The sequence below is a fragment of the Ailuropoda melanoleuca genome, chromosome 2, assembly GCF_002007445.2.
Source record: "Ailuropoda melanoleuca isolate Jingjing chromosome 2, ASM200744v2, whole genome shotgun sequence".
Classification (NCBI taxonomy): Eukaryota; Metazoa; Chordata; class Mammalia; order Carnivora; family Ursidae; genus Ailuropoda; species Ailuropoda melanoleuca.
Genome location: NC_048219.1, coordinates 78,371,219 through 78,515,397, shown reverse-complemented (window position 1 = coordinate 78,515,397; position 144,179 = coordinate 78,371,219). Strand labels below are relative to the sequence as shown.

Genomic DNA, 144,179 nt, shown 5'->3' with positions numbered 1-144,179 from the left:
TGCAGGTTTCCTAAAGATTTCTCTATGTATTAATACTGCTAGCCTAATTTAAGTTAAAGCTTAACTTGAATAGTTGTGGTCAGTATAGTTTAGACCAATTCACACTAGCCTTCATCCAAATCACCTGAATTGATAAAGGTTTTCTATATTCATGAAATGATTATTATTTTCCCTAACTAAAAAGGATTTTCTTATTAGTCATCTATTAAGTAAGTCTTAGAAACTGGAAGGGAGCCTAAAAATCTAACTCCCTCATTTAATTGATGAGAAAACTAGACCCTAAGAGGTCATATGACAGGTACAAGATAAAGGAGACAGAAGCGGGGTCTCCACCAGGACAAATGCTCTTCCCACTACACCACATGCATTCACAAGCGAATTTACCTAAAACCTGTCTATGGTTCCTAACGGATGACGGAGACATGTACCTTGACTGCCAATTCTAAACAAAAGTCTTCCATATAATCATGTGCACAAGCAGCGGCAGGTTCCTTCCACAGCCACCACTAAGACTACACCCCTTCTTTAGGATGGTAACGGCTGAAATTTTCCAAGCAAATGCTTATGGAAAATGAGCAATCATTATTTTCCTATGCTATACGTATTCTCACCTCCAGCTTATTTTCCTACTAAAAAAAAAAAAAAAAAAAAAGCAAACACAAATTAAGACAAACCTGAAGAGAGAATCCAATTAATTTCAAGACTAATGGGTAACCTCATCTCTAATTAAGATGCAGCAGTATCCTAATTAAAATCCCCTAGCAATGACAGACTTTGAACTTGGCTGTATTGTGGGGGAAAGGGTAGAAGAAAAGAGGTAAGTTCAATTATATAGCAATGACGGGATCTTATTGAAATGTGTGTAATTAAAGTCTCTACTTCTTAATGACATGCTGGACCTAATTATGGATTTGCTATTTACAGTGTTCATTTAATTCATTTGAACTTGGCAATACATGTACAGTAGAGAAATGTTTAAGTAAAGCCTACCATTGCCCAACCCGGACAGGAATCCAAGTTCAACAGTTCAGGGTGGCGGTCTTTGAGTGTTGGACAGTGAATGACAATGCCTGCGGATGTTTGCAGACAGCCCTGGGGGTAAATGTTTGTACAAGCACACAGGAAAGAAGAGCTTTCCTTTTAAAAAGTAAATACATTTCTCGCTATCTGTAACAGGTTCTCTCACCACAAACCCAGTTCACGAAAAGGTTTGGGACCCAAACGCATCATCATGAAAGGATTGCCACAGAGAAGAGATGAAAGAATGTGTAACAGTTGTCCCCCTTTATCCACATGTTCCAAGGTCCCCAGTGGAAGGTCTGAAACGGCACATAGTACCGAATCCTCTATGTACTGTTTTTTCTCACATGCATACCTATAATAAAGTTGACAAACGAGGCACAGTAAGAGATTAATAACAGAATAATCACAACATACTATAAGTTATGTGAACGTGGTTCTCAAAATCTTATTGTACTGTACTCACCTTTCTTCCTGTGATGATGTGAGATGATAGAATGCCCACGTGACGGTGAATGATGTAGGCGTTGTGACATAGCATTAGGCTACTACTGGCCTGACAGTATGTCAAAAGGATTGTCTGCTTCCAGACCACAGATGACTGGGTGTAATTGAAACCGCAGAAAGCAAAATCTCAGATAAAGGGGGACTGCTTTAACTTCCAATTACATTTTTTCTAATTTGCAATTTATAGATGCACCATCTCAGAAAATGAGATGCTCTCCACTAGGTGTCATGAAAGTAAAAACTGGGAGAAAATTTAAATTAAAAGTAAAAACTGGGGGGAAATTTCTAGAAGACTTAAGATTAGGACACACTGTGGGAAGAGTTTGAACAGAATGAGTTCCAGCTTCCCAAAAATACTTAAAGAGCTAGAACTTTCCCTTAGCCTCCCAGCAGAGTAGGGCAGTTCTTAATCTGGGTTCCACACATGGGCTTCAGAGGGTCTCTGAACCTCTTGGAATTACACATACAGTTCCTGTTTAAACTACAAATCTATAGCTTTCATCAGACTCATAAAAGGATCCTTTTCTGGAGTTACTCCTTTTCTGGAGAAACAAAAATAAGCCAGCCACTGATGACCCTGAGCTGTTTAATGCACAGTAAAAACAGACAGCTTTCACAATCTTAAAAACAAAGACATTCAAAACATGAACAATAAACATGTCAATAAACATTTGGCTAAGTCTGCATTTTTACTAGTAACAAATATTTTTACTGGAAGCAAAGAGCACGAAAGCAAGTACCTTTGGGAAAGTCTGAAACAATATTTATTCCTTCTTGCCTAAACATAAAAGGCGAGGGGATTTTCCGTAAAAAGGTGAGGGGATTTTCTGGTCTACCATGCTACAAATTTCTACAAGAACACACCTCTATGGAAATACAGTCCAAGCCTTCTGTCAAGAACTCCACGGCATAAACTAACATTATTTTTTAAATCTCAACTGTTTTTATTTTTTAAAGTAAGCAGTGGTATAAGTCCTTTTAAATGTTTCTTTTTCAAATGGCTTACAGAAAATGGCATCCCGGGACCTTTAGCTCTATGTCCCCCAAATTTTCCTTCAAGAATCTGATCCGTTTAGTTTCTTTAAAAAAAAGATAATATACGGGGTCAGGTAGGTCAAAACTGAAAAAGAGATGTGTCCCAGCGGGAAGCCGCAAGACTTTTCAAATTCCTCAGAAATGCCACTCTACTCTAGGCCAAGGAGGTTGGCTATCCAAAGGCATCGCTCGTTGGTATTTCTGGTGGTGGGAGGTACTCCTACGATCACTGGTTGCCTCGCATCATTTCTTGGAGATAAATGGTATTCATGTGATAAGCCGCCATCCAGCTTGGGTGCCTCTGAGCGTTCCAGTAATACGACTGAGAAGCAGCAGCGCAGTACTCCTGCCATGCCCGGTAGTAAGCCCTCCAGTACTCCTCATAATCCTGGTAGGCATCGGAAAAACCCGGATGTGTTTCCCTGTGGCAGTCATACCACCCATCTTCCTGAGCTTCTGCCTGCGCCCGATAGGAAGACCGCCTGGGAGGGTTTCTCCGGCTCTGCTTAGCTCTTGGGTTAGCCCCCTCTTTATGCCTGGCTTTTGTCTGGATTCCAGGCGATTCTTGATACTCTGCTGGATTAGGGGCGTTGCTTCCATTCAGAGGTTGTTCCAGAGAGACGTGGCCACCCACAGGAGTGGGTTCCAGGTCTTTCCGCTGAGTATCTGAAGAGCCTTCCAAGTAGGACTTATTTCCTTTGCTCTGGGAAGAAGTCCTTGAGCTGTAAGAATCACTGTCACTCTCCGAGTCTCCAGACTGACTACTACTTGCCAACATCAGCACTCTCTCCTCGGGAATTCTATTTCTTACAAAACCGTTTTGAGGATTCACAGTCTGATCCCCAGGACCTGTGTAATGCCTGATGATTTCCACAGGTTTCTCTAACCCCTCTTTAATATAGTGTTCATAATCCTCTACCAATTCTGTAAAAGTCAAAGAGTATGGCAGATGGATTTTAAAGGAAGACAGACAAGGAATTTTGGGCATTGACACGGGTAAAACCTCTTTGACCTGCTGCTGACTGGCAGAGTTTTCAACAGAGATCTCAACAGAATTCGTCATTTGCTCTTCCAATCGTATGCCACAGCCCACTGCTTTTGGGGACACTGCTTTTCCTGTGATTCCACACTCTGAGTGGCTTTTCACAGGAACTTTCTGTTTAGTAGTATTTTTTGATTTGACTAAAAGTGAAGATACAGAAGTATTTCTAGGTGAAGCCACGTGGTTACCATGAGCCTTCTGAGTTTGAAGGGTTCTCTCCATTTTTTGGATCTGCTTTTTTAAGGGCTGGGTGGGTACACTTGCTAAGCCATACGTATGCACAGCAGCTTGAACCTCCACGTCCCAATCCAAACATTCTTCCATTAGACCAGGAGGAATGGGATCTACATAAAAGGAACAAAAGGATATTAAAATTTTGAGCTGTTCTAGACCAGCAAATTTCGAATGACTTCATAAATCTTTCCATGGTCAAATAAGCTTAAGAAATAAAATATACTAATAATACACTAAGAAGCTTAAGGATTACATTGTATTAGTGTTTTAAAAAACCTAAACAATCCTTGCAGTAAAGAAATATGCCCCCAAATATGCAAGACCCATCCCGTACCCACAAGCAATACCTCCCCGTACCTTACACCAGGAGTAAGGTCCAAGTCTGCAACAATTCTCCCATCTCTTCCCTTCTCACTCTCCCCAACTCCTCCCCTTTATCTCACTGATGCCAACAGCAAAACAATTTTAGAAAATGGACTGTGCTCCCCAAAGCTTCTCAGCTGGGAAATACTACAACTGCAACTCTGCACCCAAGTAAATCTGCCACCCTCTCCTCGCAACAGGGAGAAATCGCTGCCCAACAGTGGAGGAAAACCTCTGTAGGGGAAAAAGTCAGACGACTATGGTCTCAACGGCACTTCTAAGGTTTAAAAAATGTGCTGGCTCCAGCTCTCTGAATCTCCTATTCCATGCAGGTGGGACAACTTGTCCCCCCCTGCACACTCTGCCCTTCCCAGTGTGTGATCGATTTTCATCTCAGGCAGACAAAACGTAGAGCCCCTCGTTACACAGGTCTTGCTTGTGTGCTCTCGCTGCCGGTGCTCGCGTGTATGTGCCCACTACCTAATCCCTCGGACCAGGACGCCTCAGCTGCGGCTCTTGATCTCCGGCTGCACAGACCTTTAGACTAGAACCCTGACTCCTACTAATGTGACATCCCCGGCTTACTACACCTATCAAACAGGCCAACTTCTCTCCCAGTCCTGCCCCAGGTACTTCATCCGAGCAGTCTACCGCCACACAAGTTCCCAGTCCAATATAATGCTAACACTACAAATGTACTTCTCTCATGATTTCAGGGCTCTGTTAACATTACATACAGATCCAAATATGTCACTTTCCAGTATCCTAAGGCAATTTTCATCACTAGATGCTATGATACTGAATCCTGCCAAACGTCTTCACCCTCTTGTACCAATTTTCAATTTATTTTTTCCACATTATAATCATTTGACAGGTTACCGATGAACTTACACATAGAATTAACATACTATCGTGTCTTAAAACTGACTGAGAACCTAAAGACCGTTTCTAAAATCAAATGTTTTCTAAACCAGAACACAAGCTTAGAGCAATTAAAGAAATTTGTGAAAAGATCACAAAACGAGTAATTACAAAGCCAGAACTAATTCCCAGACCTGTGCTTAATCTAGCTTTATAAAGATCACTAAAGGAGTCATACACAAATTAGTGAAATATTCCATGCTGTATGTATTCAATAACTATATACTCCATATTCTAGAAGACCAGGAATGTTATATAAGTACGTATTTATGTATATAAACACACACATTTGTACATATGCACATGTATATACACATACACACGCTAAAACTGCACACATTAACACATATAGCAAATAAACCACATTTCTACACGACAGTTTTTTTAAATTTTCAAGCGATCATTAATAGTTTCAGACATGCAGTTTCCAAGGTGGCACTTAAAAAAATGAGACTGACAAATGATTAACTAAAATCAAAAGAGAACACGGCAGGGGTGCCTGGCTGGCTCAGTCAGAAGAGGCTGAAACTCTTGATCTCGGGGTCATGAATTCAAGACCCATGTTGGTGTGGAGATTACTTAATAATAAATAAATAAACTTAAAAAAAAAAAAGGACAGAAAGAAAACACTTCAGATTTTTCAAAATAGCATTCAAATGAAAGATACTACTCCTTCCTCATGGTGACAAAGGAGAATATGGCAAGAATTACCTTTACAGTGACAAAAGTAATAAAAGAAGAAAAGAAAAGAAGAAAATGAAATTGCAAGGCTACAAGCTAAAATATAGAACTAATACAGTAGTAAAACATTTTTCATGTGCCAGGAATTACATTGCAATCTTCCCCCTGCTGCTTATGAGCTAACAGAACTTAGGCAAATTACTTAAGTACTCAATGCCTCAATATTCTCATCCACAAAGAGTTGATTATAACAGCACACACTTCATGGGATTGTGGCGAGAATTAAACAAGTTCACATACTGAACGGGACCCAACACATCCTAAATACTCCGTGTCAGCTATTATTTTTATAAGGCCTATTGTCAATATGATTATTCTTTTGATGGTGAAATGAATCAGACAAAATATACCTGGTAAAGGCAGAAGGTTGATGTTACATTTCTGAGCAATTTTCATCATCACATTTTCTTCTTCTCCCCGACAACAGTAGGTCACGGCCAACCCCAAAGTACCTAAAGCACAGAGGGAATGTTAAGTAGTAGGTCAGTTTCACGTAAGTGACATCCACCTGTCATATCTGCAATTCTGCCTCCTAAAGAAAGCAGCTAGGCTTTTCTCTTTCTTTCTTTCTTGTTTTTACCAAAACGGCCAGCTCTGCCAATCCGATGCATGTATGTCTCCCAATCCAATGGTACATCCAGATTTACAACCAGGTTCACCTTCTCAGCATCAATCCCTCGGGAAGTCTTGAATTGAAGAAGAGAACAAGTGTTTGCATTAACTGCTACACGATCACCAGCGCACACCTGACTGTTCTAATAGAACCAAGAACCAAGTTAACAACAGGAGGGTATTCAGGAGGAAAGGAAAAGGAAATTCATTTCTAATGACTAATTTCAAGAATAGAGATGAAAATATAAAAGACTTTAAAGAAAGCAAATTCCCCAGCACTGGAAAGAATTCCCTCCTGGTATCCTTATCAGATACACCCACATAAAATAATAAATGAAACCTGTGCACCTGATAATAGAGGCCAAGTCAAGATGGATTAGTCACCCAAACTGAACAGGCAATTTACCAAATCTGTGGAAATGAGGACTCTGCAATGAAACTGCTTCAGTTTGGCCATAGCATCAAGACGCTGATTCTGATTCATGTTGCCTAAAAACACCCAAAAAGAAAAACAAGCTAATACATATTTATCAAATCCACAAAAAGTAGAAATCATAACTATCAGTCTTAATGCTTTAAAAATACACCAACCAAAGTTAATTCTCTCCTTATGTGCAAATCTAGGTTAAGACCTAAAGTCAGCATCTTTTAAAATCTGGTTAGGCAGTCAACTTGAAATTCAAAAATTAATTTTAAGTGGTGACTTTGGTTATGACTAGAGATATAACTTCATATCCACAAAGTTACATACGAAGTAGAGGAATTCTTAGGAAAATAAAATTGCTATAATCAGCTGTTTATAAATTTCGTTTTGAAGTGTGATCGATGGTCAAAATATTGTCCATTAATAAACAGCCTCCCCAGTGCCTCGTGATGTATAATGACTAGACAAGCTCAGGCTAACAGGCAAAAACTAAGCTATCAAGAAAAACTCTGAAAAGGATCTCACGGACCAAAAATTCCTTTAAATCTTCCATTCCTATTAGGTCAGCAGTAATAATTTAGCTTTTGTGTCAAAAATGACTCATCTTGGGGCACCTGGCTGGTTCAGTGGGTAAAGCATGCAACTCTTGATCTCAGGGTTGCGAGTTCAAGCCCTATATTGGATGTAGAGATTACTTAAAAACAAAATCTTAAGAAAAGAATCATCTTTGCCTTCCACAAGACCTTAAAGCAGTTAATTCAGTAGCAATTCTTAGCATTTTTACAATGATTATGAAAAGAAGCAAAATATTTTTCTCTGAAGATGACAAACTTTTTAAAATTATTAAGTTCTTCACAGACAATCCATTCCAATTTTCTTATTTCATATTATATACCAAGTTACCTCTTAAACAAGGATATCAATATATCAAATCCCAATGAAAAATTCACCTTAAATTTCCTTTACTCTGAAGACTCAGTGTAACCTCACACTCAAGACAACTCACGAAATAGTATTTCTTCCTCCTGACTTTGGACAGGCTTCAAGTNCTCTGAAGACTCAGTGTAACCTCACACTCAAGACAACTCACGAAATAGTATTTCTTCCTCCTGACTTTGGACAGGCTTCAAGTCAGAATACTAAACAAAGATTAAAATAAGAGATGAACTTACCTGAAATGCACTCAGCAGGAAAGCCTTTAGAAGAAAGGATATCTGCCAAATGTTGTGCTCTATAAAAATAACACAGAGGATTATAATTTTATAAATATGGCCCTACATCTTTTATTTCACAGGCTCCCCAGGTGACCTCTTAAGGTACATTACCTGCTATGCAAATTAGAAAAGACTAAGGCTTGGTTAAACGGAATTCTGCTGAACAGTTCCTGTAAATGCTGAGCCTTTTCCTCAAAAATCTTATGGGCCAAAGGGTATGAATTGACAATTTTGTAATATTGCTTCAAACCTACAAAGAAGTCAAGAGTCTTCTGTTAAAACAAACATATTTGCTATATCCTAATATCAAATATGAAAGCAACACCGAACTAGGCAAGGGAAAGCTCCAGAATATCACATACGAGGAATGTAAGTACCCAATATCCATACTCACCTATGAGACTCGGATCACTGGAATTTAGTCTTACAAAAGTGGGATCCCTCATGTACTTTGTCAAAGCATTAGCCAAAAATTCAGGGTAGGTAGCTGATACTGCCAACATCTGTTTACTGGCAGGCAAGGAAGAATAAATCCAGCTACAAAACAGAAGAGAAATACACACCATGGAAACCAATCACAGTAACTACCACCTGGAAGCCGAAAATAGACACTTTAGGACACCACTTTAATAGTCAAGCAAGGGGGCGCCTGGGTGGCTCAGTCGTTAAGCATCTGCCTTCGGCTCAGGCGGTGATCCCAGGGTCGTGGGATCGAGCCCTGGGATCAGGCCCTGCGACAGGCTCCCTGCTCAGCAGGAAGCCTGCTTCTCCCTCTCCCACTCCGCCCACTTCCCTCTCTCACTGTATCTCTCTGTCAAAGAAATAAAATCTTAAAAAATAAATTAAAAATAAAAATAAAAATAGTGAAGCAAGTTATTTCTCTTACTTTATTTGCTCCTGGAAGCTGCCTTCTTCTAAAAGCTTATCTGCTTCATCAAGAATAAACAGACGTATACTGCCTGGGTTCAAGTAGTCAAGTTCTATCAGTTGTTTAATTCTGCCTAAATTCCAGAAAAAAGCATATTGAAATATTTAAGATGCACTGAATGTGTGCAAATCTCAGCCAATGTTGTTATCCTACTTACTCACAGGTTATACTGCTGACCTTCTTGACCCGACCCTATTATGCATTTATACACTGAACCACAAATCAGAAATTGAGTCTCTGATCTTGCCTAGATCCATTACTTTTTCCTCACATTTCACCACCAATAAGTATGGATCAAAACACTGTTCCCATCAAAAGACTTGAATGCTAAGGCCCTGAATACTAAATTCTGATTTGAGTGATTCACAACTGAATGATTAATAGAGAAGCAAAGAATAATCCCAACCCATGGCTTAGAAAGGCTTCCTGAAAATCATCTCATTCCTCCTCTTTTCAGAAACCAATTCTATATGTGTGCTTAAACATCCTTAGGAATGGAGATTTCAAAAGTTCTGTTAGTAATCCAGTCACGTGTCTATATCTCACTGGTCTAAGCCTCTTCATTTATAATCTTCAAAATAATTATCATAGTTATTAAAGATTCCCATATTCTTACCTTAATTACTTTATTTACATGAAAAGTGTTCAGTTCCTTAAAAGCCACCCAGTTACAAATAGGATGACATCTTACCAGGAGAGCCAACAGCAATATGACACTTCTTAAGTCTGGTTTTGTCTTGTGATAATGGAGTCCCTCCAATAAAGACATGACACTCTAAGCCTTCCATTTTTATTCCAATAGCTGTAATCACAGAATGTATCTGTACAGCAATTTCTCTTGTAGGAGCCAAGATCAAAATCTAAAAAAGCATGAAAATATATATACCTTTAACAAGTCAGTGGAATAGATACAAGTCATTGGCACATTCGTACTACAGTGAGCTATTTTTCATTTGAACAATCATTTTAAATGATGAGTTTTTATTAACAAGGGAAACTATTCCATTCATTCACTTATGTAGTCATTCAGCAAATATTAAACAAGAACCTACTATATGTACTAGGCAACATGTAAGTTGCTGTAGAGTCAACAGTCAACAATACACAGTACAGGGGCGCCTGGGTGGCTCAGTCGGTTAAGCGTCTGCCTCGGGCTCAGGTCATGATCTCAGGGTCTGGGATCGAGCCCCGCATCGGGCTCCCTGCTCAGCAGGAAATCTGCTTTTCCCTCTCCCTCAGCCTCCTCCCCACGGCTCACGTTCTGTCTCTCTCTCAAAAAAATAAAATCTTAGAAAAAAAAAGAAGAAGCAATACACAGTCCTTGCTCTCCTGGCACTTTCATTCTGTATAAGATATACAATAAACAAATACACATACATCATGACATAAAATGAAAACTGCTATAAAGAAAAATCAAACAGGGAGAAGAGAGAAGTAACAAGGAAGGGAAAGATTTATTTTAAGTGGGGTAATCCAGGAAGGCCACTAAGGGAGTAACATTTGAGCAGAGACCTAAATGTACACCACAGAGGAGAGCTAGCTGTGTGACACCCGGGGAATTGTTTTCGAGAAGAGAACACAGCAAATGTAAAGGCCTTACGACAGTAATGTTCTTAGTGTGCTTGAGGAACAGCAGGGAGGCCCATGTCACTGGACCAAATCAGGGTCAGGTATCTAGGCCCAGGAAAAAGGAGCCTTGAGCCTCACGGTGAGAACTCTGTAATATAACAACTGGAGGACAAGGGGAAACTACATGTTCTCAGCTATGAGAAGAAAAAAATTTTTAAAAACCAAAAAACAAAAAACTAGAGGAAAATATGCCAAAACAGTTAACAGCAGTTTCTTTCTGGTAGGTAAGATTATGTGCTGCTTCCTGGTGCTTCTTCTCTAAATTTTCCAATTTTCAAAAATGAATATGTATTACTTTCAGAACACAAAGATACGAAGTTTAAAAATACAAATTTGGTTTACGGAACTTATTCAGTGTTTTGGCATTTCACCTACTGCCAAATTGTCAGAAGCCAAAATCTCAAAAACGTCTCAAATTCACAAGTAGAATAGCTTAGGTCTTTGGGAGGCAGAAGGATTTCCTATGTGCATAACCCAGGATTTGGTGTTTATAAGACTGAAAAAGCTTTGAATATGAATGTACTGGCATACTGTTTATACATAACATGGGCTCAGCAAAACTTTATTGAAGAAACGATCCCCAAACCTCAACCTCTTAATTTGGGTAAGGCCATCTTTAGACCTATTCCAAGATGGGAGATCAACAGGACACACTCCCACAGCTCTAAGAACCACCTGCAAGTTACCAGCAAAAGCCAGAGCACCACGTTATCATCAATCAGGCCAAATACTAAATCCTACCACAATCGGGTCAGCAAGTAAACAAATAAAGAAAATGTTCTGTATGTTCAGGTAATAAAAAAATTGACACACATGGCGGACTTGATCTATTTAAGATGCAGTAACAGAAATTTCCAAACTTCTAACACTAATGACAGATCTTTGGTCACCATCCACACCACCACCCCTCAACGGCTTTAATGTCTACTTTACTTCTATAGTTTTCATACGGCTTAACTCAATCATTCATCAAATTCATCTCTTCTGTCTCTCAGGAGCTACTGGTATTGCATCCAACCTATGATAAAATCCACATAACATACCCTCCTTCGGGTCCTCTGAGCTACACTCACCTGGGTACTTAGGTTTTCAAGAACAAGCGAGTCCAAAGCAATGGTAGAGAACACACAGGTTTTCCCAGTGCCAGATTTGGCTTGAACAATTAAATCTGAGAAGAAAAAAAAAAAAAAGTCACTAGTCAGTACTGACTAAAGCAGCTTAGATACCAAGAAGAAATCACAGAACCAGAAGAGTCTACAGAGATCACCTAGTTGGCACCTTCGTTCTTTGTTAACTCAAAAAAGCGAGAGGTCATATCCAGAAACATGCCTCTCCCCTGAACCTCTACCGTTCATCTTCTCGAATTGATAGCCATCTGTCACTGTGCAAAGGGCCGTAACCATCTTCCCATTGAACACCGCGTCTCGTTGTACAAGAGAGGAAACTGAGGCTGGAAGCCGCAGGCCGAGGCCTGCACCGGCGGCCGCCCTGGGGCTCCTCCCGGACCCTCCCGGCCCGAGCACGGCTCCCGCCCTCACCGAGCCCGCAGCGCCCCAGCGGGATGGCCTTAAGCTGCACCGGCGAGGGCCGTTCGAAGCCGGCAGCCCGCAGCCCCTCCAGCACCGGCCGCGACAGCAGCAGTGACTCGAAGTCGGCCGGCTCCGCCAGCAGCACGTCCCCCGTGCGGGTCCGCGGACCGCTGACGTCGTGAGCAGTCCGCAGGCTCCGCACCGGCCCGGGGACTGGCTCCGAGGCCGCGAACTGTGCGGCCACACGCTCCGCGGGCATAGCGGCCTCCACCGTCGCTAAAGCCGCCGGGGCTTCAAACGCCGCCGCCATCGTCGCCGCGCCGCCGGATCTCGCGGTACTTGAGGCGAGGGAGGGAGCCTAAGAGCGAGAAGAAGAAAAACTTTATTGGCAGTCCTCCCGGGAAGACACGGACACGCTTGGCCTCGGAGAGGGGTGAAGGGACGGAAGTCGGAGGCTGAGGAAGTCTCGGTAACGGCGATAACGACAAGAAATGTGGCCGGAGGAAGGCGGGAAGAGGGAGGAGGGGGAGGCGGAGGCTACCGGGATGCGGCCGCGGGCGGCCTGCAGAGGGCGCCACGCGCTCACGGTGGGGGCGCCGCCCCGCCTCCGGGGCTTCCGTGGGCGGTCCGGCCAGCCCCGCGCCCCGCCCCGCCACCCTCAACAACGCGGGCTTTGTGATGCGCGCGGGGCGTCACGCTGCCCGCCTCCCGGCCGCGGGCGGCGGGCGCCTCCGGCCGGGTCTGTCCCCGCCAGCCCGGAGCTCCGAGCACAGCTAGACGGGACTTACCCGTCGTCCGGTCCGCGTCTGTCTTGGTACCGCTTCGCTCATCTCTGTCCCCAGCCCCAGCACCGTACCCGGCACACCGAGCTCCCATACCGTCCATTGACTCGCAGCCAGGCCCGGACTGACCCCTCCCAAAGCCCTGACTGGGCTTCAGACCCCTCTGAACTTAGATCTGGACATCCATCTGCCTTCTCAGCAGCGCCATTCAGAAGTCTGATAGACATCCCAAATCTATCATGTCACCTGTGTGCTGCTCCTGTCCCTGGCGCTATGCACCACCATCTCACAGATGACAATTGACAGTCTTTGCCACTTTCCCTTCCTTTGGGTCTCTGCTCAAATATCGCCTTTCCAAAGAGGTCGGTCCTGACCTATTATTTTTTAATAAGTTTTTTAATTTAAATTGAATTAGCCAGCATATGGTACATCACTAGTTTCAGATAGAGAGTTCAGTAATTCGTCAGTTGCACAGAACACCAGTGCTCATCACATCACCTGCCCTCCTTAATGCCCATCACCCAGTTACCTCAATCCCCACCCACCTCCACTCCAGCAACCCACAGTTTCCTGTAGTTAAGAGTCTCTCATGGTTTGTCTCCCTCTCTGATTTCTTCCCATTTCGTTTTCCTTCCCTTCCCTTATGATCCTCTGCGCTGTTTATTATATTCCACATATGAGTGAAACCATATAATTGTCTTTTCTCTGATTGACTTGTTTTGCTCAGCATGATACTCTCCAGTTCCGTCCACGTCCATGTATTTTAATTCCAGTAGAGCTAACTAACAGCATTATATTAGTTTCGGGTGTAAGACAGTGATTCAACCGTCTATACATTACTCAGTGCTCATCATGAGAGGCGTACTCTTTAACCCTCATCCCCTATTTCACCCTGACCTATTATTATCATCAAACCTAGTTCCCCCATCCCCTGAGCTCCCCTACCTTTCCCAACACTCTCTGTACCCTTGTTCTGCTTTATTTTTCTTCATGGTACTTACCACTACCTGAGATTGTGTTTATTGTCTGGCTCCCCCACTCTATGAAGACAGGGACCTGTCTAGTTCTTTCCTGTGTTCCTAATGGGAAAAAACCAAATCTGAAACATAGTGAGTGCTCAATATTGAATAAAAGAGCTCCTATGACCAAGTCTTAGTCATAATTCCAAATTTAAATATTTCTGGAACCTGATCTTATTCACAATTTCAAACCTAAAGAGATTTTGCATCCAACTCCCAGCTTTTTCTTTTGTCCTTATATCATCATTCTGATTGTTATCTCTCCCCCTATTTTCACACATGTGCAGGTACCCAGATTCCAAATGTGGGGGGAGGGGTGCTTTGGCAAGGTAATCCCATTGGAAAAAGGTCCCAAAGATTTTGCTTAGAAATTTAGGAAACATTGAGAAAATGTCAACTGTCCATGTGGAAGAGGGGGGCCTGTTGGGAGCGGGCACTGAATTTTCCAGGCTTCCTCAGAGTACCCCCCACCCCCATCCACCTAACCCCCACACCCCATACCTGGGATTATTCTAGACTCCACCATCTACCATCCCTCTCCTTTTCTAACAATTACCTGGGGGCCAGGTAATTTGGCCTCCACATATTTTATTTATTCCTCTGTCCAGTCTTCTAGGCATGTATCCTATTTTAAGCCCCTTTATCCTCCTAGCTGTTGAAAGGACCTTCTGAATGGTCCCCCTGCTGAGTTTCTTCCCCCCGCCCCCCACTCAACACACAGGTGCTGGAGTAATCCTTCTTAAGTGCGTATCTTAGGTTGTCTGGGTTCAGCTTCAGATCCTGTTCCTTTTAACAGCCTTTTTTACTTCCCACACCAGACCCCCACTTCACACTATAATAACTCCAGTCTCGCTCTTACCATGTTCTATTTACTTGTTTGCGTGTCTGTCCCTTACTGTGAACTTCTCAAGGATGGGCTTTTTGTTGCTCCATGCTCTCCAGCTCAGCACAGGCCCTTGGAAGGCCTAACAAACATTGAATCCTGCTCGAAAGTCTTCACTGGGCCTCCATGCACAGCGCCGGTGTGTAGATCTCACACCAGTCACTGATGAAGAAGCCAGCTCTCATCCCAAAAGGAACAAAAAGACTGCTCTTCCAGAGAAGAACATTTCCAGTTCTATAGGCATTCTGTGATTGTCTCTGTTGTTTATGATGTCTTACGGACACAAATACTGCAGTAATGTTACAAGGAATAAATTGTATGGCTCCAGCTAAAAACACAAATCAATAAAATGTTTCCCTCAGTAGCAAAAAATGTTAATAATGTTGTTGGCTGTAATTTTAAGTGCCATAAAGATAAAACCCCAAGGTAAGAGACCATTTAATAACTAGCTAAGGCCGTGAGGGTAACATACACAGCAAGGAGTCAGACTGTTGTGTGCCTCCCCCAGGGTAGAATCACACTGGGATGCCAGCCTTTTCTTATGCCATTCTGTCTACCTGGAAAGCCTTTCCTTACCTTCCGTACCTGGGAGCTAGAGAAGGGAAGGATTCCTGTGCACTGAAAAGCAAGTAAAATGTAGACACAGGATGGATGCTGAGGAGTATCTAATGATCCCATAGGATCATTTCGAGGTGGAGGTTTCTGTACTGGAGGAGAGGAAAACAATGGAAATAGAAGCATGGACATAAGGGGGCCCACCCTGGGTGTGAGGATCCACGGGGAAAATGTGGAAAGGAAAAGCACTACCATTTTTATGGCGACTTCTTGTTTGACCCTCAAAGCAACAAAGGGTAGGCAAGATTAGTTGCATTCAACCCACAAACATCTCTTTATTCTTTTTTTCGACAGACATTTTCTGAACACCTTATATGAATCAGTCAAATGAAAGAGATACAGAAATGGGACAAAATAAACAGAGCCTTGCCCTCAAGGAGAAACATACACGCAAACAGGTGTTCCCGATCAAGGAGGAAATATGCAAGTAGCCTGAGGTGGTGTAAAATCATATGCAATCCTGACATTTTTCAGGGCCTCAGTTCAAGTGTGGCTGTCATATGGGAGAGAGTAAGAACTTCTGAGAAATTAAGGAAAACGGCTTTTGGTATTCAGTGAGCAATAGCTTTCCTCATCTTCACCCAAAATCAAAGTGCCTTAAAGCATGCATCGAACTACAGGAAAAACTCCATGCATGGATCATTCCTTACCTAATCCCTGGAGTCTAGTACTTCTGCCAAACGGCAGCACCAGGAGGCAAAGCTCAAGTCCCGTGAAGCACTGGGGGCTCATTTTCTGAGCCGATCCTGAAGGATAGATAAGAAGTTCATCAGGCAGTGGGGGTGGAAGGAGAGCTCACCAAGCAGACAAGTCAGAGAGATATTCTGGGCAAAGGGAACAGTTTGTGCAAAGGCGTGGAAGCCTGAGAAACCATAATAGTTTAGGGAAGCCACGAGCTTTAGTGTGAACGGAGGCAAGTGTGGCAGCAGGCACCAGGAAATGAGCCTGCAGAGATATATCGGTCCCACGTTATGGAGGACCTTGTCTGCTACCATAAGGACGATCAAATGAGCGTGCTGTGCTCTCCCAATGCGGGGTACTGTTATGTAACAGGAGAAAGACAGTTGGAAATGTGGATGGGGCTCGATTCATGGCAAAGCTGAGGGGTTCGGGTTTTAACTTGCAGACCATGGAGCATCGTCTAAATTTGGGATCTAATGGGAGGCAGGTAACTGCAGGGGCCACGTCACGCACTGTTTCTCGCGCCCAACGGCTCCTGGGTGTTTTAGGTGTTGACACATTGTTTTCCGAGTACCAAGGTCTTACCTGCATGCTGCTTATCCAGCAAACTGACTCAGCACTCCTTTCCTTGCTCTCGCTCCCAGACAAGCGGGACCTTTCCTCCTGCCTTCTTCCGTTCGTCTGCTCAGCGGACTAGTGCCATCAATAAATTCCAGTTATATGAAGTTTATCAAGTCAATATCTGGTCCTCTGGACAGAATTTATTGCTTCATGACCTGCTCAGTCCTATGTGGTTCCCTTCCAACAGGGAGAATAACTATTTTTACGTGTGCCCCTTGGCCTAGGGGCTGACCCTATGTTCAGTACCTTTTCAGACTGGGAATTAGGAGGTGGGGTACAGCCAAGGCCCAGCCCCTGTGCCCTGCACAGCCACTTCCCGCCCTGGGCATTTGCCTGGCAGGCTTTCGGGAAAGAACCCAGGTCTTCCTCCCTCTCTCCAGACCCAGCTCCCCTCTGCCCAAAGCCCATGTTGATTAATTGCCCCTTTTAATACCACGGCCTCAGTCTTTAGGGTGGAGGGCGTCACGTTTGCTCTTCTCCTTGTGAGAACGGGGCCCAATTCATTCTTGTCCAAGCAGCATAATAAATAACCTGCCCCTGTTGGCAGGGAGTTTATTAGAGACTGATGGGACATTTACAATAACTGGGGGCCTGTTGATTTATTAGGTAGGGAGGTTCATGGCGTCTCCAAAGACTGGGAATGTGGAATTTAATTGATAAAGCAGCTGTCAGCGGCAACGAGATGCACTCAACAGAATATGCATTTGAGGGATTCTCTTTGGAGCTGTCAGGAAGGGCCTCTGCTAATCATATTCAGCTCCTGCGGATGGTGGTGTCTGCTGGATATGTGCGTGAGAGACTAATGGCAGGGAGGGAGACTCTGAAAGGGGCCAGGGAGGGAGGCACCTGTCAGTTGCCCAGCCCGATGGAAGAATGTGACACAAATGAGCAGACGGAAACAGGATTCCCATCACCCTCCCTGGACTCCCCTTCCAGAGGCCTTTGTCTCTCTCTCCCACAAGCTGCTCAGGAGAGCAAGAGATGCTGAGTACCCACTTTCTGGAAAAGAGGGGAAATGATAAAGTCAAGTGGCAAGAAGAGAGATTTGTTCTGGAACTCTAAACTCCCTGAGCCCTGAGGTTTCTGCACCAGAGACCCCTCCCTGGCTTTCCAGCCACTGACCCTCAGATTCATGACACACGCACTGCCACACATCAGTTACCCAGCTGCCCCCACACCAGTTTCCATGCAGCTTCCCTCCAACCCCTGGTCCGGGTGGGGGGGAGGGGCAGCTCCTCCTGTCACTGCTGCTTTCACACCAAGGACAGAGCCTCAGAACCTCAGACGGAGACTCACCTTTTGTTGTCTCCATCTCCCAGCTCTGGAGCCCCCAGAAGCCAGGCTGAGCCCCTGGAAGTGAATACCTGTGGTCTGGCATGGGGAGAGCACGCAGCTACCTTCCCTCCTTGGTGCCCCCTCCACCCTGCTTCTTGACAATAAAGGGGATGATGGCACAGCTCTGTCCTCTGGCGGTCTGGAGCCTTCCTGAGCCAGCTCTGCTCCAATTCTCTTAGCCCCCATCCCTTGCACGCTGTTGCTCAGCCTTAAACAAGGCCATGGAAGGCCCTAGAGGGTCTTTCTCAGGCGAGGCTGCTTCCCTCCTTTGATCCTCATGCATCTGTTCTTAGGTCCCAGGAGACTGGTCTGCCTCCTTGTTCCCTTCAGGGAGAGAAAGGGAGGGGGAGGCAAGAGCCAGGGAAAAAGTAATTGTCACTGTCTAATCTGAGCCTCGGTGGTGACACTGAGGGACCTCGGAGTAGAATGGATACAGCAACTGGTTTGATTAAATCAAACCGCTCCCGCAACCTTGTTAAATTAAACTGACAAGCCGAGAGCGGATGCGGGAGGGCAGAGGGATCATCGCCTCGGGTGGGGGCGGATGAGGCCGGAGCCGAGGTTGGTAAGAAGATCAGATGGTGGCAGAGGCAGCCTGCCCTTTCCCTTATTTGCTGACTACAGATAGGAGATGAGATTTATGGATGTGTGATGCTTAAGTACCTGTCTGAGCACAGGCTGTGAGGCTGACACAGAGGCAGACGGCTGCCTCCCTGGAGGCTCTGCAAACTCTCTCGGCAGTCGAGCCTCCCATTTGGAACCGTGCTCTTGATTTCAAAGGGCCTCTGCCCATCTAACCTTTACCACAGGCAGGGAGTAGAGGGGTTATTTGCCCCCAATTTACAGTTAGAGCAGCAGAGGCACGGAGAGATTACAGGGCCAACCAGTCGGGCAGAGACAGGCAGCAGAGCCAGTCCCAGCCCCCAGGTCTCCTGCCTGCGGCTTCTGGCCTGCATCGCCTCCAACATGATGCCATATGGCAGAATTTCCCAGGATTTCATCCCTGGACTGCCATTTCATCTCCCACCCACCAGAGAAATGTAAGCCACACAGCTTGCTTTGTGGGCCGTCAGCAAATGCCAGTTCCCAATCGGCTTCGTGCAGCCCACCTGCAAAGCATACGGCTGGCTTCCAAAGGTCACGAGGCCATTCTGTCACACTCATGTCACCCTCCCACACGCCCAAGCCCTTCCAAGCCATTTCCACTTCGCCTAATTACAGTTCGGGGTTGGGGGGAGGGTGGTGGGTAAGCCAGAGACATTGTTAGCCACACCAGCAACAGCAATCATAGGAGGGTAACACCAATACCCTGCTGGCTTCCTCACCTGTCACCCAGTTCCTCACCTGCCAAAGCTAATTTTCCACTCGCCGGTGGGTGAGAGCTCATTTCAGAGCGTCTGAGCCACACACACACACTCACACACATATGTGGATACGCAGTGCCATTGTGAACAGAGTGCCGCCTCCACCACGATGCTCTCGTTCCCACCTCGGGCGCACGACAACGATCTGTTCATTGACACCTCCAGCCCTCCTCGATCTCTCTTTCCGTAGGGAGAACACCAGGGTGGGGATACTAGCAAAGGCCGTGCACAATGATTGCCAGAGCGCACTGTTGGACCTGCCTCCCCCAGGGGCACACTCATCACACACCAGTTCACGATTAAATCCTGCAATGAGGGAACGGGGACAGGAGAAAGGGGAGAGACGAGCAGGCTTTCAGCCCCCATGAAGGACGCTGGGTGAGAGTGGGCACGCGGTGGTCACATTTGCTGGATGAGGACATTTGGCTTCACTCCCACCTGGGGAGGGCGGGTATGTGCCGCACCAGACGGTGTATCACCGTGCTCTTTCTTTATGGTTACCACATGATTCAGATCCCCACTCTTGACCCAAGAAAGATAGGAAACGGCAGGTGGACAGGTATGTCAAAGGTACTTAGACCAATATCCCCAGCCACCTAAACTCATCACTGGTTTTGTCGTTGGCCACACCCAAACCCAAGATCTCCAATCTATCTGAACTCCACTAAGGCAGGGAGTTGGATTCCTCTAGAAACACCAGCCCAAGGGAGTGAAGGGGAAGGTTGTCTTGCCTGGGAGGCCGGGAGGAAAGACCACTGGGTCCGGGCTTTTGTGCTGGTTCTGCCATTTGAGACCTCGGGGATCTGGGTCAAATCACTTAGCGTTTCTGGGCTGCACTTTCCGGACCTGTAAGTCATATGCTTGGGCGGGAAACACAGACTTTGGTAAGAGTTTTAAAACTTTAAAGATCACAGAGGCGAAAAGTGAGACCCAGAGAGGTTGAATTACTTGTTTGAGGCCCCGCGGCAAGGCGGTGGAATGAGTGACGGAGTGGGCGAGTGGGCGTGGGTTCTGGAGCGGAAGCCAGAACCTCTGTGGGACCCGAGGGGAATTCTGGCTCCTCATCTCCCTTCCTCAACTGCAGAATGGGGGCAACAGGAACCGCTGCCTCTGAAGCTTTGGGAAGAATAGATGAGCGCCTGATACAGGGAAAGCCCTCTGTAAATGTTAGCAAGCGCTATTTTTAGTGATAGACCGGAGGTTCAGACCCACATGTCTTGACATTGGGTCTCTCCATGAAGTCACAATCCCCTGATTCTCCAGAAGGTCCTCCTCAGCCCCAAAATCCTATGATTCCAAGTCAGAAAGATGAAAATGCAAGTTATTTCCAAAACCCTCCAGGCAGAGACACAAAAGACCATTTAGGGGATTCATTATTCACTCTCCAGTGCTTCCATCACTTCCTATGGGTGATGATTCATGGGGAATAATCACAGCAAAGAAAACCTGTCCAAAGGCAGGGAAGGGGGCCAGTAAAAATCCAAACCCCTTTGCATGTTCAGCGCCTCTTCTTTAAAATACATCTTCATTTGTGAAGTGCTGACAAGTGTCCCTTGGCCTCATTGCCATTCCACTCTGGAACTCAAAGCTTTCTCTAGGTGTAGACTGCTGCTGCTGGAAGCCAGTGGCCCCCCGCCCCCTCCCACAGAGCCCCAGGGAGAGAATCCTGCCTCTCTGGTCAGGCAAAAGCCCTCCGGCAGCAGCTGTCACCCCTGCCCTGGCTGCCCTCAGAGTTCCCAGCCATACCCCAGGGCTGACATCTGATCAGGGCTAGCACAGTTCTCTGGCCCCTGCAGAAGACCAGAAGACACTTAGGAACCAGCCTGTTGGAAGCAAAAAACTCAGTAAGCCAACCCTGAGACTCAACCTCTTTTTCACCCGGCCTCAGGAAGAGAAGCAGGTAGCCTTCTTTCTGTCTTGCTAACAAGTCTCTCCCTGGCAGGGGGCCAACTCCTGGTTTTTGCTCACAGCTCCCCAAAGCTGGCAGGGACGGTAAATAGCATGTAAGGAAATGAGCGCTGGCTCATGAGTGGCAGGCCATGCCAGCGCTGGGCCTCCAGGGAGCTGGCAGTGGCAGAACGTCCCCAGGGGAGTGCTGAGAACGAGTCCCTCTCCTTTTCCCTGCAGTTTGTGTCTACCAGCATCAGTTTGCATAAATTGCACAACCATTTCCCTTAGCGGTGCCCTGACGTTCTTCAGGTGTTCTTTGCAGTTGAAAAATATTTGCTTTTCCAGTAAATGTTTGCAAAATGGAAATATTTGCTTCCCGAGTAGCAATGAGACCATTGCTACCATAAGCACAAGATCCATAGCTGCAAATAATTCCAAAATAGGGCTAGGTAGCAGCCCATATTTGGATTGGTCTAAATTACGGTTCATTATTTGGACTAGTCTAATTTTGCGCTAGTCAAGTCCCTCTGAGTTGTTCAAGAGAGATAGCCCATTCATACCTGGAGAGTTCCCAAAGTACTCTACTGCGATTTCTTCCCCCAACACCTTCCTTCTGTGCCCCTTGAAGAAGTTTTAGCACCTGCAAGACTGACGGCCTGGTCTTGCAGGCAGGTGACTGGGTAGAGAAGTTAAGGCTGAGGGCAGTGCCTGGGTGGACACTATGGGTAAATCGATGGTGGGGTTTGTGGATGGCGAGCTACTGGGGCTCGCTCCTTCGGTGGCACTAGTCATCTCCAGTAGCCCACCCTCGGGCACGTCCCTCCTGCTTTCTGCAGAGTCGGTAGGAGAAAAAGGGAACAGGGAGATTTTGTTCCATCACCATGCAGACCCACCTCTTCGGGCCTCTTTCTGCCTGTAAGTGGGGAGAACGACATTCCACGTTTGAAAACATGAAAGCGAGGGGTGCCTGGGTGGCTCAGTCATTAAGCGTCTGCCTTCAGTCCAGGGCGTGATCCCAGAGTCCTGGGATCGAGTCCCACATCAGGATCCTCCGCTGGGAGCCTGCTTCTTCCTCTCCCCCTGCTTGTATTCCCTCTCTCGCTGGCTGCCTCTCTATCAAATAAATAAATAAATAATCTTTTTAAAAAAATGAAAATATGAAAGCGAAGGAAGCTTTTTTTTTTTTCCCCCATGACTAGACTCTTTGATTCCTCCAGCCGGTCAAAAGATTTTTCAATTGAAATCCAAAGCGAATCTTTCCTTTAGAATCTAGAGACCTCCCAACATATAGGCCCCTCGGTCCCACTGCCGTCTCTCCCGGCATGAGGATTGTATGACGCAGAGGAGCCCAGCGCCCAGTCTAAGGTGGACAGAGGACTAAAGCTGGGAGTTAGATTCTTTCGAGAATAGCTAGGCCTCCCTCCGGTCCCCTCCCCACCATCCCTACAGGTTCACACTCAGACACGCAGTCTGCTCAGCACCTCCGGGCCTGCCTGCCTGCCTGCCGAGGTCGTCTGTCTCAGGAGCAACGGTGGCCCAGTGCTATCTGAACACGTTCCAACAGCACGTGTTTATCTCTGGGGTCAGCCTTTCCTGTTGTTGCTCTGGAGGTGTGGGGGAGCGGGGAGAGGGAGCGGGGTAATGGCTGTTGGCAGGCACAGGGGGAGGAGGCCGGAGGGCAGTGGGGATACGCACCCCACTCTAGGGAGGGGGATGTTATGATGAGGTTTCCAGACTGTGTGTGGCCATATCCATCTGTCCTCACATCGGCATGAGCTTCTCGGCTCTTCTGCTGCCAGGGCAGATGGGCGCTGCCTCACCCAGGGCTGCATCTTCCAGAGCTGGCTAGGACGGGTGGGTGGGGACCTCCAGGTGGAGACCACGGGATGCAGAGCCAGGAGAGCAGCAGTGTTTCCATTGTTTCGTTTAGGATGTGAGCTCTGTTGGGACACAACTGGTTCTGCCTCTCCCTTTGAGCTCAGTCACTGGTGCCAGGACCTCCAGGCTTTGGCAGTGGGACAGAGGAGGCCACCCTCCCTGACTGGGCTGGGCAAACCCCGTGAGTCCGACACCCTTAAGACACCGTTTCACCAGCTGCTCCCTCCCCTCAGGAAAAGTACCCACCACACTGGGATCCCCACCAGCAGAGGGCAAATGCTGAGCTGCCTTTCCAGAGGGTTCCACCCCAGTTCTGGATGGCTTTGAGAAAGCGTGTTCACAGCCAATCTCAGACCTTTGATACATTCTTTAATTTTCAAATGAGATAATCTCATCCTCCCTCCAGGCTGAGTTTCAGGGTGCAGGAGAGAGGAGGTTGAACTATTTGATTCTTCTGCAAAAATGAATCATGCCCCCCACCCCCTATCCTCAGCCTAGGACTATTTACCCATGTTTATATAACTATGGCAACAGGCTTTATCCTCTACCACTTAAACCCTTTAAAAAAAAAAAGCAGAAGAAGGTGAAAAAGGAAAAGGAAAAATGGAAGCAGCAGTCCTTCTTCCTGCCCCTGCCTGAGCTGTCTCTTCAGAAGCAAGATATGAGACCAGCCCACACACCCTGGGGCAACTTTGGCCTTCTCAAGGGCAAGTTTGCAATGGCCCAACATCCTGAAAGGACTTAAGAGTTTGACAGCCATTTTCTTCCAAAATCCTGTGGGAACCACATAGTTATAGGACCTCTGACTTGTCTGGGACCTCTCTTTGGAGCACTGCACTGAGATTATGGTCCTCAATTTTGTTTTCTTGCCATCCCTTTGCTCTTAAAAGTAGATGGATTTCGTAATGTATGTAACTGTCATGTCACTATGTTATATGCCTGAAACTAGCATATGTCAACTATGCTTTAATTAAATACATATATGTAGATATATATACATACATATATATATATATATGTATGTATATATATATTTTTTAAGTGGATGGAACACAGTCTGGCTTTGCTAACAATACATTCTTCATCTCCGAGATGGATTCCTCTTGTCCTATGTCACAGATCATTGTCAAAACAGGCTTTCGTAAGGAATAGAAAAGTGTTGGGCTCACAGAGGTTTAACTATACACAAGGGAAGCTGAGGCCAGTAAAAGGAAAGCATTTGTGTAAGTCAGACTGCACTGTCAGCACGCTAGGGGGGCTAACCACTCTTGTCTAAGGTTCTTACCAGGAAATCAGCCTGGATCTCTTGGAGTGTCAACTATGGCCATCCTCTTAACTTCCAAGAGGATTTCAGTCTGGGAGCTCTCAGAGATGGCAAAACTGGGGCTCAAACTTGACTCTAAAGACTATTTCAACCACAGACCCACAAATGTTTACTCACTGTCTTCCACAGCTGCCACTGCCTGGTGCTGGGGCTCTGAGATGAGCAAGGCCTGCAGGGCTGGGAACCCTTTGGTGGTGTTTTTCCCCCTGTAAGATTGTGTGTGGATTGTGATAGTGGCCGGGTGTCCCTTTCTATCCCAATCCCAGAAGATTCAACTCTAGAAACGGTTCGGCCAGCCCGGGGACCGCAACTCCATCCTTGGGGGTGGCTCCCACAGTGAACACTCCCGGGGTACCAAAGAAAGGCCCCCCTTGGGGATCTCAGGCTCCCAACTGCAAGGAAGCCTGTGGGCCTAGCACAGAGCCATGCGGGTTACCCACGGGGCCCGACCTGGAGACCAGAAGGGAAAGTAATGTCAGGCTCCGCAGCTTGGAAACAACTGAGTAAATTCTCAGCTCCATCCTGCGGCCCTTGGCTTTTCTGACGGACTCGGGATCCTGAGCAGGGACCGCGGCCGGAGCGCGGTCCCTGGGCTTGGCAAGCGGCCGAGACACAGACTTCGGGCCGAGTTCCGACCCACCCACGCTTCTTCTTTCTTTTCTGGAACCATCTGCTACCGCTGCTGCAGCTTCGTCCAAAGGTGGAGGGGGGGGGCTCAGGTTTAGGCCGAAAGACAGGGGCAAGGTCCCCTGTAACTGGGGACCCGGGATTAAGTAGAGGCATCCAAATGGGCTCTGCAAAGTCTTCATGTCTGAAGATGTTCATTTTATCCTCCCCGCCTCTCCCCACCACTCTCAGTAGTAAGCGGGAGTGGCACTCTTCGCGGACGAGGGTGGGAATGACCGCCGCGCCTGCATTCTCCGCCCCTTCTCCCACGGTCTGCACGGTTCTGTCACAGAGACCCCAAATTCTGCCTGGGGCAAACTTTCTCCCGTTAATCATCTTGAAATAACACGTCGCTAATTACCCTAATCGCTCTGGGGTCCTGCAATACCGCCCCCCACGGGTCCGGGCAGGTGGCGAGGCGCCTGGGCACGGGGAGGGACCCGCAATCTGGCGGCGAGCGGAGGCCGGTGTGGCGGGTCCAGAGCTCCGCGGGGAGGGGAGCCCGGCAGGCTTGCGGCCCCTCTCAGGTCCACCTGCCCCAGCTCCCGCTCGGGCTGGCTCGGGCCGTGTTCTTTGAACAGAATCCGAGCAACTTCGAGGCCCCCTTCCTTGAGCAAGAGTTAGGATAACTGACACTGGTGGAGTACTGGGGAAGAGAGGGGCTATTCCTCCACTCCCTGCCCACCCTATCGAAAGCAGCCCCCAACCCATGACCCAGTTTCCTGTTTCCACGAAGAAGCACTACCTGGGATGACCGCGTTTGTTTATTGTAACCCGTCTCATCCCTCCCCTTCCCCTCCCCCATGCACGCTCTTGAGAGCAGAAACCTTGCCTGTCTTAATTCAGTATCCCCAGACTTACACCCTTGCGGGGACTACGGCAGAGCCTCTGCTACGGTTATGTGTTAAATAAGTGAATGGACCGAGCAGGGGCTCCTCGGCTCCACCGGTGAGGAGTGGGCTGAGGAGACCCTACAGTAGGAGGCGAGGTCGACCCAAACTTCCAGACTTCCAGCACACTTGCAGAGTTCAAAAGAGCTGCTGATTGGCTGCTTGGGTGGAGGATGTTCCTTTCCTGATCGGAGTTTGGGAACCGGGGTTGAAAGAAACTAAGGCACTCGGCCTCTGAGACCGCTACCCAGTGCCCGCCCGTAAGACAGTGCTCTCTCTTTATGACCAAACGGGGATCACGTGCTCTGTTGGGGGACGTCGGTACAGTCTGGCGTCACGATACCCCCCACCGCTCCTGCGAGGACCAGGTGTCGCCCGGCCGGCCCCCAGTCGCCGCTGCCCCAGCCCTGTGCCACCGCCGGGTCCCCTCGCCGCAGCCCAGCCCGCGCCCCCGGTGCGCCTGCCTCATTGGCTGAAGGCATCCCCCCTGAATTCTCATAGGCTGTCCCACTTTTCCTCCGCCCCCCGCACGGACCGCGCGCCGCGAGAGCCAGGGAAGCTGCTCTAAGTCCGGGCCTGGGAGCAGTGGCTCGGCTCCGCGCGGCGAGAGGCACGGAGCGTGGGGGCCGGGGGCCGCTGTTCCCACCCGGGGACGCTCTTGCCGAGCCGAGCCCGGCAAATGGGCGCACGAGGAAGGGAGCAGGGAAATGGACTGCTATTTGCGCCGCCTCAAACAGGAGCTGGTAAGAGCGGAGCGGGCGCCAGGGGCCCGGAGGACTGCTCCGCCCCGACGGTACCTGGCCCCCGCCGCGGGCCCGGGAGCCGGGAGTGAGAGGGCGGAGGAAGGCCAGAGAGGGGACGGGCCGGCAGAGGGCAGGGCCTGTCCCGAGGGAAAGGGCCGCGAGGAAACCTGGAGCCAAGATTTGTGTGAGCGAGACAGACCCGAGCAAGGGACGGAGACCGAGGAACCCAAACCCAGACTGAAATGCGCCCAGAGAAGGCGCGGGAGACGCGGGGGGCACCCTCGCAGATGGACGGCTGCTTGGACCGCTCGGGGCGCCGCGGAGCGCGCAGGGCAGGAAGGGCGCGAGGAGCAGGGCCGGGCGCGCGGGCCGGAGGGCAGCCGGGGACCGCGGGCTCGCGGGGAGCTGGCACCGCCTGGGGCCCCCAGCCCCGCCGGGCTTGGCAGAGCTGGCGCGGCTGCGGGGGCAGGCCGGGCCGGCTGTCTGCCCGGGCTTGTCTGCCAGCAGGGAGGGGGGCTGGCAGCTGGAAGGGCGGGGGAGGGCCCCGCGCCGGAGGAGGGGCGCCGCCTGGCAGATCGCGAGCAGAGCTGCGGGGGCCCGGCCAGATGTCAGGGCTGGGCGCAGGGAGTGCGGAGGGAGCTTGCGGAGGCCAGGGGTGCAGGGGTCGGAAGAAGGAGCTCCGTCTGGGACCCGGGCGTCACCCAAGTGGGGGGAGGGATGGCCCCAAAGCTCTGTTAGGCTGATTCTCACCGACTTCATATACCACCCCTCCTGCACACATGTCCCTGTCACCTTTCTTGGTCCTGCAATCACCCGAATTCACACAGATATGCACACACACACACCCACCTTGGCCCCCAGGCCCACCTTTCTCTCAATCCGACTCCCTCCCGTGCCTTTGCCTTCGCCTCTTTTTGTTCCTTTTGGTTTCTCTTGCAGTGGACCTCTCCTCGGTCTCACTTTTCTTCCCTCTTCTTTCTTCCTACTTCCCAGAGCCAGGGGCACCCAGGATCTCAACAGCAGACCTGGATCCATGGCTCTCCAGATTCCATGACAGCCTCTCCTGCTCCTGCAAACTCTGCACCCCCCGCCCCTCCAAACTTGGCAACTGTATCTGGGGCCAGTTTTGGGGGGCGGGGCAGCTTGCAGAGCAGGTGTTCTCATTGATGCTTCCTGGTCAAGGCTCGAAGGCACTCTTCCTGTCTGTTCCATTCAGCGTCTGCCTTCTCAGGTCAATGGTCGCTTCTCTGGGACTTCCTCTTCAAGCCCTTTTTGTGGTGACACTCAGATGGGAGAGTTGCCCAGAGAAATGCTGCTTAGGTGAGGGCCAGAGCAATCTCCACCGTGTCCCTTCCCACGCTCGTTTTCCTGTGCTTCCCATGTCAGTTTGGGATGGTCAGCCCCAGCCCACGCATACACAATTCTGACTCTTCCCATTCATTTGTCCAATACCAGGAAGGTCAAGGTCATCACGGATAACGTCTGAAGTCCAAAGCCCATGCTGAAAAAAGAATCTAATAGAGTCCTCTTTTTCTGCTTGGAATCTGGGACCACACCACCCACCTCAGGATCTGCCTTAATAGAGGGTTTGTGGGTGTTCCTGGCATAGGCTTGAATTTTAAAATCCCACTGATTTGCATTTTTTATAGCACCCTAGGTGGGAGGGGGTGAGGGGAGGAAGACAGTCTGTGTTTGCCAGGAGAATAAAAAAGGCAAATAGGAATCTGAGCTGAACTGAGCTCCAGGTCTTGATTTGTACCCTCTCCTGCCAAGGACTTGAGCCCCCAGTCCCCGGGAGGAGGAAGGGGAGAGGCTGAAGTCACCGAGCTCCCCATTAGCTTTCATTTGGCCCTTTGTCTGAGCAGCTTCAGCCTTTGACTCTCTTGGAGAGGAAGCCAAATGCCTGGCCTGGGGCCCAGAATGACACTCAGATGGGAGAGCTCTGCACCCTCCCCCTCCCCCACCCCCATGGTGCCTTGCCTCCTCCCCCCACCCCCCTGCCAGGCGGCCCAGAAATGAGACAGAGTAGATGACAGGGAGAGGTATTAGAGTCTCCTTCGCTCCCCAACACTTTAGCCCAGTGCTTAGGTAGCCGAACCACATCTCAGTGCCTCAGTTTTCCCAATGGGAACAAAGAAGAAAGTAGGGCTGAGTTAGCCCAGGCTCAGCCCTTTGGGGATTGACCTCAGTGCAGCTTGGTTGTGACTAGGATAGGAAGAGTTCATTTGTTTATACCCCAGGTCTGCAATGGGGCGGGAAAGGCATACGGTCTTCTTATGTCCTGAGCTCGTGAGGGTGGGGGCAGGCGGTGGGCCTTGTGTGTTTTTCCCAGGCAGAGTCTTCCCTGCCACGGAGGAGGACAGTGTGTCGCCTGGCTTTGCCTTCAGTTAGTGTGTGCTCAGGAATGGCACTCATGTGACACTAGTCAAGTTCTACATTCATTTCTGCCACCAAATCCCTTCAAGAAGCATGTGTCCTACAGACACTGGGTTAACGCTGGAAAAGGTAACATTAACAGGCTGTGAAACTAGTTTTGTCAAGGGTGTTCTGTGTCCCCCTCCTGTATCCTGGCCCTGTCCTTGGCCCAGAAAATCTAGACAAGAAGAGTGTGTTCCTGAAAACCAAAGTGGCAGAATTTCTCAATCTCTCGGAGCAGAAAATTTGCACTTTAACAAGGGAGCCCTGTGGGGAGGCTAAGGGTTTGGGGATCCTGGTGCAACTAGGTTGATGTCTAGAGGACTGGCCCTTTCCCCCTGCCTGGAAGGGGACAGGGATCCATTTCAGGAATGAGATGCGGCAGGAGAGTGGCAGCAGCTGACACGCTTCCTCATTAGGATGAGCGGGTCAGGGCTGTCACAGCTCAGCAGGGAACATATCTCTCTCCCCTCCAGCCACCGGAGAGAGGGGCCCTGCATGAACACAAGGCCTTGGGACCAGCTGTTCTTACACTCTGCTCCCTTGAGGGCTTCCAACAAATGGGGTAGCCACAAGAACACAGAGAAAGCAGATGTAAGATGCTCACAGGGTGTTCCCCATGAGTCAATATCAGTATAGAGCAAATAGAGTGTGCAAAGGCTGAGTGATACGGGCTCAGGCAGTCCAGCCAGGCCAGGAAGGCTTCCTGGAGGTGGAGGAGGTTGAGGGAGACCAGCTCCTGGAATGCCTGTCCTAGCTGAGGCGTGATGAAGCAGCAGAGGGACTTCTCTGGGCCTGGAGAAGGTCCCTCTAGGACCACTCGGTATTCCGAGAAGGCATTTATTTAGCCACCAGCAGTTACAAGTTCGGGAGGTTCTGACATGTGGAGGAGGACCAGGGCCTAAAGGCAACATAAGGACAAAAGAAGGTGATAGAAGAGATAGAGTAGGAACAGCCTTCAGCTCTTGGGACCAAAGAGCAAATTTCCTGAGGCAGAAAAAGCTTTTGTCAAGGATCTCCTAACATAGCCTCCTTTGATGTTTAGAGCGAGGGTGAAGAATGGGGTAGGGTCAATGAGGAAGGAGTGTGGACCATGGGACTTGGGGGCAGGCCAGCTTGACCTCAAATCCTGGCTCTATGTGACCCAGGCAGGTTACTTAACCCTCCTGTGCCTTGGTTTTCTCATCTGTAAAACAAGTTTTTAAATTTTTCTAAATCTTTTTTTTTTTTTGGTCTATTTACTTGAGAGAGAGAGAAAAAGCATGAGCGGGAGGAGGGGCAGAGGGAGAAGTAGGCTGTCTGCTAGCAGGGAGCCCAACATGGGGACTTGATCCCAGGACCCTGAGATCATGACCTGAGCCCAAGGCAGACACTTAACTGACTGAGCCACCCAGGTGACCCTAGAGCAGGGTTTTTTTTACTTTTTTTTTTTTTTAAGATTTTATTTATTTATTTGACAGAGATAGAGACAGCCAGCGAGAGAGGGAAAACAAGCAGGGGGAGTGGGAGAGGAAGAAGCAGGCTCATAGCAGAAGAGGCCTGATGTGGGGCTCGATCCCATAACGCCCGGATCACGCCCTGAGCCGAAGGCAGACGCTTAACTGCTGTGCCACCCAGGCGCCCCTAGAGCAGGGTTTTTTAAATACCTACTTTATACAGCTGCTCTAAAGATCAAATGGTAGCTGTCTGTCTTTAGTATGTAACACAGTGTCCATTGTGTCGTGGGCACCGGGCGAACTCCTGACAGATCGATCAGGCTGGTGTGCGTGAGCCATTCATTCACAGGACACATTAACTGAGTTTATCCGGTGTTTAAAGCCCCTGACCAGACACTAGCACTGTGGTTACAAATATAAACAGACATAGATCTCGCCTTCGGGGAACCCGCAGTTCAATAGGGGAGGTAATAATAATAACATTTACTGATGTGAACACTGATCGATATGCCAGGCATATCGTGGATTATGTCATTTAATTGCCAAAGCAACTCGTAGAAGTCGTACTTTCAATATTCTGATTCTATAAATAAGACTTGGGGAGGTCAAGTGACTTGGCCAAGGTCATAGAACCGGTAAGTGGCAGAGCGAGGCTTCAAATGCAGCCAGTTGGACTGCAGAACTCACACTCTTAACCAGTGTGTGTAGGCATACATCCAGGGCAAAAGGAGAGGCTGCGTGCTACACAGAGGCACAAGTGCCGTGCCCTGAGAAGGGAGGAATTCTCTCCAGCCAGGGGATCCGCGAAGACTTTGTGGAGAGGGAAGTCCCTTGAGCTTGACCTTGAGGGATCAGCAGGGAGGTGAAGAGGAGAAAAACAGCATTCCAGACAGGAGTCAAGGGCACCGAGATGGAAGTAGAGGGGATGTTCGAAGACTACTGCAGCTTGGTCAGGATATAGGGTATCCGCTGAGGACTAGTAAGCAACAGGGCTGAGCGAGTTGTTGAGAGCAGCCAGTGGGGGCCTTGAATGCCGTGCTTCAGAGCCTGCCCTTCTCTATGTGCATTGCTAGAAACAGGTTGAGAGACGCGCCCTGGGATCTAGGAAGTGCGTGGTATGGAGTGGAGGGGAGGAGGGAGGAAACTGAGGCAGGAGGATGAGTTAGGTGGTTATCACAGAGCCCACGCAAGAGAGTAGTAGGAAGGCCTGAACCAGAAAGGAGGAAAGGAAGGTAACTCCTGGAGGTCCCAGTTGGACCACCTGCAGTGGAGAGGAGCTAAAGCTGGCCAGGGGAGGCAGGCTCCCTGAGGGGCAGGCTTGGGCCCCTCTCTGCATGCGTCTACCTCTTGCCCGAGCCCATGGCCCCCGGGGTTGATGGTTCAGTCGAAAGTGGGCTCATCCATTTCACACTTCCTTCTTTCTTTACCCTCCGCCCTCCTCCAGCTCTTGGCACAGTTTCTTCTTTACCTTCCTGTGGCGAGTTCCGGCCAAGAGCAGGGGACTGTGAAGGTCCCTATTCACTGGACTGGAGAATTGGGCTACTTGGCAAAAGCGGGACTTTTCCCATTTCCGGCCCCTAACCTCCTCGTAGCTTCCAGAGGGGCTGAAAGGAACTGTGTGGGGGTCTTGTGAGTCATGGGGGTGGGGGGAGAGAGGCAGGGCACGCCGCCAGGTCCACGGGCAAAGCCAGAGCCTGTGTCAAAGGATTCTGGCTGAGCTGGGAGAGGGAGTGAGATGGACGGATGGAAGGCACAGCTGTGGGATCAATTGGGGGCCTAGGAGAGGGCTTGGGAAGGTTGCCGAGGATGGTGGTGTCACTTTCCCATCGCCAAGCCTCCTATACCACAAAGGCCCAGCGAGTGCCAAGGGGGTCGGTGCTGTTGTTGGGCAGCCGACCCCACACCAGCCCTGGAGGGCACAGCGCTGCGGGGCCAGGACGGTGGGTCTTCTTTATAGAGGCATCTTCCCCTTCAGCTGCAGACAGACGGTCCTCCTCCCTTCTACAGATGATTCAGTGAAGAGGCGCCGTCAGTGGAAAGCAACTGAGTTGGGTCTTGGAGTCCCTCCAAACTTCATGCTCTTCCCCCCGTAGGACGATAATTGTGCTTTGCGTGTCGCATTGACTCTCCTGGTTTCTTCTCACAACAACCCCGTGGGGCTGAGAAGCCACATCGTGATGACACGGGAAGCCCGCTGGCCTGGAGCAAGAGGGCCGGGCTTGGGGTCCCTGTCCTCCCACGAATACGCCGCGGACCCCAGGCGATAGATCCCCTTTTGCACTGGAGGCGCTTGGGATGACATTACGCGATCCTCAGATGAAACACTTGTAGTTTTAGATAGTTACCCTCTGTTTATGGCAAGTATATGCATTTCATATAAGTTCCTACAGAAATACATTTATTTATACAAACAGATTTACGTGCAATGTTAAGTAGGAGACGTGGTCGTAACGTGGAGATGGAGAAAATCGTGAAGGTGGTCTGGGGAAGGATGTCGAGGAAGAAAGCGAACATCTCAGACTCCGTTTCTTGCTCCACACAGTGGGGTCCCCAGCCTGCCAGAGTAAGCGGGGGGGGGGGATCTGGGGGGATCTGACAAGGCCAGACGTTGATGCTGATCACTTAACGCCAGAATCGTCTGAGTTAGGCAGCTAGGACTCCCGGGCGGGGTCCCCAGGCGCCGTCCAGCTCTCACACACGGAGGTCTGAACTGCAGGGGGAGAGACGGGAGTGTGACGTGAAGGAAACTTTTAGAATGCAACATTTAGAGGCCTAGGAGGTGCCGGGAGGTAGGAAATGTCTGGTGGGGGCAGGGGTGCTTGCAAGGAGGGTGGTGAGACCTTCCTGGTCTTTCTCAGCAAGGGGTCCCACACCCGTACCTGCCATGTGCTTTTGGGGGGGTATGTCTGATGGTGGAGCAGGTCCTCTCTGGCATGTTGTGCGGGTCAGTGACTAGGGGTGGACAGAGGGAGGGGGCTGTTAGAGCCACTTCCACTCAGACTAATCAGAACCAACTAGACCCTCTTAGGGCCTTTCCAACTGGCCCCTGTGGGCAAGCTGGGTATGATTCGGTCCCTGTCCTGAGGAAGGACCTGAGGCTCTGGCTCTGGGAGGCCAAGAGGAACTCAGCCCCCTACAGTCTGGACACTGGGATTTAGTGGCAATAATTTCTAGTTCGGGATCTTCTCTGATTTGGCCCCTCTCCTTTGCTCCCACCCGACACTGCTCCCTCTTGGGTTCCCGAGGCAAGAGAAAGCCTGGGATCTGAGAAGGTCCCACGCCCCAGATGAAGACAGCAGCTTGCCCTCTCACTCTTGCTCCCGGGGTGACATCATTCCCCTTGGGGCTGGGAAAGGCAGCTCGCTCTCAGGCAGGACCCAGCTGATGCTTCTGCCCCCCCACTTCCCTAGGCCCTCCCCACTTCCCACACTTCCTTCTCCTCTGGGCTTCCCTCTCACAGCTGCCTTCTGCTCTTGGTGTCAGCACCGTGACTGGCCAACCAAGCCGGCCCGAGAATGGGCAAGAGGATGCGGGGCTTCCCTTTCCTTCCCCGGCTCTTCCTCTGTGGGGGGCAGGGGTGGGACAGAAGGGACAGGACAAAAGATGTGTTTCTCTTTGATTGGACCGGGGAGATGAATGGAGTCCTATCATTATATGTGCTGAGGTCTACTGAGGAAGCAGTGTTCTGGAAGTTCTTAGGAAGTCTTATGGTAACTGCCAGAAGTCACCTCCGGGCCATGCATAAACACTCATGACCTCACCTCATCTGGCCAGAGCTGTACGAGGCAGAGACTCTTGTCCCACGTGGAAGAACAGAGAAACTGAAAAACAACTGAAATAACCTGTCCCGGTCATACAGCTACTACTATATGGCCGAGCTGGGATTTGAACCCTGTGCCATCCGTCTCTAAAACCCAAGACCTTAACCAACGCAGAATATCATTTTCCATAGAGGTATGAGTTCACCTCCTGTTTACTTAAATGGGGCCTCTGTTTTATGGACAGCCCTGAATTCATACATACCCACACATTCATTCTCACTGGAAAACCGTACAAAATGTCAGCATTATTTCTTCAGGATTTTTCCATACTGGAAGAGATTGAATGGGGTCATTTCATTCCTCCCACCGCCTCTGACCTGGACTGTGTTCAGCCTTCTGGAAGGAAGCCTGCAAGCTCAGACTCCTTGCCCGTTGGTGAAATGGAGCCCTGAGCCGCGTCCCTGATTTTCTCCCCGTGGAGTGTGTTACTGCCTGAGGGCAACACGTCCGGAGAGATGACTTGGGGCATTCAGGGGTACTCAATATGTTTTCTGGGCGTGTGGCAGGGGCAAGGGGCTAGCTAGGTTCTGGAGAGACATAACGATGAGGAAATCTCAGACCCTGCCCTTGACGGTAGACGCTCAAGGAATGAGCCTTTAAACGCGTGGGGGTGCCGGGGCGGATAGGTGAGGAGTGCTCCAGGGAAGGGCCTTTGAGGTGTGTCACCGAAGGGGTTCTGACAGCAGTATGCGGTACGCATATGGGGACAGAGACACGCTTCCGGGTGACATGATCACAGGAGCGTGCTGGGAAGACTGATCTGGTGGCCGGAAGGCCTTCCAGGAGGCTTCTGCATTCCAGGAGATGGAAAAGCAGATGTGCGACATCTGGGGACAGGCACAGGGGTGCAGGGTGGAAAAGCCAAAAGTGACTCTGAGGGCCGGGTTGGGGTGATGAGGAAAGGGGTATCAGAGAGGGGGCAGGAAAAGGGAAGTCAGAGAAGCAGGGTACAGTCAGAGAGACCCTGAGGAGTTTGGTTTGAGGCTTAGGGTCTCCTCTGACTCCGCCCTGGGTCTTCCCAGCTGCGACCCCACGCTGCCTCCAAAAGGAGGAGAGGTCAGGAGGCCGGAAGCCGAAGAGGTCAGAGCAAGCGGCCATCAGCAAGTGCAGCTGCCTCCCAGGCTCAGTCTCTTGTGCTGTATCTGCTCGCCAGGGCGATCTGGCAAATTCCAGGGTTGCCAGCACCGCCCCCTGCCTCCCGAACCCCCCCCCGCCCCCGACCACCACACTCAGCAAAGGCCTCCTTGCCTCTGGGGACAGTTAGTCTGGGCGTTAGTGCTGCTGGCTCAGGAGGGCCTGGTCGGGTCCCTCGTCCTCCTCGTCCGCGCCAGGGTTCGGGTGGGCAGGGGAGGGTTTGACCCAAAGCCGAAGACGGCCAGCTGCCAGGGCAGCCCTGAGAGCCTCTGCGCCTCCCCTCCCAGCCCCTCCAGCTCTCCACCCTGTGGGCTTAGTGCCGTGCCTTAGGACAAGGCTAGGAGGTAAGATGATCCCAGTGGGTCTCTGGGGGGCTTAAGAAACAGATGGTCCCCTCGCACGAGGTTTGCTGTTGGTAACATGAGCAGATCTGGGGAGGGAGCTGGCGGGACCAAGGCAGCCTAGACTGTGAATGTTATCAGACCAAGCGTCCCCTGCCCAGTCTCCAAACTCGGCTCTCACCCAAGTCAGCCTCTCAGCCCCTTCCAGCTGGCACCTGGGACCCGGGCCTTAGGCACCCACAAAGGGACTGGGGAGCTGGCCTCCAGTGTCCCCGCTCTTGGCCCGAGCCATGGAGCCAATTGGGCTGAGAAGGCAGGAAGAGCACGGGCGCCAAGTCCAAGAGCAGCTGAGGGAGGACAGGTGTTTGGAAGGCAGAGAAGGGTGGGAAGAGCTTCTGGAGACAGGAGTTTCCTGCTCTCCATCTCTCTGCTGACTGGCCAGACGTGCACAGAAGTGAAAGGAAGCCCCCAGCCTACCCTTTCTCTTTGGGAATCTGAGCTCCTTGTCTTACCCTTGTCTTACCCACCCTTCTCCACTGCCCCAGGGAGGACAACATAGCCTCAAGCCCAGCTCCACTGCCCCGCCATCTTGAAGCAGGAAGTGCCTGGTAGTTAGGGCCATAGCATTTAGAGGGAGGTGTCCTGTGTTTGAGTCCCAGCAATGTGAGCTGTGTGCGTGACCTTAGGCAGGTTACTTCACCACCACCAGGGTTAACACGTTAAAATGAGAACAATAACAGCAACCTCATAGGGTTTATACAAAGATCCTAAGAGCTGATGGGCACAGAACACTTAGCTCGATTCCTATTACATAGTAAACGCTCGCAAACTGTCATGGCCATCATCATCGTCATCATCTCGGGGAGGCTCTGGAAGAAGAGGGCACAGCACAGGACAAGGACGGCCACCCCAACTTCGCACACCCTCAAACCGGTCTCAGCGTCACCTCTTATGTCCAGGTGACCTTGAGCAAGTTCCTCACGGGCCTCCTCTCCTTCATCTGTAAACTGGCAACAAGACTAGTCACTACCTCCTAGACCGGTCGGTGACTTTAAAGATAGATCAGTTGGGGGCACCTGGGTGGCTCAGTCAGAGAAGCGTCTGCCTTCGGCTCAGGTCATGAGCCCAGGGTCCTGGGATCGAGTCCCTGCGTCGGGCTCCCTGCTCAGCGGGGAGTCTGCTTCTCCCTCTCCCTCTCTCTCTGTGCTCTCCCTCTCAAGTAAGTAAGTAAATAAGTAAATAAATAATCTTTTAAAAAAAAAAGATTGACATATGTGTATATATCTTCGCATATATGTAGCTGAGGACAGCACCCGCCTTAGCGTGTTAGCTGCCGTTCACGTTTCTGTTATCCAGCCGTAGCGGCATTAAGATTCCTCCTCTCCGAGCTCCGCTCTGCGCAGAGGTGGGGTCAGTGGCCGGCCGGAGAGACCCTGGAGGTGTGTGTGTGGGCAGTGGGGGTCTAGGTTCAGGGCCAGTGAGGGGCAGCGCTTCGCCCAGCCCCCCACGGCTCATTGGCCTGCGCTTTCCCTCTCGCCTGCAGATGTCCATGAAGGAAGTGGGTGATGGCTTGCAGGATCAGATGAACTGCATGATGGGCGCGCTACAAGAACTGAAGCTCCTGCAGGTGCAGACAGCATTGGAACAGCTGGAGATCTCTGGAGGGAGTCCGGCCCCGGCCTGCCCGGAAAGCCCCCACACACAGCCCGAGCCCCCTCGATGGGAGGGTGCCAGGCCTGCAGCCTGCTTCCCCTCCAGCCAACCGTCTCATGGCACCAAGTTTCCGTCCCATAGGAGTGTCTGTGGGCGGGATCTGGCCCCCCTGCCCAGGGCACAGCTACCAGAGCACCCAAGCAGTGCCCAGCAGGGGCCAGAGCTGGGGGAACCCGAGGACTGGACCTCCACACTGATGTCCCGGGGCCGGAACCGACAGCCTCTGGTGCTAGGTGACAACGTTTTTGCAGACCTGGTGGGCAACTGGCTAGACTTGCCAGAACTGGAGAAGGGTGGGGAGAAGGGGGCTGCGGGGGAGCCCAAAGGGGAGAGGGGCCAGCCCCGGGAGCTGGGCCGCAGGTTCGCCCTCACAGCAAACATCTTTAGGAAGTTCTTGCGCAGTGTGCGGCCTGACCGAGACAGGCTGCTGAAGGAGAAGCCAGGCTGGGTCACCCCCACGGTGTCGGAGCCCAGAGCCGCCCGCTCACACAAGGTCAAGAAGCGGAGCCATTCCAAGGGCTCTGGACATTTCCCCTTCGCAGGCACTGCAGAGCCCAGAAGTGGGGAAAGTCCTTCCACGAGCTGCCCCAAGGCCCTGGAACCCTCACCTTCTGGCTTTGATATTAACACAGCTGTTTGGGTCTGAGTCCTCCAGACAGAAAGTTGACTGAACCCAAGAGGTCCAGGTCCCAGTGCTGGGCCCTGGGATGGATGGGGTGTGGGCGCTCTGGCTTTTAAAAGCCCGACTGCGAGTTCCTTTCCTCCAGAAAGGAGGGAGAAGCAGGAAGAGTGTCTGGAGCAGGGCGGACCCGTGTGTGGTTGAGAGAGGCTGCGGTGGGGGCTGGCTGGCGGGGAGGTGACGGCTCCTGGACTGAAAGAGAGACATTGAGAGAGTGGTGGTCACTTTGGGGCTGCAGGTGACAATGAGGGGCAGGGAGAGGAGACCAGGCGATCCTGACATTCCTTCAGGGCCCCCAAAGACCTCAGTTGAACACTGTATGGATTAGGGCACTGGGGTCTCAGGGTCCCCCAAAGAGGCCCCCAATAAAGACCTTGTCTCTCGTGTCCCCAACCTGATAACCGCTGGCTTCCCTGGCAAAGCACTACTCCAGCCCCAGGCATGGAAACCCCAGGCCTCCTGGGATTGGGATTAGCCCCACTTCGCACCCCCACTCCCTGTTGCCTTTAAGATTTCAGCGCATACGGGGCCTGAGAAATGGGCCGCCGAATAAGGAGTGTACCTATAGGAGTACTTGAGACAGCCCTATGTCTTTTCAAAAGCACAGGAGAGATATTTGTATAGCACTTTAAATGTTGGAAAGCCTTTTCATATCCATTATCTCCTGAGTAAGCAAGTGGGGCAGTTTTTATCCCCATCCCCCCGGGTGAGGACGCCAGCCTAGATACGCCACCTGCGGGCAGGAGGCGGACCAGGGCAGGGCCGGCCGGAAGGGCAGCTGCTGGGCCCTAGGGTCACACGCGCCCCTTCCCCGGGACCCCGCCTCCAGCACCGAACCCGCACCCAGGACACAAGCGTAGGCGCGCGTCCCCCCAGCGAGGCGAAGGTGCGCCCATTCGAAGCGCGCCCTCATTTTTAGATTCCCAGCCTCACCCCGCGGCCTCCCTCCCCTCTGGGCGCGGAGGCCCGTCCGGCCGAACCAGACCGGCGGCGGGCGGCGGGGAAGGGGAAGGGACGGGCCGCAGCTCCCCTGCGATCGCGCGGCGCCTGCATCTTTCCTGGAGCGGCGCACGTGGCCCTCGGCGTCCCTGGGGAGCTGCCGGCCCTCCCGCCCCCAGGGAACGCCCCGCCGGCTGGGCGAAGACAATGTGGGTCCCTGTGCGGTCCGGGCCCCGCCCTGCAGGCCCTCCCCCTCTCCTCCCTTCGCCCCTCCCAGCTGAGCTCCCCTCCGCCTGATGGGGGGTGACAGCTGCAATTAGAGGCAGGCCGCCTTCCTGCCTTCCAAGCATTAACAGCAAATTGGAGGAGAAAAATAACCAGAGGGGCTCTGCCTGCATCCTGGACCCCTGGAGACCAGGATCAGGGAGGGAGGAGGCTTACATGCCCCAGCTGCAGTTGGGGCCAGGGAGGGTCACTCTCAGACTCCCACTCAGTCACACAGGAGACCTTTAGTTCTTGGTGGCGGAAGCTTCAAGACATTAGGTGCTAATTTTATTTATTTTCTCCAGGGCTTGCTCTTTGCCAGGCAGGGTGCACAACCATGCCTTTCAGACTTGAGAATGACCCTATGAAGTATTGTCCTCCCCAGTAAATCCGTGGAGGCTCTTGGGGGATCACAGAGGCTGCCCCCCAATCAGGCTTCTAGCTAATGGAAGAATCAGGATCTGAAACAGGATTGTCTGGCTGCAAAACGGCCTTTTCTACTCTCCTTGGAGTTTGCCAGGCGAGCCAGCCCTTTCTGCAGGAGCAAGGCCCCTGCTCTCGTCCTTTCTGCCTCCCCAGGGAACTGGGATAGTTCAGTGCCGGGTGAAGGCCCATTGGCTGTGGCTGCCTTGCTGGGAGTGCTGCGGTGTGCATGTGTTCAAAGCGTGTGTGTGTGTGTGTGTGTGTGTGTGAAGGTTCCTCCCACTGGGCAGTGGTGAAGTCACCAAGCGCTCAATCTGGAATGATTCTACAGGAAACCAAGTCCCTCTTGGCCATTCGTCTATGACTCATCAGTTTTGTAGACTGGTCATTGCAATCCAGACCAACTGAACAAAACTTTATGGAACACCTCCTGGTGCCAGGCACTGGGACAGGGACTAAAAACAGCAAGGAAAAGGACCCAGTTCCTGGCTCAAGGGGTTCAGCGAAAAGAAGCAACCCATCGGTTAACCAGAAGGGAGCCAAGGGAATGAAAACTCACTTGAACTCAGGCTGGAACAAAACAATGAGGAGTGACATTTGCCACCAACAGAACTCAACAGGGGTCGGGGACTGCCATCTTTGGTTCTCATTTCCTTCTCACCCCACTCTGGAAGTGGCTGCTGATACTCTTACTTTACATGGAGACGCTCCGAGAAGTCAAGCAACTTGCCCAAGGTCACAGCGGCAAAGCTGGGATTGAAATGGTCCCCGATAGACTTCCAGCCTTGTGCTTTCACGCTATCCCACAAAGGGTCCGTTTCTGCTCTAAAAGCCAAGTCAAGAGGAACAACAACAAAACCTGTCCTCCCCATATTATCCATGCATGGATAATAAATGGAATGCGCACTGTCCGGTGGGGGAATTTTGCCCTAGTCTTGACTGGGCTGGTGTAATGCCCTCATCTCTAGGTCATGCTTTGCTAATGAAAGACTATGGCCAATTCATTTACACACACACACACACACACACACCACCACCACCACCACCACCACTAGTTTTTCGTTTTCCTCCTTTTTCTCGGCTTTTGTTGTGACAGGATGGAGACTGTATTTCACGGAAGCTGAGGGGAGAGGTGAATGCGAATGCCTGGGGCCTAAGCGATGCTGGAAAGTGTAGGGGTGGGGAGCAGCGGGAGAGGGGGAGGTAGTGGAAGTAAGCAGAGGGAAATTGACAGCTTAATTCTGCCCCTGGGGCTCATTTTATGGTTAATTAGGACATGCAAATAAGCTGGAAGCTCATTTAATACTCTCCCTGGCATGGAGCCCCACCTCACACCTGGCCCACTTCCCTGGCAGGTAGAGGGGCCCCTTGATTGGCCCAGGGATCCGCTCAGGCCCCCACCTGCTTCTCTGTGGCTCTGTGGCCGGAGTGTGTCCCTAGATGTTCCCCGACCACAGCGGGAGCTAGAAGAGTCCTTGCCGGGCCTGCCTGGTTTCCCTCCTTCCTTTCTCTTTCCAACCCTTCAGGGCTGGGACCCCTCTTTCCTAGAGGCCCCCCCCTCCAGAAGCACTTCCCCTGTACCCACCCCTCAGGTTGAGATCTGAACCCAAACTTGCCCAGAGGAATAGAGACCTGGTTCCGCTCTGTCCCCAAGACATCCTCCTTGCTCCCCATCGGGGAGGGGGCACCCCATCTTTCTCAAGTCACACCATTTCCTACAGGGCCTCCATAAAAGCAAAAGCACAGCTGTGACTTCCGGTAGCAGGGGCCGGTCTCCAGCTTTCAATGCACCTCAGGTCACCATCCCCCGTTCCCCACCCAGAGCAGTTAAGGCACTTCTGCCAGTAACACAGAATGAGCACTGGATTTGGAGTCCAACAGGATATGAGACCCATTTCTGTCCCTGTCAGCTTGAGTATGTCGCTTGACCTCTCTGAGCCTCATTTTTCTGGTCTACGACATGGGGATAATGCAGGGCTGCTGGAGATTTAAAGGACTTAATGCACACAGTCTAGAACACAGCAGAAGCTCTCTACTGGACCACCTGACCTTAGTTCAGGCACTAACCATGTGAACCAGAGCTAAACCGCTAGAAACAAAACAAAACAAAACAAAAACAACAACAAAAACTTTCTTTGGGGCTTGGTTTCCTCTTCTGTTAAAAAAATGAACACTGGCCCTATTATCTCACCAGATTGTAGCAAGGATCAGAGAAGACAATAGGTTAGAGAAACCTATTGTCTTCTCTACAATGTTTTTGTACATTGTAAAAATATAACCCAGGTGGGCTGTTATTTGCCAAATGGCAAACACACTTTCTCATAGAGGATGACCTGAGTGGGGGCCGGTGGGGGGATGGAGAGGGCAGCAGGGGGGCTGAGCTCAGTGCTTGAGGACCCCAGTGCCTGAGGATGCGCTGTAAGGAGCACTGCCACCCCTCTGTCCCTCCCAGTCCCACTGTCCCCAGCAGTCCCTCACAGTCAACACACAGGCCCTCACATTCCTGGCAAGGGCTGGAGAGTTGAATGAGCCAAGTTCTGAAGGCTTTGAGCAGAGTCCAGCCCCTGATCTGCTCTCTGCTCTTTAAGGCCTTGGGCCCTAGAGTCCCTGCCAAGCTCCACACCTCACCCCCTATCATCACCCAGTCACCCTGGGGACGAATGGCCTAAAGGTGCTAGCAGCTGTCCTGCTAGGATCCACTCCCCCCCCCCCCATGGGGCTGGAGGTGCCCTGAAACCCTCTCTCACAGGAGGTCTCAGGGCTCAGGACGGTGCAGATGGAGGAAGGGCCTGGTAGATCCAGAGGACAGGGCAAGATAAGGACCTCAGACTGTAGTCACCCCCTTGGTACTTTTTTTTTTTTAATTTGTATTTATTTTTCAACCAAGCTTTACACCCAACGTGGGGCTTGAACTGAGTACCCTGAGATCCAGAGCCGCATGGTCTACTGACTGAGCCAGCCAGGCGTCCCAGACAGCAGTCACCCCTTGGTACTGGTATTAGGATGTCCCTGCCTCCCTCTTGCCTTCTCCACCCAATCCTTAAAACAAAGAGGATGAGAACTCTCCCAGACTCACCCTGACTCTGGTAAAGGACTTCGTGCCTGTTCCTCTCCCTGCGCCCTTCAATCAGTCGGGACATGCCCTCTGCCTGCCACCTCCAAGCTCCAGATGTTCACCCCCAAATTCTGCCACGTGTGCACACGGGGGTCACAGTGAAGTCAGCCTTGCCTGAAACATCCCAGAGTCCACATTCTGTCCCCTCCTGAGCCCTCGTCTTTCCTCCTCCCCTTCTAGCCGCCCCCCACCCCCAAGGAATCTTCGTGTTTCTGGTCAGAAAGGCCTCTGAGGAACACTAGGGCAGGGAGCCCTTCTGGGGGTGCCCACCCCTCTACACAGTGCTTGGGGCAGACAAACTTGGACAGGGGACTGTGAGACTTGCAGTTTCTGGCGCCCCTTGGTGGGGCCGTGGGTGCAGGAGGGAGCAGATCTCCTGCTCCATGTGCTAAGGCCTCAGGCCACAGCTGCCGCACTCCCTGGCTTCCAGGCCACAGAACCCATTCTCTCCAGATCTGCCCCTCTGGGCATGGCGCACGAGATGACCACCCCATTCCAGGGACCTAGGAGTCACTGCCAAAAATCACCTCTGGCATGCTCAGCACCCCCACCCTCCCCTGCCCGGGACCCAGCCTTGGGCTGTCCTCCCTGGCTGCTTCCTGCCCTCTCCAGTCCCAGAAAGAAGGCCCCTGGCTGCCTCCAACTGGTCAAGGAGGGGGGTTCAGACCCAGCAGAGGCCCCCAACTGAGGCTGCCGGCTGGCTCTCAGGGGCACTGCTTGGGGAGGGGGGAGAGGGGGTCTCCCTCCAAGGGAAGAGTCGGCTTTTGTCTTCTTGTTTCTGGCTCTGCTGTCACCCCACCTTTCCCTTTCCTGCCATGCCTCTCCCATAGCCCTCTTCCTCACCTCCTCCTGACCGAGGCTATGCTAGGGCTGCAGGGAAATGCTGCCCACAGGCGGGAGCACAGGGGAGGGGAAGGAAATGTCTTCAAGGTACTGTGACTTACCCTCAGCTGGCTTCGCTTTCCTAGGTGTCTGGAGGCCCAGCCCTGCCCAGTCAGACCCTGGGGTTCCTTCAGGGAGGTGTGCTACTGAGCGCTCCACGTATGGGCTCTTGGCCTCTAGGTCTTTCCATAGGCTGTTCTCGGAGACTCCAGGTTCCCCAAGGCCTGAGGCTGGCCTTTCACTCAGCTTTCCCTGCGGTTTAAAGGGCACCTCCTCTGTGAAGCCCTCCCCAGGTGCCTCACCTGCACCTGTATACCCCCCCCGCCCCCGCAGGACCTGCTTTTAATTAAAATTGCTTTTGTGCACGGTCATCTCCCCTTCTAGATCGTGAGCCCCTCTAGGGTGGCAAGTGCTCATTACTCATCTCCGTATCTCCAGTATGGAGCACAGGGCAATTGGTGTGACCATGACCGCTCGTCGTCAGGGGGAGCCCTCCGCCGAGCCCGGCTCCTGCGTCTGGAAGGCCGGAGGTCCAGGCCTCTTCAGCGGCTCCCAAGGCCCACTTTCAGGACGGCTGACCCACCCCTTCCTAGCCCCGTGCCCCAGCTGTGCTGCAGTCCCCTCTGTGCCACCTGTTACTTTGGCTTCTCCACCCTCGCTTCCCAGGCCGCTTTTGTTCTCCTGCAGGCTGCCTGGGGGCCTCCATGTCATTGGGCCCTTGCGATGGCTGCCACAGCCCCTTCTCTCCCAGGCCTGATCCGTCCCCAGTGGGTTCCCATTTCCCACCCAGAGGCATCGCTTTTACCGCAGCCTCCAAACTGTCCCCCTTTCCGCCTGTGCCCTTTCCACCAGTCTTGCCGACCTGGCTCATCTCCTTGTCCATTTTGGCAACGAGATCTGGCGCCAGACTTACTACCCAAGGAGTTTTTCCTAAACTGCCTTGCCAGGGCTCCCCACCCCTCCTGGGGACATTGAGTCTGCTAGATTCTCCTTCCCCCATTGTGATTATGGAGGGTCAGTCAGGGCGGGGCAGCGGGAAAGGAAGCCAAGAGTTGGGTGTTCAGGCTTCCCTACCTCCAGCCCCGCTACTGGCCACGCTCCAGGCATTGTCTCTGGGGGACTGAGCTGCCCACGAGGCAGCACTTATAGTCATTTGTGTCAGGTGGTGGGAAAGGGGAGGGTACCAGGCATACTTTTTTTTTTTTAAAGCAAAAAATCCCCCAGAGATTCTTCCCAATGGGCCAAGTGCAGCACCTGAAATCCCTATACGGATTCGGGCTGGGAACTTGGGCCCAGAAGGCCGGCGGGCCTGCGAGCACTCACGCAGCCTGCTGCTCGCACTGCCAAGCGCAGGGGCGGCCCCGGAGCCTGCTCATTATCACGGGCAGCCCTGGGCCAGACGGACTTAGGCAGGAGTTAGAATCCCTGGTCTGAGGTTCCAAGCATCTGTTAAGATAAGTCCATTTATATAGCAGAAAATAAGGGTTTAGGCTCTGCCTCTGAGAGTTCAAGGACCCAAAGAATTCCAAATCCCCTGGCCTTGGCTTTAGGACCCTCCTGGGGGTATGGGGATCAAATATCTTCTTTAAACTTCTCCATTAAATATATCCCCTCCTGGGAAAGGCAGGCAGAGCCCAGTGCCTGTCCCACAACTCCATGCCCTCTTTTCCCAACTTGGGAAGCCTGCATGTTTAGCACCCCCTGAATCCCAGCGGCTCTTTCAAATTCCCCAGCCCACCCCACTGGGGACACTGGTAACGCCAGGGTCAGGGCGGACGGGGGCTACAGTGTGGCCTGTGCCTCTCCTCTCACCCACAAGGGAAGGCCTGGGTGATGGGACCTTGGTGGGAAAGCTGGCAGCTACCCAACAGGGTGAATAAAGGACAAGAGCCCCCTTCCTAGACTTCTCCATCACAGGTGGGTGCCGAGGGAAGGGCTGGGAGGGCCGGAGGCTGCTGTCTCCCACAGTGAGCCAACAGCAGGGAGAGGAGATGCGAGAGGCTGTGAGAGTGGAACTCAGAGCTGCTGCGTGCCCTCAAGGTGCCAGAAGGCCTAAGGGGAGCAGAACCATGTCAGGTAGAGCAGAGCAGGAGTTAATAAAGATTTTACTCTTCACTCCTTTCTAACATCTTTGTGTGCCAGAGCATTAATGCGGGTTCCCTTCTAAACTGAGTTTCTGTTTGTGAATGATCACGACCACGACTCAGACAATTAGAGAAAGCTTCATTAGAGAAAGGGGAGGAAATGAAGTGAGAAATGAAGACTGAAAAGACCATTCGTCCGTGGGGAGTCGCCCTGGCATTTTCGTCCAGATCCCTCGGAAATTTCCCCATCCCCACCTTCTCCAGCCCCTGGATGAGCCGCTAGGCCTTTTCCTAGGTCACCTGACTAGATGGTCACCTTCTCATTTCAAAGCCTGCCACAATATGGCTCCACTCTACTTCTGAGCCCCTCACTTCCACGTTAATGCCAACTTCTTGCTCCCATTTTCTGCAAATGTTGACACTCTCCCCCACTCTCACCTACTGAAATTCTACCCTGTACAGCCTAGTTCAAACTCCCTCCCTGAAGCATTTCGGCTCTCCCAGAAGGCATAGGTCCCTTCTGTCTCCTACTACTTTGTGTAACACTTCTTTGTGGTACTTTTTATTAGTTCTTTGTGACCTCCCAGTTTCTACAATCCCGTACTTTGTTTCCTCCTGCCGCCATGGCTGCCCACGCTCCTATCTGGCTCAGCCCCTCTACTTGTATGCTGGATTCCGTCCATGTAGCCTGCTCAGTTTTCCTTCTCAGTGGGCCACTCCCTTTAGTGCGCCAACACGTGCAGTCCACACCTGATGTCTCCAGTGACGTTCACGTTCTCCTTTGCCAATCCTCTTCATCTCCTGACCTTATGACGGAGTCCCTGGACTTCTCTATCTACACGCAAAACTAGTGGTCCTATTCAGCTGTGTTCTTAAACATTCCATGTGACTCTCCCGTCCAGCTCTCTTCATCCGAACTCCAGACACCTAACCAGCTGCCTATGGTGCGACTCTAGAATCTGACCCGTTCCTGATACTTCGTTCAAAATGGAACTCCCAAACCTGCTCCCACTGCCATCTTCACTATCTTGATTATGGGCAAAAAATCTTGGGGGGCATCCTTGACTCCTCTTTCTCTCACACTCGAGTCAAGAAGTCCTGCTGGCTTCACTTTCTAACTGGTCTCCACAGGCTATTCTCAAATCAGCAGCCAGAGTGTCCTGATGAGAGGCTGAGTCAGCTCATGCTCTCTATACCCTTTGCTTCAGTCCCTCCTGTGGACCCCACGCAGCCAATGCTGGTACTTCAACGTGTAGGCCCACGTCCGCCTCATGGCATTTGCAGACCCTTCCCAATGCACAGAAGGCCATTCTTCCCCTTAGGGAGTTGTGCGGGTTGCACATTTCAAACATTTATACAACCAGCAGTGTCAGCAAGGACACAAACTTTCGACCCACCACAACATTCTCTCTGCACTCCAAAGCTCCTACCCTTTAAACTCTTCTCCATAGCACTCCTCATTGCGCGTGAGCGCACACACACATACCCGTTTTCTGTCTCCCGCCAGAGATTCTATGAGGGAAAAGACTTTGGTTTGTATTATTCACCGCTGTATCCCCCACATGCAGATCAGCACCTGGCATAGAGTAGAAGCCACTAACTATTTGTTGACAGGCCCCTAAGGATCATCTGCTTTGTATGCCCTCCAAGAATTTTTACACGGCTGAAAGTAAGCACAAGAACTTGCACGTGGTTAAGCTCTACCAAAAAAAAACCAAAACAAAAACAAAAAAACAGCTCAAAAATAAGAGTCACATCACTGCTTAAAACGGGAAGGTTTATTAAGGTTTTTCCTCAAGAGGAACAGCCAAGCCCATGCTTCTTAAGAGAAGCAATTAGCAGGAAATGTATGTCACACCTTGAGCCCAGAACCACAGGAGACTTCTTGAAAAGCCAGAGCTATATTCCCCAGTCCCCTTTTAAAGCTCTTCTTAATGTCTGTAAAACAGAATCCGTGTCGCCTTCCCAGAACACAGAACTAGGCATCCAGTTCAAAGTCTCCAGCTGTTCTCAACAAGAATATTGAAGTAAGACATGGCAGTAAATAAATGGACTGTGCATTCCGCGAACCCAAGATGAAACTGCAGTTAAAAAAAATTCATATTCAATGTAAGGTCTGTACTATATTTTCAAGAATAACTTGCATTTTTTACATTTTTGGGGAAGAGAAATACTAAAAGCCTGGTGGTTGGACTACCTCAAAGCTCACATTCATTTCCTTCCTTGCACAAGATGGGCTTTTCCAGATCCTGGACAAGTACCCAAACCACTCTGCCCTTTTAAGTTTGGAGCTGCGTGAAGAGGGGCTATTTTAATACACATTTAAGTAGCACCTTAAATAAGCACAAGACCCAAATAAACCAAAAGATGATTTTACAAGCTATTTTCTTCCTCCAAAGATCAACTTCTTCACACGCTGGTTTCACTGCACACATATCATTTATAAGGGCATATTTTAGCTCTTCTAGCATTCTACTGTGGTTGCTTACCAAGGAAAATACTGAGGTAATCCTTCTGTCCCTCAGTCCTAAAAACAAAAATCAGTTATATGAACTGACAAATATATGTGTACCTAATGAGGAAAATGAGGCAAACTATTTGAACTTGGGCAGGTCCAGATAATGAAGAACGTCCCTATATAGAGAAAAATAGCTCCAGACCAGGTAATAATGCTGGTAATAAAATAGAGATCAGTACCTTCCCAGAGATTCATTTTTCCCAAGTGCATTCTAACTTCAAAGAAACACACTGTTTCACTGAGGGGTAAAAGGCGGTCAGTTATGATGGCAGATCAAGACACCAAAGAGATTACCGCAAAGCTGTACGGGAAAGAGAATAACATACCAACACCCATATTTCTCTAAACATTCCTAAGAGAACTCTGTGACCACAGTTTAATAAATTACAGCATTTTCATATCTTTGATGAATTGCTTACTACCTTTCCTGCCCAGTAGATTGGAAATTCTTGAGGAAAGGCCTTTATGCCTCTCCGGAAGCAAGCAGTGTTTGTTTATATGAACAGACGGACTGAATTCATACTATTCCTTCAAGGCTTGTAGAAGCATTTAACTGGTACTGAAGCTCCCCCTGGTGGAGGGTAAAATGACAGACTGTGTATTGACTGTTCATTTTTTAAAACTACATTGGGGGCACTAGCGAGCCACAAAAGTCGTTTGTGTTTTGATGGGGAAAAATTATCAGCTATGGTATCAAACTTTAATTAAATTATATGTTACTCATCGGACCAAAGGCGTTCTACTTGAAAGAGTCACAAATACGAACGTGGTGTCAGTTCCTGGATATTTATCATATGAGATTCATATTGATTATCCTCGAGGGCCTTTTTTCCAGCTATAAAAAATACATCAACTACATCTTACTTTTGGGCCCTCTTCCTTCTGGAACCAAGACTACAGAGTCCACAGGGACAAGACGAAAGCACATCCATCTTCCTTTCTGACAGGCTACCCTTCCGCCTCACCCAGCAGCGGCAGTGCATCTCCCTGACTTCAGCGGGTCCTGCCCTGCAGTGATGGGTGTCTCTTCACAGTCCTATCATATCCCAAGTGGACTGTGTAAGATGTGACCAAGGAATCCAACACTGTCATCTTTCTCTCCCATGTTCTAAAACTGAGGACAAACCAATGCTATTAGTCCAGCAGATGGTACCTCAGAAGTTATTGATTTCGTACCTATCTGGCAAATAACCACACAACCTATGTAACAGGTAATATTTAGCAATTTTTACTTACGTGTGAGATGTCTATGATTTTAAGTCCAAAGGAATGTCTGAGAGGTGAGTTTTCAAGCAGAAGGGCTGTAGAGGACCTTAAAATATGCTGCCTTGACCTGGACAGACTGGCCCTAATTGCTTCACTTATTTATTTTTAATTTATTGCTTTTATTAGATTTTTGGCCCCTCAATCCCAGACATATGTGTAACTGGATCAGAAGTATTAGTTAACTAAATTTATTAGAAACTCAAAAGAATACAATTTCTAATTTTTTTTTTTTTACAATATTTTAACATTTTCTCAGGTTGGTCAGAGCTTACATTTGAAATCTTATTCCTGAATCTCCATTTAGTAACCGGTGGCCTGACCACATTCCTGGAAAGTCTCAGAGAGGCATGAGCACGCACCGAGCCAGTATCTAGATCCCTGAGCAGTGATGTACACTTTCTAGGACTCGTCTCCTCCTCAGTGTTCGGGGACAAGGCACAGGGTTTTCTCAGCTTGTTTCTTTCCTTCACCAGCACTTAACTGGCCAACAAACTGTCTTTCTGCTCTACCTCTATGGAGAACACGTAAGTCACAGCGATACCCTAGATCCATGTCCTCATTAAGCGCCATCTTTGTAAAAACAGAAACAACTGGGAAGGAACAGAAAAGCACCACTATGTAGCCAGCTAACACTTTCACTAGCGGTCTTTTCCACACTATGACTACTGTACTACTTCAGACACAGCTGAAGCAAGAGCAACTGACACGTCCTTTGTATGCGTTTTTGCTTTTTCCCACTTCTCTCAAATTCTTCCATCTATTATAAAGCAAATTTGAAAATTTTTACATAACATTTCATTGGTGGGCTTATACCCAACAAATTAACAATGACAAAAGGATTCCCTTGATGAAGTTACAAGCTGTGGAAGATTTGAAATAGTAAAGTTAACCCCTGATACAGTATTAAACTTATTTTTACATATAAAAATAATACACAGTGGGATATTTTATTCAATAAGATACAATCTTTAAGATCAAGAGAGAATATACAAAACTATTCTATGTGTCCGATGTAGTTTGCTGTATAGTAGGAATAAATACATCTAGAACAGATAGTGTGAGGTCTGTTCTTTGAGAAATTACCAATTACTTAGGGGTTTAAAGTCAAGTGTTCTGTAGGTACAGGCAGAAAGGAGCTACTGTTGCATTTAAAACAATGTGGCTATTATAAAATAAAATTCTTAAATCTATAAACAATAACAAAAACACACAAACCAAATGAAAATGTACTAAAATTTAATCATCCATAAAAGCTGTAATTTAATCTGACAGTAAAACACAAGAAGCAATATTAGAGTTGGTTTAGTATATTATATATTTTAGCTTTGAAAGCCATAGAAATCAGTTATCCCAGTTTTTTTCCTATAAAAGACCCATTTTTCCAAAGCATTATGCACAATTTTAATTAGAATATAATGACAGAATGATATTTCATAATTTTTAAATATAAAATGAAGTCAATGACTCAAAAAGTTATCTGCTGCAATGAGTTTGAGGGGAAATTTCATAATCTATATCATTACAGATATAAAGTATAATGGTTCAACTTTTAGTGCCTGACAGGGAGGAATCATGATAAAAAGGTCAATATGAAATCATCTGATTATAGTAGCAATATCTAACATTTGAAATGCATCCATGCTCTTTTGTATAATCATATTAGAGTCAAGTATATTTATTTTCACATCTGTTATAACTGCTATTGCAAAGGAGAAATACTATTGTCTTATTTTCCAAGAGATATACACAGAGCAATTATTTTTTTTCTCCAGGGAATTTGTGCAAACCAATATAAGATTTAAATTCTTCACATAATATATAAAACAGGAGAAGCCTCTTCAGATTTAATTTTTGAAGTCTGGAATGCTGGCACTTCCCAATTAGGCAACAGTTCTTCATTCCTGTAATCTAGAACATCGAATAGATATATATTTATATATATACACACACACACATATGGTTAATCTCTTGATGTCAGAAGATGGTAGTGAACAAGCAGATATTCAATCATATAGAAAGAGATATCAGCTGTTACTAGACAACTAAATTATACTAAACAGATACAGTAACAGGGCTATTTTAAACTCCTTTTGAAAATGTTTAAAAAATAGTTTCACAATCTGACGGTCCTGTCTGTAAAAAGGAAAACACTAATTATTTTACTTCTATCCCATTATCATCTTATTTTTATAAAAAGGAAATGACACCTGTACATAAAATTTCTTTATCCAACCATTTCAGGACTATAGAATATTAGGATTACCACTTTTTTAAAAAGATTTTATTTATTTGAGAGAGAGGGAGAGAGCGAGCACGAGTGGGGGGGGTGGGGAGGGAGACAGAGAGTCTCTTAAGCCGACTCTGCATTGAGCACTGTGCCTGATGCAGGGCTCGTCGGGGGGCTCGATCTCATGACCCTGAGATCATGACCTGAGCTGAAACCAAGAGTCAGACGCTCAACGGACTGAGCCATGCAGGCGCTCTTAGGATTACTATTTCTAATACAGGTCAGGACCAGAAGAGATGGCACAGAAAGAGGTGACCCCCATAAGCAAGGGCAGAAGACTCCACATTAGTTGTATTGCTCAGCAGAAAAGAATGAGGTTAAAGGAAGAATTTCCTGAAGATGAATTTCTCTTCCAGTCTTTAGAAGTGGGACATACTAGAAAGAGATTAACATGTTTCAATACAATCTTGCTTAAAGGGTAGGGTCCGATACACTGCCTTCAAGGTTCATGTACTCTTACTAAAAACGTATGTAGCTATTTAAATTTACCCCTTGTCTCAGTACTTTTCAAGTGGGATCAACATGGCACTTCCAGTCTATAATCACTCTGTGATTGCTTTGCTTTGCCAAGTATTCTGACTGCTAAATGACCCGTTATTTGGTATTTCAAACATCCACAGAGATCTCAGGTGATTTATTAAATATACTGTTAGGCTGAATTACATATCAGAGCCTAAGAATTTATACAACCAGGATGAAAGTCTTATTTCTAGATGTAGGCCAAGATCTCTCTCCTCTGTAGAACACAATACCCTGCAGGGTGTATATGAATGAATTTTCATCACAGGCCAGGAGATGGCACCTCTTCCTTTAAACATAAGTTAAAACATTTTCTAGAGAATTGGAAATTAAACTAGGGTCAGCTAAGGTAATGGCATCGACGAGACAATCAACTATAGTTGACTTAACTAAGAGAGTTAAATGATATAGTTCAGAATGGGAATTAGAGTCCTATTTTCCTTACCTTTGCACCCTGACCTAAACACACCAGCAAATTTTAAAATAATCACCTCCGGGGAGCTAATGATTTATAGTTGTTGAATCAAGATTTCATTAAAAGCCTAAAGCAAACATTTGACCAGAAGCTGTCTTTCTTAAATCCAACCAGAGGCAACCCCATGCTCTTTCCTCCTTTCTGCCCATTTTCCTTGACCTTCACTTAAAAGGGGGGGGGGAATAAACAAGAAAATTAAATTAAATTAAATCACATTAAATTAAAGGGGGGTACAATTACTTGGTTGTTTCCCTGAAGAGAGAGATTCATCCGTCTCTAAGGAAGCACACTTTAGTTAATTTGGTGCTCTGAAAGAGGTAATCGGCTCGATGGACCCAAGAGACTTACAAGACTTAGTGTAACCAACTCTCAAGTGGGAACAGTAGACTTTCCTCTAACCGGACCAAGAATAGTAATATGCACGTAACCAGCATCAAATTACCTCATAAAATCACTTCATGAAAGTATTCTATGATGGCACAGTTTGTAGAGTTTGTGAAGATAAGTGGAAACTGTTCAGGGGATTTCATATATATAATTAGAGAAAAAGAAACAAATGGTCCCACAGGGCCTGGTTTCTCACTTGACAGGAAGCTTCAATGCTGCCACTAATTTCTCTCCAATGGGTTCACTTTAATGAAAACTTTATTATTAACTTTATTATTTATTATTAACTTTATAATTTATATAATTTATAATTCATTATTATCTATTATTATCTATAATTTATTATTAACTTTATTAACTTTATTTAAGTGGTACTTAAAGTCAACTACCACCTAGAAGTGTACAGACAAAACATTTCAAAGAAGTCAACCTAGACCCAAGAGGAAATGACTACCAAAACATAGCACCAGAAACCCAGCAGAAATGGCTTGAGTTAAAAAGACTGACAATACCAACTTTGGGGAGGACGTGAAACTCATAAACTGCTAGTAGGTGTGTAAACTGGTACAATTACCTTAAAAAACTTTTTAGCAGTATCTACTAAAGCTGTCCATGTATATGGTGTATAGTCTGGCCATTTCGTTCCTAGGTACATACCAAATGGATATGATGCATATGTGCATAAAAGACTGATGCAAGAATGCACAGAATTATCCATATTAGTTCTTGAAAAGGATCCAAATGTCCATCAGTAACAAAATACATAAACATACTGCTAGTACAGTCAAGCAATGAAACTGAATTACAGCCATATGCTATTGCAGTAGTATCCTTGTTAGGATAATGCTTGAAAACCTATTTTTGAGTAGAAGTAGCCAGACAGAATACCTGTTTTTGTTAATGTTAAGCTCAAAGAGACGCAAAACTAATGATGGTGTTAGAAATCAGGGCAGGGGTTACACTGGGGGAGGAATGACTCTTATTGATACACAGAGGTGTGTTCGCTTTGAAATAACACATCAAATGTGCACTGAAGCATCTGGTTTCAGATGAACCACGTTTGACTTTAATTTGGCAGGAATTCAGGGGTGACCCTGGAAGGAATTCTACCTATTCAACCACTATTTTTAGAATACCCGTTCTGTAGCCGGCACTGGGGACACCGTGGTGAACAAAACCATCTACGGTCCTTGTCCTCAACAGCTTACAATCTCATGGGGAGAGAGACAAATTATCAACAGATGAACACATCACATCTGCAAGATATATATCACATTTACAAGATACCGAAACCTGGAAATACCCTAACACGTGAAATGGGAAGTGGTTAGGGGTGGGGAAAGCCCAAAATAAGAGCACGAGCAAGGCGTTTGTTATGCTTTCAGTATCTTACCTGGCTCAGAGCTGCTGCTTACTGTGGGTCTAAAGCAGCAGACAGGATTTCTTTTTAGGCTTCTTCTTTTCCACTGGTGTTTTCCTATTTATCTGTCTGACCAGGTCATAAAATATCTAAATAAAAACAAGAAAAAAAAGTCTTATTTGACAAACATCTGTGATCTTGCTCCACAAAACCATCCTGGTTCTGTTAAATGTTATTCTGCTCTTGGATCTGTATTTTGCTGCTTTATTTTAACTGCAGGTTTCTTAGAAGCCCCCAGGTGGCTCTCAGTCAGGGTAAAGCAGGACTTACCAATATACCATGAAGGAAAAAACGCGCTCTTAGATATTCAGTATCAACTTAAGAAAAAAAATTAGTAGTGAAAAACAAGGTAGTGAAGTTATATTCTTCATGGAATCTTCTAAGCTTCAAAACATAATTATTAAGGGAATTGTTAATGCTCAACTTGAATCTTCACATTTATTTTATTTTTTAAAAACTTCAAACTTGGGGCGCCTAAGTGACTAGTTGGTTAAGTGTCCAACTCTTGATTTCAGCTCAGGTCATGATCTCAGGGTCCTGGGAGAGAGCTCCGTGACTGGGTCCCTGCTCAATGGGGAGTCTACTTGTCTCCCTCTCCCTCTGTCCCTCTCCTCACTACCGTGTACGCTTGCTTTCTCTCATCTTTAAATGAAAATACATTAAAAAACTTCAAACTTTACAGAGAAAGTTGCAAGAATACCAAGGACTTGTGTGTATTCTTCACCCAGATTCACCAATTAGGAACATTTTGCCACGTGTACTTTATCATTTCTCTCTAATACACTCTTATTTTCCAAAGCATCTGAGAGTAGTCTGCATATGAGAGGTCCCTTAACGGCTGAATGTATGTCTCCTCGGAACAAGGACGTTCTTCCATAACCATGGTGCACTTACACGTTGAGTATATTTGAGCACCGATGTCACTCTGTATCATCCACAGTGCAGATCCCAATTTTATCAGTTATCCCAATAATGTCCTATACAGAATTCCTGCTCCCCACCCTCCCACAGGATCCATCTAGGATCACGTACTGCATTTAATTTTCTGTCACTTTCATCTTTTAAAATCTGGAACAGTTCTTCAGTCTTTGTCTTTCATGAAAGACACTGTCATTTCTGAAAACGGATGGCTAGTAACTTCACAGAATTCCCCTCAGTTTGGGTTTGTCTGATGTTTCCTCATGATTAGATTCATGTTATATATTTTTGGCTGGAATAGGACAAAAGAGATACCATGTTCCTCTCAAGAGACCACATGTAAAAGCACATGACTTTTGTTTGCTGCTTTTGGTGATATTAATTTTGGCTAAAGTGAAAAAGAGAAAAAGTGTGTGACCTCAATTTGAAGTGACAATCTCTGTTAATACATCTTCTGTATTCATTTTGGATGAAAAATGCAAGGCATCAAAGATAAAAATACAATAGCACCTACTTCAGAGAGGCAGATTATTTTAATTCCGATATGTTTATATGTTTCATAGTGCTAAGTATGGCCAAGTATTAGAACAATTAATCAACAGATCCGCTGAATTTGGTTCTTTGCTATGAAACGCAAATACTTACTTATTAATGACCTGAGAAGCAAATATCACAGAATCTCTTTACTATTACTCATCTGTAATAAATAGCGCTTTGTAGAAGTGTATCAAAAGGTCCTAGCTTTTAGAGGCATTACAGGGGCAAACAACAAAATCTGAATATGCGCTGAACAGGGACTGTGTCAGTAACAATTTTCTTGATTTTATTAATTGTGGTTGTGTAAGAAAATGTCTTTGATCTAAGGGTACATACAGTAATATATTTAGGAGTAAAGGAGTATGATACGTGAAAACTGACAAAACGTTAACTGGTGAATCTGGATGAAGAGTAAACAAATTCTTATTGTTCTTACATATTTTCAGTAAGTTTTAAAAGTAAAATTTTTTTTTTTAATTTTTATTTATTTGATAGAGATAGAGACAGCCAGCGAGAGAGGGAACACAAGCAGGGGGAGTGGGAGAGGAAGAAGCAGGCTCATAGCAGAGGAGCCTGATGTGGGTGGGGCTCGATCCCATAATGCCAGGATCACGCCCTGAGCCTGAGCCGAAGGCAGGCGCTTAACCGCTGTGCCACCCAGGCGCCCCAAAAGTAAAATATTTTTAAAATCATTTCTTTAATATGGTGCTCAGATAAAACAATTTCTATTTATTTTTTAAAATGGTCCTAAGATTACAAGGTTAAATTGTTGAAAAGAAAAAAAAAAAGCCACTACTGAGTGATTTATCCCAAAGCTTTAAGTGATTCATTTATATTCTCTTCTTTCTGCTCCATCCTCCCCACTGCCATCTTCTTCAAACCATTTAACTTCTCTATTAATCTTATTTCTAAGAAAGTTGAAAACACCGGATTTATGAACAAAACAGCAGTCTGTTTCACGACTCTGAAACCCTCTAAGAACTTAAAATGCATAAGCCATGAACAAGTTCTTATTTGTTCCCTAGCCTTAATGCATAAGCTATAAGATGAAAAATTAAAAGGACAAACTAAAATAGTCAAAGAATCAAAACCACACGTTTCTTCATGCCGTCCAGTTTTGGGTTTGTGGTACTACACTAACTGATTTTGTAGTGACATCCTCAATGACGTCTTTGGCAAACACTGCCCACCTCACCGCAGCAGCTGGTCCAGGGATGAAGGGAAGTTCAAACTATACTAAGTATTTGGTTAGATACGCTGAGAGGCCTCAGCCTAGGTTCTTCCTCATCTCTCTGACTACAGAAAAATCTAAAAGGAACACAGAATAGTTTCTCAATCCCTTTGCTGTTACCCAACTGGGATGTCTTGATTCCAATTATTCTTCTAGCCTCAGCAAAGAACAATTAATTCTTGATTAAGACTGATGTGATTCTGGTATTGCTATGTCCCACTTTCAGAACATAGTAAAAATGGTGTGGAGAAGAGTTTAATATATATATTCTGATATAGGTATCAGGGAGTTAGAGGGCTATTTAGCCAAGCACTATGCCCCTGTGTGATTTGAAATTTGAGTCCAACAGAAATCACATGTATATTTACAAAGCATTAGCTGTCTGAGGAACTATTAACTATCAAAGGAACTCTGTAGCTGAAGTATTAGGCTATAAAGAGAGAAACATTAAAAGAAACGCAAATATTATACTCTAGCATAAAGTTTGTATGTCCCTCAAAAGAGTGAAGATCCTTAAATAGCTAATGTACTCCATTCTGTTTTGCTGTTCTCCATTTTTAATAAATCCTCACACCAAGGTTTAACAAGACTGCTGTGAAAATGGAGCTCTGGGGCACTGGAAACTACAACCCAGGAGGCTTAGCAAGTAGCAGGTGAGTCCCCACAAAACATGTAATGCTTTAAAAGGAAGGAACATCTCTAGTCCATGGTGCTCACTGGACCCTGGCCCACCCCAGCCCCAGCAGAGCCAAGTCCTGTGAACCTGGTGGGCAGGTACCAGTGAGGGTGAGGACAGGGACAGCAAGGAACCAGATATCTAAGGCCAATCATCCTGCAGATGGTGACCCTGCACTACTGTTTCCCTGGCCAAGCTCGCGCATCAACCTAATGCTTTTTTCCCCAAGATTTATTTATTTATGAGACAGCGAGTGTGCGAGGATGCACGAACCCCCTGCTCAATGCTTTTTATCTCGGTTTTCTCTTTCTTTTCTTTCTTGAGAAAAGACTATACTAAAACTAAAAATTTTAGGGGCACCTGGGTGATTCAGTTAGTTGAGCGTCTGCCTTCAGCTCAGGTCATGATCCTGGGGTTCTGGGATGGAGCCCTGTATCAGGCTCCCTGCTCAGAGAGGAGTCTGCTTCTCCCTCTCCCGCTGCACCCCCCTCTGCCTTGTACATTCTCTCTCTCTCTCAATAAAATCTTTAAAAAAAAAAAAACTTAAAAATTTTATTTTTTTCAAAATAACATCTATAAAACTGTAATTCCACAAGAGAGAAAGTTGAAGCTAAAAGCATATCATACTTCCTTGCATTTACTTGGCAGTGATAAAGAAATGACTACTGAAGATCTCAGCAGGACTTGTTCCCCACTAGGATGTAAACTTCTCTAGGGCAGGAAATAGTGTCTGTCTGGATCACTCTTACCCCAGTGCCTAACACACTGCCAGACACATAGGCACGCAATAAATATTTGCTGGATGATGAAATTTATGAATTTTTTTACGTACTTATACAAGTTGGTTTTACCTAAAAAAGCAAGCTGTAACATTCTGGGTTATTTGAAAACAGAGGATTTGTACCAAGCTTAATTTTTTTTGCCTCTCAGATGTTTAAAGTAACTTAGTCAAACAACAGCCTACAACCGTAATATTAAGTCAAGGAAAAGTGACCTCCAGACCCAAAGGCCAGGGAGGAACAGCAAACAAAAACAAAGGATGCTGATAACCTAAGGCACTCGTAACTCTCACCTACGTGATAAGTGAGCTGAACTGGCTGATTACCTGTGATGCCACAAATGACTAGCCAACTGTCAAGTGAAAACTTTTGCCTGAGGGGAAAGGAAAGAAGCCTACTCTGGTTGGTTGGTTGGTCTTTTAAAAAGCTTATGTTAAAACTAACAAAAGCAAAGAGAACTTCTTGAGGTCTTGGTCGGTTGGTGGCAGCAGGTGGAACTGCACAGATCTTTCAGGGACCCAGGAGGGTATCGGATTGACACCCAGGCAGTGAGCATGCTTATTAAGCAGTCCTGTCACAGCTACATTCTCAGGATGGCGGAAGGCTTAAGTCACAGACAAAAAAAGCCTTGGGCACCTGCCACATCAGGCCTCAAAGAGCGGGTGAATTCTAGCTCCATGTCCATGCTCACGGATTCCTCTCTTTGAGTCAGAAACCAAAGGAAAGCATGACTCAAAACACCAAATTCTGTGATATCCACGAGGTAATATCTTTCTGTATCATGTAAGTTCATAAGCTCAATAACAATAACAACTTTGATTTTTGTATTTTCCTACTTGACTTTACAACATCTTTACGCACGTGTCTAGGTAACTGTTACAGTGCAAGGGTGATAGGACAGTTTGCATACACCACCTTCTAGCATGTCACTCAGAAGCTTAGCAGGACTTGAAATACATTGTTTAATTTAAACTTTCTCTCCGCCAGTAAGGTAAATATAAGTGTCCTCATCACAGCCATCAAAGTGGTTTTACGCAAGTAAGAGAATATGGTTTCTAGGAATTATTTAGTGTTCTCTATACATGGATAAAATCACGACCACTTAGAAGAACAAAACTTTTCTTCAAAAAATCTGGTTTTGGCTATTAACTTAAAAGAAAGGTAATTAATTGCACTANAAAGGCACTTGTTTGTGCTGCCTCCAGCTGTAGGTTACCTCATTAACGTTGATCTTTGACTTCGCAGAAGATTCTAAAAAGGCACAGTTACACCACTGTCTTGCTAAATTCTGACCCTGTTCTTTGCCAACTACTCGCTCATCTTCCAGGTCACATTTATTGCCAACCAAAATCATTGGAACCTGTGGGAAGGAAACAACAAACCAGTATGAGCACTAGCATATTGTCCCTTAGCCTCTTTTAAGTAAGCAACTACGTGTCACCAACTGAAGTACATCAGGACTGTAAACTTCACCAAGTGTTAAAAAAAATTATATGTATGCACATTGGGGGAAAGAGGGTGAATGGAGGGGGAAGAGACAGAAAAAATATGGCAGAGATCCTACTACATTCATTTGCTAACTTATTTTAAGGATATAATGGCATAATTGTCATGTGGACTACTATTAATAGCTGAATTCCGAGTACAAAAATCTGAAGGAAGAGACACCTCCCACAGTGCAGAGAAGAATGTATTCACTGGGCCTAACTGTGCTTTAAGTGCTTCATCTCACAGGTCCGACAGATCCCAACAGTAGTCGGCAAGGCCAAGGCAGTACCAGGTTCTACTTCTGGATCTGACATTGATCTGAAGACCAATTTAGGTGAGATGTGAAGAGGGAATAACAATAAAAATAGAGCCACGAAGCAGCTATGCCTTCCCTTTCTCCCCATACATACCAGAAATGCTGCCCCTACTTGCAATAAAACAAGTTGCTAACAAACTGTATCACATCCTTAGATAAAAGGTGTCTACAGAACAAAGTCATTTGTGAGGAGATGGACACTACACATAAGAAAGGATTTAAGGGACGTGGTGGCTCTTGTACCTAAAATAGGCAATTATCACATGTTTGATGAAACATACTAGACATCTGCAAGTCCATATTTTTTAGTTATGACACGAGATAAAGAGATTAACATTACCAGAGTTCAGTGATTTGCATATAATTGCCTATGAAAACAGAAGTCTCCTAGATAAATTACTCATGGGAAGGAAGAGAACTATTCATTAGGTTACGGCTGATCATGAGTCATATGGCAGAAATCCCTTCCGCCTACATTATTACCCAAAGTTAAGGTCCTGAGCAGGTGCATATGTTCCCATTAATAATGAGAGAGAACATGCAAAAACAGAAAGAAAGGTACAAGTGAAATTTTATATCCCAATTTATACAACTGAAAAGGAACTCTCTGTAGTTCAAAACTGAGGTAAACACGTAAAATATACATTTCATCTTTGCAAAAAGGCAAAACAGCAATGATGTTATTCATCAAATAAAACAAGAATTCTGCAACAAAAATGAAATGAAAAAATATAAAAACCCAGTTAATTAAAATCTTCAAAATAATTCAAAGAAAAAAAAACTATAAGTACAAACTACACCAAGAGAATTTTAGAAATGGAAAATACCATTATGGTTCTTACTAGTGCTCTTTGAACACTGTTTCTGACATAACTACCACCTTTCAAAGATCAACTAGAGTCCCACTTCTACGAGGTACTCTGACTTCTCTTCCTTCCCTACTGCACTTCGTAGCACACAGCACAATGAGCACTTTATCATAAGTGCCTCCATCTTAGCATATGATTCGTAGGTAAATTTAGAAAGTTGTAACATTTTTTTGATCACAGAGACGCCTTTAGGTATGTCGTAGATACCCTCCAAATCCTGTTAGTAGAAAAACAGACACTTTTTATTTGGCCACAGAGAGATAGCAGGATGTCTTATAGTGAGAAAAATAGGGGCACCTGGGTGGCTCAGTTGGTTGAGCATCTGCCTTTGGCTCAGGTCATGTTGGGCTCCCCTGCTCAGTGCAGAGTCTGCTTTTCCCTCTCCCTCTGCCTCTCCCCCTCTGCGTGTGCTCTCTTTCTCTCTCTCAAATAAATAAAAAAAATCTTTAGAACAAATAGAAAAATACTTACATCTTCTGTGTCCTTAACTCGTAAAATCTGTTCCCTCAGGTCCTGTAAGTCATTAAACGTGGACTGAGCTGTAATAGAATATACTAGTGCAAACCCTTGGCCATTCTTCATATACAAATCCCTCATCGCTGTAAATTGCTCCTATAATAAAAAACGTACAATTATAAGTATGATTTCTTGAATGTACACTGGAACAATTTAAATCCGAATAATCACAAGTAAGCTACTGAATTTTTTCTTACACGCTATCATGACAGGAAACATAAGACCTATTACTACAAACTTTCTAGAAACTCTGAGGTAGGTGTTCTTGTTCCCTACTTATACAACTAGAAGCAGTGACAATGAACTAAGGAATTAGAAGGAAGATCTTAAGCACCTTATCAGGCTGTATCATGCTTTCCGTGTGGTTTAGAAAACTGTACATAATTCCTTTGTACATACAGATCCTAATTAAATTATTCTGATGCTACTAAAGATGACCTCCAAGAAAGTGCTGTTAGAAAAGAGAAGTCCAAGTACTGAATCCTGAGGCCCTCCAACATTAAGGGGTTGGGGAGATGAAGACAAATCAGGAAGGAGACTTAGGAGTAACCAATGATAGAGGGAGAAAACCAAGCAATCGTTGGTTCCTGGAAGCCAAATGAATAAAATTTTTACAGAGGACAGTGATCAACTGAGTTGCAGGCTGCTGAAAAGTCCAAGGGAGTTGAGGTTACACGCAGAGGACTGATAATGAATGACAGGCCATGGACTTGAAGCTATGTGAAGAGGGGGTTAGGATATGAGGACAATCAAAGGTGGTGGATAAATGGACTACAGGTTCCAGTGAAGTTGAAAATATAAAAGGAAGCGAGATGGAAAAACAAGAGGTGGAGCATAGCATGCTCGAAAATGAAGTGAAGGTGGTATGACAGTTATTGGTGATCATATAGTCTAGGTAAGACCATGGGCGGGAATGGCTGAAGCAGTACGGAGGTCAATAAACTGGTAGGCCGAGGAAATGGATCACCTATAATATCCGTATAGATTCTTTTTGAATACTAAAATCACCAAGAATTCTGACTGAAGCAGTGATGAAGAGAGGGAGCAAAAATCTTCAAGGAGTAAGGAGTGATCTGGAACACAATTAATGAGCATCAACTACTTTCCAAGCTTTATGCAAGGCACTGGAGACACAAGACAACTAAACAGGCAAGACACAGTATGCTGAGCAGTAGGATGGGAGAATGACAAGATGTTTAAGAGCACAAAGGAAAGATCTCTACAACAGGGAAGAACTTCCTTAATTTGGACAAGAGGAAGAACAAAAAGCTCCTTCACACTTGTGGAGATGATGAAAGGAGAAAGTAGAAAAATGCTCTTTAACTGCTGGGGTATCTGGAAACAGAGAATGACTGCCGATTCAGAAGCTAAGGAAATTAGGGGGGGTTGGAATGGCAAAAGGGGGAGATATTTTGAGTCAGCATATATAAGAAAGATGTAGTTCTAATGATCCCAAACTTCCTACTGGAATCAAGATTTATTTTCTCACAAAAGAAAGGAAAAATATAGTACCATTAGCAATACAATTACTCCAGTCTACTTATATGCTTTTCTTAATGACATAAAACTTTCTCATCATTTATAAAATTATGTGGAAAATTTGTGCTAAATTTTAAACAACTTATAACATTTAAGAATACCATCCATACTAAAGCTGAGAACTGCCTAATAGGTAAAGTCTATGTATATGGAGAAAAAAAGAAAAATTACTTAATGTGTGCATTTATGGCAGTATACAGGAAATCATCAGCAATTAGTAACAAAATTGTAAAGGAGACAACAAATGTAGGCAATGAAAATAAAAGCAAATACTTGGAGCTCATACTATATAACAGGCATTGTGCCAAGTAATTTATAATCATTATCTCATTTGATCATTACAAGCACCCTATGATATATTAATGTCATCATACACTAGCATGTAAAGATGAGAAAAATCAGGCTCAAAATAATCCTAAAGATTTCTGTCAGAAAACATGTATCTGTCAACAGCCTCTTGAGATGTTAAAATAATGATAAAAGGCAACAACAATTTCTATAAAAATTAATGACTATGGTGCCAAGAGACAAAGTCTTATATAAACCTAGAGAAATACCTATTTTAACTAAAATTCTGGATTTAAAATACCTTTTTTAAAAAAAAAGCAGTAATAGGGTAATCCTTACCTCAATATAGGTAAGGAAGATACCCAACATACACATCTCTGTAGGTTAACTCGACATATGATGCAAGAGTGGTATGTGGGCATGAAGTCTATCACAGATGGTTGGAAGCACAAAAGAAAATTTAAGAAGCCCTACATTTAGATAGTTTGTTCTTAATCAGAATAATTACTTTTACTCAGAGGAATTATTCAGATAACAAAACCTGTTCACTAACTATAATCTATTAGAAAAAGAGAAAACATCCTTACTGTTCCTGCTGTGTCCAGGATTTCGAGCATACACTGTTGGCAATCTACTTCAACTTGCTGTTGGGGAAGGAAGGAAAAATGAAAGAGTAATATCAAAATCAAAATGTCAGTCCGTTTTCCTGCCACCTCTTCACTCCAAGTACCTAACAACTATAAAGCCTTTTCTCTAGCAGTTTGCTATATTGGCTGAGACTTGACTTGCTACTATAATAAAGAAGAGGAGGTCTCAAGCATGTTCTATTAATATGACAGAAGCCAGGACTATTAATGCTGAGTTTAGATATTTTCTGACCACTGGAAACTGAGTAATGATTTTTGCTATTATTGAAGGCAATGGTCATATTCTCCAATTTAAGAAAAACTGCAACAAACAGGTATAGTTCTAACAGAAATAAAAATGTATAAAAATACGTAATTTATATTATCATCAAAGAAAACAAAGCACCAAAGTATGAAATAGCTCTACATGCAGACAAGACTTTATAAGACAATTCTGCCAACTTACCACGTTCAAGTTGTTAAAGTTTTATTAAAATGTGCCCCAAATGTAACACACAGAAAAATTTTAAGAGATAAAGGGAATGCAGAGGTGCTAAAATGAATAACACTGAACTCATACAGTCCTCAAGACTTTAAGAACAAGGTATGTCTTCGGAAACGCTATGTGCGTAAGGTGAAATTTTATATACCGAATTGTATTTCCCCAGTGTTTTTATAAAGTTAAACGAAGGTTGGCCTAAAGAAAGTATCAACTATCAACTGTGTAGAAAATTTTTAATAAAGCAGTGATTAAGAAAAGTGTCAAATCTTCAACATTCTAGGTACAGATCTGTTTGTAGTTACAGCTTTAGCTAGCAACTTATTTGGGGGCAATTTTAGTACTGTAATACTGTCTTCTAAAAATAAACATAACAACATAAGGCCTATTTTAAATGCTTCTGCGTCAGATCAGGGATTGCTGAGACCACTGGCGGTGCTACAAACTCACTGTCGCACCACTTACAGGACTACTGATGCAATCTGCACAATCAGTAAGTAGGCACGCTCAATGAATAATCAACTATGTCTGTAGTTTCTCAATGTACCTAGAACACAATTTTATTTCCAATTTGCAGATAACGAAACTGCTCTGCCAGTATTGCTGGAGGAGCTTACATAATTTAATAAAACTTACACCACCATTACAGGTAAATTCTACAACATCTAACAAAGTAATCCTTTCCTATTTGTTGAAAGGTAGGTCTAATTCTCTGCCTCCCCGCCCTTAACATACTTGGGAAATAAAATCCTGAAAATTCCTCATAATGCTAGTCTTATAATGAAATAAAATAGTATTTTTTGTCAAGACTAATTTTTTTCTTTTGAATAATCTTTAGATGTTTTAGAACTTTGGCTTTAGGGTCACAGTAAAATGGAGCAGAAAGTACAGTGTTTCCATATACCCTTCACCTGCTTCCCACTAGCCTTTCCTACCATCAGCCTCCCACACCAGAATGGTACATCTGTTAGACTCAATGAACCTACGTAGAGACATCATTATCATGCTAAGTCCACAGTCTACCTTACGGGCTTACTCTTGGTGTTGTACATTCTATGGGTTGGGAAAACGTGTAATGACATGTATCTACCACTACAGTATCATACAGAATCCAATATCTAATTTCTTAGAGTCTAAAGATGAAATACCTTCAAAGTTATTATAAAACTAAACAAAAATAAAAATGTTCAGTCACTGGATAACTTTGAACATAAAAGCAATCTTAATTTTACTTCACAAGATGTGTTGTTTTCAAAAATATACCTACTATTTATATGCAATTTTTCAACATTAACCCCCCGTCCCCAACCAGGAAAATGTGCACATTAAAGAACAGATTACTAATCAGTAACAGAACACAGAGCTCTCTGTAGCTAAGTAGTATTTTATGAGAAATAGTCTGTCCTGGTGAAAGTTTTAAAAACAGATACAGAAGGAACATTTGTATCACTTCTCAAAAACGATTTTTAAAAAGCAATTCTATGGATCAAGTTTTAAAGTCCTAAGGAACTATTTGTAAGCATGTGTACACAAGTTTCACATTTTACCTTTCTGTAGGAATCTTCTATCGTTGGGTCATATTTTTCAACAAAAATTCCCTGAACAAACTGAACTGTCTAGAAAAAAAAAACAGGGAAAAGTTAAGAACTTAAAAGAAAAATCAACTCTTTTCGAATGCTATTCACACCATTATAAAGTGATATGGACTAAATGAAATTATGTGAAAGTTCTGGGTAAACACGCGGATGTGGAGTCTCATTATTTTTCAATACAAGGATACACCCCCAACTAAGAGGGCACATTGAGAAAGGAGTGGTCGTGTTAAAAGCTGTCAGCAATGCTGCCCCCAACTCCCACTGTGAAATAATTACTATACTAAGTTTCAAAATACAGTGAAGATACAAATAAGGACACAGATCAATCCTAATGAATGAAAAAATGAAAATTTATCAGTATTTAAACTCCTAATACCTCTTTATGTATCTAGAGTAACTTCTATTTCATGCTCTTAAAGGAATGAGACAAAAGGTTCTAAATTTTTAAAAATCTTAAAACAGTCTGATTGTGGGGAGAAAGAGAAAAGGAAATTAAAAAGTACTGAATTAACTAAATTTATAGTCACATTCAAATTTCATGTTCTCCCTAGAAGTAGTTATTTTTCCAATTTGCCAGCTAAGATTCAAATACACAACCTTTCGGATTCCAAAGCCTTCCTTTTTTCATTGGAAACACTGCCTACTCAGCTTTTTCACATTATCTACTTCTCCCTCTAAGATTTCTATAAACACAGACTTGAAACCAGGTATTTTATCATTTGGTAAATAAGAAGTACTAAAGATGGTTGTGAAATATTGCCTGGACAGCTTTAAAACAGGGTCTGGTACACTGCCGCCTAAAAGCAAGGCAGGGTGAGAATGTGGCCTGAGGTCACCTACACTTCAATTATGCACTATTTTAGTTTGAGCTAAACACATTAACTGAATGTAGGAAACTTCAAACTTCTTCCTCTTACTAAGCTCCTGTTCTTCAAAGGAGGCTCAGGATATAATTACACCAAAAACTTTAATCATTATTTTTACCAAGGATTTAATCACCTCAGCTTCTTAGTACTACACAGAATTCAAACATGGAAAACTTCCTAATAATGCTTTACACTAGAACAGAGGTTCTCAAAATGTGGTCCAGAGCAGATGTTTAGGAAAAAACCTACTGTCCTTGTAATACCAGGACACATGTGCTTTCTCTCATAAATAGACACTGTTTCCCAAGGGGTATATAGCATATGCTGTAGCTAGACACCAGATGCAGAAGCAGGCACGAGAACCCAAGTGCTTTCTGTAAGTCAGTTGTTAGAGGCTAGCAAAAATGAAAACAATCTCCCACTTTCACTTCCTTCTTCCTAAAGCAAGCTTTCATTATTTCTCTGGATCTCGTCTTCTCAGTTCTCAGGGACATCCCATTCATTCATACCGACTTTTGTTTTATTCCTTCAGTTTTCCTACTGGATCCTCCTCTTCCTTCTTTACCTATTGTCCTTTCTGTGTTAAAATCAAAAACAGAGACCAGCCTGAAAATTCCCTGAGCAGATAAAAGCAGTTTAGTCATGTAAACAAAGCTGAATTTAGCTTATTTAGCAAAGCTACATTGACCTGGGGGTCATTTCTGGCTTATGCCTCTGGAAATCAAAAGCAAAACTCACACTGTTTCCCAAAGTTGATATGAGGTAACCACTAACCAATTCTCTATCATTTAAAGGAAATTCTAACACTAGAACCAGTCGCTGAAGAATAAAATCACTGCATTCTCACTCTGTAAGCTGCTTTATAACAAGATACCCCTGAGCCTCATTCCATGCTCTGGTTGAAGGTTTCCTGTTGGCAAACTGTCTTTCTGGTGTGTGCACAATAAACTAACTAATCACTACTTCAGTGACCCATTAATTTCACTTCTGTTATTTCTTGAACTTTTGACACCTATAACAATTATTCCCTTCCCATCCTACGCCGTCACTGTCCTTTCTGCGGGATTACTGCCTCCAGCACACAGACTGTTTGCTCTACCATCTCCCACCCAGGAATAAAAATCGCCCTTAAGTCCGCGACTCCTCCAGCTCCACCCCTCTCTCATAACCAAACTTCACCTGTCTACAATTATGGTTCTGTTTCTTCAGCGCTCATTTACTCTTCCACCCCAGCATGGTTACGGCACTATCAATCTTACTGAAGCTTGCTTTTATCAAGGCCAGCCCCCTCCAGGTTTCTGTATCATCTGCTTCCTTCCCTCGACTTGACTTCTGAGCAGTCAGTAAAGATGCTTTCCTTACATTCAAGTATAAGATATACTCTTCTATGCTGGAGCCTTCAATCCTACCTACTCTTTATAGGTTGAGAGGTACTCAGAGCTCAGTTCTGAGTTCTTTCTCTAGTCTCTCCCTAGACAACCTCATTTATTCCTATGGATTTTTATTTTCAATTATTTTTTATTTTTGAAAAGGTAATCCATGGACATAGGCCAAAATACAAAAGACACAAAAGAGTATGCAGTGGTAACCAACCCTACCTATCACCTTTGTCCCTAATTATCCAATTCCACCCCCAAGTAACCAGTATGTTACCTATAGCTTATTTAACCTTGCAGAGATAGTCTCTACACTATCTTCCCCCTCACCCTCCTTTTTTTCTTATCAAACTATTGTCTACACTGTTTGGTACCTTTTCCTCCCCTAAATAATACATCTTAGATATCACTGTCTATCAGTATATACAGAGCTGCTGAATTCTTTTTAATAGGCATATATTATTCTACTCTAAATGTGTATTAAAAACTCACTTTTAACCAGCCCCTATGGTAGACATTTAGGTTGTTTCTAAACTCTTACCACTGTAAGGAATGTTGCAATCGATATCCTTAACCACATTATTCTGTATATATGAACTTATATGTGAAATTTCTAGAGACTTGCTGAATTGAAAGTTATATGCGAGGGGCGCCTGGGTGGCACAGCGGTTAAGCGTCTGCCTTCGGCTCAGGGCGTGATCCTGGTGTTATGGGATCGAGCCCCACATCAGGCTCTTCCGCTATGAGCCTGCTTCTTCCTCTCCCACTCCCCCTGCTTGTGTTCCCTCTCTTGCTGGCTGTCTCTATCTCTGTCAAATAAATAAATAAAATCTTTAAAAAAAAAAAGTTATATGCGTTTATTTTTATTTTTTTAAGTTTTTTTTATTTTTTTAAGTAATCTCTACACCCAATGTGGGGCTCAAACTCACGACCCCAAGATCAAGTCACATGTTCTTCCTACTGAGCCAGCCAGGTGCCCTGAATATATGCATCTAAAATGACAGATATTCTCATTCACCACAGAGGTAATAATTTACAGGTACTAATTTAAAAGTAACATAATTCTCATGAAATTAAATACCACTGATATATTCATGGTGCCCCAAATCATTTCACAAGTCTCTTTAAAGCTTATTATCTTGAGGATCCAATTACTTATTTGATGTATTTATTTTAACATCTCACATAAACAAATTTGACATGACTTGAGTTTTAGTCACAGATCTGCTCATTCTTCAGTGTTTCCCTTTTACTTAAATGATCCATCCATAAAGTTAGTAGCTCAACAACTAGAACTTTGGGAATCATCCTCAACAACTCCTTCTCTCCTAGTCCTCACATCAATTCAGCACCAAGTTAATTGTCAGAACATCTACTTTTCTCTCCTTCGATGCCACATTCCCAATATGGTTCCACAAACAATAATCTGGGGTCAGCATTAACTCCCAACTGGTGTCCCATGTCCACTCAGCCTCTCTTCTAAATCACTCCACACAGAACAAGGTACTCTCTTTAAAACATATATACAATTTTGTCAACACCCCTCTCACCCCTGAAAAAAATCACTTTCAATGGCTTCTCACTGTCATTAGGGATAAGTTTCAAGTTCTTATATGATCTTTAAATCATGATGTGGTCCCTGCCTCTCACTTCATTTCCCTCTATTTGCCTTTGCCTTCCAGTTCACTTCTGCCACAACGATTGTGACCTGTTCACAGTCAAATGCTAACTGAGGTTCATCTGTCATAGGGATCTCTCTTAACAGTCTACTTTTCTTTCAAAGTATCTCTCTCACAATAATGAGGTAGTTCTTCATTTAACTTTGTAATTATTATATCTCCTCCACTGTATGGTAAGCTCTGAATGACTGTGATTGGTTTTGTTCACTGCTGTAACCCCAGAGTCTGACAGTATATAAGCTCAATAAATATTTACAAAATACAGCATGTATACAAAAAATAACTTCATTTCACTTAAGTCTGGGGTGGGAGTAGGGTAGGACTTACTCCACTAGTATCTGAAATAATCAGTGTTCCCCCACTGGAATGTAAGTTCCTTAAAAAATGAGATCTTATTCCTTTTTGAATCACAATCCCAGGGGGCTTAGCACATAGTAGGCAGCCAGTAAACATTCAGTAAGTAAAAGAATGAATGAGCCACCATTGTAAACTACGCCTCTGTGGTTACTGAATGAATCTCTGTCCCCTGTGGGGCAGATACCAGGCATATAAAAAATACTGCCACCTTTTCTCACTAATGACTAAAAGTCTAAGGCAAGCAAATATCAATGTCTTTCTAGTACTATACTAATTAAGTTAGAGTTAGGTGGCTAACTTACCAGAGCGGACTTCCCCACGCCTCCTGAACCAAGGACCACTAGCTTGTACTCACGCATGATGTGGTCTGTTTAAATACTGACAATCTGGGGAAAAAAAGAAAAGCCTAAAGATTAACAAACATGCTAAGAATAGCAAGAATGTGCAACTGTTACATGAAATATATGACATTTTGGTTTTTGTTCGCTCTTTCCCTTAATACTATTAAGGGGAAGACAGGCACTTAATAGTAAAACCATGCAGATTCTAAGCTAAGTTTACAGGACTACTGCCAGGCATTCATTAAAGATCATCTTCGACTAGACATCAGTCATCATTAGAGCCTATTCATGTTACCTGTAAGAGTGTTTGACCAGAAAATAAGGTGATTAAAACTAGTAGCTGTTTTATAACTACAATCATGTACCCAATTCTTTACAAAGCTATTGTTTAAACAACTTAACACACTTTTTTGAAAAGTTCACTCACATTAGCATTAATGTATATGCTATTTTATTTGCTTAAAATATCATATAGTAATTATACACTATTTTATTATTCTATATAGCTGTACTCTGTAAAATGTTACCTTGAAAATTACTAGGATACAAAAGGGATATTATTAATGAAATTGATAAAACTCTATAAGTAGGTATTAGCAATATACTCCATAAGGCCCAAATTGCTAGAAAGAAAAAAAAAAAAAGAAATACAAACTTTATTTTTTATCTCCACAGTTATCTTAAAAGGTAAAAAGGCAGGAAAGAATTTCCGATGGCCATGATGGAATAAGTATGAATGGACTTTTAATCCCACAGTCAACAGCTAAAACACCAGACGAAATACATGAAACAACTGTTTTCAGACATTTGACAATAAGCAGTATAGGACTATGATCTCTGAGTGATGCGACAAAATGAAGTGAGGCCTACACCTGCCTTGGCTTTCTGCTTGGAGGCACTTTTCAGACTGTGGCACAGGGAGGAAGAGCTTAAGCAGAGACCAGAATGTGTATCAGAGAAGATGGAGTTAAGGACAGAAAATTCCAGAAATCTGCACAGGCATTCACTTGAGTCTCTGGCCAAACATTAAGCAGAGTACACAGGATGAAACTCCATGAGGTAAAGGCGAAGAAAAAATAGGGATCTATAAGCTGAACAATTCCAGGGTGCATAGAAATATTGGGAGTTTTGGTCAGGAAAGTTCCCCTTGTTGAAAAACAGGCAATTCATTTGAAATCCCAGAAGATTCACAGACATCTTGAGAAGCTATGCAAGACAGAAGAAAATGGCAGTATCTTTAAAATGCTTAAAGAAGGTGGCTCAGTTGGTTAAGCATCAGACTCCTGGTTTCTGCTTAGGTCATGATCTCAGGGTCGTAAGATCGAACCATGCATCAGGCTCTGTGCTCAGTGTGGAGTCTGCTTCTCCTCCCTCTGCAGCCCTGGTTCCCCGTGCTCTTTCTCTCTCTTGAATAAATAAAATCTTAAAAAAAAAATAGAATGCTTCAAGAAAAAAATGGTCAATCTAGAATGCTAAATACAATGAATCTATCCTTCCAAAATGAAAGTGAAGTTTTTTCAGATAAATAAGGAAGGAAGGAAGGAAGGAAGGAAGGAAGGAAGGAAGGAAAGAAGGAAGATAAAATGAAAGGAAACAAGAAAAGGAAAGACAGAAGGAAGAAGGAAAAGCTGGGGGAAAAATTTCACCAGTACCATTTTAAAAAAGCAAAGGAAGTTCTTTCTTCAGGTGGAAGAAAACGATAACAGATGGAAACTTGGATCTACATAAAGGAATGACGATTATAAAAGGAATAAAAAGTACCAGAAATGGTGAATGAGAGTAAATCTACAAGACCTTTTTGACCACTTAAATTGAAACTAGTAATTACGTACTACAAGGTTTTACAACACACACAGAAGTAATAGTACAGTAACGGCACAAAAAATGAAGGGGACTGGAAGTATATTGTTCAAGGTTCTTACAGTGTATTTGTAGTAGTATAACATTATTTGAAGATAAACTGTTGTATATTAAAGATGCATACTCCAAAACCCAGAGCAGCCGATGGGGGAAAAAAAACTGATTCATCCAAAACACAGCAGAAAAAATACAAAAAAAAGCAATAAAGAACAAGACAGGAAAAATATAAAACAAACAATAGGAGAGCAGAATTAAAAGTAACCACACCATCATATTAAATGTAAATCATCTATTCCAATATTCCAACATTTCAATTCAAACTCAAGATAAGAAAGCAAGACCTAACCATGGTGTCTTCAAGAAAAAAACTTTAAATAAAGATAAAAGGAAAGTTAAAAGTAATATTTGTTGGTGACAAAGTCACAGTTGCTGCTAGTATCATTACTAGTGGTTTGTTGCCTGCATTCAAAATAGAAATAAATACTAGAGGTTAAGGAAAAATAAAGATTTTTCTTCTTTACAAGTGTTGGGGACCTTAGATTATGAATCCCTACCTACGCCAAGCAGTTAGAATTTTGGTTACTCTAATCAAACTCAAATGTTTTGGTTTCACATCTTCTTTACACCCTTTTACATTCTTAAGAGTTTACATTTATATGGATTCTCAAGAATGGATGTTGGATTTTTTCCAAATACTTTTTCTGCATCTTTTGGTATTATACGGTTTTTCTTTTTCTTCCCACCAATATGTCTTCTCTTTCCACTTCTATTCACCATTGTTCTAAGCTAGTTATAGTAGGATCCTTTATGCAAAAGGAAGAAGTAAAATTGTCTTCATTCACAGATAACATGATCCCATATATACAATACACGATAAAGCTACGAGACTAATAGGGGAATTTAGCAAGATTTCAGGATAAAAGGTTGATACAAAAAAACAATAACTATTATGTATCTGTATATACTGGCAAAGAACTGAAAAATGTAATTTAAAAAATACCATTTACAATAGTATCCAATAAGAAGTAAAATACTTAAAAGATGATTTTAAAAGAATACGTGCAAGGCTTATATACTGAAACTACAAAACATGGCTCAGAGAAATTAAGGACACAGTAATTAGAGAGACATGCCATATCATATTAAGATACGTCCATATTATTGTTAAGATGTCAATTCTCTCCAAGCTGGGTCTACAGATTCAATGCAATCCCAATCAGCAGGTTTCCTTTTTGTAAAAATTGACAAGATGACTTTAACATTTTTTTGAAAATGCAAATAACTTAGTAGAGTTAACAGTTCTGAAAAAGAAGAAAAGTGTTGCACAATCTGATTTTAAGACATAATATAAAACTACAGTAATAAAGATATTGTTATACTGTCATGAAGACAATCAGATCAGTGGCACCAAATTAAATCCAGAAATAAAACCATGTATATATCTTGAGTTCATTTTTGATAAAGGGACTGTCATACCCATCCTTCAAGATAAGCCCTCAAGGATCCTGGCCTCCTGGTATTCATAACTTGTATTGTTCACTCTCAGTTTTCATACTCTTGTGTAGTTTCTTCCTAAGATTGGTTGTGTGACCAATAGAATATAGCGGAAGTGACCATATGTGACCTCCTTTAAAAGGCACTGCAGCTTGTACCATGGTCTCTGGGATCATTCTAAGAGAAGCCACTCACAATGTCATGAGGACATTTAACCAGAAGCCCTTCTGAGAGGCCCAGCTGGAGAGGAATTGAGGATTCCTACCAACAGTTAGCATGCTTTACCAAATATGTGAGTGAACCCCCTTCAGAAGCCTATCTTGCAGTTTTAGTCAAGCCTTAATTGAGAGGATTGCAATCTCATGAGACCATGAGCCAGAACCTTCCAGTCAAGCCACTCCCAAACCCCTGATCCACAGAAACTGACAATAAATGGTTAATGTTGCTTTAAGCCCAGTAAGATTTCTGTTAATCTGTTACATAGGAATAGATTGTTCAAGATGGGGCAAAAGAATTCAGTATGTAAAAGACAATCTTTTGAACAAGTCAGGCTGGAAAAAAAATGAACTTCAACTCTTAGTTTTGTTCATTAACAGCCAAAATCTAGAAATAACCCAAGTATTCATCAAGAAGTGAATGGATTTGGTATATCCAATCAATGGAATACTACTCAGTAATAAAAAAGAATAAACTACTGACAGATTCAACAAGACAGATGAACCTCAAAAAAACAAACCAACCAACCACTCAGCAAAATACATAAAAGAGTGACTACTGTATGGATTCCACTTACATAATATAATTCTAGAAAAGACAAAACTAAGTTATAGTGCCAGAAAGTTACTTGGGGCCAGTGGTAGGGCAAGGGTAATGACTATAAAGGAGCATAAAAGGAACTCTTCTGGGTGATGGAAATGATCTGCACTTTGACTACAGTGGTGGTTACATGGGTATTTCCATTTATCAAATCTTACTGAATTGTACATTTTCTTAAAAAGATTATTTGTTTATTTACTTGAGGGAGAGAGCGCACAAGTGGGGGGGGCAGAGGAAGAGGGAGAAGCAGAATCCCCACTGATCAAGGAGCCAGATAGAGTGCTCCACCACAGGACCCTGAGATCATGACCTGAGCTGAAGGCAGATGCTTAACTGACCAAGTCTCCCAGGAGCCCCCTTTTTGAATTGCACATTTAAAATAAGTATATTTTAGGAACCTCATGCACTGTTGGTGGGAAAGCAGACTGGTGCAGCCAGTCTGGCAAACAGTATGGAGGTTCTTCAAAAAATTAAAAATAGAATTATCATATGACTCAGTAATTCCATTACTGGGTATTTACCCAAAGATTATGAAAACACTAATTCAAAAAGATACGTGTACCCTTATGTTTACTGCAGCATTATTTACAATAGCCAAATTATGGAAGCAATCAAAGTGTCCATCAATAGATGAATGGATAAAGATACGGTATATAGAGACAATGGAATATTAGTCATAAAAAATGAAATCTTAACATTTCCAACAACATGAATGGACCTAGAGTAAAATGCTAAGTGAAATAAGTCAGTCAGAGAAAGAGAAATGCTGTATCATTTCACTCATATGTGGAATTTAAGAAACAAAACGAATGAACAAAGGGAAAAAAGACAAACAAACCAGATTCTTAAATATAGACAAATGATGTCTCCAGAGGGGAGGTGGGTGGGAGAATGGGGGAACTAGAGAAAGGAGATTAAGAGTACACTTATCACAATAAGCACTGTAATATACAGAATTGTTGAATTACTAGACTATACACCTGAAACTAATATAGCACTGTATGTTATACTGGAATTAAAATTTAAAAATAAATAAAATTTTTAAAATTTAAAAACAAAAAACAAAAAAAAAACGGACATTTTATTACGTGTAGTTTGTAGCTCAACAGAATTTAAGAAAATCCAATGGGGAAAAAAAGGGAAATTTCTCAGAATACCAATTACATATATAGTTTTATAAACTGAATGTGTTCCCCCAATGTGATGATATTAAGAGGTGGGGCCTTTGGGAGGGAGGTACTTAGTATTAGATGAGGATTAGATGACTGGATTAGCGCCCCTGTAAGAGTCCCAAGAGCTTGCTTCTCTCACTCTCCACCAGGTGAAGACAGAGACAGCCACCTCTAAGTCAGGAGGCAGGTCCTCCTCAGACACATCTTCCAGTACTTGATTTCGGACTTCCCAGCCTCTGGAACTATAAGGAATAAATGTGTTGTTTAAGCCACTCAGTCTATGGTAATTTGTTCCAGCAGCCCTCACTAAGAAACATAGTAAGGACAAATTACAGTAAACTATCCAACAGACATGGTGACAGGTATGATTGCTGTTCTGAATCAAAAAACATTTACAAAGTATCTCCCAGGTACCAGTTCAGCATTAGGTGCAAGGGACACAAAAATGAAAACTATGTTTCCCATCCTGGAGGAGCTCATGGAGGAGGAAAAAATAAGTAATTACAATATGATGCGAACAAAGTTTTTACAGAGCAAAGATGAAAGGGTTGGGGAAGGATGGAGGAACAGAGAAGAGAGCAGGTTAGTTTTTCAATGGAGGTTACATAAGAACTAAATGAAAAACTGAATAGGAATGTTCCAGGTAAGTAGGGAAGGGCATTCAAAGCAGAGGAAACAGCTTGAACAAATACTCTAAATCACTAAATACACAAGATCCAGGGAATACCACACAGATGGGTGTGGCCAAAACACACGGTTTAAAAGCAAGGTATGGAAAATGGAGCAGGGTATGGAGACTGGGTTATTCTTGCAAAGGCGCTCACCATGTACAAGAGCCTACAATTTATCTAGTAAGCAATGGGGAGAAAACAGTGATTTTTTTTTTTTAAGTAATACAGTCAGATATATATTCTGGAAAGACAACTGCTAACAGTGTATAAAATGGACTGAAGGCAGGGAGAACAGTCAGGAAGCTACTGAATTAGCTTGGGTGGAAAATGACACAGGCTTGCACAGCAGCACTAGGGCTGATGAGGGGACAGTGGTTTTCTTTCTTTCTTTTTTTTTTTTTTTAAAGATTTTTAATTTATTTGACAGAGAGAGACAGCCAGTGAGAGAGGGAACACAAGCAGGGGGGGTGGGAGAGGAAGAAGCAGGCTTCCAGCAGATGAGCCTGATGTGGGGCTCGATCCCAGAACGCCAGAATCAAGCCCTGAGCCAAAGGCAGACGTTTAACGACTAAGCCACCCAGGCGCCCCGGACAGTGGTTTTCTGAAGGTCAAACTGACAGGCCTCCGCGGCTAGTTACAGATTTATTTAGGGGAATGAAGAGGAATCAAGAATAACTCCTAAATATCTACCTTGGGCAAATTAGGTGGCTAAAAGGAGGTTTAAAAAGAACATATTCCTGCCCAAAATTAAGTCTGAAATTCCTATGGGAAAAGTAGGTAATATGTGCTTTTAAAACTCTAAGTCTGGGAGCTCAGTAGAAACCAAAGAGCTAGAGGGTACAGACTTAGGAGTTGTAAGAAATGTTAATAGTTGAAACCACAGCAGATGAGATCAACCAAAGAGAACTTATTCATTGAAAACAGAAGAAAGCTAAGAATCAAGCCCAAAGAAAGGCCACATTTTACAATGTAAATGGACAGGAAACCGGAGGAAACTGTGAGTTGGGAGAGGTTTGTGCTGGGACATTAATCATCCTGCACCTCTATCTGTGTCAGGTGGTTCTCTTACTTCCATGAAAACAAAACAAAAACAAACACCTTGATTATTAAACACAAGAGCATATATATATCCAGACAGATCTATGTTGTCTGTAACCCCCTTCTCAGGTCCCTGGTGATTCTTAGCTGGGGACCACTATCATTTTAACAAGATGTAAATACATTATCTCTCTAATGCAAAAATGCGTATCTTTCAAGAGGGGATCCTAATATAGCAGGCTCATTTATATTTCCCAAATTGCCTCCGAGGGCAACAGAATTTGGGAAAAGCACTCAGACACGGCCAAATTATTTTGGGTATTCTGCAACAACAAAATATTTGGCCCCTGTTCCTCAACTCAAGTAGTAAAATATTCAAATCCCAAACCTATTTTTCATATATACTATATGCATAGAAAATTATTTTCTTTACACCTAACAGATACTATGGGTCATGAATGTATACACATGCACATGCAAATACAAAAATAATATAGCTCAGATAAGAAAACACACACACACACACACAAATACCCAATAAGGAATAATGTGGATTACTATTTTCTTTTGAAAGGGGTTAGTTCTAACTCATTACTGCCAAGTTAGAAAACCACTATGTTCTTCCAAGCAAATCCCATGCCTTTTTATGGAAATCTCCTATGCCCTGCGCTCCCAACACAGAACCAGAAAATGTCTCACTCTGGTTTAGATTCCCTGACAAATAAGGAGGACAAGAATAAACATTACACTATGTTTAAATTTTAAGTCAATCTTGAGTTCCTAACATTATAGTCCAGGCTATACTACAATTTTTTCATTCTTCCTTCAGCAAAACTACTTCTAAATTTCACAAAATAACATGATTGTCTTTATGACACGAATCAATCCCAATTTTGTTGTTTCAGTTTTTAAATATGTAAACTAATTAATTACAAGATAAAATAGTTTCTCCTACACAAATGAACCTACAAAACAAAATTCATTTAAGGAAATTTGGTTGTGATGAGAAATTCTGGAGAAAAAATTTTTTACATTAAGGAACACTGAAGGTAGTTTCTTAACAAGCAGTTATATTGTTGATTATATGTACAGAAGCCATGAATATTTTATTTTATTTTAAAGATTTATTTACACATTTTGGGGGGGGAGAGGCAGAGAGAGGGGGGAAGCAGACTCCCCACTGAGCTTGGAGCCCAACCAAGCTCTAGCCCAAGACCTCAAGATCATGGCCTGAGCTGAAACCAAAAGTCAGACGCTCAACGAACTAAGTCACCCAGGTGCCCCAGAAGCCATGAAGATTTTAAAACTGACAAATGACCACATATTCTGGGGGTGATGGTTAAGTAAATACGGAAATCATGGTAAGATTTAATCTTCTAAAATAAAGAACAATGTTCTTCATATTACATCATAATGGAAATTCAACTTTTTTATAACATGAAATCACATTATTTTTTTTTTAAAGATTTTATTTATTTATTTGACAGAGAGAGCCAGTGAGAGAGGGAACACAAGCAGGGGGAGTGAGAGAGGAAGAAGCAGGCTCCTAGCAGAGGAGCCTGATGTGGGGCTCAATCCCAGAACGCCCAGATCACGCCCTGAGCCCAAGGCAGACGCTTAACGACTGAGCCACCCAGGCGCCCCATGAAATCACATTATTATCTCATTGCAAGAATCTCTCCCTTGATACCTCCTCCTCTTGTTCTTCTCAAGATTAGCACTTTGGGGGTAGGACGTACATAGAGAGAAAGTGATCAGACATTACGTACTTGTAAATGAAGTTTATAAATTAGTCTTCAGTCTAAAACCAGGCACATTCAGCCCAACAGCATTCCTACCCCTTCCCATAACGAGAGGAGATAAGCTCTTATAAATAGAAAAGGCCAACAGGGATTCTCAAGAAGAGCAGACAATCACAGATTTGAGGAAAACAATTTGACAGAGGCAATGAATTCAACAAACGAAGAACAAAAATCGAAAGAAACAGTTAAGAGGACCTATAAAGCACTGTAAAATAAATTAATATCCCTAAAGAAACTTATGAAGTTATCAAGTCTATCCAAAAGATACACTAGAGATTTAGGAAATAAAATATATGACCATCAGAAGAGAAATCAGTAGATGGGCTGAAGTGAAAAATGGATATAGCTGAAAAGCAAGTCAGTGAAGCAATATACTGAACCTACCCAAAGACTGCAGAACAAAAAGACATAGAGATGGAACGTCGAATGAAACAAAGAAGCAAGAAGGATAAATCTCAAAGTTCTACCAGCTATCTGACAGAACGTCTAGAAATGGAAGAATTGAAGAAATAACAGAAAGACATTTCCCGAGGTAAACTAAGAAAATTAGCAATCTTCAGATTTAAAGAGCTCAATGAATGGCAACATAATTAACAACAACAACAATAACAAAAACAAGATATTCACAACTGAACACATAGGAGTTGAAATTTCAAACCACTGAAAATGAAGACAATCCTAAAAAGCTTCTACAGAGGAAAAATATATGCCCCTTTCTCTGAATATGGGAAGGTTAATTAAATTTAAATTAACATATAGTGTATTATTAGTTTCAGAAGTGATTCATCAGCTGCATATAACACCCAGTGCTCATGACATCAGGGGCAGGTTTATTAAACAAAATATAGCAGAAGTGATGTTGTCTGACTTCTGATGCTAGAAAGGGTGGACAGAGCCTCCTCCTGGATCTCTCTTTTGGGAGCCATGCCATGGGGCCCAGAGCTGTCAGGATGTCCTGAAGCCACTACTTTGGAGAGACCATCCGGACACAGAGAGTTGTGTAAGAAGCCCTCACAGTTTCAGTACCCACAGATCTGTGAATAAAGAAGATTTTAAGATGATCCCAGACAGCTACCATCTGACTGCAACACTCTGAGAAACCTTAGGCCAGATCCACCCAGCTGAGCCACTCTCTACTTCCATACTCTAGAAAACTGATAGATGATAACACATGGTTACTGCTGTAAGCCACTACAGTTCGGAATGGTTTAATAACCAAATATAGCAGAAAGAAAAGAAAATATAAAGGACAAAGAACAGATGGACAAATTGAAAATAAATGGAAAGATGTCAATATAAATATATCAGTAATTACATTAATAAATATTCAATAGGAAAGAAAAGAAAATTAAAACACAAGGCAAAATATATAATGTAAAAGTTGACACAACTAAAGGGAAAACCAGAGAAATACACAGCCATGATTAGACTTTTTAACATGACTCTCAGCGACTGACAGAAAATATAAAAATCAGTGATGATATATATGTAAGATTTGACCGAATAATGAATCAACTTAACCCAAAAGTCATATACATATAAATACACCACACCTAACAACTGCAAATGACACATTTTTTTCAAGTGTACATGGATCATTTATTTTTTAAAAAGACTTATTTTAGAGAGAGAGAGAGTGTTTGCAGGCATGCGCAAGCAGTGGGAGGGACAGAAGGAGAGGGAGAGGAGCCTCAAACACACTCCCTGCTGAGCCCTCAGTGGGGCTCAATTCCAGGACCCTGAGATCATGACTTGAGCCGAAACCAAGAGTCAGATGCTTAACCAGCTGAGCCACCCAGGGATCCCATATTTTTATTTTTAATTTTCCTAAGATTTTATTTTTAAGTAATCTCCACACCCAATGTGGGGCTCGAACTTATAACTCAGAGATCAAGAGTCGCAAACTCTACTGTCTAAGCCAGTCAGGTGTCCCTGGATCATTTACTAGCAAGGCCATGCTGGGCTCAACTAATTTCAAAGAACTGAAATCACAGAGTATTCTAACCATAATGCAATCAAACTAGAAATCAATACAAAAATATAACTACATAATCACAGAATGTTTTTAAGTTAAACAACACAATTCTAAATAATACACTGGTCAAAGAAGAAATCAAAATGGAAAGTAAGCAATTAGAACTAAATGACAATAAAAATACATATCAAAACTTACTGGTGTAGGTATGCCAACAAAAAAGGGAAAATGATTCAAGAAACAAAAAGGCATTAGAACAAAAGATCATGGAAAGCAGATAAATCAGTAAAAATTACGGCTAGAAATCTAATTATTGATGTAAAATATGTACAAAAATTTGGTAATAAAACTCTGTGATCTTCTCCACACTGGTTTGAGAGGAGTTAGGAAGGAAAGTAAAGGCATGTTGAAGTTTTTTCTCTTGGTGGGGGAAAAAAAATAAATGATACTGCATCTCTCAATACATTGAAAAAATATAAATCAAGACAGGTAAAAAATGCAATGTAAACAACTAGATTATATATAATTTAAAGATCACTAGAGGAAAAACACGCAAAGAAAACTTGACCAATTCCACAAAGAGTTCGAAAGTGAAAAACAACAGGAAAGAAAGGTAAATAAAAGGTAAAAGGAATAAGACAAAACAGATCAGTAGTCCTGATACAATAAAAAGAAGCCCTCCTAAATCCTAAGTTTGCAAACCACAAATGATAAAAGCTTATTTTATGAAGTCTAGGATGACAAATATAAGACTTCTTAAATAATATACTTAACTTCCATGTAGCAAATCTTATGACATGTTGTATCAAATAGCTTGGTTCTGTCTTTTCTTGTTTTACATACTGAAGTCAGTACTCAACAACAGAATGCCTGAATTATAGTAGGTGTTTCTTTTCTGAAAATTCAGTCTAAAAATATCTCTAGACATGGTCATCAAAGGCCTGTGAGCTCTACCTTCACAAAACGGTCCGTTCCATTTCTGGGTAACCTAACTGTTACAATGTTCTTTACACCGCTCTATTTCTTTGTAGTGGCCACTTACTGGGTCTGTCCTCTGATGCTAAACAGAATAAAGAGAATTCCTCTTCGTAAGTCTATATCCCTCAAATATTTGAAGACAGTTATTTCCCACCCTCTCTAATATCCACTTTTTCAATAAGCAGTCCTATTTCCTTTTTCAAATGGTAAAGTTTCAAATTCTATAATCATTCTGGTCTCCTCTGCAAAAGCTTTAGTTCTTACTCTCTCTCAAAAGTATTATGCGCTAATTAGTACTATTAGCAGGCATTACTAAAAAGCTTAAATTAAAAATAAAAGCCGTCACTTTATCCTCTTTAACTTACAACAGTTAACTTCAAACTTCTGGCTTCTTTGAGTGTTCTCCATATTTTTTTAAAAAAGATTTATTTATTTGAAAGAAAAAGAGAGAGCACATGACTGAGTCGGGGGGGGGGTGGTGTGCAGCAGAGGGAGAGAATCTCAGTGAGACTCCCCACCATGGGGCTCAACCTCAGGAACCATGAGATTATGACCTGAGCCAAAATCACAAGTCGGAGGTTTAACCAACTGAGCCACCCAGGCGCCCCAGTAACACTTTAAAAAAAAACTTTTTTTTTAAGAACACAAGGTTTCTACAGTTTCTTACGGTCTTGCATTTCCTTACTGAATGACACTTCCCCACTTTTTTATATATTAAAAAGGCAAACAAATTCTACTGTTTTAAGAGAAACTCATCTGTCAATTATCCCCAGGTAAATCTTTACCAAAATCTTAATACTGTATGACTTAAGTTTGACTGAAACAATCATCTCATTCACCACTGCACCCTTGAAATTCTCCAAAAATTCAAGTGAAGGATTAAAACATTTAATCCAACCCTCTTATTCAGAAAAGCAAATTTGACAAGCAGTCTTAAAAAGCTTAATATCCTGGGGCGCCTGGGTGGCACAGCGGTTAAGCGTCTGCCTTCGGCTCAGGGCGTGATCCCGGCGTTATGGGATCGAGCCCCACATCAGGCTCCTCTGCTCTGAGCCTGCTTCTTCCTCTCCCACTCCCCCTGCTTGTGTTCCCTCTCTCGCTGGCTGTCTCTATCTCTGTCAAATAAATAAATAAAATCTTAAAAAAAGAAAAAAAGAAAAGCTTAATATATTATTATGACGACACACACACTAATCTACCATTTCAAATTATTCCTTAAACAAAAAGTTACTTAGGTATACCTTTTTATAATAATCCTATAGCATCTGTGGTTGTAGCTCCTCTTCCATTCTTACTATGTCCCTCTGTTTTGTTTTGGTTTGGTTTTTTTGATTGATCTTACCAGGTTTGTCTTTTTCTAGGAATCAACTTTGGCTCTTGATCCTTTACTATAAGCTTGTTTTTTATTTCTTTAATATTTGCTTTTATGTCTATTTCTTCATCCCCGTCTTTATTCAGTTCTTTTTCTAATTTAGCTTGGATGCTTGGCTCTTTAATTTTCAGCCTTTCTTCTTTTCTAATTAATATCTCAAACCCTCTATCAGGGATCATTTTCCTTCTACCTAAAGTATCTCTTTTTGAAGCTGTCTTAGAGATATTCTATTGGTAGCAAAATCTCTTAGTTTTTATTTATCTGAAAACTTTGTATTACCTATACTCTTAAAGACATTTTTGCCTGAAGAGTTATTTACTCACAGCACACTGTAGTTATTATCCTCTTATCTTTTGGTTTCAATTTTCCTTTCAATAAACTGCAGATCTTCTAAAAATAATCTGTCTTCTCCCTCTGGCTATTTTTAAGATCTTTCATTGTGTGCGTATTATACGTTTATTTATCCTTTATTTGACTTCTTGAATTCGTGTCTTTTTGGAGTTTTAGAAATTCTCAATCATAATCTCCTCAAATAATCTACTTCATTTTTCTTCATATCTGGATTCTTTTTAGATTTGTTACATTTTCTCACGCTCTTCCTATATTAGTTAGGACACAGACTAGGCTACTGTAGTAAGAGACCCTCAGAGGGCTTAACAAAATTCAAGTTTCTTCCCTCTCTCATAGGACAGTCAGAAGGCATATAGTCCAGGGGACAGCTTAGCAGTCAGAGAGCTAAATTCTTACATCTTGTTGCTCTGTTGTCCTTGGAGTATTGCCCTCTTCCACAAGCTAAAAATAGTTCACTACCATGTACACATTCCAGTCCACAGGAAGGAAAAGATGTATCTCTTTCCCTTCATCGGCATAATCTATAAGGTTAAAACCTATGCACGTATAACTTCCACTTCCCTCTAAACTGCCCAAACCCTGCCATGGAGTCAAACTTTACTATCAGAAAGGCAGTGAGGTGGAAGCTGTAGCTGGACAGCAAAACATCCCACTAATACACCCATTACTTAGAGACAGGAATTATAGAGAACCAGAAATTTCTACTTCTCTTTTCTTCTCGTACATTTCTCCCATCCCTGTCTCTTTATTTTGGTTAATTTACTTTTCAGATTGTCTTCCACTTCACTAATTCTCTAACCTAATCCATTGTTAAAGCTATCCATTAAGCTTACATTGTTTTATTCATATTAATTCTAGAAATGGTAATTTTTTGTAACCTCATTCTCATAAGCAATACAGGGAAATGTTTAAAGCCTGAACTTAGGATCCATACTGCCTGGCTAGAATTCTGCTCTATCACCGACTGACCTGACTACATTTTTCCTCCTAAACATTGGATACTGGAAATGCCCCTCATTAAGAAAGGAAGGGAGAACATCACAGTACTCAAATATATGCCATTCTCTGTGTCTTTGGGTACTGATATGCACTGCGGAATCCAGGAGTTATCAAAAAAAAAAAAAAAGGTGAATGCTTCTCTTGTTTTAACAACTGCATAAATCATAAAAAAATGCATCAAAGGGAACCTCTTTTTATATGTATCACCATCTACTTAGTAAAATGAATATTATTCAACAACTGTTATCATCACAGGCAAATAACACATTTGCAAACCATGAAAAAAATGTTACAGGCAGTGACTATTACATTCTAGGTTGACAAAAATTTTTTCCTTAAAAGATAAGGTTTACCAAATTAGGTTTATTAATTTACACTACGTATAGCTAATTATATCAATTCTGAAATCTTGACACATTTGCACAAATAGAGGTACTTACTCTAACATTATTCCCTTAATGGCACTGACACATAAACTATATAATTATAATTTTAAAATGTAAGACTAATATGAAAGCAAGCCACAGCTAATGAAAAAGTATGAATTTAGAATAATCTGTAAAGCAAAACAGCATAACTGTCACTAAATTTCTGATATCTTTATCCTTTAAAGACTGTTTCACTTCTTATCATCAGCTGAAATGTTGTGACCTTTCCTGGAAGAGAAAACAAAATGAAGTGACCAATAGCAACTAAACTTCATACAGCATTTTATTATTTATGAAGCTCTTTCCTTTTATTGTTCAGTTCATCAAAATCAAAACCATTTATCATTATCCTAATTATGAAGATGAGGAAACCGTACAAGGTTTAACTTGGCTTAAATGATTCAGGCACAAAAAACTAAGAGACTATATTCAAACTGACATCTCCTGATTTTAAATGCCATTCTCTTTTCAATGTTTCACGCTCTGTTATAAAACAACAACACAACAATAATATAATAGTATACATTTACTGAGAGCTTACCACATGCCACGCACTGTTGTAAGAAATCCTCACAAAAAGCTTATGAGGTAGGAACTAGTACTTTGCCCAAACCACACATCTAGGAAGAGCTGCCATGATTCAACTTTAGGGAGCCTGGTTCCAGAGTTCACATTCTTTAACCAACATGCCAATTTCCTTCTATACTCATGTATGTACATGGAAACTTGTAAACGCACAGGCTACCTTTGGAAGGAAGCTGAGAAATGAGAGGACATGGGAAGAAGGGAGACTTTTTCACTGTATGCCTTGCATGTATTTCTTGAAGGTGAGGCAAAGGAAGGGGGTAGAGAATAGAAGCAGTATTGTAGACACAGAATTCCCTTTTAAAAGGCAGACTCAAGGAAATGAAGAGTCTAATAGAAAAAACTACTTAGAAAAAAGTCTAGGTGGCTTGAATACTTTCAGTGAAAGGCAGTGGGAAAGGAATGAGTACAGACATGCTTTAAACAGTAAGCTAGCAAGCTACCAAAGGCCCAGTTTGATATTCTAAGAACTCGAACCTTCCCTTCCCGAACAGTGGGGGAAAGCCACCTAAGGCTTTTGAGCAAAGAATGTGAGGAAAGAAAAAAAAAAAAAAACTCTATAAGAACTGTGTAGGTTGGAACAAAGCAATGAGAAACTGGAACAGGGAGATCAGTTAGGAAAGCAAGGAACAGGGCTGGGATTTGAGATAGAAAGAGGGTTAATCTTAAAGTAAGGGACATAGTTCAGCAATGCTGCTGTGAACACCAAATAAGATAATGCATACATAGCCCTTCGTATAATGCCTGGCAAATATTATCCACTAAAAAAGAACTCCTATCACTGCTTTACTACTGAAGCTACAGTGTTACTGGTATTTTGACAAGAATTGTGGAAAGGTAATATAAGACAAGAGTGGACAGCACTGTCAGATTAAGAATCCCAAATCAGGAGGCAGATTAATAAAACGTATTGATTCGGAACCTTATTGAATTGAAGGGCCCACAGCTCTCTGAAAACCACAAACACATAGGCAGAAGGAGAGCCCAAGGAACCCAAATTAACACCCTTGATTGAAATGAAAGATCTTTCTGCTGGCGTTATCTGGATCCACAGCCAAATTCTATAAATTGCATGAGCCTGGACAAGTTATTTGCCCTCATTAATATACAATTTTCTTATGAACAAAACAAAGCTGGATTCAGATAATTTGACTTGTTTCTGGTAAATAAACAATATAACATATTTTAGGCATATATAAAATAAAATGCCTCACATGGGAGAAGTTAAATGCTTTTTCCCTCTTACAAGTGAAACAAATATAGGACCAACGTTTTGGTTTGATGAAAATATTGCCACATTAGAAAACTCCGGTTAGGATCCCAGTTTACTAGTTTGTTTGCTTTAAGATCTTTAAACCTATCTTAGCATGGCCAGGTTTGTCTTGAGTTTCTGATTCTCATAAACTCTGAAGTTCTACCCAGGTTCCTGTTGCCAGAGGTTACTGGCTTTATGACAAAAAATACCACAGGCAGATATCTTTGTCTTTTAAAAATCCCGTTGAGAACAATCTTAGTCCTAATCAACTTAATTTTTGAGATGAGAGGAGGTCAGAAAAAATATAGTAAAATTTCTTAAAGCCTTTTTTCACGACAGATAAATCAATTTGATCAGGTCTAGAAATTGGCCATTAAAATAAGAATAAATAACTTAATTAGGGATCTTTGATTTTGTGCCTACCACAAAGAAATATATAAAACTACTGATTTCCTAAGATCTATTTTAAAGAGTTACATTGGGAGAATAATTTTATTTTCTCATAATGGATTCCGATGGATCACGTAAATAGGAGATCTTAATCTGGCAATCAGGAGTTACAAATTGCTGACCACATATGTTTATAAATGGATTTCTTCATAAGAATCAAACAGTTCCAAACATTCTTTCCGCATGGCCATCCACCCTGGTCAGATAAACTACCATCAGCTTCTACCCGGACTACGGCAACAGCCTCTCATCTGGTTTCCCCACATCCGATTTCCCCCCCCAATCTTTTTTTTCCACAATGAAGCCAGAATGATCATTATACAAAGACAAATTTAATCATGTTATTGACCCTCCTCCCAAGTCCCTCCAGTTAAGATACTTCGGTGCTTTCCCACTACTTTTAAATAAAGATCAAAAATGTTAAGATGGGGGGCGCCTGGGTGGCACAGCGGTTAAGAGTCTGCCTTCGGCTCAGGGCATGATCCCGGCGTTACGGGATCGAGCCCCACATCAGGCTCTTCTGCTATGAGCCTGCTTCTTCCTCTCCCACTCCCCCTGCTTGTGTTCCCTCTCTCGCTGGCTGTCTCTATCTCTGTCGAATAAATAAATAAATAAATAAAAAATCTTAAAAAAAAAAAAAAAAGTTAAGATGGCCTACAAGGGTCCACACAGTTTGGTCCCTAACTCCTATTCTAGCTTCACTTCACAGCATGCTCCCTCTCATTCTCAATGCTCCAGCCAACTGGCTTTCTTTAATTTTCTCTAATGTGCCATGTTTTCTCCTGCCAAAGACACAGGTCAGCTGGTCAAAGTGTTCTGGAAAAAAAATTAGGTAGGAAAGGAAGATAGGGAGTCCATGGGGCATGGAGATTTGTAATTTGAAAAACTGGTATTTGAATGAGCACCTAAAGGCAATGGGAAGTTAGACAACAGAGTTATGCAGACCTCTAAAATCTATGCTGATTTCCAAAGAGAAAGGAGGGCACCCTAACTGGAGTACCATGTGGTAAGTAGGAGGTAAGGTAAGAGACAGCTAAACACAGGCTTTCGGGCCATGGTAAAGTTTTGGGTTTTACTTGGTATAAGATGGGAAGTCACCAGAGGGTTGGGAGCAAAGGATGACAGGTTTCCACTGAAATTTTAAACAGATATCCTCCTGTTATGTGGTGAAAGGAAGGAGGAGGTGAAGGGCAGAGGTAAGGAGAACTACATGAAAGCAAATGAAACAACTCAAAAGATGGTAACAAGGACCAAGGTAGTAGGGGTGGAATGGTAAGAATTAGTTATCTTCCAGATACACTTTAAATTCAGGGCCAAAAGAAATGAGGAGTTGGGAGGAAAAAATAATTAATAATTAATAAATAATAATCAAAAGAATAATTATAAACAGCCACCAAAACACAGATCCAAGATGTTCAGAGAACATCAAGCAGAATAAATACCAAAAAATCTATACCTAGGCATATATTCAAGCTGCAGAAAATCAAAAACAAAATGTTCAAAGAAGCCAGAGGGAAAAAAACACCTTACTTACAGAGGAGTAAGGATGAGAATTACATCCAATTTCTCTTCAGAAGTTACACAAGCATAACGAGAGGGAAGTGAAATATTTAAGGTGTTGAAAGAAAAAACCCACCAAGCTACAGTTCTGTATTCAGCAAATTTATCCTTCAAATGAAAAATAAATACAGACAAACAAAAATTCAGGGAATTTGTTGCCAGTAGACCTGCCCTGCAAGAAATGTTAGAAGTTCTTTAGAAGGAAGGAAAATGATTAAGGGCTGGTACTTGGACCTAAATATGAATGTATGAAGGTAAAATAAAGACTCTGACTCTTCTTATCATTAATAGATCTATCAGATAACTTTGGAATAATAACAACAATATATTAGGTGACTATAGCTTACGGGTAAGTGAAATGAATGACAGCAATACTGTAAGAGATTGGTGGGAAGAACTGGGAATACTGTTATAAACTACATGTACAACCTTGTGAAGTGGTATGGTGTTATATGAAAGTGGGCTTGGATTAGCTGTAAATGCATATTTAAATTCAAAGGCAACTACTAAAAAAAGTATAACTGACATGGTAAGAGAGGAGAAAAATGGAAGTATATAAAATGTTCAATTAAAACCAGAAGGCAGCAGAAAAAGAGTAGATGACAAAAAAGAAATAACAAGGGCAATGAATAGAAAACAGTAACAACTATGGTAGCTATTAAACCAACATATCAAAAATCATTTTAAACATCAATGGTCTAAATACACTAACTAAAACAAAGACTGCCAAGTGGTCAAAACCCAAAATCCAACTATATGTTGTCCATAAGAAACCCACTTTGAATATAGAAACAGATTAAAAGTAAAGGAGCAAGTAAATGGAGCAAAATATACCATGTTAATGCTAACCAAAAAAAAAAAAAAAAGTTGGAGTAGCTATATAATTTCCGACCAAGCAGATTTCATAGCAAGGAAAATTATCAGGGATAAAGAGTGACATTATATAATGACAAAGGAGTCGATTCTCCAAGAAGAACTAACAATCCTAAATGTGTATGTCCCTGACAACAGAGCATCAAAATACATGTGACAAAAAAATAGAACAGCAAGGAGAAATAAATGAATCCACTATTATAGCTGGAGGCTTCTCCGCCCCTTTATCAGTAACTGACAGATCCTGCAGGCAGAAATCAGTAAGGACATATTTGAACTGAATGATACCATCTATCAATGGGATCAAACTGATATTTATAAAGTACTTCATCCAACAACTAAATATACATTATTTTCAAGTGTACATGGAACATTTACCAAGACAGACTATAATCTAGACTATATGTCTAAATAAATCTAAAGGAATTTATGTATGTTTTCTGACCACAATGGAATTAATCTAGAAATCAGAAAAGGACGTCAAGAAAATCCCCAAATATCTGGAAACAAAATAACATGTCTCTAAATAATCCATAAGTCAAAGAAACCAAAATGGAAATTAGTATTTTGAATAGAACGAAAATGAAAATGCAACATATCGAAATTTGTAGGATAGAGATCCCAGAAATAAACCCTTATATGAATGGTCAAATGACCTGACAAGGGTGCTAACACCACTCAATGAAGAAAGGACAGTCTTTTCAATAAATGGTGCTGGGAACTGGGTATTCACATGCAAAAGAATTAAGTTGGATCCTTACCTTACAGTTTATTCAAAATTAATTCAAAATGAATCAAAGACCTAAATGTAAGAACAGAAGTAAAAAACTCTTAAAAGAAAACATAATGTCATAAGCTTCATGACATTAGACTTGGCAATGATCTCCTGGATATGACATTAAAAGCACAAGCATCAAAAGAGAAAAATAGGTGAATTAGACTACATCAAAATTTAAAACTTCTATGAATCAAAGGACACAACCAATAGGGCAAAATGGCAACTGATGGAATGGGAGAAAACATTTGCAAGTCATACATCTCACAAGGGAACATCCAGAATATATAAAGAATTCCTACAACTCAACAACAACAAAAAAACAAGCAACACAATTTAAAAATGGGCAAAGGACTTGAATAGACATTTTTCCAAAGTAGATATGAAAATCACAAATGGCCAATAAGCACACGGAAAAGACGCTCAACATCACTAATCATCAGGGAAATGCACATCAAAACCCCAATTAGACACCATTTCACATCCATTAGGATGGCTACTGCCAAAACAAAACAAACGAAACAAACAAATGAGGAAACCAGAAAATAACAAGTATTGGTAAGAACGTGGAGGAATTAGAACCCCTGTGTACTGCTAATGGGAATGTGGAAAACAGTATGGCAGTTCCTCAAAAGATTACATGTAGAATTACCATATATGATCCAGCAGTTCTACTTCCGGGTATATACCCAGAAGAACTGAAAGCAGAGACTCAAACAGGTATTCCTAGTACATCTGTGTTTATAGCAGCATTGTTCACAGTAGTCAAAAGTAGAAGCAACCCAAGTGTCCATCAACAGATGAACAGATAAACAAAATGTGGTATATACATATGATGGAATATTCAGCCGTAAAAGGTAGGAAATTCTGACACATGCTACAACATGGATGAGTCCTGAAAATACGACATTAACTGAAATAAGCCAGTCATAAAAAGGCAACTACTGTATGATTCCAAGGTACACGAAATACCTAGGGCAGTCAATAGTCAAATTCATAGACAGGAAGTAGAATGGTGGTTGTTAGGGCCTGGGAAGAGAGGGGAATGGGAAGTTAAGTGTTTAATGGGTACAGTTTCAGTTTGGGACAATGAAACAAATTCTAGACATGTATGGTGGGAACAGTTTCACGAAAATGTAATTTTTTACATTTACATTTTACATTTACACTGAATTGTATACTTAAAAATGGTTACAATGGTAAATTTTGTATGTATTTTACCACAATTTTTTAAAATATGTAATTCATCATATTAACTTAAAAAAAATCATAAGTAGAGCAGTCAGCAAAGAAGGACAAGAAGCAGCAGCCAGTGAGGAAGGGAGAAAACCATGTGTGTGGCTTCTTGGAAGACAGAGAAGAAAATACCTGAAAGAAAGGATCAACTGCTAAATGCTGCTGCTGAGTCCAGTAAGAGGAGGACTGGGAACTGACCACTGGAGGTCACTGGAGACTTGAGGAGCTCATTTCAGTGGCCTAACCTAGGGACAAAAGCCTGACTGAATCCAGTAAAGAGTGAGAAATTGGAAAGAGAATTGAGAAAATTTTTTGAGAAGTTTGCTTAAAGAATAGAGAAATGTGTGTTCACTACTACAAGGGAAAGAGATTTTAGGTTCAAAAGGTATTTTGTGTTATTTATTCTATTTTTATAGTGGGTAGAAATTCAGTACATCAAACATTTAAGAGCTACTCAGTAAATGTTTGTCCAGAATGAACTATTTATTCTCAAGACTTTGGTTTACCGCTTGACACAGAGGTTAGTGCTGTAACTTTGAATCCTGCTTTTTCCCCCCTCCAAACATTATCTCGCCATCTTTTCTCAAGGGCATTACATTTTTTAATGAAAACTGTTTGACAAATAATATTGCAATAAATGCACAATAATTTAACTATTATTTTGACCAGGTATATCCAAATGTTCTCTATTACAAATAATGGTGAAATGAATCTTTGTGCATAAATTTTTATCCAAAGTTATCATTTTTCTCTGGGTTATATTCTCAGATGGAACATTATTAGGTCCAAGATGAGGAACATTCTTAAAGTTTTTCATGGAGACTACTAGGTTTATCAATTTACATTCTCATCAGGAATATGTAGATCCTATTTCACTATATCCTGAACAGCACAGAGTTCCAACTTAATTTTTAAATTAATGTTCTTGGTTTAATGGTATCATCAAAAATGTGTTATTCTAAACTTAAATTTCTCTGATTAACTTGTGAAGTTAAACTGTTTTCAGATATTTACCAGTCACATCTTTTCTCTTTTGGAAACTGCCTATTCTCTTCTCATTTGTCTTTGAAAAAAGTTGTTTTTCCTATTAATCAGTCTTTTTTGCTTATTTATTAAGGACAGCTACCTTTTGATTATTCCAGGTGTTCCCCCCAGGTGTTATTTGCTTTTAACTGTTCATTCTATCATATTCAAGTTAATTTTTGTTAACTATGTTAAATCTATGTTTTCCTTTGTCAATTTCCCTCCATAGTTCATAATTTGGTTTATAACAGCTAAGGACTGGGTACTGGTAGATTAAAGCAAAAGACCGGGTCTAGGAATGAAAGTTCTGTTGTAAAGAGGGTAGAAAATCTCCTGTGCTGTCAATATCTGGTTTATTGCCTGTTTCCATGTAAGTGAAACTTCAGAAAGCTTATAAATGTATGGCCAATAAATAAGTATATAATAAAATCTGGTAAAAGCAACTAAAAAAAACAAGACTTGGATTCAGAACACCTGTAATTAAGTGCTGGCTCAACCACTTTTAGCTGGAAGACTTTGGACTTCTTAATCTCACTCAATTCTTACGATCTATAAATAACAACATTAACACTGAGGGCTTACTATACATCAAGCATGATTCTAAGAATTTTATTTCTTTAACTTATTTAAATATAACTCTATGATACTATAATCACCATTTTGCAGAGGAGAAAACATGTAACCTAGAGAGGTTAGAATAACTCAAAACTGATACACAATTAGTAAATGTCAAAACCAGGATTCCAACCTATGCATTTTGACTCCAGTGGCCCCATCCCAGCTCCAAATCACTCTATTATATAGCTTCTGTCATCTTTAAAATGGGAATGATACCATCTATCTCACAGGTGTGGTGAGAGGATTAAATGAGGCAATACACAAGAAAGAACTTTATAAAGTGTACAGTGGCAAGTATAGTGAACCATATTATTAAGGATTTTGGTTCTGAATAACAACAAAAAAATCAGATACTTTGTATGACTTAAAATTGGTTAAAAACAAAACAAAACAAAAAAGGAGAACCCTCTTACACTATTTGGTGGGAATGCAAACTGGTGTGGCCACTCTGGAAAATAGCATGGAGGTGCCTCAAAAAGTTAAAAAACAGAACTACCCTGTGACCCAGCAACTGCACCACTAGGTATTTACCAAAAGGATACAAAAATAAGGATTCGGAGGGATACATATGCACCTGATGTTTATATTTACAGCAGCATTATCAACAATAGCCAAAATTATGGAAAGAGCCCAAATGTCTATTGACTGATGAATGGGTAAAGATGTGGTGTGTACACACACACACACACACACACACACACACACACACACGCTGGAATATTACTCAGCCATCAAAAAGAATGAAATCCTGCCATTTGCAATGATGTGGATAGAGCTAGAGAGTATTATGTAAAGAGAAATAAGTCAGTCAGAACGACAAATACCTTATGATTTCACTCATAGGTGGGATTTAAGAAACAAAAAGGATGAACATAACGGAAAAAAGAAAAAAGAGGGTAAACCAGAAAACAGAATCTTAACAACAGACAAAAACTGAGGGCTGCTGGAGGGGAGATGGGGGGTGGGCTAAATGGGTGATAGGTATTAAGGAGGGCACTCGTGATGAGCACTGTTTGTTATATTTAAGTGATAAATCACTAAATTCTATATCTGAAACTAATATTACACTGTATGTTAACTAAAATTCTCTTGAAAAAGAAGGAAAAAAAGATGGTAGCAAATTCCTCAAAGCACATACTGAGAACTAAAATCCTTACAATAACCTGTTAGAAGTACCGTGGTTCTTGCTTTCTGGCTGGAATAAAAAATTCCTGCTTTGGCCTAGAACAATACACAATTTATTCCATAAAAATGATAATACAAAGCATTATCCCTAGCAGGACAAATCAGTTAAATATGCCAGTTTCGAAATCTCATAGAAACAAATTTGGCTTGTCTTTCTTCCTCTTAGTCTTGCCACTTCTTCCTCTCCTGTCAAACACCAAGATTTTACTTTATACCCGTTCCTAAGATCTGTAATGCCATACCTACCTACTTCCTCTCTTTCTATCCAAATTCTCCATGCCCTTTGAGGTGCATTTCAAGCCCCAACTTCAAAGTTTGTATCAATCAATTCAGGCCTGCTATGGAACATAAGAACTAGGAAGATCGGTAGGAGAAGAAAGGGATAAAGAAAGGGGGGGTAATCAGAGGGGGGAGTGAAGCATGAGAGACTATGGACTATGAGAAACAAACTGAGGGCTTCGGAGGGGAGGGGGGTGGGGGAATGGGACAGACTGGTGATGGGTAGTAAGGAGGGCATGTATTGCATGGTGCACTGGGTGTTATACGCAACTAATGAATCATCGAACTTTACATCTGAAACCGGGGATGTACTGTATGGTGACTAACATAATATAATTTAAAAATATTTAAAAAAATAAACTGTATTACCACCTCGGAAAAAAAAAATATTCAGGCCTGTAGTTTTCTTTAGCTGACCCCTCATTACTTCTTTTATAAAACTACTTAAGTCTCTGGTTACATTTTCTTTTGTTGAGATATAATTCACATTTCATAAAGTTCACCATTTTAAAGTGTATAATCCAGTGGTTTAAATTATACTCACAAGGCAGTACAATCACTACCACTAATTTCAGAACATTTTCATTGCCCTAAAAAGAAACCCTACAGTCACAAGGCAGTACAATCACTACCACTAATTTCAGAACATTTTCATTGCCCTAAAAAGAAACCCTACAGCCAGTACTAGTCACCTCCAATTTCCCCTTCCCAGCCTCTGACAACCACTAATCTACTTTCTGTCTCTATAGACTTGCCTATTCTAGATAGACATTTTTATAACTGGAATAAAAGAATTTATGATCTTTTGTGACTGGCTTCTTTCACATATAATGCAAGGCTCATCTATGTTGTAGCATGTATTAGTGCTTCATTTCTTTGGATGGCTAAATAATATTCCATTGTATGGCTGTACCACATATTGGTTATTTATTTATCAGCTTGATGGACTTACTGGCTATTGTGACTAATAATATTATCAACAAGTTTTTATGTGAACATATGTTTCAAATTCTCTTGGGTTTATACCTACAATGAAATTGCTGGCTCATATGGTAACCATGTTTAAGTTTTTTGAGGAACTGCCATGCCAGACTGTCTTCTACAGTGGCTTTACCAATTTACATTCCCACCAGCACTGCATGAGAATTCCAATCCCTCCACACCCTTGTCAACACTTGTTACTGTCCATTTTTTAATTACAGCTATCCTAATGGGTATGAAATGGTATCTCATTGTGGTTTTGGTTTGCATTCCTTAATGTCTCTAGCTATACCTTACCTTATGTGATACATATTCCTCTAATTCATAGTCAGCAAACCTTTAAAGAGCCAGACAGTATTTTTTGCTTTGCAGACCACACATGGTGTATGTTACATATTCTCCTGTTTGTTTGTTTTTTTTAAACAAAAGCAAATACCATAAAAAATCAGGCCTTAGACTGTAGTCTGGCAGCCTCTACTTTGTGTCATAATTAGCTTTACCTCTCTATCGATGCTTCAACTTTGTTGAAAGCAAGGTAAGGACTATCTCACACTCCTTCACAGTGATGTGCATAGAGCCCATGAATACAAGAGCAGGGGATCTAAAAATACTTAAACTGAACTTCTTACACAAAGAATGTCCCCAATCAAAAGAAATATGCATCTCCCCACAGGTTATTTACACAGTATAAAGTATACTAGTTTTTTAAATGATTGTTGAAAGAAAAAGCCATTTTTCTTTTGAAATTGGGCAACTTGACTAAGAATATCTTAAGAATCAGAGAAAAAAAATCTTTCATAATGCCCTCTGAATCAAAATTATATTGAAAGTTAATTAACCTACTAAATGCATTTTAAGGATATACTTCCACATCAAGTATCTCTAAATCCTATAGCTACAAATAAGATTAAAATTATAGTAATACACTATGGCAGAACTTGATATTTATTCTTCTAATATATAGCCAAAAACCAAAAACCAAAACAAAACAAAGGTACACACTTCCGGCAAATGTGGAAATCCAGTAATTTCAACAATTTGATTTTACATTCTGGAAATTATAGGTTGATCATATAGAAGGAATTGGTTCTATATAGAAACTCTCTGATATAGCCGAATGAAAACTAAGGTTAAGAGACAGCAGACATCACTAACTATTTATCTCTGGGAAAGTCACTGAATTTCTTTGAAGCCCAGATTCCTCATCTTTAATAGTAGGAGTGATTCCAACTGTCCTACCTTTTTCACAAAATTGTGAAGATCAAATGAGACAGTTTATAAAAGTCTATAAAAAACACTCTACTAATAACATTACTAATACACTGTTAGAAGAAATAACCAACTTTTCCCTATTAAAATAAGTATAAACAAGAGTTCTCTGGATCTTCATAGTTATAATTATAAGTATTTTTCCTAATGGTCCTAATGACATCATTGAACACTATTGGTGTTTCATATTTTAAGACGATCAGAGGAATGGAAATCAGCACAAACTGGTCTCACATTCTGAATGGCATAAAGGTTAACCAAGTGCATAAAAGTATTCATACCAGTTCCCCAGGTCTTAGGATTCTAAGACAACATTCAATCTTTGCATCTTTAGCTAATTCCAGGTACAAGTAAAAATGTACTAACTATTCCTTTAAACACTAAACTCCCTGGTAAAAATTCAATGGGAACCAAACAGTAACCTCAAAAATCAAGTCAGGATCCATGAAAAAGTTTTGATCAACAGAAAAGGGAAAATAAAACAATGATAATATCTAATACTCAATATTAAGTACTTCACATGGACCAAACCATTTGATTTTCATGACCATAAAGCAGGGTTACTATTATAATCGTCATATTATAGCTAAAGAAAGTGAGGCTAAGAAAAGTATCTTAACCAAAGATTGCACATAGTAATTTGCATAGCTGGGATCAGAATTCAGGTAACAAGACTCTAGTGCCCACATTCTTAACCTAAACTCTATGTTCTCTTCCTAAGCTGTTTATCAGATTTTATTTTCTGTACTAAAAGCAAAACAAGAACAAAATCCAAAAAAAGGCAAAATTTCCAGATGTGTGTTTCATCTAATTTTCTTGCCTTGTCCAACTACTACAAAACTGATAAAAAGTAGTTAATGACCAGAAGCCTACACAACAAAGTAGGGTGATGAATGAAGGGTTGAGATAACATATCCTATATATACTTATTTTAATATTGGCTTCTATTTAATTTTTTTAATTGAAAATTAAGTCTTGTTTCATTGGATAACATTGCTCATAGTAGCTACATTCTTTTAAGAAAACCCATTCCAATGGCTGTAAGTCTAAGTCACTGTGGTTGAAATGTGCTAGAATACTTGCCTCAGAGAAGGAGTATTTCAAATACCTGAAATACTATTTGTTGACAGAAATGATCATCAGGAAATACTTGTCATCATCCACGTCCACCCACATTCCATCAGCATAACCAATTAATCCCACCTCCACTTTCCCTACTCCCATTTTTACTTATGTACACATCAATGTAAGGTCTGATACCTAATCAGTTCGCATGTTTTAAGAAACCAGTATGTTACAGCAATCTCCTTGAAAATGCAATTCTGATCAAAGCTGAAGATTACAACATTTTTGCCAGGAAAATTCTAACTAGAAAGAATATTAATCCTGCAAAATATCTGCTCAATAATAGTATCTAATTCTATTTTTTAAATTTATGTCTGAATGAATTGTATCTTTCTTTTATCTAAAAAATACTGCGTAAGGGGAAAATACCCCAAAATCTTGCATTTAACATCAATATGTTGAAAGACAGTGACCAAGGGTCACAAATCTGGAAACATTTAAGGATATTAGAAGAACTACCAAAAAAACCCCCAACATGTAATAAAATAATTAAAACTACAAAAATAAAATGTACAGGTATGAGAACAATCTTTTAAATTGTTATTAAAGAAATAGTCCCATGCTATATGACAAAATTTCCAAGTAACGACATACACAAAATACCACAAATAAACAGAAATTACATAGCACAGTTGAGCAGTGACTCTGTTATAGAACACCTGAAAATATGATTATGGAGGAATTTCTATGTAGCATTAATTCTTGACAAGTATACCAGTTATTTTCACTGAAGAGTAGAATTCTCAATATAGTATAAACTAAAAGACTGATAGGTTATCTACAACATTCATACACATTCACATTAATTAGAAATTTCTCAGTACCTAGACATATCTTAATCCTTTGGTATGTATGAAAGTATCAAACAACAGCATATATAAACTGTAAAATTTGAACAATGCTACATATAAATATTACGAAATTACCAACTCTTAACACTGTGCTTGAGTCTAATATTTTTGGATTCACATAATCCTCAAAGTTCTACAAAAATGAAATTACTACAATATTTTGTTGATAACAATTTACCAATTTAAATAATTTCACATAAGTTAAAAGATACCAATCAATAATAACTATTAAAATTCTCTGTAAACATAAAAACAGTTTACTTTGAGGCCTAGATTTGAACTAGGCTTGTGAACTGGGAAGAAGCTTTATAGTCAAATTGAAAGCCACCTGACTACAGGAGAAACTTTATTACTAAAGCCTTGAAGGTTAGGGTTCAAAGGCCAATATAATTAAACATATATGATTAAATTTTCTAGTGGCTAAAATCTCAACATCTAGATCTAAAGCCCTGTTTCTAACAATGCCTTTCATTGGCTAGAAGCAAATAATTAAAATTATTAGCCTAAATCAATCTCTAAAGCATACCGAGAATGGCAAACAACAAACTTAATTCAGTATCTAGATTAATACGGGGGGAAAAAAACAACAGCATTACAGTGGTCCCTAACGCCACAAATACCCATTATGTTGATCCACTAAGATTATAAGACAGCGAGAGATAAAGGAAAATAAAACCAGATGCCCAAATTTAATAAGATAAAAACATTATAATGCCTTTTCTCAAAGTGTTCGTTTAATTTATCAATTGTATGGCCTTTAGGTAACACCACTGGAAAAAGCCAAACATTTTTTGAAAAAGCAAACTAGTTCTACATTGAGAAGGTGCTCCACTCTGAGGGATGCATTCATTTTTTATTCCCTTAGTCTGCATTTGCAGAAATGTATTTACAAATTGGGAACCAAGTTAAGAGGGGGGAAAAAAAAAGAAAGAAAGGAAATCCGATGGAGAACTTAAAGACAGAGAGACGCGTGCTGTCTCTCCAAATTAGAACAAAACTGCTCTAGCTCTAACTGGCCGGGCTCCCCCACTCAACAGCAGCAGTACAGTGGATACCAACACAGGGCTCCCCCACTCAACAGCAGCAGTACAGTGGATACCAACACACTAAAATGAAAAAGCCTGCCAAATTAATGCTATGAGAGCAAAGAGAAAGTAGAAAAAATCTGGTCATTTACTAAAGGTTCTGTCAAAACTGGGGTGATGAAGCATACAAAAGGAAACCCAGAGGTTTACTTTTACAAGAATATCTTACTATCAGCACACAAAAATGAAGCAAAAGAACTGGTGCAGTCCAAATGTAATTCATGAAAAAGGCTCCTGATCATTAAGAATTGCTAGTACATGTCTAAAATAATTTCCTTTTTTGAAATACCTGGCCTGGTATAATTTGGTGTGTGTGTTTGTGTGTCTGTAATCTGAGGAAAATCCCACAGCACAGGTTTTCGGCCACACTAAAAGTTCAGACACTTCAATCCCTTCACCATCTTCCAGCCTACCATCTCCTCTCCTTCTCTCCCAAACCTGGATTCCAAGAGTGATCATCAGTGTAGCTTAGTAGCTAAGCATAGACTTTGGAAACTAAAGTTTGGTCTGAAGTCCAGCTCTGTTATTAATTTACTCTGTAATCCTACGCAATGTCTTAACCTCTCTGTGTCTCAGTTTCACCATTGGGATAACAGCGCCTACTTCACAGGGTTATTTTGAGTTAATGAGTTAGTATCTTTAAAGCATACTTAACAACTGTACCTAGCACAGAGTAAGGGCTCTGTATGTGTTTCCTCTTTATCATTATTACACTTTTTTCCCCAAGATTTTATTTATTTATTTGACAGAGAGAGAGACAGCCAGTGAGAGAAGGAACACAAGCAGGGGGAGTAGGAGAGGAAGAAGCAGGCTCCCAGTGGAGCAGGGAGCCCGATGCAGGGCTCGATCCCAGGACTCTGGGATCAAGCCCTGAGCCAAAGGCAGATGCTTAACGACTGAGCCACCCAGGCGCCCCTCATTATTACACTCTTTGTCTGAGTTAGTTTGCCCAGCCACTTCTATTCTATATACTCCTGTGTTTCCCCCAAAATCTGCCAGTGTAACATCATCCATGAATGAATCTTTTTTTTTTTTTAAGATTCATTTATTTATTTGGGGTGGGGAGAGAGAGTAAGCGTGTGAGAACGCACAAACGCAGGGGGGAGTAGCAGAGGGAGAGGGAGAGAAGCAGACTCCTCACAGGGAGCCTGATTGGGGGGGGCTCAATCTCACAACCCTGAGATCACAACCTGAGATGAAATCGAAAGTCGGATGCTTAATCGACTGAGCCACCCACATGCCCCAACCATGAACAATCTTAAAAATCTCTCTTTTTTGCTGGAGAAAACAACACCATTATGTAACTCATGTCACTACAACAAATTCCTGGTCTGAAATCTCACTTGGACCTTCAGTACTGCATATCATTCTTTTACCAATCATTTATTTACTTCCTCCCCCATTCCCTCCCTTCACTGGTAAACTTACCAAGTCCAGTCACCACGATCTTTCCTCAAGTCCCATTTTGGGGATAAAGTCCCTCCTCACATTTAAGGTCAATCCCTTTACCTGCTCTCTACTAATTCCCTCTGTGATTTTCCATCATGCAAGCTAGAAACATACATGACTATAGACAATCTGTTCCCCAAATATGATCAATAGCTAAGTCCTGTGAACTGTATCTCCTAAATATTTCTTAAAATTGTTTCCCTTTCCATCCCTATTACTTCTTTGTTAATTGAAGCCCTCATCATCCCTTAACCAAATCTTCCCATGAGCAATCAAGAGATTAAGGAGAATCAAAAAATTGCAACTATCAGAAGCTGAGGGAAGAGATGTAATTTTGTGACTGTTTTTCAGCCTCCGACCAGCCTTACGCCCCTCGAATCCACCTTCCAGTTCAAGCCAGAACAGTTTATTTAAAATCCAACTCTACTGTGGTTCCTAAAATCCTTACGCAGTATATGTCACCCTCTCCCTACGAGTTCTTAACTATGCAGGTTAAAAGACTGGCCCTTCTTCCCACCAACCACAGATGTACTTCAAAAGGTAGGAGAATCTTTTGAAATGCTAGGCAAAACAAAAACAAAAACCACCCCCCCTTTTCTGAGAGAGAATACATGAGCAAGTGGGGGGGGGGGATGGACCGAGAAAATCTTAAGCAGGTTCCATACCGAGCATGGAGCCCAATGTGTGGCTCCATATCACAACCCTGAGCTCATGATCTGAGCCAAACTTAAGAGTCAGATGCTTAACCAACTGAGCCACCTAGGCGCTCCAAAAACAAACCGTTTTTAAAGCCTAAGTGTAATTTTCTGAAGAAAGGAAGATGGTCCAAAATTTGGTCCAAAAATTTCAAATTCTCACTGGAGTCTACGACTCCAAAAAAGTTCCTTTTTCTAGAGGATTAAGGCCCAAGCTGATCACTAGGGCCTATACAGTTCTAAATGATCTGGCCCCGGTCCATGTCAGCTTCACCAGCTGTCCTTCTATGTGCGCAGATACCAAGAACTGGCAAAGCAGACATCTTATTATTTTTGCATTAGTCTAGTATCCCTTCCTCCTCCTTTTGGTAAGAGCATCTTGACTCTCTGTTGGGAAATAACCTCACTCCCTCATTGTAGTTTTGGTGGAAATGTCAATCAAGGTGTCCCACCCTCCACTGGGCAAAGGAGATCTCTTACACAAACTCAAGGTAGGCCAATCAACAGAATCTCTTAAGAAGCTGAACCTTGAGTAGAACGATGTGAGGAGGGGAAATGGTTAGAGCAGACTCATTCCAACTGTGCTAAACTGAAGACACGGTTTATTCCTGCTACCTAGATCTCAACCCCTGCAAACTGACCCAGTGCTTCTTGGGGCTTCCTTAGGCTTGAACGCTTATTTCTTAAATTCTATTATTCAACAGCCTTCAAATACATGTCTGTTTCTGCTTAATCATTTTAGCCATTTGTTCATCCCTTTATTGGAAAACTATTTACTGAACTATGCTTATGTGATGGTTAGTTGTCTGTGTCACCTGGCTAGGCTATAGTAGTACCCAGTTATTCAAACAAACACCAAATCTAGGTGTTGCTGTGAAGGTATTATGTAAATGTGGTTAATATCTCTAATCAGTCAACTTTAACTGAAGGAGATTATCAATAATGTGGGGGAGGCTTCATCCAATCAGCTGAAGGCCCATAAGGGCAAAACTGAGGTTCCACGAAGAAGAAATTCTACCACAAGGTTGCCAGAGAGTTTCCAGCTGCCCTGCCCTATAGATTTTGGATTGCTAAGCCTGAAAACAATGTAAGCCGATTTCTTGAAATAAATCTCACTATACACGCATACACACAAAATGTATATATATAACATTTGTGTGTGTGTGTGTATCCTACTGATCTGTTTCTTTGGAGAACCCTAATACAAAAATCTACTATATACTGGTGCTGAGAACAAGACAAAGTCTGTTTCTGTTGCTTGCAACTGAAGAACCCTAAGTACTGTTCTGTATGTCACTGAGGAGAGGAGAGTTCACAAAGAGCTCCCTGTTTCACACATGTGCTTATCATTTAAGATCAGAGCTCTAAGTAGAATTTTTAAATTCTAAACCTGATGACAATAAACATAATTTTCTAGATTCCTCCAAGGTACAGGGAAATTAAAGAATGAAGGCATGCTTAAGAAAGAAAGGGTATCTAAAATAGAGTGTGTGGATTCCTTTAATCTGGTTCAGGAATCAGCACCTATGACCCGTAGGCCAAACAGGGCCCACTGCCTATTTCTGTATGGCCTATAAACTAAGAACAGTTTTTACAATCTTAAACGTCTTTTCTTTAAATCAAAAGAAAATCAGTACTTTCTGACATGTGAAAATTATATTAAATGCAAACTTCAGTGTCCATAAAGTAGACACAGCCATGCTCATTTGTTTACATATGGCCTATGGCCGCGTTTGCCCTACAGTATTGCAACAGAGACCATATGGCCCTAAAAACCTAAAATATTTCTTATCTGGCCGTTTATAGAAAAAATTTCGCTGACCCCTGCTCTAGTTTACCAAAGAAAGCATTAATTTATCTCCAGGAGGAATGGCCAAGAAAACGGTAACATTGTTAGAAAAGAAGATACAAGAAAAGGAATACATTAATTGTACTATTTACTGAGTAGTTACCATATACACAAAATGCTGTTTTGAGCACTTTATATATTAATATTTCTAATCTTCAGAGCATCCCTATGAGGTAGAGACTATTATCCCCATTTTATTGATGAGTCAGAGAGGCTAAAACAATCTTGCCCAAGCTCAACAGACAGAAATTACAGAACCGGGATTACAACCCAGGCACTCTGCCTCTAGCATCTGTGCAACACTATACTGCTTCACCACTGACCTTCTTGTCTATCTAATCTGCGCAGGATTAATGAGCTGATTTTCTGTAGAATTCAAGTATTACAAACTCTGCAGATGAACCAATACGGGACTAAATGAAGAAGTTTGTGGCAGTGCATTCCTTTGAGAACTTGAGGGATTATAAAGATCTATGCCTATTACCCCTCTTAAAGACAGGAAACTGAGGAAGAAGCTCAAGCTCGCTGGACTCAATCTTTGCTCTCCCAGATCCCATACTGGAACTCAGAAGCTCCGGGAGGCTTCCATATGCAGGCTAAGATAAAGCACATTCTCCTCCCACGTCTTGCCTCATCATGACCAATTAAGTAAGAATTTCTGGATACTGTGGAGCCAGGATGCAGTATTTCTCAAAGCTCCTCCGTTAATTCTAATGTACAGACAAGCCAGAATGGAGATGTACCACATCAGTATACCTCTCTCTTTCAAGGAGAAGAGTGATGATGAAAAAAGAATCCAGATGAGGGGAAGAGCAGGGGCAGAGATGGGGAACTTGACAAAACCTGTCTCTGAAGAATGGAATTTTTATTTAGTACCACAGCATGATAGTAAAGAACACTGCTAGTCTTCATGTCTCACCTCTGTATCTGAAAACTTAAAAAAGCAGATAAGGAAACAAAACAATATTTGCACATGTGCGTGTACGTATGTTTACACAGGAACTTCAGCAAACCGGTAACTATTATTTTTGCCTTATCTGTTTTTTTTACTTGATCTGTATTTTTTATGTGACCCAGTGTGACTAAAGAGATATTCAAGGATTACTTTAATTATATTTGAATAGAAAAATAATTATATAAAAGACTAGTAAAAATTACTTAATGATGGGGCGCCTGGGTGGCACAGCGGTTAAGCTACTGCCTTCGGCTCGGGGCGTGATTCCGGCGTTATGGGATCGAGCCCCACGTCAGGCTCTTCTGCTATGAGCCTGCTTCTTCCTCTCCCACTCCCCCTGCTTATGTTCCCTCTCTCACTGGTTGTCTCTATCTCTGTGGAAGAAATAAATAAAAAAAATCTTAAAAAAAAAAAAATTACTTAATGCTTTCCTGATAAGCTGTTTACTTTCTGTCAGGGCACAAAACATAGAATCTCCCTACTTCTCTGTGCAATGGACATCTATATCCTAACAAATCTATTAACAAATCTTTTATCACAATACTTAGCACGAGGAGAAAATATTTTACATAAGAATAAAATGGAAACATTTTGAAGTTTTACAAACACAATGTCTATCACGCATTCCAATTTTTATAATCATTTATAGTAATCTCATATAACATTTAGTTAAAAATAAAACATCCTCTTTATATGGACTACACATTTAAATGAATTCTAAGTTTTTCATATGGCTTCAGGGTTCAGAAAACAAAGAAGCAGGCAATGCGGGTGGTAAGGCAGTACCCAAGCAATCATAAGGCTTGGCCAAAGGTCTAAAGCCATAATGAGTTAAGGCTCAAACATGTGTTGTCATTTGTTTGCTGCTGTGATTCTGGGTAAAGGACTCAGCTTCATGTATATTCATAAAGTGTTTAAGTTAAATTCTGCACCACAGAATAAAATCTCCAACCTGGTTAAATAGTAAGCCTCAATAGACAAAATCACATTTGAGATGCTAATTTTTTAAAGCATACCATGCCAAAGGAAAAAAAAAAAAAAGATTACTACCTTGAGGGAAAATAGATGGTTTTTCAATTCACTAAATAAAGAACCATGACCAAAGCACAGGGAACCTCTGCAATGAGCCTAAGCTAGCTGTGGTGACGACTCAACTCCAAGAGAGGCTACTCCTAGAAAACAGGTCTAGGTAGAGGATCGTTGATTATATTTATTATGATTAGCCTTCATCCTAGTGGTGAGTGTAGTATCCTCAGGAGGGATTTTTCATTACAGGGGTAAAAGAACTCTTCCAGAACACTTAACAGCATTTTAAAGTCTCACTCAAGAGTGTGTCTTAAAAAAGAAAACTAGCTCATATAATTATAGTAGGGGCAGAATCAACATTTAAAGATTTCAGTCATGGTGTGAGCACCTAAATTTAAATTTCAAGGTGAAACTACCTGAGAAAGATTAGCCTTATTTACTTTTTTTTTTAAAGATTTTTATTTGTCAGAGTAGGACAGAAGGAGAACCCAAGCAGGGGGAGCCAGCAAATCAATCCCAAGACCCTGGGACCATGACCTGAGCCGAAGGCAGAAGCTTAACCAACTGAGCCACCCAGGCGTCCCAAAATTAGCTCTGTTTTTAAAAAGCAAAAGAAAGTTCTACTTTGAAAACCAAAGCATAATTCTTTTGCAATGTTTAATGGTTTCCCACAAAGAAACCTGCTTGAATCTAACAAAAAACACTAATTAAGAATCTGTAAAAATCAGGTGCTGATTCACAAGTATTACCTAATATAACTATTCTGATATATTTTGAATGTTATGAGACTCTAAGCCTCAGAAAAATATACGAATAACTCTGAAGACAATATATAAAGGAATTCTATAAAAATAAGCAGAAATAGCACAGTAGGACACACCTATAATAAGTACTTACCAGAAATGTAAAAAGAAAAAGAGCATATATTTCCTTTTAAAAGGAAGTTGGGGGGCACCTGGGTGGCATAGCGGTTGGGCGTCTGCCTTCGGCTCAGGGCGTGATCCCGGCATTATGGGATCGAGCCCCACATCAGGCTCTTCTGCTATGAGCCTGCTTCTTCCTCTCCCACTCCCCCTGCTTGTGTTCCCTCTCTCGCTGGCTATCTCTATCTCTGTTGAATAAATAAATAAAATCTTAATAAAAAAAATAATAAATAAATAAAAAAAATAAAAGGAAGTTGGATTGCAAACAGAATATATGTCCAAGATATTTCAATCAATAAACCAAAGATTAAAAGGCATATTTGACAGAAATGCTGCAGTTCCAAATATTCCAGAAAGCTCACAGCACAATAGGTTTTTTCTTTACTTTGCAACTGAGAGGCACTTTTAGAGTTCTGAATCACCGCTAGACACTAAACGTTCTCAAGCCTAAAACTGTAAATCCTCAAAAATCGGTATTATTCTAGTCTAGTTAAAATACATATGCTTGTCTTTTAAAACAATACAACAAAAAAACCTAGCCAAACTTAACTGTAACTTGTAATCTGAAAAATACACAGACACATTTGCTTACTTAATGGAACATTTTATATTTCCAGATATAAAAGCACAACACTACAAAGACGCGTAACTAAAACCTGGTAGCAACATCAGAATAGGCAAATAAGGAAAGCCAAAAAAAAAAAAAAATCAAGCATGTAAGTACTTCCAACTCTTAAATGACCCAATGATTCTCACACAAATGGGAATTTATGATACAGAAAAACACAAGCAAACAAAGATGTATGCCAACAACAAAAAACAAAAAGCCAGGAAACAAAAGGTCTTTCAACAGAAGAATGGATCAATTACTGCACATCATTCATGGTGGCTGTCCTTGGGAAAGGGGCTTTTGCACTCTAAGCTATACATACCAAAAATATTTAAATGTACAGAAAAATATAGTTCTACTTCTTGGAATTTATCCTAAGGAAATAATTAAGAATGCATGGAACAATTCAACTTCAATGATATTCAGATCAGAGCTTTTATAATAAAAAAACCCCTGAAAAGTACAAGGAATCACTTAAAGAAATGATGGCAAATTCATATAATAGAATATGATGCACTGATATTTATCCTTAGATATTATTAAAATATGTTCATTTTTCACAATTCACAATATATTTTTTCAAAGGGAGATGAAATATTATGCATCTAATCTCATTTTTTAAAAGAAAAAATAAATATGCATTGAAAATCACTGAGAAAGTTGTATACCAAAATATTAACAGACTAAGAGGTAAAATTGAGGTTTGTTTTTTTTTTAAGGTTTATTGCATACATTCTCATCAGGGGCAACATCACCCCCATGGGGGTGAAAATTGGCTATTGAGGGGCAAAAAAAAAAAAAAAGAAAAGAAAAGAAAAGAAAAAAAAGGAAAACTTTAGCTTATAAAACACAAGTTAACATACAATACATAAACTTAGAGTATATCTGTGCTATTAAAATTGCACGGGAGTACAATTAGGAAAAAATATCTAAAAATGGGGCAGGGTGAGCAAGTGATAATGCTAAAAATGTTGACAAACACTGCTTCATTGGTACTCTCAATTTTCCTACAATGAACTTGATATTACTTGAGTGTTTTTTTTTTAAGATTTTATTTATTTGTCAGAGAGAGAGAGAGAGAGAGACACAGGGGTGTGAGCACAAGCAGGACGAGTAGCAGGCAGAGGGAGAAGTAGGTTCCCCGCTGAGCAAGGAGCCCGATATGGGACTTGATCCCAGAACTCTGGGATCATGACCTTATCTGAAGACAGATGCTTAAGCAACTGAGTCACCCAGGTGTCCTGATATTACATGAGCTTGGGCAGTAATATATATACATTGAACTAATTACAAAGGGATATACAATGAAAGTTAAGACATAGCACTAATTTTCATTTTTAAGTATAAGATTTATTCCTATACTCCTCTAAGTCTTCAAAAATACAATGTAGACTATTTGTTAAATATAATACTAAAATGAAAATATAAAGAAAATGAGAAAGTACTGCATCAGAATCATCTGGGATCACCTGGAGAAGTAAACTGCAGACTCTGCAGTGAACTAAATCAACTAAACTAAAGGTAGTAAACTACCTTTACTAAAAAGTAATCTACCTTACTGCAGACCTAAAAAAAAATCAAAATTTCTATGGATGGGACTAGTGGCTTTCATTCAGTGAGGCACACTTACATCACTATACCACTCCTTGTAAATATGCAAAACAGGTATTTTAATTTGGTCTAAGAGATTTTTTAAATTATGTACTAAAGTGATAAAATTAAAATAAACTAAGAGCCTGGAAATCTAGGAATCCCTGCTAAACTCCTCTTTTTCCTTTAAGGAACGTGACGATTCAAATTTCTTCACAAACTATCAGAAACATACAATTACTCACTGTCTACTGGGTACAAAGCATTGTGAAGAATATAAAAGAAAAAAGCAGTATTTGTAAATTTTGCCACTAAATAAACTCACTTCAGTTAAATCCGCAAAAACCAGCATTAACCACTGGCTTTCTCAAGGCACCATTAGTCACAAAGAACAGTTTCTAATCTTATGATGCAAATTAAACAAGTAAGAAATAAAAGTCACTGTTGGATAATAATAACTAGGATGCAGTCAGCTACACTCAATTCTCTAGTTAATATACTTCGTTGGCACGTCAGCCTTAAAATAAGTAGAATTCAAAATTTTGCCTACACCAAATTAAACATCTCCTGTGTTAAGTACTCTCGGTTTAAAATGTTAAGCCACCAATGCCAAGATTTATTGCATACATAAACAATGAAACTACCTAAGAGCATAGCTAATACTCCTATTTAAGGAAAGGAGAATACACAGGGATTATCAAAGTAGTGGATACAAAGTGTAAGAGACTGCTCCAGTCCATGGCAATTTTCTCCAATTTCTTACAGACATCAATGCCACCTTTTGGTGGTGGTAATAATACTTACAGTGGCAGCAATAATATTTAAGTGCTTTTTGTATGCCACATACACTTATTTAATCCTCAAACATGTCTAAGAAATAGGTACTGTTCTTTTTCCATTTTACAGATGACAAGACTGAGAAAGAAGGAACAGCTAGTAGGTGCTATTGACAAACTTTCACTGAGTGTTTTGCCTGCTGACCACAAATACATTACTAACAAATGACCGAATATTCAATGCGATTTGACACATCATCTGTATGAATAAATTTAAATCTTGTAATTAAATAATTATCCATAAAAGAGCATATAAATGAATGTAACTGAGGTAAACCTGAGTTGAAGAATGGAACAAAAATTTTCCAAGTCATAATATCAAATAGTACAATACTTTTCCAGTTTTTTCTCACTCCTTACACCCAAAAAATGACAACTTAATTTTGCTTGTTTTGTTTTAAAGTACAGATTTTACCGTTATATATAATTCCATCTCAGGAATGCATCCTGTTTACTAATTCATTTGAAAAGCTTTTAAACTCATTTTATCCCCTAAGAGTCCTCATCTTTAAAAGTTTCACTAAATTTCACTTCACACTGTATAATGAACTCATTTTAAATCATAAAATACATGAATGATATATAAAAATTCAGAAAATAAAAGTTTTAAAGAGAAAAATAAAGACCACCTATAATCCCAACTTCGAGATAATAACTTTAGTCTTTTGGCATTTCCTTTTAGTCCATATATGAATAGGCATTTTTTAAAACTAAGAACTGATATTATATAAACATTGGTAATGTTTATTTCTCTCTTAACAATACAGCACTTTAAAAAAAAAATAGTCCAGACAAATACAATTATGACTGATTTTCTACAAAACACTTTGGCTTACTGGACTTAAAAAGTAATTTGTTATACTGCAAAAATTAACCACAAGGCAGAGAGGAGATGGCTGGTCCTTTATAGAAAGAGCTCCTCTCTTGCAAGTATTTGAATAGTTTTAAAAAATCATTTTTAAATTTCACTGATTAAAAAAGTAATTTTCTTTTCATTACAGAAAAACTTCACACGTCCATCTTTAGCACATCAGTACATCGAAAACATGGTTAAGATAGTGTTATGGCTGCAAAAGATCAAAACTGTGACAATTCACTGTAGAAAAGCTCAGCCCAGTACCCTGGAACCCAAGCAGAGCCAGCTTAGAACACGACAAAGCGATGGTTCTTTATATCCAGAGTCGAAGGCCTATTGCTTACATACACATGCAAGCAGATGGTACTGAGTGGTGACACAATCTCAAGCTTGTTCTACTGATGACAGTAGTCCAAGTCTAAGGCATAATGGGAATAGCAGAAAGACTAAATCATCTAAAACCCCTCTACTCATGGTTTTCAACTGCAGATTTTGGTTGGTTCTTGAACTATAATGCTGTCATATTCCAATGTGAAAATTATGACACTGGAGTACTACGAGAAGTTAACTATTTATTTAAAATTCAAAGGGATATTTTTTACAATGGAGTTTGTCCTAAGTGTGAAACTCTATTCAAAAGACAAACTTTTTAAAAAGAGTATACCATTTGACCAATTCTGAGTTACTCAAATTCCAGCCTTACCATCTGGATGTACAAGAAACACCATCAAAATAACCTACCACCTGAAAATCTAAACAAAGGTGGGTCTAAGACATAAGATCTACCTTCTAAGCATCGTTTTTCTTAATCTGATATTCTCAAATAGCTGAATTAATAAACGTCTCACCCACAATTTTTAGATATACACATCTATAGAGCTAATTAATACTTGTACTTTATATGCAGAACAATTTTCTGAAGCATGAAAATCTCATTCCAGGAGTCATGTATGCCATTACTAAACCGATTATGATTAGAATAAAGAGCAGCAGAATGTACAGTAAAGCAGTCTAAAAGCTGCAATATAGAAATCTAGCAAAAAAATCCAAAATAACAAAAAAAAAGCACTTCAAGGATACCAAGAACCAAAATATCATACAAATTTATCTGTTATAGACCTGTCATTTTATGACCTTAGTCACAGACAACTGGAAACATATTTTATTTTTATTTTTTTTAAAGATTTTATTTATTTATTTGATGGAGATAGAGACAGCCAGCGAGAGAGGGAACACAAGCAGGGGGAGTGGGAGAGGAAGAAGCAGGCTCATAGCAGAGGAGCCTGATGTGGGGCTCGATCCCATAAAGCCGGGATCACGCCCTGAGCCGAAGGCAGACGCTCAACCGCTGTGCCACCCAGGCGCCCCTGGAAACATATTTTAAAATATGTTCCTTCTTCACAACAACCCTGTTCATTCTATCTAGATTTACTGTACTGTCCTCCCAACTCAAACCAACAAGACAGATCCCATTCTCCACGAAATAATGATACTACCACACACGTAAGATTCATCATATCCTCTCTGAAGTTCCCTGTAGGCCACCATACCTAACCTAAGTGCTCTTTTTACTCATTCAACATTAACCTTACAGCCCACATTTCATCAATTTCGTTTCTGTTTTTGTGAAAATAAATTTCTTTTCCAGTCTATCATAACAACTTCCATGTATTATCCATTCTCCTACGGTTAATCCTGTATTGTAATCCCTTCGTATTGTAATCCCTTCTCGTTGGAGACCTTTCACTAAAATAGTTTCTTTTACTATCTAGATTACAACTGCTTTCATCCCTTAGGCATACATTCCTATTAGGAATTCGTTTGAAAGAACTTTAAACTTAAACATATTAGGATATTAATTCATTTCAAGGATTAGAAGAAGCTTTATAAATTAGTAGTTCAAAGATCTCGTACTATTCTGCCTAAGTATGCCCTCCCACACCACTGAAACAGAGATTAGGTGGACAATTTATGTGGGCTACATAAACATTTTGACTACTGTTTTTCCACCACCTCAGTTCAGAAAACTGTAGTAAATTTTAAGTTAAAAAAAAAATTAGACACACAGAACCAAAAGATGGTATCTGGAATGTGAATACGAAAGATGGTATCTTGAATGTTTTAAAAGCTAAAAAAACATTACAAACTAGTCAGTTAAAGTCTAAGTGAAAATTATACTTTCCAAGTTTGTGGTCTTTATTTCCCTCCTCAGGATGTATACTCTGTGATTGATTTAAATAACTTACACCTCATGGGTGGGGTGGGGGGGCAGTTTGCAGGAAAAAAAGGGTGAAGCCAATTATTTCTGAGTAATTTTCCAGACTCATCTAGAAGTTAAATGATGTGTTACACTGAAGAAATGATTATAAGGATATAGGGAGTCAGCTACTCAATCATGTTTGCGTACATGCAAAATACAAGTATTTATTGACCACCTACTGTGTACTTTGTAACGTGGTAGTCCTTTCTGGAAGTTTGCTGTCAGCATTATCCTTTATAATTAGAGTTTATTAATTTCTATAAATTATATAATTACTTCAAGTTTTATCACCTGTAAAAAATGGTCAATATCTATTTTTCAGATTTGCTGTACAGATTAAATGAGATGTAGTAACTTTACCTTCAAAAAAAATATTACTTCCCTTCTCTCTGTAGGTCCCTCTACAGATTAGGACATTGATCAATGGTTCTCAACCTTACTATGAAAAATCTCTTTTCTCCACAGATCGCACATCTTTACAGATTTTTGTCTATCAACTGCACTAACATTTAATTAACTAGATAAGTAATGGCTAATCAGAAGTCGCAAACCGTCAAAGACATAAATACTAATGAAACTCAATGTTAGACTCTTAAGGTGCAAGCACGATGTTTTATTTCATTAACAGCTTGCAAATCACCACAATATACAATAATAATTTGTGATAATAAACTGCAAAGATTGGAGTCAATATAATTATTGGTCAAAGCAAAGACACATAATATTTCCCGTTTGAATCTATTGAGAGCACATACATAATTTTCATTAGGCTTCTTACAATACTGAGAATAAATCATTCCTTTCTCTGCAGACCCCTGAGAAAAACTAATTTATGTACCATTTTAGTGATTTCCTATGTCTAGAGAAGCTACTGGTTACCCTACAGATTTAAGCCAGTGTCATTAGTAACACCAACTTCGAATTCAAAAGTTACACATATTTATCCATAAAGGTAAGTAAGTAGTGACAGCCTGTCTTCCCTTTGTATGTATAAGAACAAAATCCAAACCCTTCACCAAAGACCTCTGTGATGTGTCTCCTGCCAACCCCATCTACCAGTCTCCTCTCAGCTTATCACGATGGCCTTCTCAAACATAACCTGCTGCTTCGCACTTAAGGGCTTTTGTACTAACTGGGCCCTCTGCTGGGTTCACTCTTCTTGCAGATCATCACGTCTAGCTTTTTGTCATTCAGGTTTCAAATTAAGTATTATAGCTCTAAAGCTTCTTCATGGCATTTGTGACCTGTGAAATTATCTTGTTCACGTATTTACTATTTCTCTACACCACCACCAAACCCCACTTGTATAAAGAGTTCCACGACAGCAAGTCTTATTCATTGCTCTATCTCTAGTTCCTAGACTAGTACAAGGCACCCAATAATCATGCAGTAACTATTTGTTGGATCACTAGCCAGACTGTTTAAGAATGTTTCGGGGAAAGACTGATTTCTTAGTCAACTTAAATTTAGCATTCAAAAATTGCTGATCCAAAAGAAATAAGAAAAAATGTTTTTTGACTACAAAGAATAAGAAAAATGTATACAACATTCTATTCAACAAGTGAACTGCTTTCCCTCTTATTTCTATCCTTTTGGATAGAATATGAAAAGTCTATTCATGTTTCACACACTTCATTTGTCACCTCATGTAAAAAGAAAATGAATTTTTTTTATTTCAGTTTTACTGAGGTATAATGTATAAAACTGCGAATGTTCTTATAATCGTATGCCATGAGCTACCAGCCACTCAATATAGTAATTTGTTTTTCCTGCCAAGATGCAAGCAGGACAGCTCCTAAGAATATAAAACATACAAACTGGGAAGGCCACAGCTGTCCTAACAGTGACAATGCCAGAATGGCCCAAACCAGGGAGGACCCTGTTCTCAGCTATAACAGGCTGGGAAGGAGGGAAGGATAGAGTGATCAAACCTAGAAGAATAATTGTAGTTCTGAGTTCTGTTAACAAACAGAAATATCTTCAAACCAAATCAAAAGATATTCAACTAGAATCTTATACTTTGCGACATCAAATAACTGTTTTGAATACCTGAGGTCTCTTTAGCAAATGAATTATCATTTGGTTAACAAGATACGGGCTTTTGCAGTTTCACATATGAAAAACACAGCATTTGTAGTAAGTAACACACACAATCCCAATACCATGTGCTACAATTTGCTTACTAATTTAAAAATATTGTCAAGAATACTTTTTTTTTTAATTTTTTTTTTAAGAATACTTTTAAAAGCAAGAGATTTAAATGAAAATAACTAATAATAAAGATAGAACAATTCAGTGGTTTAAAAAATGCAAACACCTTGAAAGTATCACAAGCCCATATTTATTTTTTTAAAATCGGGTGCTGCTTCTTTTCTTAACTGACGATATTGAAGGAAGACAGCAAGCAGATAATCCACAGCCCATGTGAGTTTACTTACCAGTCACAAAGAAACATTAATATCAGTCTATAGGTTAACCCGCTTACTTATTATTCAGCCAAGTGGAAAGTACAATTTAGCACAGAGCTACAGCCAGGTACCAAAATGACTAAGAATGGCACGTGTAAATGTTTTTTTAATTAAGAAATTAAGGAGGGGAGGAGAGAAGTACTAAAAGCAGGATTTCCTCTAAAGATCACATACTCAATTTCCTATTTTTCATTGCTCCATATTTCACTGGCAATATTCTAAGCTGCTTAACGAGAAGCCTATATTTCACTTTTCATCACTTCTGCTCACATTAACTGACGCTTCTGAAGTCCAGTTGCATGGACAAATGCTGAGAGACACATGCAGAATTTAATGTTACAGTGAAGTATTTTATGAGTATTTTATGACTATAATACCTCCAGAAATATAATATCTAAAACTGAGAAGTCTTTGTTAACTAAGAACTCAAAATGTTAAATAAGTAACATTTCTGCAGACTATCCATTTGTCGAAGAGCATAAACATACACTTTTCACAGATGAAATAATAGGAATCTTTTACTCTTCAATTAAAAAAAAAAATTAGCAACAACCGAAGCATAGTGAGTCCTATCTCCTCTCAGTGGTTCCTAACTCCATGTAGCCTATCCCTTAGGCTCAGACTACTTCTTTTGAATTTCATCTCCAAACTGAGAACACTTAAAGACCCAGAGACTTTCACAACAGTGACTCCCAGCAACTCTGCCCAAAACCTACCCTCTTGTTTTCCTTTAAACCCTCAGTTCTGCCTTACCTTTCTTATAAGCCAGCCTCCTTGCCCTCAGTCCCTTTCTTCCTCAATTCACTCTGTACTCTGTAGCCAGATTCATCTTCCAAAAGATGAATGCTCTGATTGGGTCATTTCCCTCATATCGAAACTTCTTGTGCTCTTGAATAAAAGTCTATACTTCTCAACCTAGCATGCAGTGACTTCTGCAGTCTAGCCCAACAAATCTGTATAGCTTCATCACCATATTTTCTAATTATACAAGCTCAGGCTTCTGTCAAATCAATCCTCTGTCCTCCAACTTGTCCTGAACTTTCTATCTTGGCTCATGCCATTCCTACCATAAAGAATGTCTACCACTCCCCTCCAGCTGCCACTGCTCATGGCCCTTTTGCATCTCTGCATTTATTCATGAAAACAAGGACACACAAATGATATCTCCTGCCCTACCCCCCAAAACGGGCAAAACCCCCCAAATTTAACAGCTGGCTCTTATTAAATGCCTACTATGTGCCAAGCAGTTAGTTTTACATATTACTTCTAACTCTCTCAACAAACCTATGAAGTAGGTATTATTATTCTCCCTCTAAAGATGAGAAAGCCCAAGTTCAGAAACATCAAATCATATATTTAGTAAATTATCTCACAATATATACTCAGTAAAAGTTGCCTCAAATCATATACTTAGTAAGTGCCAAAGCAAGGACTTGAACCCAGGCTCCCTCAGTCCAGAGACATTGCTCTAAACCCTCAGTTGTGTTGGCTTTTTTTTTTTTTTTTTTGGTTTGAACTATGTGACTNACTATGTGACTACCCCCCTCATCTATCTGAAATAATTCAGTTTTACATGATATCTCCACTTACTACATACTATACAATAAGCTTTCTCATGTTTGCCAGTAATTTAGTAAAGGGAGAACATTAAAATGCTATTTTTTTCCAATAAAAGAACAACGCTCAAATTGCAACTTCAAGGAAAGTCTTTTTTTGTGACAAAGAGTACTTTTCACCTAAAATATTTTCAAAGAAATTCATTCCAACCGACTTTTTCAAAGATGACTGCAAATTACCAATCATACACTATGATGGTTTTACAGATTATTAGTAAGAGGATTTTGCGATTACCACCCACGTATTTTAACAGGTATCTATCAAATTGGCAAAGATTGTAAAAACTGACCTACTCAATGCCATTGAAGGTGCAGTGAGACACACACTCTTATACACAGGGTAACCACCCTCTGATCCAGTTATCCCACTTCTGGGAATCTATCCTAAAGGAAGAAAAAAAAAAACAGAGATGCAATCAAAGATAAATGTACAAAAATGTTTGCCCCAGTGTTATTTAAAATAGCAATATAATAAAAATCAACCTAAAAGTCCCAAAGTAGGAGACCAATATCCTGTTCAGAGAAAAATGTAGAAACAAAACAGTATATATAAAGGTATACTTCCATTTTTTTAAAAATTAAAAAATCTGTACATGCAAGGAAAGAACTAGAAAAATGTACATTAAAATGTCAGTAGTAATTATTTCTGGGTGATGGGTTTATAAATGATTTTCAATTTCTTCTTTACATTTATGTTCTTTTCAAAATTTGCCACAATGGAACATGAATTACTTTAAACAAGAAAAAAAAATTAAGCAGCTATACTCATTGAAAATTATCCCGAACTTACAAAAGCATGTTACTCGGAAAAGAAACACTTCCTAGTGCAAAGAAAATGTCAAACTTGTTTCGTTTCCACCTTCTGTTAGCTCACATACCTATAGAGACTGTGTAAAGAAGATCACCCAAAATTCAATAGTATTCATGAAATTGCACAAGGCTATCTAAAAGTCAGCCAATGCTTCAACAGAAAGCACCACAGTTAAATGAACTGTTTTATTGTATGTCTACTGAGAATAATAAATGTCCAATTAATCCTAACTCAAAACATGGAAAAGGGAAAAACCAAAAAACTATACTTGTTTTGCAAATTAACTATGTATACTGTTGTTGCCTTATAAGCCCATCATAGTTAGGTCTGGAGTGGGGAGGAACTTGAAAATAAAGCTGGCAAGCTACCAACATTCACTAAAAATGCACACTGATGCATTTTTTCCCTACATGCACATTTCTGTTCTAGGGCATAGTTAACTTTAGTGGCAAAAGATGATTTTTATCAGTGTAGAAAAAAAGATTAAGCTGTTCTACAAAAAAACAAAAGCATAACAACAACAACAAAAAACACTTCTTGCATTAAACACAGAATTAAAATTGCCAGCTGAACCAGGAGAAAAAAAAAATCCCTACCATTTGGCATAGATGCAGAAAAGCAATTTGCCAAAACAAAAACAAAAACAAAAGAAAGTCTTGGATTGAAGTAAAACAGGCATTAAGCAAAAAATTCTTATTTTACTGTATTTTAAACTGGGAAACTGGTTTGCTTGTAATACTAAAAAGCTGTTAGAAAATAAAGCCACAGGGGGGAAGATAAAGAAAATAATACCACAGAAATAGTTGTTGAGCAACTAAGAGAAAATTTAAAGTATTACATTGATCTTACTTAGAAAATGAGTATCATTCTATTTCCACTCTACCATGAAAATACAACATTTATTTATAAAACATATGTCAGGTTCTGGCAAACAAAATAAATTACTAGACTATAAATTTCTTATAATAGAAGCTACAGTCTCACAGCTCAGTTTCCATCAAAGAACCTAATATTGGGCCATGCAAACATCTGTTCAATGACTGAATCTGAAATCTATTAATAAAATCATGCAACATTTTTACATGCATTCAATGGAATGGAAAAGGTAGATCAAAAGACATCAAAGATTTGGGCTAGATACGGAAAACTACATAAAATCCAAAGATCAGTGTTAAATTTCAACTGCTAAAATAATTAAGTTATGGTCGCTTGCTTAATGTTTTAAAATACAGTCAACTTGTCTAGAACAGAATGATCGTGTTTATAAATGAATTTTTAAATATCACTGAAAATACAGTGAAGGAATTTACTCTTCAGATTACACATCTGACTGATCTGAAATGTTCAATCTGCAATAGGAGATCATCTCCTATTACTAACTTAGAATCTTAAAAGCTGCATTTGGGATTTGTCCAAAGAAACAACTGCACCCAGTTCTTTGTGTCTCTCTTACTTTTTTATACTTTTGTGGTTGATAACTAAACCACAGTTCTATCCTGAGCAGTTATTTTTTATAACCAGAATAAATGTGTATAACATAGCACTGCAAACAACCATGAACGTTATAGGTATATATATATACTTGTGAGTTCAAAGTAACTTACTTCAAGCTTTAATTAATCCAACAGTAACTTTTACCAGTTACAATGTATAGTTCAGTATATTCCTATTCTTATGAAATATGGACTAACTTAAATATATTCTAAAACCAAACACAGGGTTACATATTTAAATCCAAATTTGGTTAACTTTATCATTCCACACTTTGAACCAATCTCTAGCGATGTGAACTACATAGGCTAGAGATTGAACACTGGATATGCAAAGAAATTTTTTTTCCAGATTTATCTAGAATTAACCTAAATAAATAAGTCATCAGTACCTTAAAAAAAAAAAAGCAATTAACTTGTCTACTGATTGAAGTTAATTTCATAAAACACATTTAATCCTCCATGTGCATGTATTTCTGAAAATCATATTAAAACGATTATTTTTAGACCACTTATAAAAGTACACTATTTTTTGTTTAAACTCCACCTTAATCATCACACACATCACACACACACTTTTCTTACTGGTGCATGCATGTACCTTCCACGTCTAAAAGCCCTATTTTCAAGCGGAAACAAGAGCATGGCATAGTTCTCTGTTGAACTGCTTTGCTGATCAGTCCATCATGATAAGCTAAGCTTATAGGTTCAATACTCTTCTGGATCATTGAACTTTGCAACAAACTGGCCTCTTAACCACTCATCTCAAAACAGTGAGAAGGGGACTGTAAAGAGTGTGTGAATCATTCGATGTCCATAACCACTATTACAAAAATTCATAACCTGAATGGGTCAATATTACCGCTGTACATGAAAGACTGAAAAGCACATAACAACTACCACTTGTAATCCCCAAATTTCATGCACAGAAAAAGGGGGTGGGGGCGAGTGGATGCTTCATCTCAGTAACATAAGAAAGCTTAAATATATTTATATTTAACACTAATCACTTCCATAAGATGTGAATTTGGCATTAAGTCATGCAGCAATATATGACATCAGAATGAAAAGACAATACTTGGAAAGACACCATAACTCTTTTTAAAATTAATGAGTTTAATCTGAAAAGAACATCAAGAGGAAGTAAGATGTTGTTCACAATTTTAAACTCACCACAACATTTATAAACGCTTTATACAAAATTTTTAATTGAACTTCTAAAATAAGAGAACTTTAGAACTGGGAACTTAGAGGTTATTTGAGGTTCAATGAACATCTGTTGGGCCCCTAGCATGTGTCAGACACAGTACTAGGTGCTTGCAGGAAACTCAATTATTCAACTCACTCACTTTAGAGATGGTGGAGTTCCCTGCTCATCCCAAATCAAGCCATCTAGATTTCAGACCGAGAAATGCTGAGCAATGCCCTAACAGCGGTGTAATTTATATCAAAACAGACTGGTATCACTCTCCCTTATAAACTAAATAAAACGTCAAAGATGCAAAGCTAACCTTATTTAACAAAACAATAGTCCCTGTGTTTCGAATAACTATAAAGAATTACAAGAATCTAAAAATTCAACTAAGTACTAGTTGTATAATTTATTGCAAAGAACAAAACACAGGGCTGTCAGTTTTAAGATTCTAAAGACATACAAAACAGAAATTAAACAAATTGCAGCTATTATTTAAAAATCCCTTTGTTAAAAGAAATTATCAATATGAAAACTCAGATGCTTCATTGGAATGTCTCTTATGTAAAAGATCATCAGCCATATAATAACAAAGTTCATGGACGGTAGTAAGCTTGGGCAAGACTTTTAAGTTATTTAACTATTAGATTTTAAATTATGACAGAATGTAAAAATCCCTGAGGACAAAGACCCTGTCTAATTCATTTCTGTATCCCCACCAATCAGCACTCTGTCATTAAATGTTGGAGAGGTAAACTAACATATGAACTCTAAATTCAAGCTATTGGAAAATTCAACCTAATAATCTAGAAGATTTTTCTTTTATAACTCAAATGATTTCTTCAAGTATTAAATAATACTCAAACCAAGTGACATTGCCATAACAACTAGATCAACAACTATGGCTATCACTTTAACTAGTACAACATACTCTTTGAAGGAATTCACAGATACATCAAGACAAGTAAATTCATATACTTTGATACAGCAGTCCTCCTTCTGGAAATCAATCCCACAAAAATATTCCAAAAGAAAGAAAATGCTGCATATACAAAAGTGTTCATTTCATCGTAATTTTAGTAAGGGGCAACAGAAACTACCTATATGCCCAATAACAGGTAGATGGGACTATTTTGCAACCTCCGGAAAAGGCTTAAAATAAAGATTAGCCTCGTCATTGGTCTTCCTGCTTAACAATCTTTGCCCACCCCAAATCCCCGCCAAGTTGATTCCACATAGCAGCCAGAAGGATTCTCACAAACACTTCTACTTAAAACCTTCTAATAGTTGATTGCTCATCTCATTCAAAGTAAAATTCAAAGTTCTTACCATGACCTACAAGGCTCAATTACTTCTCTAACCTAAAGCTCTCTCACCCCTTCTTGCTTACTGTCTTCTCAAAAGGCCAAATACACTGAGGGGGTCTTTGCACTTGCAGTCCTCTCTGCCTATAATCTTCTCGCCAAGAGAGCAAACCTAACTCACTTCCTTCAGGTCTCTGCTTCAGCCTCATGCCTTCCGTGCCACTGCTTCTCTTTTCCCTCACCCTACTTTATCAACTAAAATATTCTACATTTATTTGGTTATGGCCCATCTCTCCTGATTAGAATATAAGCTCTATGACAACAAGAACTTGATTTTATTCACACAATAGGCATTCAAAAAGCATTTGTTGAATTAATATTAAATGTTGATACAATAATTATTAACTACATGAAAAACCATGCATATAAACAAGCTTGGAAGAGAACAGGAAAAATGAATAGTTCGATTTGTGAACATTTTGAAGCGCTGATCGTATTACTAAAGACTGTGTACAAAAAAAATTATAAATCAGTTGTGATTGTGATTTTAGGCCAAAAGTAATTACAACACTGTTATTTCCTTGGAAGCCATTAGTGTATTAGCTTAAAACTGACTGGTAGTAGTTATTAGTGACAACTTTCCCTCGTAAAATTGTAATAACAATTACTCTTAAAGCCTGTTCCTAAAGACCCAAAGTTTAGTCTGTAAGTATCGACACTGTTATTCTTGAGGCCACATAGAAAGTGAACAAAGGCTTTTAAACAGTTTTAATATGGAACTGAATAATACTCAGGGATTCCAGTTTGCTTCTGAGACAGGTATCTATGCTTGGCTTCAGAGCGACCCTGAAATTGAATGCAAAATTTCAGGCATAAAAGTCTATTACCTTTTTTTTTTCCTGGGGAGAGAGACTATATATTTCATCATAATCTCAAAGGTGTCAGTGGCCTAGAAAAGGTTAAGAACTACTATTTTATATTGGAAGTAAAGTGTAATATTCTAATATAAGCCACCTCTCAAAAGGACAGACGATATATAATATCTAGCCACATCTTTGTAATCATTCAATTCATCCACAATATACCGAGTGCCTACCTTGTGCCAGGCACCGTGTGATACTCAATACCTTACACCTGATCCTATTTTGCAGTACATAACTGAAAATACCAAGGAAACAAGGTTCAGTGAAACACCAGACTAAAAGATAATTTCAGTCAATGCAAAAATAATTTCAACCAATGCAAATATCATTTCAAAACAGTGTTAATAGGAAATCATAGTAAAGACAGAAAGGAGCTTGGGGCCTGCTTTAGTGTTTCTTATGTCAAAATACTGCAGATATCAATTACATCAAAAAGAAAGAAAAACTACACACACACACACACACACACACACACACACACACACACACACACACACACACCCCCCCCCCCCCCCCCCNCCCCCCCCCGCCTCCACACACTGACAGGAAACCAGAAGAAAGTTTCCAAATCCTGTTTCCAGCAGCATCCCTTCTGAGACTGCCCTGCAGCATGCTTTTGAAGGTAGGCGCCCCACGTTAAAACTAAGAGCTGCTACTTTTACTGTGATAAAAACAGAAAGAATCATCATCCCATACCCAGGAAGCAGAAAACTGTGGCCACCTGTAAGGCCGTGGCCCATTAACCTCCTGCCCTGTTATTCCCTTTTTTCTTATACTCTCCTCCCTTCAGAGCAGTGACAAAACCATCTTCCCTCCCAAAAAGGAATACATAACTCAACGTGAGTTCTTTTTTCCAAGAGGTCAAAAGGTCCCCCAAACTCTTGGTGCTTAGCCCTGCGAGGAGATCCCATTTTTCAGGCACAAGTGTCTTCCCCTCACCTTCTCCCTGTAGCAGTAAATTACACAATTCAGCTGAAGACACTATCCTTAACTTCCTGAGGGGACAAGCGACACTCCTACCAGATCGACTCTGAAGGAAGCCAAGAATCACACGGTGACCCTTCCCTAACAATTCAGGAAAGAAACAGAGACCTAAGAAGAGCAACGCCGAAAAGGCGAACACATGGCAAGCTACGGAAGACTTGGGGGAAAGAGGGCGGGAAAGGGGCCGGGAGGTGGAGTGGGATGTAGAGATGTCAGCCCTCTGCACTGGGGGAATAAAGGAAGGAAGGGGAGACCCTGACCCCGACAGAAGTGAACGCAGAGAGGGCAACGCTCCCCTTTACCCGCACCTTCTCTAGCAGAGGAAGGAGGGCAGAAAATTCACCCAACCCTCCAACCCCCTCTTCGCGTGACCCCAAGGGGAGAGCTGGGTTTGAGGGAAGGTCTGACCCTAGTCTGGGGACATACAGGAAGAGGAAAAAGGCAGCGATGTCCAGTCCTCTGCATCTCTTGGGCAGTGAGTGGCGAGGGCACTGTGTCCGAGGAGACGGCGAGGGAAATGGGCTTGTGCCATGACACCTCGGGGAGTTGGAGGGTGGGGGACACAATGTCCTCTTTCTCTCCCACACCCGGCCCGGGCCCCTCCCGTCCGTCTCCCGCAGGCCCAGCCACAGTCGACCGGCTCGGTCCGCGGGCGTGGTTGGCTCTGGCCCTGGCGGCGGCGGCAGGGCCTCCCGGAGCCCCGGCCCCTCCCGCCGGCCAGGCCCCCGGGCCGCCGCCCCGGACACCGAGGGAACGCGGAGGAGGAAGGGGGAGCCAGGGGACTGACCGGCGACATGAGCCGCCTCAGCCCTGGCTCTGCCGACCCGCGCCCCCCGCTCCCTCTGGGGCCGACTCGGGCTCCCCGCCCCTCACTCACCCCCCCGGTCCGGCGCCTCCTCCACCTCCTCCTCCACCTCCTCCCTCCTCTCGGCCGTGGCTCTTGCTCCGGCTCTGCGCGGCGACGGCGGCGGCCTCGAGAGCGGAGGCGGCGGCGGCGCCTCCAGAACGCGCACGCACGCAGCACGCAGGCCCCGCCCCCAGTCCCGCCCCGCCCCTCCGAGTCGGTGTAGGCAAGGCATCGGCCCCGCCTTCCCCGCGGCTTTCCGGAGTCCGCTTAAAGGAGCCGCTCAGAAGATGGTGGTGAGAGCTGAGACCCCTGTGTGAGAAGGGGGGTATTGGGGCCTTGCGGAGGGCTGGGTGGGAGGCTGATTAAGGCGGGAAACGAAATGAGGAAGGGTCCGAAGATTCAGGAGGAATAGAATTTGGGAGGGAATGCAATCCATCAACAAGTACTAATTGAGCACCAGTAAGTGCTAGACACTGTTCTAGGCGCAGGGGATAACACCACGGGCGAGCAAAGGCCCTCGTGAAGCTTGAATTCTAGTGGGGTGGGAGAGAGGAGGCAGACAACAAACAAGTAAACAAAAATTTCAGATAATGATAAGTAGTGCGAAGAAAAATAAAGCCAGGAATGGGATGACTTTATAGCTGGCCAGATACTGCCCGGCAGAGGAGACCTTTGAGCACCTATCCTATACACACCAATAGGAAGGAATGAGCCTAGCAAATACCTAGGGTGTGTGTGGTGGGGGAGGGGGATTGGCGGGGACAGCCTTTACAAGCTGAAAGATAATCAGCCATACACTCAGAGGTGAGAATAATACACCCGGTAGCTTGCAGGAACAGCAAAAAAAGGCCAGGATGGCTGAATGGAACCAGCTAGCGAGGGAGCAGCAGTAGTTAAGCCAAGAGGTATGGAAGGACCACATCCCGTGGAGCTTCGTGGGCCGTACAAGAGCAGCTGGAAGCCATGGGAGGGTGAGCAGAGGAATGACCACATCTGATTCACATTTTTAGAAGTTATTCTTGCTAATATGTGTAAAATACACAATAGGGAAGCACAAATGTCCACAAGAAGACCCCTAAGGATGTTGGTGATGGTAACTTGGAGCAGGATGGCCGCAAAGGAGTGAGAAGGCTATTCAGATACATTTTGAATTGGAATGGATTTGGCAGAGTGTGTGAAGGAACAAACATCGTGGGTGATTCTTAGGTTCAGGGTCTGAAGGATGGGTTAAGGGAGGTGCCATTTCATAAGACAGGGAAGACTCAAACAGGAGAAATGTTGGGATGGGGGAAATCAGGAGTTCTGTTTCGTACATGTTATATAAGGTGCCTGTTACACATCCACATGGAACGTTGAGTACAACAGTTGGATATAAATTTGGGATTCATCAGCACATAGATGCTTTTTAAACCTGAAGTCTACATAAAAGCGCTTAGGGAGGGAGAGTAGCTGGAGGAGAAGACTAAGAGGAAGCCAACACTTGGAGATTAAGTAGAAAAGGAGGAGGAGCTACCAGTCAGATCAGAGGAATACCAGGAAAGGGTGAGTGATGGAAGATAAGAGAATTGTTTCTGGAAGGTGGGAGTCGTCACTCTTATCAAATACTGCTGAAACAAGTAAGTTGAGGGCAGCGTTTGAACACTGGATTTGGCCGGATGAAGGTTACCAATGTCCTTGATGAAAGCAGTTTCAATGGTGTCATAGGGGAGAAAGTCTGATTAGGGTGTGTTAACAAGACCATGGGAAGTGAGGAAGAGAGAGTTTATAGCAAGTCTAAACAGGTCTTGAGGAGCTTTGCTGTAAAGAGCAACTGAGAAAAGGGTAGTAGCCCCGGGAGTATTTGGGATCAAGTGAGAGTATTTTAAGGTAGGAGATGTTTCCTTTTTGGTATGCTGGACCCATCCTTTAGAGAAGCAAATGTGATAGAACAGAAGGCAAGAAGAGACAAGTGGAGAAAGATTGCCCTCAAGAAGATAAGAAGCAACGAGCCCTAGCATATAAGTGAAGGGATGGCCTTGGATCGGAGCAAGGACAGTATGTTCACACACTATTTGGGGACAGAAGGCAAAGTCTGTGGATGTAACGTGGCATACTCAGGCCACTGCAGAGCCGAGGGGACAGGTGAGAGCTAAAATCCAGCCCCTGTTCTGCCAGCCCAGCTGTGAGGCCACGTCCGCCTGGAGGCAGGGGGGCACCTTTTCTAATTACTCCACCTGGAGGAGTGGTGCCTTTTAGCAATCGTCCCCACCCTCCTACACACACACACAGTGCACATTTTCCCCGTTTGCACGGAGTACTGAATGTGCCGGCTACTTCACTGGGTCCGAGGAGATAGATCCGGGCTGTGTGCTTTCCTTTACTCAATGCAATGAAAAACTATGAATGGGGAGGGGCTATTGGCTCTTTAAGGAGCTAGAAGAAAGTGAGCAAGAATTCCCCCCGAAGAGTGGAAGTGTTAACTAGAGAAGTATAGTATGGACAGCACTGCGGGCCCTCTTGAGCCGGCGGTCTTATATTTAAAGTGAAACCATTCAGCAAGGTTGTGTGGTTTTCTCCAGCTTGGGGGACTGCAGGGGGGTTGGATTTGACCTGGGCTGGATTTGCAGATGAAAGTCAATGAGGGGGTGAGGGAGTATAAACCAGGGAGTGGTTCTAGTGACAGACCTTGGAATCTCAGCTGGGAGGGAAGAGAGGCAAGTAAAAAAACAGTGGGGTCAATGGTTTGGTGGTCCCTGCGAGAAAGAACAGTTCAGGAGGAAGCAGTCGAATAAGAGGGGAAAGGGGACTTTCCAAGGATCTACCGTGGGGAAGGGTGAGTGAGGCGGTTGGAAAAGAGGAAGCAAAGGCATCTATGAGAAACATGGGTTCAGGGAGGAGCCATGGAACTGAGGAACCAGCAGGGCCCTGGGGCTCTTGCCCTGTCACAGCATAGTTGAGCTGTTGGTCTGGGGGAGGTTGAGGGAGCTGCGCAAGCTGGGGAGAAACCGAGCACAGCAGGGGATAAGCCAGCTGGACTCTGCCAGGGCCTCTTTACAAGTCTCGGGAGAGCCCACTGGGGACTTGACTTTAGCTGCCGTCTTTTATTTTCCCACTGAGGACACTTATGCATTTGTGTACACACTTGATTCTACCTGGTGTTTGACAGAAACTAAATGACATCTTTCCTCCTAAATCCACCCCTTCCACCTCCTCCTGATTTCCCCTTTTCTGTTCATGACACTACCTTTCTCAGTTACTCAGCACCAAGCCCCAGGTGCCTGTAATCTTCCCCATCCCTGTGCCCCGTCAGTCCCCAAGGTGTATGTAACCATCTGCACCGTGCAATGGAACATTCTTCTGTGTTCTTTACCTAGTCTGGTCCAGTAGCCCCATGTGGCTATCGAGCTATTGAAATGTGGCTAACACGACTGAGGAACTGGACTTTCAGTCTCATTTAACTTTAACAAATTTGAATTAGACTTAAATAGGCACCTATGGATGGGGGCTTCTGAGTCGGACCGACGGGCGGAGGTCCTTCCTATACAATGTCTCTTGCACTTGCCGCTCCTCTCTCCCTCCGCTGTCATGACTGATTACCTCTAGTCCGGACTTCTCCTGTAGTCTCCTCTTTGGTCTCCTGCTTAGTTCCTTTCCCTTCTGTCCATCCTGTGTTCTTTCCAGAACCACCTCTCTAAAGCAGTGGCCAAATCAGGACTCCATCCTATTTTTTAAATTATTGCTATTTCTCCATCAATTTCAAACTGGCGTTTCCCAGGAATGTGGCTCCATCCCACTTTTCCAGCCTCACCTTGCAGGACAGACTTATTTAGAAAGAGCTTTTTCTCAAGCCAACTTGAATTACTGGCTGTGATTCCTACCAACTTCTCACAAAGGAGCCAACCCCTTTGCCTACATTGTCCCTGCCTGGAGCAATGCCCCCATCCCCTCTTGCAGACCCCAGAATCTGTTGATATCCTTGGAGGCCTGTCTCATGTTGCAGTAGCTACCTGGGACCTTTTCTGGTTTTTCCTCTCCTCTGAAACCCTAGTTTTTGTTTTCAATGCACCTGTGGCACTGACATGCTGCCTTGTCCTATGTTGTGTGCATTTTATTCCCATTACTAAATACCCCTTCTTGTAGATAGATCACTATCTTTTAATTATGTTAGTGCCCCTCGTCAGTCTCGCAGCTTATATGTATGAGGTACCCCTCAGCCGGCCACTGAATTGAGTTGTACACTTTTCTGGAGTCTGAACAGGATTAATGCCTCGCTCTGACTCTGAGTACCATCACTAACCCTCAAAGAGATTGTCCTTGTACCCGGGGAGAAACAAAAAAGAACAAGAAGCAGAAGCAGCCAAAAAGCAACTATTTCATGGCACTCCTGTTACAATTGAGAATTTCTTAAGTTGGAACACCAGGTTTGGGGCAGCACTCTTCAAAGTTAAGAAGCAATGAATGAAAGAAGAAGAACCAGCAGGGGAAAAAATGAAGTGGGAAACAGCTTTCTGAAATAGATCGGAATTGTGACGCGTTTAATAGCCAGTTCGTGGAGGATGCTAGAAACAATGTGAGGCAGACGAGTCTGTTCCGGGAGATGGATGTTCCAGGAACCGCATGTGAGGCCGTGAGGACGATCTCACCTACCATCCCGCTGAAAAAAATCATTTTCAGGAGAATATTCTTTTGATAGCTTTCATCATTGGACTTAATGAGCTGACCTTAAAATGAAAACAAAAACAAAAACATAACCATGACATTTCCTGAGATGCAAACTTTTGAAGAGAAACAGACTATACTGTACTTCTTTTCATGCTACTGTTCACTGAGAAGTTCTTCCAAATGCTTCCCAAACTTAGGGAACTTTTACAACTCTGTTCTATCTCATAATCTTAGAGAGCGCAGACATGCTTAGAACTAGCAGGACCGACGTAGCTAGCTACTCCCATTGTCAATTCATGGAAAGGGCCTTTAAGAAGCACTCAGATTGTGATACAAATCAATAAAAAGAGGCTTCCATCCGATCAGTGTTTACAAAATGGGTTTTTAGATCAGGGTTCTTGGAAACCTGTAACCCAAGAGTAGAATTACATATGCTATGCCCCGCAATACCTAGTAACACTTTTCTTGTTGGTGCAGTGGTTTTAAGGATTTGATCAGCAGGCATATTTTATACAAAAAATATACTTCACACATATAGGACCTTACACACATTTAGTCAACAAATCTTAACCGAGCGCTTGCTACCTTGTGCTTTTTGCTAAAGAAACAAAGGTCCTGGCATTGGTATAGCATTTTACAGTTTCCAAAATGACCCCACCGTACCTAATTTAATCCTACCAACAATAGCATTAAAGTAGGTATATATCTCATTTTGCAGAGGGGAAAGCTTGCTCAAAGCGATTAAATGAATTGCACAAAAGCACAGATCTCTTCGTTGGCAAGATCTCAAACTGGAACCCAGACCTTTCGGTGTCAAAACATTGGTTGGATTAGAGTATAAGTTCCCTGAGGGCACAGACTTGATCTGTTTTGTTCATTACTGTAGTCTCAGTGCATAAAATATACAAGGCGTATTGTAGGTTCTCCATAAATATTTCAGGAATGTGTATGTGGGGGGTGGTGGTGGAGGGAGGGCTGGGGAGAGAATATAAGACAACCATCTAATTCGTTTGCATATTTGCGTATTTTAATTAATTACGTGCTAAGCTGATCTTTTCTGTATTAGTGCTATTCAAAGGATGGTTCACAAACTGGTACTGGTCCACAGAATTTTTTATTACTGGCTGTCTCCGTCTGTTCGGGCTGTTGTCACAAAATACCACAGACTGGATAGCTTGTAAACAAGTTTATTTCTCAAGTTCCAGAGCCTGAAAGTCTTGAGATCAGAGTGTCAGCAAGGTCCCATTCTGGTTAGGGCCTGCTTTCTGGTTCACAGTGCTGCCTTCTTTTTGGGTCCTCACCTGGTGGAAGGGGCTAAGGATCTCTCTGGAACCTTTTTTATAAGGGCACCAGTCCCATTCATTAGAACTCCACCCTTATGACTTAAAAACCTCCCAAGTCCCTACTTCTTAGTACCATCATCTTTGGGGGTTAGGATTTCAACATATGAATTTTGGGGCGATACAAACATTCAGATCATAGCACCAGTTGACATTAAGTACAGGAAATAAGAATAAGCGTTTAGAATCCTCTGTGGCAACTTGACATCGCTGCGACATACAACCGAGCAATCAGTAGGCTCGTCCAGTTGAGCAGGGCAGGAACCAGTACCGGTGTTGCCTGACTGACTCGTGCGGTGAGTCACACGTGGTATGAGTTGGGTACTCATCATACAGCATCCAGTTTGTTTTTTAACCTTTTGACCCTCTTCACCTATTTCTCCTACTCTCCCACCCCCATCTCTGGCAATCACCAATTTGTTCTCTTATCCATGAGCTTGGGTTTTGTTTTGTTTTTTTAGATTCCAAATAAAAGAGAGATTTCATAGTATTTGTATTTGTGTCTGACTTATTTCACATATGTGTGTGTATATATGTGTGTGTGTGTGTATATATATAAATTTCTTTATCTATTAATTCTTCTGTGGACACTTAAGTTGTTTCCACATCTTGGCTACCATAAATAGTGCTGCAGTGAACGTGGGGTTGCAGGTATCCTGAGTTAGCTTTTCATTGACTTTGGATAAATACCCAGGACTGGAATTACTGGATCATAGGGGAGTTCTGTTTTTTGTTTTTGAGGAACCTCCGTACAGTTTCCCACAGTGGCTGCACCAATTTCCATTCCCACCAGCAGTGCACAGCGTTGCGTTTTCTCCAGATCGTCATCAACACTTGTTGTTTCTTATTGTTGTTGTTGTTACACTAGCCATTCTGACAGGTGTGAGGTGATAATACCTCATTGTGATTCTGACTTGTATTTCCCTGATGATGAGTGATGTCGAGACTCTTTTCATGTAGCTGTTGGCCATCTGTATGTCTTGTCATTTTTCTTTGGAACAATGTCTATTTAGATGTTCTGTCCATTTTTTAAACAGATTGTTTGAGGTTTTTTGTTATTGAGTTGCTTGAGTTCTTTATATAGTTTGGATAATAACCCCTTTCAAATACAGGATTTGCAAATCTTTTCTCTGAGTAAATAGGTTGTCTTTTTATTTTGTTGATAGTTCCTTTGTCTGTGCAGAAACTTTTTAGTTCGATGTAATCCCACTTCTTTATTTTTGCTTTTGTTGCTCATATCTTTGGTGTCAGATGTAGAAAAATCATCACCAGACCTATGTGAAGGAGCTTACCTTCTGTGTTTTCTCCTGTTTTGGGGGAGGGGTGCAATTATAAATGCAATTATTTTCTTAATTTCTCTTTCTTATACTTTATTATTAGTATAAAGTTTTTGTGGGTGTGTATTGATTTTGTATCCTGCAACATTACTGAATTCATTTATCCTAATAGTTTTTCAATGGCATCTTTAGGGTTTTCTGTATATAATATCACGTCATCTGCAAATAGTGGCAGTTTTACTTCTTCCTTTCCAACTTGGATGCCTTTTATTTCCTTTTCTTGCCTAATTGCTCTGGCTAGGACTTCCAAAGGGTATTAAATAAAAGTGGTGAAAGTGGGCATCCTGTCTTGTTCCTGATTTTAGAGAAAGAGCTTTCAGATTTTCACCATTGAGTATGATACTAGCCGTGGGAATGTCCTATATAGCCTTTATGTTAAGGTCCGTTCCCTCTATACCCTCTTTGTTTTTATCATAAATGAGTGTTGAATACTGTCAAAGACTTGTTCTGCATCTACTGATTGTGTCAATGTGGCGTGTTACATTGACTGGTTTGCAGATGTTGAACCAGCCTTGCATCCCTAGAACAAATCCTACTTGATCATGGTGTATGGTCCTTTTAATGTGTTGTTGAATTCAGTTTGCTAATGTTTTGTTGAGGATTTTTACATCTATATTCATTGGGATATTGGCCTGTAATTTTCTTTTCCTGTGGCTTCCTTGTCTGGTCTTGGTATCAGGGTAATTTCAACCTTGTAAAATGAGTTTGGAAGTATTCCCCCCTTCTATTTTTTTTGGAAGAGTTTGAGAAGGATTGGTATTAATTCTCTTTTGAATGTTTGGTAGACCTCACCAGGGAAGCCATCTGGTCCCGGACTTCTGTTCTCTGGGAGGTTTTTGATTACTGATTCAGCCTCCTTACTAGTTATTGGTTTGTTCAGATTTTCTATTTCCTTATGATTCAGGCTTAGTAGGTTGTATGTTTCTAGGGATTTAATCATCTAATTTAATCCTAACCAGTTTGGCTATTTGCCACCGACCTTTTTCTCCTCCTGGATATCCTTTACTTTTTTGGAAACAGAACATTTCATGCCTTTGGAATGGAAGAGTTAATAACAGATTTGAAATTAAAAGCAAAACCAAAACTTCTTCTTCACCACAGAAGCTATAGCTACTGATCTTTTGCCATGGAGGCGTTATTGCCTAGTAATTAAGCATATGGTCTCTGGAGTGAGACTACCTGGGTTTAAATGCAGGTTCTGACACTTACCAACTGTGCAACCTTGGGCAAATTGCTTGACCTCTTGCAGCCTCTGTGTTCTTACCCGTGATATAATAAAAGTACAGAATTTCACAGGGTTTTGGTAAAAAATTATGTGATCGGGCATGTAAAGTGCTATCGCGGAGCCTGTCACGTAATGACAAGATGTTACTTTATGTTGTAAGAAATATTATCTATCATTATTTTATCCTGGGCTTATAAAAATTCATGCCATTTGAAAGAGTCAAAAAATCTGGACTATCGGGGTGATTTCTGTAACTATCCAGGCTTGTAAATAGGTGGTCACTTTTCAATTATTCACGCTATGAAAAGACAAAAAAAAATGAGTTAATTCCAGGGACCTTTATATTTGTTTTTTTAATGCATTTGTGATCTGGGGGACAATCCATGTGTCTCCTAAGTGGCCATGAAAAGCAGTTTCTAGTTCTGCAGCACAGGTCGTTTGGGTGGTAAAAGGAGGCAGTCAGGAGCACGACGTGCATTTCGGGGAGCTACACTGGACTGGAGAGTGCACACAGAGATAAGCAAGAGTAGTTTGGTTTGGAATGTGTGCATTGCCTATTTATATGTTTCATACCACAGACTTTATATGCAGGGCCCCTTTCTGCTAAGCTGTAGCCAGCTCCTTCTTTTCCATTACCTCCCGGGAACTCTGTCATCTGGAAAGAAGCAGCTACTCAGCCACGCGGCCCTGTAACTCCTAGAAAGAATCAAGGATTTCTGCAGCAAGGAAGTTGGATAAGGATGAGCCCCAGAGGGGACAGTGCTGGCCGCTGAAGGGAAAGCCCAATGTAGGCAGGAGGCCAGAATGCGCCAACAGTAAGCAAAGTTTTTTCTTATCAGTAGAGAAAAGCTTGCCTTTAACTGCACTATCAAGGAGAAGGCTGTCCCCAGCAGTCAATAAATGGAGGGAAAAGGAATCCAAGAGGGCTTGCCGCAGCTTTGTGGCTAGGAGTTAAGGTTATTTATTCTGCAATAAAATTCAAGCATATGTAAAGCACTGAATTAAGCAACCTGAATATAGACAGATCTATGAATTTATAGAAGGCAGAATAGTGTGCTTAGGTTTGCTAGATTTAGCGAGTAAAAAGACAAGATGTCCAGTTAAATTTGAATTTCAGAAAAACAACAGATATGCTTTTAGTATAAATATGTTCCATGCAATATTTAGAGTTTGTTTATCTGAAATTCAGGACATTCTGTATTTTATCTGGCAACCCTAAGTGTGATTAAACATGTAGGCTCTGGAATCATCCTGTGTGAGTGAGTTCAAATTCTAGTCCTGCCACTCATCGGCTATGTGGCCTTGGTCATATTACTTAACCGCTCTGAGCCTGAGTTTCTCTGTGTATAAAATGAAAAGAGCAGTTACCTCATTGAGTTGTTGTGAAGATGAAATAATACATAAAAATTCATAATGGTAACTGACACATAGTCAATGCTGAGAAACGTACTCACTACTTCATAGGACACATAGATGGTTATTTACCACCCCTCCAGTTTTTTCTTGAATTGACATTATGATTCCAGGTGCCTTTTGAAAGGTACTATTTTCATGGTACTTTCATGGTACTTTCCATTTTGTTTACAGCCAATTAACTTAGGATAACTTTTAGAGTCTATAGCATAAAGGAGCATACAACCAGCATCTTACTATCAGGCTTCCTGTTTCTTTCCTTGATGCCTAACACTTGACCCAATCTTAAAGATGTCCTAAATGCCAAATTTCCACTGAGAAATGTGTATAAACCTTCATAAAGTATTACTTGAGTATTTACTAGATGAAACCCAGGAGCCAGTGCCAGCTCTAGAATGGGGTTGTGTCAGAATGGTATTTGCTGTAACGGGACTTCGGTATTCTGTAGCTTCTTCCAGACCTGCCATCTTGTACAGAGTTCCGGGTCCTGCGTATAGGATTCTATTAGCATTCAGTTAAGAAGCAGACAAGAGGAAACATGATGAAATGCTAAGAGCAGTAGACATGGTATCCAAAAATCTGGTTCTGCCACTCGACACAATTCACCTAGTTAGTACGTTTGGGCATTTGCCTCCTCATTTATAAAATGAAAACATCAATACTACCTGAAAGGGCAAGAATTAAGTTAAATGAGATAATTTAATGGACAATACAGTACTGGAAACAACAGAAGTGCTTGGCAAATATTCGTTAGCATTCGCTGGGCGTGGGCTTGAACTCACGACCCTGAGATTAAGACCTGAGCTGAGATCAAGAGCCAGATGCTTAACTGACTGAGCCACCCAGGTGCCCCTGTGCTACTTTATATGGCTGAGTTAAAACAGTAACTCCTTGCTTTGTCTCTGTCTGCTTCTGGATGAGAACCAGGAACTTCCAAACAATGATACAACCTAAGGGGAATTCAAGCAAGGACTCCATCTTTCCCAACGCCAGTAACTCCGGTGGAGGGTAGGGGGAAGGGCAGTGGTGAGATAGGGAAAGGCCAGGGAAGGAGTTGGAAATTTCTTTTTCATTTAATAACTAAGTTGAGCCAGATACCAATCTTTGTGTGTAAAAAAATATTAGTTTGAGGCCAGGAAGTAGAAAACACACTTCCAGTAAATTTATAATATTAATTTTGAGTTGCAGGAGCAAATCTCAAATTCAAACCAGATTCAGAAGTTATGACCTCAGCTTTTCCAGAGTTTGTACTGATTAGTCTTGTTACAGATTAACCAGAGGTAGAAAGTATCAGGGGAAAAACCTAGAAGGGAAAAATAGAATTCATGAGACCATCCAAGCTCAGAGAATGAAATTTCCTGTCTTAGCATTTGCTGTTAAGTGAGACCACAGTGAAGGAGTATGGAGTATGGGATTTTCTAAGGAGGAGTAAAGGGGCGAGCATTAGGGTTTTGCCAAGGGGAGTACCAAGGGAATCAGTTGTTTTGAACTGGAAGGTCATGCCAGAATGATCGTAAACCAGGGGGCAGAGCTGGGGATAGAGCCGGTAGTTGTAGAATGAGCTAGACGATCATTTTGAAAGTCAACTATTCAACATTTATTTATTTATTTATTTATTTTTTAAAGATTTTTTATTTATTTGACAGAGATAGAGACAGCCAGCGAGAGAGGGAACACAAGCAGGGGGAGTGGGAGAGGAAGAAGCAGGCTCATAGCGGAGGAGCCTGACGTGGGGCTCGATCCCATAACGCCGGGATCACGCCCTGAGCCGAAGGCAGACGCGTAACCGCTGTGCCACCCAGGCGCCCCAACATTTATTTTTTAAAAAGATTTTTATTTATTTATTTGAGAGAGAGAGAGAAAGAGCACAAGTGGGGTGAAGGGCAGAGGAAGAAGCAGACTCCCCGCTGAGCAGGGAGCCTGATGCTGGACTCAATCCCAGGACCCTGGGATCATAACCCAAGCCGAAGGCAGACGCTTAACCAACTGAGCCAGCCAGGCGCCCCATCAACAATCCTGTGTTAATAGTCTTTATATGTTAAGTATCAACTCTGTGCTCAACAGCTTAATAAGCTTTCAGGGGCTACAGTGACACGTAAAACACAGGCAGGGAGACCTGAAGAGGAAGAAGATAAAAGGAAGGCTCTCACACCAGAGGGCTAAGAAATCTCGAATGATTAACAATTTGCTACCAAGGAACAGGATGCCCGACAAAATTCATTCTGTGTCAGGTACGGTGGGAACAAGATTGGAAGCCTTGCCTGGGCTTTGAACTTGGCAAAGGGTAGAGGTGAAGCATTTCTCGAGGCCTTCCCTTGCCTCCCGTAGAACTGAGGTGAATGGTGTAAAGGAAGAAAAGCCAGAGCCTGTGCAACTCTGGACGGGGGTCTGAAATGAATCACAATCTTCCTGGGGGGCAGGGGGGAGTTGTAAGGTCCTGCCACCCCTCTCTTCCTCCCCTGAGCTGTAATTGCCAAAATGAACAGATTATCACAATCTCAGCCTATGCAACTCTCTCCCTAATGCTCATTTGCTGACTTGAATGAGTTCCCAAACCAATTTGTGATCTTACAATCCGTTCAGGTTCCCCCCTGAAAGAAAGCACTGTCTCGCTGTCTCGTTAGAGAAGTCAGCTCCGCAAAAGCTCCGCAGAATGCAGATACATTGATATGAAAATACATTCAAATGAATTCTTGTGGGCATTGTAAGGCCTCCCAGTCCCCTGATACCATTCAGCGCAAAAATGTTAGGTGTTGGCCATCCTGATGAGCCGTCTGGTGCACAAAACCTGTCTCGAGAACTACATTCATCCCCTTTTGTTCTCTCTTCACATTTCACAGCTTCCTCTGCTCTGCCTAAAAAGGAAAACTCAGGTCTTCGAGCTGTTACAATAAAACTATTGGCAGTGTGTAAAGTGAGAACATTGCCTTGCCTTAATTTATTACACCGTGGAGATTTATTACACATCAGGGTAATAATAACAACACTGTGACTTGCCGCCTGATAATCTCCTTTGCCCCTGTAGGAGCGCGGGGGGAGGGAGCTTGCAGGCCCGGCAGACTCCCTGTATGGTGCTAAGCGCTGGGGACACGCTCCTGGCCCAGTGCCACCAGATGATGTTCTACTGGGCCACGCAGCGTCAAGATGTGATGCAGAACTGGTGAGGAGATGTCGTGTTTGGACAGAAAATCCTGGAGGCCATTTGCCTGGGCTGTGAGAGGAGTGTTTCCACAGTAGCTCACTGCCAGGGGAGGAAACGTCCCCAGCTCCCTTCTTGTCTGTAAGAGGTTCCTCTACCTGAAATCTGAGGGGAGCACACGTTGAGAACCCTTACCGGGCATTGTCCCTGACTTTAGACGACACCACCCTCAGAATCGGGGACCTTCCAAGTTAAATGTGTTCAGTGTCTGAGGAACAGTTGACAAAACGCGGGGTTCAAGATAATCACCCCTCAGGCCCAGGGTCTCCTTCAGGGTGTTGGCCTCGCTCCTGGGCTGCTTCTCTGTCTGTTAAGGGCTCCTGAGTCCTGGGGGCACCCAATCCGTCTTGGCTGCTTCCAGGGAAACTGCTCTGAGGCGCTTGGGCACTCAGCCTGCCCACGGAGACAGTGACATCCTCACAGAGGACAGCGCTCATCAGAGGTGCCCTCCTGCTGCTCCGCCTGCTCTGGAAGCCTCTCATTAGGGTTTCTAATTTTTAAGATAATGGGAACTTAATGGGGATTATTTTGATTTTCTCTCAGCAGCCGAGGCTTTTGTCCCCGAAGCCCTGCTGCCCCCAGCTGCACTGCCTGAACAAATTGCATTCTAAGCAAGCAAAAGCTGTGGGCCAGGAGACTGCTGACACGACCTCAGAAACACACAGTCCAATCCTATGGCCCAGTTTCCTTGGCTCTGATGCCAAGAGTTTTGCCCATAACAGTATTTGCATTTCTGGCCATCTTGGCGACCACTTTGGACCCACCTTTCTCTCCCTGCCAATTTTTAGAGGGAAACATCTTTAAAAATCATCAATGGACTAATCAATTAATTAATTCTAAGCATTGGAGTGGCTCAGGCTCCTATGGCTCTTCTCCCTCTCCTTCCACGTTTTATAAAAATCGAGAATTTCGTCTGCCCATGATCTGTTACCTGGCTGTGCTCTAGGACAGAGATTTACCCTCCAAGGACAGTGCCAAGACTGAAAGGATAGGAAAATTGGTATGATTAACTCTCAGAATAATCAAATGACCTCAATAAATATATTTTGAGACCACGAAGTCCTGGGGATCCAAAGACATTGTCCCTGTCCTCTGCCGAAGCTTTCTTTGGTTTTCTTCTCAATAAACAAGCTTAATTTTGCTTGTTTTTGCTTTGGAGAGTGGTGGCCTGTTGGGTAAAATGGCCCTTGGGGATTTTTATCCTGCCAAAATGATAGCAAAACTGTAAAAATGTGCAAACCACCATCCTTAGTAGACCAACCGTGCCCAACACATCACAGGATAGGCTCGCTTTGGGAATCCCCTTCCCCCGTAGGCTGTTAGCTATGACGACCACCCAGCAAATCCCAAATCTTGGAAATCACTTCAGTTCTGTGGTTGCTGATTACAGGCAGGTAAGAAACCATGTCAGCCTTCTGTCTGAGGCTTAAGGGAATATTATCACTACCAGCCTCTATCAGTAGGTCTATGTCTCACAACTAACCCCAAGGCAATCTCACAGCATGGAAACCAGAGTCAGAAAGGTTGGTGAGTCACAGAAGGAGATAAACATGGCCCTAGGTCTGTTCAGAGAGGCGACAGACCTGGATGTTTCAAAGCACATTACTCATCACTTTTGACATAGGGCCCAAGACTGTTGTAACTAAACTTGTTTTAAGGCTAAGTTTATAAGACAGGAAATTCACTGCTCAACCATTTTGTGGGATGGTCATCGATGGGTTGGCCCAAAAGGAGGAAGAAGGAAAAGGGCACCAAAGACAGCAAGCAACAACACAAGATGGGAAGTAGGTAGGAACCGTGGTGCTGTGAACAAGTCAAAAAATCAAAATGATTTAAGGGTAGAAGCTAACCTGTGGACAGCCTGGGCCCTGGACATTGATTTCAAGGGGAACCAGCAGGTACCAGGGACCTGAAGAAGACTGTGGGTCCAAGCGTGGTGCTGAGGGAGAATGTGGACCAGAGAATGAGGCAGAGACTTGAGGCCTATGAGAAGCAGCCTCCCGACCTCAAAGGACGCCCAGGAGTGCAGACAGTGTGCAGAAATTTGGCTCGCCAGCCTCCGATACTGACGCTAGGGCAGTTCCCCTGTGGGGCAAAGGCACATGCTCCTTTGCTGTCTTCACCAGTCTGTAGGTGCTGACTTGGCTGATAGTCTCCACCGCAGCCACCGGGCCTCTTCCCACTTCCTCCTCTTCACGCTGCTCTTGTGAACACAGCAGCCAGGGCCCACTGTAGCCTGCTTTCCCCTCTCTTACTGACACCCAACGTTTGGGATGGCCGATTGCAAATGATCGTCGCCATCTTTTCCGTTGTGCTCTTGAAGTTTGAGCACAGAGGCAACCAAGGGCCCCCAAGCAAATAAACATCTACCTTTCCAAAATGAGTGCGAAATAAAGCCCGGCTGAGAAAAGCAAAGGCAACGTTCAGGGCAAAAGCTGAACAGGATCCAAAGCTGAGGAGAGTCTCAACCCTTTAAATTGTACTTGTTTTGTTAAAAAGAGAGGGAAAGAAAAGAAGCTAGATACTATCCCCTTAGTAGGCATGGTATGAAGAAGAAACGAAACGATGTTCACTCTGTTTTTAAACTGCAGTCCTGAGCAGTTCAACTGGGAGGAGCGGGTTTTGTATTCCAACACAACTGTTCCCGCCTCCAACTTGGAAGGACCAGGGCTGAGGTATTTTACAGAGGAAAAAATAAGATAATTATTGTCTAAAATGTTCTACCTTGACAAAAATTTCAAGTTCAATTGACCAGATAAAGGAACAGTCTGTCGAATATCTTCACTGCCCCCCAGGCAACACCCTACTGCTTGCCTCAGCCCTATAAGGTAATTTTGGCACCTTTTATCTCAAAATACACGGTAAATACTCATTAATCTCCAGAGCATTCTGAAGTTGGCCAAGTCATTCACACTTAGAGTGATGACAGGTTGGGTAGTAGGTAGCAATTTTCTTTTGCTGTCCTTACCCTTCCCACATGCTGGGAGACAGGCATGGAAAGCTTCGAGGTTCTGGGCCAAATCAGTGGTAGTCCAGGAACCCAGCAGCGGGTACCTCAGTCCTCTCTGGGAAGTGGCTTCTGGACTCAGTGACAAGTACTTTTCCATGTCAGCTCCCGTGTGTGTCGGCAGCTACAATGACTCCCATCCAAGGGGTCCCAGACTGTTGGCCTCTGCTCCACCTCAGAAAAGTTCTCTGGCGGTTGAAGAAAATGGAGCAGGTGGGAAAGTAGGGTGAAGCCTTGGTGAGTGCGGTGGTTGGGTGAGCGAATGGATTCGAGCAGAGAAGAAGGGCTCTATGATTGTGAATTAATGTAGCTGGAGGGGACTAGTTCAGACTCAGCTTCATCCTTAAACTCTGGTAAGAAGCTAACAGGACCTGTATGACCTCCTCCCTTGATAATGAAGCATCACAGTGCCAAGGCAGGGCCTGACCCCTGGCCTCACTTGGGTTTGCACACATCCTACAAACTTTGGGAGGGGCCATAACGGGATAGATGTTCTTGAGGCCTGATTTGTTTCCATCTTCAATAGAGAGCCACAGGACACTTTTGCCTAGCTTCATCTTAGGATGCTCTTAATCCTAATCTTTTGCCTAGGATGATCTTAGAGTAGCTAGATAAATTCAGGATCAGCTGCACTTGGATCATTGTTTTTTTTTAATGCTGGAAGAGAAAGATGGACAATTTTCACCAGATAGAAAAGATTAGAACAATGGGTGCTTGTTTCCTCCCATCTTCATGATCTCTTGCCTCAGGAAAGTGGGAGGAAAATAAACTGACACATTATTGATGACTGCCCCCTCCCCGCACAGTAGGCCAACTCTGTATCTCAGCAGGAAATGGGGGAAGGGGAAGTGGGAACTGACACTGAGTGCCAGCTCTATGCTGATCACTTCATAGAAATGATTTAACTTTCCCTCATCATACCCTACTCTATAGGTATTATTAGCCCCATATTTAAAAAAATTATTTAAATTCAAGTTAATTAACATAGAGTGTATTATTAGTTTCAGACATAGAGTTTAGTGATTCATCAGTTGCATAGAACACCCAGTGCTCATTCCACCGAGTGCCCTCCTTAGTGCCCACCCCCCCACCCCATCCCCCAATCCTATCCCCCTATTTTTAAAGACAGCCCTCTTCGGCTCTTGTAGTTAGGAAGCCAAGAGACCAACATTAAAAACGCAACATTTAAAACTGACTCCACATTCCTTCCATGAGTATTGCTGTCTTGCTGACGCTCCCATTCTGAAGGAAGACTGGCCTGGTCCTGAACTTAGCCTTCAGCAGGTCAAGGACAGTAGTCCCGTACCCTCTTCTGACACAACAGGGGGATCAGAACATCCAATGACATGAAGGCTGCTTTTGCCGAAGGAGCTGAATGAATACTTTTTTCCCCAGGGTGTGGGCTGTGGGTCCCTGCGAAGGTCATCGGCCTGTGGAGGGAGATAGTCTATGACTTGTTTGTTGAAAAATCCTCTTAGAGTTTACCCTCAATCCCTTGTCAGTAAAGTTCGGGGTGCCTTAAACTAGAAGAACGTTCAAAATCATACGAGTTTGGCCCTTGTCAGAAAACTAATCATCACCAAATGGATCGAGGTCCTGTTCTGTGCCAGGAACTGTTCTTTGGTCTTTATCTTGTGTTGTTTATTCCTCTAACAATCCTATGAGGCTGATACTATTAGTTTCTCCATTTTACAGATGGAAGTACAGATGCAAGGTGTCAAGA

General features: G+C 42.4%; 3 protein-coding genes across 4 annotated transcripts; 1 reads left to right on the top strand and 2 right to left on the bottom strand.

Moving 5' to 3' along the window:
* Positions 1 to 2,096: 2,096 nt before the first annotated feature.
* Positions 2,097 to 12,678, bottom strand: DDX20 (DEAD-box helicase 20). Its single transcript, XM_002927473.4, has 11 exons — positions 12,209 to 12,678; positions 11,744 to 11,838; positions 9,733 to 9,901; positions 9,000 to 9,114; positions 8,508 to 8,650; positions 8,225 to 8,363; positions 8,072 to 8,130; positions 6,882 to 6,964; positions 6,444 to 6,549; positions 6,214 to 6,315; positions 2,097 to 3,948 (listed from the first exon to the last, which is right to left on the bottom strand). Exons 1-11 carry the CDS (start codon positions 12,507 to 12,509, stop codon positions 2,789 to 2,791), a joined length of 2,472 nt encoding a protein of 823 aa, XP_002927519.1. The 5' UTR covers positions 12,510 to 12,678; the 3' UTR covers positions 2,097 to 2,788.
* A 13,862-nt stretch (positions 12,679 to 26,540) lies between these two features.
* Positions 26,541 to 45,934, top strand: INKA2 (inka box actin regulator 2). Its single transcript, XM_002927474.4, has 2 exons — positions 26,541 to 26,890; positions 37,581 to 45,934. Exons 1-2 carry the CDS (start codon positions 26,855 to 26,857, stop codon positions 38,394 to 38,396), a joined length of 852 nt encoding a protein of 283 aa, XP_002927520.3. The 5' UTR covers positions 26,541 to 26,854; the 3' UTR covers positions 38,397 to 45,934.
* Positions 45,935 to 51,139: 5,205 nt separating this feature from the next.
* Positions 51,140 to 126,448, bottom strand: RAP1A (RAP1A, member of RAS oncogene family). 2 transcript variants are annotated; one of them, XM_034654078.1, is made up of 9 exons: positions 126,325 to 126,436; positions 119,034 to 119,127; positions 71,466 to 71,549; positions 66,838 to 66,906; positions 64,753 to 64,809; positions 62,294 to 62,434; positions 60,366 to 60,509; positions 54,982 to 55,097; positions 51,140 to 51,828 (listed from the first exon to the last, which is right to left on the bottom strand). In XM_034654078.1, exons 3-8 carry the CDS (start codon positions 71,520 to 71,522, stop codon positions 55,011 to 55,013), a joined length of 555 nt encoding a protein of 184 aa, XP_034509969.1. In that variant the 5' UTR covers positions 71,523 to 71,549; positions 119,034 to 119,127; positions 126,325 to 126,436; the 3' UTR covers positions 51,140 to 51,828; positions 54,982 to 55,010. The 2 variants fall into 2 exon arrangements, with proteins under 2 accessions (XP_034509969.1, XP_034509970.1); XM_034654079.1 differs by lacking the exon at positions 119,034 to 119,127 and having other exon boundaries at positions 126,325 to 126,448.
* Positions 126,449 to 144,179: the final 17,731 nt, after the last annotated feature.

What these genes read in the sequence shown, in the direction of transcription:
- DDX20 (XM_002927473.4), bottom strand. Translation starts at nt 12,509, where the DNA reads ATGGCGGCGGCGTTTGAAGCCCCGGCGGCTTTAGCGACGGTGGAGGCC. An exon ending in GCTGGGGCGCTGCGGGCTCG is followed by an intron (nt 11,839 to 12,208) that starts GTGAGGGCGGGA and finishes TTTTCTTCTCAG; the next exon opens with ATTTAATTGTTCAAGCCAAA. An exon ending in TATTGCTGTTGGCTCTCCTG is followed by an intron (nt 9,115 to 9,732) that starts GTAAGATGTCAT and finishes TCTGGAATTTAG; the next exon opens with GCAGAATTAAACAACTGATA.
- INKA2 (XM_002927474.4), top strand. Translation starts at nt 26,855, where the DNA reads ATGGACTGCTATTTGCGCCGCCTCAAACAGGAGCTG. An exon ending in GCCGCCTCAAACAGGAGCTG is followed by an intron (nt 26,891 to 37,580) that starts GTAAGAGCGGAG and finishes TCTCGCCTGCAG; the next exon opens with ATGTCCATGAAGGAAGTGGG.
- RAP1A (XM_034654079.1), bottom strand. Translation starts at nt 71,522, where the DNA reads ATGCGTGAGTACAAGCTAGTGGTCCTTGGTTCAGGAGGCGTGGGGAAG. An exon ending in GCGTGGGGAAGTCCGCTCTG is followed by an intron (nt 66,907 to 71,465) that starts GTAAGTTAGCCA and finishes TTTTTTTTCTAG; the next exon opens with ACAGTTCAGTTTGTTCAGGG. An exon ending in TCCTGGACACAGCAGGAACA is followed by an intron (nt 62,435 to 64,752) that starts GTAAGGATGTTT and finishes TTTTTATTATAG; the next exon opens with GAGCAATTTACAGCGATGAG.